At 47.5% G+C, this 138,093-nt stretch overlaps 30 protein-coding genes across 30 annotated transcripts in view; 13 read left to right on the plus strand and 17 right to left on the minus strand.

The window, feature by feature from the left end:
• Positions 1-30,986: 30,986 nt before the first annotated feature.
• On the plus strand, positions 30,987-34,002 carry ACRALDRAFT_1071974 (uncharacterized protein; the record flags this gene model as incomplete). Its single annotated transcript, XM_071017918.1, has 11 exons — positions 30,987-30,990; positions 31,185-31,195; positions 31,268-31,279; positions 31,451-31,478; positions 31,557-31,643; positions 31,872-31,892; positions 32,067-32,093; positions 32,226-32,312; positions 32,421-32,449; positions 32,946-33,257; positions 33,397-34,002. 11 exons carry the CDS (start codon positions 30,987-30,989, stop codon positions 34,000-34,002), a joined length of 1,224 nt encoding a protein of 407 aa, XP_070872603.1.
• A 26-nt stretch (positions 34,003-34,028) lies between these two features.
• ACRALDRAFT_212370 (uncharacterized protein) lies at positions 34,029-34,803 on the plus strand (the record flags this gene model as incomplete). Its single annotated transcript, XM_071023864.1, has 6 exons — positions 34,029-34,063; positions 34,181-34,196; positions 34,253-34,288; positions 34,332-34,427; positions 34,475-34,528; positions 34,582-34,803. 6 exons carry the CDS (start codon positions 34,029-34,031, stop codon positions 34,801-34,803), a joined length of 459 nt encoding a protein of 152 aa, XP_070872604.1.
• Positions 34,804-35,516: 713 nt separating this feature from the next.
• On the minus strand, positions 35,517-36,751 carry ACRALDRAFT_2043949 (uncharacterized protein; the record flags this gene model as incomplete). Its single annotated transcript, XM_071021387.1, has 4 exons — positions 35,517-35,612; positions 35,693-35,992; positions 36,076-36,477; positions 36,572-36,751. 4 exons carry the CDS (start codon positions 36,749-36,751, stop codon positions 35,517-35,519), a joined length of 978 nt encoding a protein of 325 aa, XP_070872605.1.
• Positions 36,752-40,736: 3,985 nt separating this feature from the next.
• Positions 40,737-45,082, minus strand: ACRALDRAFT_1077434 (uncharacterized protein). The gene is made up of 4 exons (XM_071018640.1): positions 44,480-45,082; positions 43,259-44,272; positions 42,158-43,188; positions 40,737-42,082 (listed from the first exon to the last, which is right to left on the minus strand). The coding sequence occupies exons 1-4, from the start codon at positions 44,894-44,896 to the stop codon at positions 40,963-40,965; spliced, it is 3,582 nt and encodes a 1,193-aa protein (XP_070872606.1). The 5' UTR covers positions 44,897-45,082; the 3' UTR covers positions 40,737-40,962.
• A 1,314-nt stretch (positions 45,083-46,396) lies between these two features.
• ACRALDRAFT_212368 (uncharacterized protein) lies at positions 46,397-47,200 on the plus strand (the record flags this gene model as incomplete). Its single annotated transcript, XM_071023863.1, has 5 exons — positions 46,397-46,532; positions 46,645-46,741; positions 46,780-46,946; positions 47,002-47,079; positions 47,103-47,200. The coding sequence occupies 5 exons, from the start codon at positions 46,397-46,399 to the stop codon at positions 47,198-47,200; spliced, it is 576 nt and encodes a 191-aa protein (XP_070872607.1).
• A 266-nt stretch (positions 47,201-47,466) lies between these two features.
• ACRALDRAFT_1010674 (uncharacterized protein) lies at positions 47,467-50,041 on the minus strand (the record flags this gene model as incomplete). The annotated part of the gene is made up of 2 exons (XM_071014715.1): positions 47,467-49,902; positions 50,009-50,041. Coding segments are annotated over 2 exons (2,469 nt in total), but the record flags the coding sequence as incomplete, so codon positions are not given.
• Positions 50,042-50,555: 514 nt separating this feature from the next.
• ACRALDRAFT_1065178 (uncharacterized protein) lies at positions 50,556-51,081 on the plus strand (the record flags this gene model as incomplete). The annotated part of the gene is made up of 2 exons (XM_071017106.1): positions 50,556-50,770; positions 50,838-51,081. Coding segments are annotated over 2 exons (459 nt in total), but the record flags the coding sequence as incomplete, so codon positions are not given.
• Positions 51,082-55,488: 4,407 nt separating this feature from the next.
• On the plus strand, positions 55,489-56,003 carry ACRALDRAFT_212365 (uncharacterized protein; the record flags this gene model as incomplete). Its single annotated transcript, XM_071023862.1, has 4 exons — positions 55,489-55,571; positions 55,597-55,849; positions 55,880-55,920; positions 55,952-56,003. The coding sequence occupies 4 exons, from the start codon at positions 55,489-55,491 to the stop codon at positions 56,001-56,003; spliced, it is 429 nt and encodes a 142-aa protein (XP_070872610.1).
• A 3,739-nt stretch (positions 56,004-59,742) lies between these two features.
• On the minus strand, positions 59,743-61,035 carry ACRALDRAFT_2060744 (uncharacterized protein). Its single transcript, XM_071021936.1, has one exon. It carries the CDS (start codon positions 60,908-60,910, stop codon positions 59,903-59,905), a length of 1,008 nt encoding a protein of 335 aa, XP_070872611.1. The 5' UTR covers positions 60,911-61,035; the 3' UTR covers positions 59,743-59,902.
• A 289-nt stretch (positions 61,036-61,324) lies between these two features.
• Positions 61,325-63,442, plus strand: ACRALDRAFT_1077430 (uncharacterized protein). Its single transcript, XM_071018639.1, has 2 exons — positions 61,325-61,499; positions 61,592-63,442. The coding sequence occupies exons 1-2, from the start codon at positions 61,421-61,423 to the stop codon at positions 62,818-62,820; spliced, it is 1,308 nt and encodes a 435-aa protein (XP_070872612.1). The 5' UTR covers positions 61,325-61,420; the 3' UTR covers positions 62,821-63,442.
• Positions 63,266-65,097, minus strand: ACRALDRAFT_1058035 (uncharacterized protein; the record flags this gene model as incomplete). The annotated part of the gene is made up of 3 exons (XM_071015932.1): positions 63,266-64,638; positions 64,704-64,954; positions 65,087-65,097. The coding sequence occupies 3 exons, from the start codon at positions 65,095-65,097 to the stop codon at positions 63,266-63,268; spliced, it is 1,635 nt and encodes a 544-aa protein (XP_070872613.1).
• A 450-nt stretch (positions 65,098-65,547) lies between these two features.
• Positions 65,548-66,285, minus strand: ACRALDRAFT_1065174 (uncharacterized protein). Its single transcript, XM_071017105.1, has one exon. The coding sequence runs from the start codon at positions 65,849-65,851 to the stop codon at positions 65,594-65,596; it is 258 nt and encodes an 85-aa protein (XP_070872614.1). The 5' UTR covers positions 65,852-66,285; the 3' UTR covers positions 65,548-65,593.
• A 3,832-nt stretch (positions 66,286-70,117) lies between these two features.
• ACRALDRAFT_2036909 (uncharacterized protein) lies at positions 70,118-72,499 on the plus strand (the record flags this gene model as incomplete). The annotated part of the gene is made up of 4 exons (XM_071020819.1): positions 70,118-70,173; positions 70,250-70,601; positions 70,664-71,345; positions 71,432-72,499. Coding segments are annotated over 4 exons (1,784 nt in total), but the record flags the coding sequence as incomplete, so codon positions are not given.
• Positions 72,500-72,519: 20 nt separating this feature from the next.
• ACRALDRAFT_1044127 (uncharacterized protein) lies at positions 72,520-76,545 on the minus strand. The gene is made up of 6 exons (XM_071015340.1): positions 74,976-76,545; positions 74,567-74,906; positions 74,273-74,491; positions 74,008-74,203; positions 73,729-73,934; positions 72,520-73,649 (listed from the first exon to the last, which is right to left on the minus strand). Exons 1-6 carry the CDS (start codon positions 75,820-75,822, stop codon positions 72,920-72,922), a joined length of 2,538 nt encoding a protein of 845 aa, XP_070872616.1. The 5' UTR covers positions 75,823-76,545; the 3' UTR covers positions 72,520-72,919.
• A 396-nt stretch (positions 76,546-76,941) lies between these two features.
• Positions 76,942-78,656, plus strand: ACRALDRAFT_1044125 (uncharacterized protein). Its single transcript, XM_071015339.1, has 3 exons — positions 76,942-77,410; positions 77,545-78,267; positions 78,388-78,656. Exons 1-3 carry the CDS (start codon positions 77,021-77,023, stop codon positions 78,553-78,555), a joined length of 1,281 nt encoding a protein of 426 aa, XP_070872617.1. The 5' UTR covers positions 76,942-77,020; the 3' UTR covers positions 78,556-78,656.
• A 682-nt stretch (positions 78,657-79,338) lies between these two features.
• On the plus strand, positions 79,339-80,165 carry ACRALDRAFT_2076525 (uncharacterized protein; the record flags this gene model as incomplete). The annotated part of the gene is made up of 2 exons (XM_071022284.1): positions 79,339-79,498; positions 79,609-80,165. Coding segments are annotated over 2 exons (717 nt in total), but the record flags the coding sequence as incomplete, so codon positions are not given.
• A 302-nt stretch (positions 80,166-80,467) lies between these two features.
• On the minus strand, positions 80,468-81,184 carry ACRALDRAFT_2111503 (uncharacterized protein; the record flags this gene model as incomplete). The annotated part of the gene is made up of 2 exons (XM_071023524.1): positions 80,468-80,971; positions 81,026-81,184. 2 exons carry the CDS (start codon positions 81,182-81,184, stop codon positions 80,468-80,470), a joined length of 663 nt encoding a protein of 220 aa, XP_070872619.1.
• Positions 81,185-81,462: 278 nt separating this feature from the next.
• Positions 81,463-84,172, minus strand: ACRALDRAFT_1077423 (uncharacterized protein). Its single transcript, XM_071018638.1, has 2 exons — positions 82,625-84,172; positions 81,463-82,541 (listed from the first exon to the last, which is right to left on the minus strand). The coding sequence occupies exons 1-2, from the start codon at positions 83,803-83,805 to the stop codon at positions 81,749-81,751; spliced, it is 1,974 nt and encodes a 657-aa protein (XP_070872620.1). The 5' UTR covers positions 83,806-84,172; the 3' UTR covers positions 81,463-81,748.
• A 731-nt stretch (positions 84,173-84,903) lies between these two features.
• Positions 84,904-86,477, plus strand: ACRALDRAFT_1082879 (uncharacterized protein; the record flags this gene model as incomplete). The annotated part of the gene is made up of 3 exons (XM_071019372.1): positions 84,904-85,261; positions 85,354-85,913; positions 85,950-86,477. Exons 1-3 carry the CDS (start codon positions 84,964-84,966, stop codon positions 86,475-86,477), a joined length of 1,386 nt encoding a protein of 461 aa, XP_070872621.1. The 5' UTR covers positions 84,904-84,963.
• Positions 86,478-87,337: 860 nt separating this feature from the next.
• ACRALDRAFT_1082878 (uncharacterized protein) lies at positions 87,338-91,228 on the minus strand (the record flags this gene model as incomplete). The annotated part of the gene is made up of 3 exons (XM_071019371.1): positions 87,338-90,360; positions 90,554-90,649; positions 90,725-91,228. The coding sequence occupies 3 exons, from the start codon at positions 91,226-91,228 to the stop codon at positions 87,577-87,579; spliced, it is 3,384 nt and encodes a 1,127-aa protein (XP_070872622.1). The 3' UTR covers positions 87,338-87,576.
• Positions 91,229-91,558: 330 nt separating this feature from the next.
• On the minus strand, positions 91,559-91,880 carry ACRALDRAFT_212353 (uncharacterized protein; the record flags this gene model as incomplete). The annotated part of the gene is made up of 3 exons (XM_071023861.1): positions 91,559-91,567; positions 91,678-91,820; positions 91,856-91,880. The coding sequence occupies 3 exons, from the start codon at positions 91,878-91,880 to the stop codon at positions 91,559-91,561; spliced, it is 177 nt and encodes a 58-aa protein (XP_070872623.1).
• A 46-nt stretch (positions 91,881-91,926) lies between these two features.
• Positions 91,927-93,316, minus strand: ACRALDRAFT_212352 (uncharacterized protein; the record flags this gene model as incomplete). Its single annotated transcript, XM_071023860.1, has 11 exons — positions 91,927-92,126; positions 92,177-92,221; positions 92,279-92,296; positions 92,360-92,378; positions 92,429-92,489; positions 92,536-92,628; positions 92,687-92,758; positions 92,865-92,900; positions 92,932-93,055; positions 93,121-93,231; positions 93,304-93,316. 11 exons carry the CDS (start codon positions 93,314-93,316, stop codon positions 91,927-91,929), a joined length of 792 nt encoding a protein of 263 aa, XP_070872624.1.
• Positions 93,317-93,506: 190 nt separating this feature from the next.
• Positions 93,507-95,088, plus strand: ACRALDRAFT_1082877 (uncharacterized protein). Its single transcript, XM_071019370.1, has one exon. The coding sequence runs from the start codon at positions 93,552-93,554 to the stop codon at positions 94,845-94,847; it is 1,296 nt and encodes a 431-aa protein (XP_070872625.1). The 5' UTR covers positions 93,507-93,551; the 3' UTR covers positions 94,848-95,088.
• Positions 95,089-95,743: 655 nt separating this feature from the next.
• Positions 95,744-98,519, minus strand: ACRALDRAFT_1010195 (uncharacterized protein; the record flags this gene model as incomplete). The annotated part of the gene is made up of 3 exons (XM_071014713.1): positions 95,744-96,448; positions 96,515-98,124; positions 98,201-98,519. Coding segments are annotated over 3 exons (2,634 nt in total), but the record flags the coding sequence as incomplete, so codon positions are not given.
• A 1,983-nt stretch (positions 98,520-100,502) lies between these two features.
• Positions 100,503-101,217, plus strand: ACRALDRAFT_1082875 (uncharacterized protein; the record flags this gene model as incomplete). Its single annotated transcript, XM_071019369.1, has 3 exons — positions 100,503-100,705; positions 100,743-101,032; positions 101,192-101,217. Exons 1-3 carry the CDS (start codon positions 100,587-100,589, stop codon positions 101,215-101,217), a joined length of 435 nt encoding a protein of 144 aa, XP_070872627.1. The 5' UTR covers positions 100,503-100,586.
• Positions 101,218-102,080: 863 nt separating this feature from the next.
• On the plus strand, positions 102,081-102,515 carry ACRALDRAFT_2111752 (uncharacterized protein; the record flags this gene model as incomplete). Its single annotated transcript, XM_071023537.1, has 3 exons — positions 102,081-102,210; positions 102,274-102,347; positions 102,369-102,515. Coding segments are annotated over 3 exons (351 nt in total), but the record flags the coding sequence as incomplete, so codon positions are not given.
• Positions 102,516-106,191: 3,676 nt separating this feature from the next.
• Positions 106,192-106,452, minus strand: ACRALDRAFT_2110838 (uncharacterized protein; the record flags this gene model as incomplete). The annotated part of the gene is made up of 1 exon (XM_071023497.1): positions 106,192-106,452. A coding segment is annotated over one exon (261 nt), but the record flags the coding sequence as incomplete, so codon positions are not given.
• Positions 106,453-111,205: 4,753 nt separating this feature from the next.
• Positions 111,206-111,988, minus strand: ACRALDRAFT_1071957 (uncharacterized protein; the record flags this gene model as incomplete). The annotated part of the gene is made up of 5 exons (XM_071017917.1): positions 111,206-111,373; positions 111,489-111,496; positions 111,618-111,643; positions 111,771-111,825; positions 111,925-111,988. Coding segments are annotated over 5 exons (321 nt in total), but the record flags the coding sequence as incomplete, so codon positions are not given.
• Positions 111,989-114,061: 2,073 nt separating this feature from the next.
• On the minus strand, positions 114,062-114,472 carry ACRALDRAFT_2111750 (uncharacterized protein; the record flags this gene model as incomplete). The annotated part of the gene is made up of 1 exon (XM_071023536.1): positions 114,062-114,472. A coding segment is annotated over one exon (411 nt), but the record flags the coding sequence as incomplete, so codon positions are not given.
• Positions 114,473-135,789: 21,317 nt separating this feature from the next.
• Positions 135,790-138,093, minus strand: part of ACRALDRAFT_1018038 (uncharacterized protein) — a gene marked incomplete at both ends in the record, with an annotated part of 5,724 nt that continues 3,420 nt past the window's right edge. Inside the window, one exon of the mRNA XM_071014740.1 lies at positions 135,790-135,850. Within this exon, the coding sequence (XP_070872632.1) occupies positions 135,790-135,850 (61 nt within the window). The remainder of the gene's footprint in view (positions 135,851-138,093) is intronic.

Genomic DNA, 138,093 nt, shown 5'->3' on the forward strand with positions numbered 1-138,093 from the left:
TTACCGTAAGGAACTTTGTAAGCTATAAATAACCGGCGATATAACGCTAATAAAGCTATTTAAACGGTAGGATAACCTGTATAGGCTATTAGGCCAGGAGATAAGCGGAAACGAAGAGCGTGCCTATAATTATTTTAGTCGGCTACCCCTGCGTATTAAGGATAAGATACGGGAGCGGAAAACCGAATTAGATAAGGCGGTGACGCTAGCTTAAGAGGCGTAGCTATTCTAGGATATAAGCCCTATTAAAAAGGCGAGTAGTAAGCGATCGGATACCGGTTATAAAAGGACCCTATCAAACTTCTAGCGTTCGGACGGTCGCTTAAGTCGGGTAAGCACCCCGGCGATTAGTCGGCGTACGCCCGCTAAGCTAGGTAAGATAGACTCGAAGGGGGCGCCCCTAACGGGTTAAAAGGCATCGGGCTCGGGTCCAAAGCCTCTATAAGCGTAGCCTAATACGCGTACCTTTATAGGCGAGTGCTATAACTACGGTAAAAAGGGTTACCGTTTTAAGGACTGCTATAGTAATAAGGAATAACGGATAACTAATAACGGGGCGGCGAAGGCTCGCGCCCGCGTTAGTAACGTGTATACTATACGTAATAACCTCGATAATGATATTCGGGTTAAAGAACTCTATTTATCGGGAAACGAGTCGGCGTAGGTGATAAGGGGGCCGGACCTACGCCTAATAACCGGCTAGCGATTATAGTTAGCGAGGTAGCGAGATCTATAGCGATAATAATCCGTTACGGAAAGGAGATCGAGTTTAGCGTGGATTTAGATACCTATACGCAGGTAGATATTATTAGCCCGGTATTAGTAGAACGCCTAAGGTTAAAACCGCTCTTAGCGGTTAAGACTCCGGAGATCGAAGGTTTTAACGGCAGCCCGGCGAGGGTTCGCGGAGTATACGGCTTAGCTTTTTATTTACTAGACGCAGAAGGGCGGCTATACCTATTAAAAAGGGTCTTCCTATATACGGATCGACCTAAGGGTACCGGATAATTACTACTCTTAAACGATAGTATAGGTTAGGAAGGTATTATAATTAATACGGCCCGCCGAATATTCGTCTACGGGCCGATCTTAATTATAGACCCCGAGCTATAGGCTCGCGAGGTTATCGAAAAGCGAGCGAAGGCGTATATTATATATATCGCTGCCGCTACTATTATCGTACCGGGGACGCCGGATATAACTATTCCGTCTATAGATAACGATAAGGTAATATACGGACTAATCGTTAAACTACCGCCGGAAATCGCTAACTATTAAGATATGTTTTCGGAGCAGGCTATAAAGGAGCTACCCTTACTAAAGGACGCTAAATACACGATTAACTTATAAGACGGGAAGGAACCGCTATTCGGGCCGTTATATCCCCTGTCTTAAGCCTAGCTAGAGGAGCTAAAGAAGTATATCGCCGAAGGGATAATAAGCGGTCGTATTTAATAGTTAACGAGCCTTATAGGCTTGCTAGTGCTATTTATGCCTAAGAAGGATAGCAGCTTATAACTCTATATTAATTATCGAGGGTTAAACGCTATAACGATTAAGAATAGGTACCCCCTACCCCTAGTCGGCGAGCTATTAGATAGGCTCGCCGGGGTAAAATACTTTTCTAAGGTAGATATCCGAGATACTTATTATAGGATCCGGATTAAGAAAGAGGACCGCTAGAAGATAGCGTTTAGAACGCGATATAGCCACTACGAGTACGCGGTTATACTATTCGGGCTAATAAATACTCCGGCTACCTTCTAGGCGTACGTTTACTAAGCGCTCGCCGGTTTACTAGATATATATTATATCGCTTACCTAGATAATATCCTTATATATTCTATATTAAGGGAATAGTATACGAAGAACCTAAAGAAGGTTTTGGATCGGCTTTATAGGGCCTAGCTATACGCGAAACTATTAAAGTGCGAATTTTATTATAACTAAGTGGATTTCCTAGGGTTCGTAATAACCGGCGAGGGTATTATAATAGACCCGGAACGTGTATATACGGTCACCGAGTAGCCGGCGCCCGGGTTATTTCGTGATATTTAAGTTTTCCTCGGTTTTACTAATTTCTATAAGAGGTTTATTAAGGGATACTCTAGAGTCACCGCGCCGTTAACTACGCTACTAAAAGGCAGTTAGGCGGGTAAAAAGAAGGGACCTTTTAAGTTCCCGGATAGCGCTATAAGCGGCTAGTCACGAGTTATTCATAGAGTAAGGCCGAATAATTAAATTATCTAAAGCTAAGGAGAAAAAAAGGAAAGGGGAAAACTCTATAAGTGCCTACGACCTAAATATAATATCGCGGCGACCCACTAGGAGTATACTATGATTAGTCGGAAGATCCGGTGCTCTACCGGATTATCTCCACGGGGTCAGCCCGTAATATTACCCCCCTCCCCCCTCGGTAAGTCGTTAGTTTTCGGTATAGGTTTATAGAGCGTTATTATTTAATCGAATAACGCCTTTTTATTAATTATATAATAACCCTTAGTGGCTTTTTAATCCCGAATAACCTCTTTATTCGTTAAAAAGCGCTTAAGGTAGGCCTTTATAGTTATACGATTAATCGACGTGTTATATACGGCTATTATTATTATTTATAGACGGGTTATAGGATCGTTCCTTCTATATAAGGAACCGATAGGCGTACCTTCCCTAACCGTATAACTCGTTTATTAATAATACTAACTTTACCGTTACCTCCGTTATCTCGTTTTTTCTTCTTTTCTTTAATAATATCCTTTACTATTAGCAGTATGTTTTTTATCGCCCACTACCCTTTTACACGCCGTTTTATCGTTCTAACCCCTTATCTCTCTCTCTAGAAGATATTTAAGTTTTTAGGATTATCTCCGGCCCTTAAGGTACGTTTCCCGTTCTTCCTAAAAGCTTCGCGCGACGTTTACTAACTTATATATATAATACAGGGGGCTAATAATAATAATAATAATAATACCGGCGAGGAGGCACCTACTCCCGCCCCGGCTAGTAAGGAGATCACTTCTCCTGCCTTAGCTATAGACCGCCGCGCCTAGCTAGCCCGAGCCGCTAAGGCTAAGGGTAAGCGTTCCGCGGGCGAAGCTTCTATAATAGTTAAGAGCCCCGCGAAGCGCGCTCGTGGAATAAAATATCCTCCTAAAAGGACCCGTTCAGTCTTCTACTACTCTTATATAAAGGCTATTACGAATAGCCAGGATAGGCGGCGCTACCGCGACTAATCGGGACCCGGAGTAAGGATACCCGATCCTAAATACTATAATTACTTAAAGGGCGGTTATAAATACGTTCCTCCTCCGCCTAGGATAACTAGTCTATCGGTAGTACTCCTAGAGGCGGCGAAGGTAGTTAATAATAACCCCTTTTATAGCCCTAAGGCGACGGAGGCGCTTATAACGGCTTATTCGGCCTTCTAGAAGGCGTCCGGGGTTTCGAAAAAGACCTCTAGCACTTTATAAGAGGATAAGCCTATCTTAATACCTATCGACTTAGGTACCAGTAAGCCTTACTTATTAATATAAGCCACCGCCTCCCCCCCCCGCGGGGACTCCCACGTTATAATAAGTAGACCTATACTTATCACGGCGCCTCCTACTATTATTACGCCTATTCCTAGTATAACGATTACCTTTATAAGGGTAAAAGGCCTATGCTGGCTTAACCGGTTCTTATAGGTGGTTAAGAATATTATAGGGGTTATTCGTATTAAGGTAAAGGATATCGAGTCCTTTAAGGGAAAAAAGAAGGATAGGCAGGCCGAGGTTATAGCGTCTATATCGTCTCCCGTTATCGCTAAAAGCGTTAACGGTTATAAGGATACTTATAACGATATTAATCTTAATACCTAAACCCGATAACTAGGGGCGGGGCTTATCCGCCCCGACTTAATTAACGTGGACGGCTTTACCGTTATCCTAACCTTTACTTAACCCTTACTGCCTTTCCTATAACTCTTCTTCTTCTTATACCGTTCGCGTAGTCCGTTATTAACTTTAATCGGGCTATACTTCTCTTCGTAGTAGTCTAGGGCAGTTAATTCTTATAGGGACTCTATCGGTTCCTAAGATATCTAGGCGTATCCTTCCTACTTTACTAACGCCTCTCTCCTTACGCCTCTACTTACTCTCCTATTCCTAGTATATAAGATTTCCTCTACTATCTATTCGTCTTCTTCGAGGCTATCACGAATTAGTCCGGGTTAGGGGTCGTATAGAATTTAACTAGGAAGCGGGTCTTCGCTTATATATCGTAGGAGGTCTATATAAAACCTCGGGTATATATTCAAAGGCATATCTAATTCCATAATATACGGGTTAATAACCTTAGTAACCCTATACTTTTAGTATAGCTAGCTTAACTTATATAACGGTCTTAGGGTAGAGTAGTTCGCGAGTAAGAGCTATATAAGGTCGCTTTTATAAAGGCGTTCGGCGGGGATACAGCGCTTATTCGCTGACTTTTCCTATTATAGCTATATAGCCGCTATTAAGGCTTAGGCGAACTCTATAGCTTCTTAAAGATAGCAAAGCAGGTTATAGGCTATAAACTCCCGAGTATCGCTACTTAGTTCCTCGTGGATCTAGATCGGGTTAATATAGTATCCGTATTTAAGGAAGAACGGGCTTATCTTAGTAATAAAGCTCTCTTAGTTATTTAACGCTAGTTAGGCGGCGGGTAATAACCGGTCCTAATTATCTTATATATAGCAGATAAAGGCTCGGAGGTACGCCTATACTTCTTAGTTTACTTATTCGGTAGCTCTATCGGTCTAGGGGTAATACGTAGTGCTTAATCGTTATTCGATTTTAGCTAATTTATAAAAGTATCGCTAAAAGCGACTTATTTAGTTAGAACCTCTATTATTTACGATTAAGCGAGGTATACCGTGGAACCGAAAATAATAGTATAAAAACTATTCGGTATAAGCTTCCGCCTTTATAGAGTCTATCGCTTCGAGGGTAATAGCCTTTATAAGTCGATCGGTTATAACCTATAAGTATCTATACTTCTTCTCCCTAGCGGGGGGTAGATCCGTTATAAAGTCTATTAATAGGTCGCTCTTTATTCGTTTAGGAATTAGGAGTGGTTTTAAGAGTCCTCGTTAAGCGTTCCGCCACGTATAGCTCTAGTTATAAATATTATAGTTATATATAAACCTATATACGTCTCGGTTTATTCCCGGCTAGAAAAAGCGTCTTACTATAAGGGTAATTATATTATCTTGCCCTAAGTAACCTCTAATCGTAGAGTCGTATATAGATTAAATTACTCGTGTTCGTAACGTGCTCCCTTTTTAGGCTCCTAGTACCTATAGGCGATCTCGGAATATTAATAGTCCTTATAAGGTAATCCCGTATTCGGTAATCTAAGCTCGGAGACCTAATAAAGGGGAAAACTATTAATCGCCTTTAGATACGGCTTATATAGCTTAGCGATACTAGTTATTTACTTTTACCGTAGCGTCCTATAGCCGTTATAATTCGTTATTAGCTTTAAATACTTATAGGTATTCGCGAAAAAGGCGGATCTTTAGGGGAATTAAGGTCTCGGGGATTAATTATATATATCGCGCCTATTCCTGTTTATCGGAGAAGTCCTTCGGTTCGTCTTATTCTCTTCGCGAGAGAGTATCGGCGGTATAGTTATCGGTACCCTTATAGTATTCTAGCACGAAGTCGAACTAAGCGAGCTCGCTGGCCTATCGGCTTTACCTCTTATTAAGTATCTTCTTTATTATAAAGTATTCCAGGGCCTTATAGTCGGATAGGATCGTAAAGCGACTATAACTTAGGAGCTCTGCTCTTTAATACGTTATATAACTTATAATCGCTAATATCTCCTTATTATAGATAAGGTAGTTATACTCGGCTCCTATAAGTCGCCTTAAGTAGTAAACGACTACGTAACGATATCCTTATTCGTTTTCTTAAACTAATACACCTCCTAGTACGAATCCTAAGTAGTCGGTTTCTATAAAGGTCTTATTACTTAAGACCTATTATCGTAGGATCGGTTCCTCCTAGAACCTCTTTTTAACCTCTTCGAAGGCCGCTTATTCGTTAAGACCCTAGGAGAATACTCGATCCTTCTTCGTTAATCTTATTAGGGCGGATATAATATAAGCGAAGTTCTTTATAAATATACAGTAATAGTTTATAAAGCCTAGGAAGCTTCGGACTCCCTTTACCAAGGACAGGGCTTCCTACTCTCGGATCGCCTTTAGTTTATCGGGGTCGTATAAAACGCCCTAGCCGGCGGTAACTATAAACCCTAAATACTTTACGGTCTTTACGCTAAACTCGCACTTTATTAGGTTAAGCGTTAATCCTATATCGCTTAGCGATAATAATACCAGGTTAACCTTCTTCTTATAGTCGCGGAGGGACCCGCTTAAGTAAATCAGGATATCGTTAATATATACGGTAATAAAGTTATCTAGGTAGCGTTATAACGTCTTATTAATATATTATTAAAAGGACGCGGGGGCGCTACTAAGTCTAAAAGGGTATACTAACTATTTAAATAAGCCGAATCGAGTTCGGAACGCTATCTTCGCTTCGTGGCTAGCGGCTATTTAGATCTTATAGAATATAGTAACTATATTAAGCTTCGTAAACCACTTAGCTCGCTCTAGGTTTCGGAGTATCTCCGTGATTAGTAAAAGAGGATAGCGGTCTCTCTAAGTAATCGTATTTAAGGCATAGTAATCGTAATAGAATCGTAACCCTCCTCCTAGCTTCTTTATAAATAAAACTAAAGCTTTAGCGGCGGAGCTACTAGCTCGTATAAACCCCTTATCGATAAGGTCGGTAAGGGTCTTCTATAGGACTAAGAGTTCCTCTCTAGATATATTATAAAGAGGGCCCTAGGGTAATTCTAGCTCCTTACCGTCGGGCCCTTATATAAGGTTCACTTTATAGTTAACCCTAGGTTAATAAGGGGGAAAGCGGTTTATTTATAAGTCGGAGAATAGGTCCGGAAATCGTTATAATATCTCTTCTAGGATATACTTCTAGGGGTCGACTAAGGACTTATTTCGGAGGGCCTTATCGATATCCTTAATACTAATAGCGTAAAGCGCGAGTTCCTTTTTACTAAACCATTATCTCCTTTATAATCGCCGTATAATACCAGCGAATACCGACCCAGTCACTACCTAAGCTCCACGGATAGCTCTGATATTATTAGGTTCTTCCTTACCTTAGAGTCGGATATTTATCCGGGCTACTCTATAGTAGAGGCGATATCTCTTTGCGTAATAAGTAATATCGTTATATTCTATCTATAGTTTCCCTAGGAATATATTATAGTCTAATCCTAGTATTATATAGGCGAATAGTCGTTATATATATCCACCGATCTTAAGATCGTATATAGCGATACTAGAACTCCTTATAGACCCTATAGTGTCGGAGAACCCCGAGAGGGGTCTTTTAGTCCTATCGACTAATAGGAGGCGGAGGGACTTTATAAGACGTTCACTTATAGCTACGTAATAGTTATATCTAGTATCTATAAGAGCGGTAACTAACTTTTTATTAATCCGCGCTCGTATAAGAGCTAAATAACTACTACGCGACTATAACATAAACTCTTTCTAATCCCTTTATTCCTCTATAGTAGGCTTTAGTGCCTGTTTTCGCACTAAAGCTATTCTTTTTCCGAGTCTTCGTCGTTATCTATAACTCCCGTATAGATCGTCTTATTATCCGAGGCTACTAAGACCTTCGCTACGCGGTTCTCTTTATAATCCTCGGCGTCTTTTTTCTTTAAGCGGTATCTTCTAGTAAGGTATCCTTTCTTTCCGTAGTTATAGCACTTTCTTATCTTTTTCTTCTCGGTCTATATTCGATTAACTCCTCCTATCTTTACGTCGCCGTTATAATTATAAGTATAACTATTATTATTACTATTATATAGCGCTTAGCCGAACTATAGCCTTATAGCGAGGGCTTCGAGTCTCTAAACGATACTTTATATTTCGGTTACCTAAGCGTAGTAGTTATTCGGTAGTTTTATGGTGATAAGGGCGGCGCGGAGGCGATTACTAAGAGCTCCTTCTAGGAATATAATCTTTATAGTATTATCCTATTAACCTCCCCCGGTAATAGCGAGCTATTATTCGAAACCGGGTATAAAGCTTCTAAACGCTTAGTTTTTATACTAGCATAACGTTCTTAGGGCGTTAGCCGCGTAGGGTTATTCGTTAACGTCTTTATATATACGGTTAAGGTAATTAAGGAAGTCTTTAGGGTCGTATTAACTATCGGTTCCGCCTATAGCCTAGAAGGAGGCGATAACACGGCGGGGAGCTTCGTTTAAGTAGGCGTTAATAAAATACCATTTCTCGCGAGCGTTCTAGAAGAGATATTAATCGAGTAGGAGCTTTTCGCGAATCTTAGACGACTAGCTCGCGTACTCGGAGCGTTTACCGTTAAACTTCTAGGGTAATAGAAGCGTTTTAGTCCTAAGGTTCGGAATAGGCGTTATATCGGGTATAGGCGTAGTAACGGGCGGCTAAGGGCCCTATATAGTTTTTTCCGATAGTATAGCGAGATAAGGCGTGGTTACACGTTATTAGTTTTATATCGCCTATAATAGCTAGTTAATAGCGTTCTATTATTCTTAGATCTAGGTAGTTAAGGTCGCGACTTAAGTCTATAGAGGGTTAATAATCTCCCTCCTCCACTCCGTAGCCTTAGGCGACTCGCCCGCTAGGCGTAACGGAGCGCCAGGAGGTGGATCAAAGTGATAGTCTATCTCTATTAGCGCAGCGTATAGGTTTCGCTAAGCTTTAGATATATAAGCGGCTAATCACGAGTTATTTATAGAGTAAGGCCGAATAATTAAATTATCTAAAGCTAAGGAGAAAAGAAGGAAAGGGGAAAACTCTATAGGTGCCTACGACCTAAATATAATATCACGGCAACCCACTAAGAGCACACTATAATTAATCGGAAGATCCGGTGCTTTACCGGATTATCTCCACGGGGTTAGCCCGTAATAAGCGCTAAGCGGGTATTCGAATTACTAAAAGTCGTTTTCGGGTCGGTGACTATTCTACGGCACTAGAACCTAGTGCTAGATATAAGGGTCGAGACGGACGCCTCGAATAAGGCTATTTCCGGGATCCTAAGTTAGAAGTACGAGACTAGATAGCGACCGGTCGCCTACTTCTCGTAGAAGCTTTCCGAAACGGAGTAATAATAGGGTATAGGATAGCAGGAGCTATTAGCTATAGTGGAGAGCCTTAAGTATTAGCGCTACTATCTTAAAGGCATAGGATAGGCGTTTATAGTACTAACGGACTATTAAGCGCTTAAGGGCGTGCTAAACGCGCCGGCGCGGGACCTTCGTGGAAGGCTTACTAGATAGGTATACCGATTATCGTTATTCGACTTCGAGGTTTAATACCGCCTAGGTAAGATAAACCCGGTAAACGGCCTATTAAGATAGCCGGATTATATAATAGATAAGACGCTATACGATAATATACTTCCTACCTTATCGTAAAGATTACGACTAGTTAGCGACCTCCTAATAAGCGTTCGCTAATAGATTATAAGTATCTATTTTACCCTAATAAATAACGCGGTAAAGATCGTATACGTTTAAGCCGCTTAGGTAACGCTACCCGAATATAGGCCTAGTAAACGTAAGCGGGCATAGACTTTATAGGAGGGGGCCCTGCCTAGCTTAAGAGAATATAAGGATAGAAAAGAGCTATAACCCCTACGTCCTATTAACGGTACCCGGCGTATTATCGTCGCTATTATTACCCGCTCCCGAATATAAGATATAGGGTATAGGGCGATTACCTAGTAAAGGGTCGCTAATAAAATATCGCTAACGCCTAAGGCTAATAAGGCTAGGGTTACTATAATACCGGATTAGCACGTCCTATATTCTATAGCCCGAGAGCTAGCTAGGAACGAAACGGTAGGTCGGCGTATTATTAACGAGGAACTAGAAGATCTAGTTAAAGGGCTATAGACCACTAACCCGGGTTATATATCCTTAATTAAGAATATTCGCTAAGGGACCGGGAAAAGAGCGGGGTACTCTCTCGGAGATAAGGATATACTATTATTTAAGGGATGGTTAGTATTACCTGTATAGGGCGCCCTAAGGGCGGAGGTCCTATAATAACACCACGATAACCCTAGAGCCGGGTATATAGGAGCGAATAAAACGCTTAAGCTGATTTTAAGAAAGTTCTACTAGGTGGACTTAGCGGCGGATATTCGCGATTACGTCGCCGTATATTTAGCGTGTTAAGGGGCATAGGTGCCGCGATATAAGCCGTACGGTTAGCTATAGACGCTGCCGTTACCCACGTATCCGTTCTAAGAGATTAGTATAGATTTTATCACGGGTCTGCCGTCTATAAAAGGGGCAGATAGGTAAATATATAACGCTATCCTAGTAATTATTAACCGGTATATAAAGTACGCTCTGTTTATTCCTACGCGGAAGGACCTAATAGCACCCTAGCTAACAGCGCTACTATATAAGGAAATTAAGTGCCGATTCGGTAGCCTAGAGGGCGTGGTAATAGACCGGGATAAGCTATTTACTAATTAGTTTTAGATAGAGTTTTACTATAAGCGGGCGAACGCTTAGCGACTATCCACCGTATACTACCCGTAAACGGATAGTTAAACGGAATAAATATATTAGTTCCTAATTAAGTATTTATAAATAATCGCTAGTAACACGATAATATAGTAGCTTATTTAGTTATTAGAAGCTAGGTTTGCTTATAATAATAGCGAGCACTCCTCGCTTAGTATCTCGCTGTATAAAGCGTTATACGGGTACTATCTATGTATAGTGGAATATATTCGACCTAGGGACGATACCCGGGTATAGGGCGTCCGAGAACGTATTAAGAAGCTAGCGGAAGTTTAGTAAAAGGTCCGTAAATACTAGGCGTATACTATAGAGTATTAGGCTCGGCACTATAATAAGCGCTATTAACTATAGTAGTATAAGGTAGGCGATATTATTAGACTATCTATAAAGAACTTCTGATTCCGGTAAGGGTCGAAGCTAGCACCGCGATATATTCGGGTATAGGTGACCAAGAGGATTAATAAGTAGGCGTATAGGGTTCGCCTTCCTGCGTAGTATATAAGGATACACGATATATTCCCGGTATCCTTATTAAAGCCGTGGAAAGACCGAGTAGCTATAGAGTTATTAGTAAAGGATCTCCCGCTCCTAAAGGAGGAGTAAGATAAATAGGAGGTAAAAGATATCGTTAGTTATAAAAAAGAATAAAGGAAAACGTTTTATCTTATAAAGTGGGTAGGCTAGCCGGTAGAATATAATACCTAGGAACTAAAGGACCACTTAGAAAACGCTTTAGGGATCCGGAAAAGGTACTAGAAGCATAAAAAGCATATATATAAAAAGTAGGACAACTATAAGATAGTATAAGGCGCCGAAGGGTTATCGGATATAAAAATAAGAACTTAATTATAGGTTATAATAACCTTTTTCTTTAACGATAACTAGATAAAATAGGGTTAAGCCCTAACTAATCCTAAAATTATAAAACTATCCGTATAAAGTTTAACGCTATTTTAGGCGATTATTACTAGCGGTGGCTTAGCGAATAAAAAAAAAAAAAATTTAGTTATTAAAACCGAAAAAGTCGGTCTTATTACCGATAATAGCGGCTACGATATCGTCGTTATTAGCGGGGGCCGGCTAGGCGGCGGGGGTATAATAGCGGGGCGTACGAATACGCCGATAAGGGATATTATCCTTATCCGATAAGGCAAACGCTAGCGGCGTGTACGCGGTATTACTAGTAGGAGCCGGGGCGTTAGTGGCCGATAAGGCAGCGGAAGCCCGATAATAAGTAGGATAGCGGGGGCGAGCCATAACGGGATAAGGAATAGGTTCGATAGCCTTATTAAAACTATCGCTAAAAGGATTATTATTATTATTAATAGAGGTATAATTATAGCGAGTGGCCGCCGAGCGACTAGTAAAACGACGAGCCAGAGCAGGGCGTCGGGGATTATTAACGGCCGCTAAGAGGTCGGTGAGCCTATCTAAAGACGGAAACGCCTTAAGGCCTTAAAGGCGATCCTTATAATCGAATAGGCAGTAACCGTTTATCGCTAAGTCCTTAACGAAAGAAATAAGCGACTTAACGTCACGGAGGTTACCCTTATAAGGCGGGCGGGTTTAATCTAATAACGCCGACGCTTCGGCGTTATTAAGGCGACTAAGACGGTGTATAAAGTTAACCGTTATTATAGAGCGTAAGGACGAGATTTTATCTAGAACTAGTATTTAAGACTACTAATCGTTAGGAATAGGTAGCCGAGCGGTCGGCGATTAAACTTATATCCTTAGCGGTAAGCTTTTTCTTACCGCGGTCTATAACTATACGGAACTATTTATAGGCCTTAGAGATACGCTTATAAAAGCGACGCCGGGCTATTAGCGTTAAATTATTATCTATTATATAAATACGCTTACTGCTATTCTATAGTAACTAAGCAGTACCTAGTATAAAATCAGGGATTTAACGACTAATTAGTATAGAAAAACGCCGAAGAGTCGGCGAACCTATAGCGACGTATTACTAATAACCCCGGGTATAGGCAATATAACGACTAGCCCCCGTGCCGTCGCCGGCCTTATTAAAATAGTTAATACTAATATATAAATCTAGCTAAGAAATATAAAATAAATAGGGAGCCTTATTCTTAACGACCGATTCCTACCCGTTATCGGTATTATATTATAGCTCGCGAAGAGCTATAGTAACTTATAAATTAACCGATAATATAATAGCGATTAGTCGGTATAATAATATTAATGTTATTAATAGTAATAGAATTAAGATAAGTAAACTAATAATCGGCGAATAGTCGGCGATTATAATAATAGAAGATAGTTATAGGAAGAAAAGTAGGAGCTATAAGGGAAATTATATAAGGAACTATATACTCGCCGCCGAACGGTTACCTAAGGCTAGGCATATTATCCGCGAAAGGTTAAATAACTATAGGTAATAATAATAAGTATCGCGGAGTTTCTATAATAATATTCGGATAAATCACGAGGTATATAGTCGGCGATAAAATACTAAAGAGGTAAATAAAAAGAGCGGCCACTCTTTTTCCCTACGGGTTTTTAACGAGGGCTCGCGTAGAACCAGATAGAGATAATTAATCGCGATAAATACGTAATTAAAGGCATTATAATAATATAAGTCTACGGGACTAGACTTATTAGGGGGGGGGCAGTATAACGAGATAATCGCAGACCTATTATAGGCGGCTAGTCACGAGTTGTTTATAGAGTAAGGCCGAATAATTGAATTTTCTAAAGCTAAGGAGAAAAGAAGGAAAGGGGAAAACTCTATAGGTGCCTGCGACCTAAATATAATATCGCGGCGACCCACTAAGAGTATACTATAATTAATCGGAAGATCCGGTGCTCTACCGGATTATCTCTATAGGGTTAGCCCGTAATATTACCCCCCTCCCCCCTCGGTAAGTCGTTAGTCTTCGGTATAGGTTCACGGAGCGTTATTATTTAATCGAATAACGCCTCTTTATTAATTATATAATGACCCTTAGTGGCTTTTTAATCCCGAATAACCTCTTTATTCGTTAAAGAGCGCTTAAGGTAGGTCTTTATAGTTATACGATTAATTAACGTGTTATATATAGCTATTATTATTATTTATAAACGGGTTATAGGATTATTCCTTCTATATAAGGAACCGATAGGCGTACCTTCCCTAACCGTGTAACTCGTTTATTAATAATACTAACTTCACTATTACCTCCGTTATCTCGTTTTTTCTTCTTTTTTTTAATAATATCCTTTACTACTAATAGTACGTTTTCTATCGCCCACCACCCTTTCACACGCCGTTTTATTATTCTAACCCCTTATCTCTTTCTCTAAAAGATATTTAAGTTTTTAGGATTATCTCCGGCCCCTAAGGTATATTTCCTGTTCTTCCTAAGAGCTTCGCGCGACGTTTACTAACTTATATATATAATATAGGGGGCTAATAATAATAATAATAATAATACCGGCGAGGAGGCACCTACTCCCGCCCCGGTTAGTAAGGAGATCACTTCTCCTACCTTAGCTATAGACCGCCGCGCCTAGCTAGCCCGAGCCGCTAAGGCTAAGGGTAAGCGTTCCGTGGGCGAAGCTTCTATAGTGGTTAAGAGCCCCGCGAAGCGCGCTCGTGGAATAAAATATCCTCCTAGAGGGACCCGTTTAGTCTTCTACTACTCTTATATAAAGGCTATTACGAATAGCTAGGATAAGCGGCGCTACCGCGATTAGTCGGGACCCGGAATAAGGATACCCGATCCTAAGTGCTATAATTACTTAAAGGGCGGTTATAAGTGCGTTCCTCCTCCGCCTAGGATAGCTAGTCTATTAATAGTACTCCTAGAGGCGGCGAAGGTGGTTAATAATAACCCCTTTTATAGCCCTAAGGTAATAGAGGCGCTTATAGCGGCTTATTCGGCCTTCTAAAAGGCGTCCGGGGTTTCGAAAAAGACCTCTAGCACTTTATAGGAGGATAAGCCTATCTTAACGCCTATTAACTCGGGTACCGGTAAGCCTCGCTTATCGGTATAAGCTACCGCCTCCCCCCCCCGCGGGGACTCCTATATTATAGCAGGTAGACCTATACCTATCGCGGCGCCTCCTACTATTATTATACCCGTTCCTAGCGTAATAATCACCTTTATAGGGGTAAAAGGCCTACGCCGGCTTAACCGGTTCTTATAGGTAGTCGAGAATATCGTGGGGATTATTTATGTTAAGGTAAAGGATATTAAGTCCTTTAAAGGAAAAAAAAAGGATAGGCAGGCTAAGGTTATAGCGTTTACGTTATCTCCTATTATCGCTAAAAGCGTTAACGGTCGCGAGGATACTTATAATAACGTTAATCTCGATACCTAAACCCGATAACTAGGGGCGGGGCTTATCCGCCCCGACTTAATTAATATAGACGGCTTTATTATTATCCTAACCTTTACTTAACCCTTACTGCCTTTCCTATAACTCTTCTTTTTCTTATACCATTCGCGTAGTCTGTTATTAACTTTAATCGGGCTATACTTCTCTTTATAATAGTCTAGGGCGGTTAATTCTTATAGGGACTCTATTAGTTCCTAAGATATCTAGGCGTATCCTTCCTATTTTATTAACGCCTCTCTCCTTACGCCTCTGCCTACCCTCCTATTCCTAGCATATAAGATTTCCTTTACTATTTATTCGTTTTCTTTAAGGCCGTCACGAATTAGTCCGGGTTAGGGGTCGTATAGAATTTAACTAGGAAGCGGGTCTTTGCTTATATATCGTAGGAGGTCTATATAAAACCTCGGGTATACGTTTAAAGGTATATTTAGTTCTATAATATACGGGTTAATAACCTTAGTGACCCTATACTTCTAGTATAGCCAGCTTAATTTACGTGACGGTCTTAGGGTAAAATAGTTCGCGAGCAAGGGCTATATAAGGTCGCCTTTATAAAGGCGTTTAGCAGGGATACGGCGCTTATTCGCCGACTCTTCCTATTATAGCTACGTGGCCGCTATTAAGGCTTAGGCGAACTCTACAGCTTCTTAGAGACGGCGAAGCAGGTTATAGGCTATAAACTCCCGAGTATCGCTACTTAGTTCCTCGTGGATCTAGATCGGGTCGATATAATATCCGTGTTTAAGGAAGAATAGGCTTATCTTAGTAGTAAAGCTCTTTTGGTTATTTAACGCTAATTAGGCGGCGGGTAGTAACCGGTCCTAATTATCTTATACGTAGTAGATAAAGGCTCAGAGGTACGCCTATACTTCTTAGTTTACTTATTCGGTGGCTTTATCGGTTTAGGGGTAATACATAATACTTAATCGTTATTTAATTTTAGCTAATTTATAAAAGTATCGCTAAAAGCGACTTATCTAGTTAGAACCTCTATCACTTATAATTAAGCGAGGTATACTATAGAACCGAAAATAATAGTATAGAAACTATTCGGTATAAGCTTCCGCCTTTATAGAGTTTATCGCTTTAAGGGTAATAGCCTTTATAAGTTAATCGGTTATAACCTATAAGTATCTATACTTCTTCTCCCTAGCGGGGGGCAGATCCGTTATAAAGTCTATTAATAGGTCGCTCCTTATTTATTCGGGAATCAGGAGTGGTTTTAAGAGTCCTTATCAAGCGTTCCGCCACGTATAGCTTTAGTTATAAACATTATAGTTACGTATAAACCTGCGTACGTCTCGGTTTATTCCCGGCTAAAAGAAGTATCTCGCTACGAGGGTAATTATATTATCTTGCCCCGGGTAACCTCTAATTATAGAGTCGTGTATAGATTAGATTACTTATATTCGTAATATACTCCCTTCTTAGGCTCCTAGTACCTATAGGCGATCTCGGAACGTTAGTAGTCCTTATAAGGTAATCCCGTATTCGGTAATCTAGGCTCGAAGACCTAATAAGGGGGAAAACTATTAATCGCCTTTAGATACGGCTTATATAGCTTAGCGATACTAGTTATCTTTTTTTACTGTGGCGTCCTATAGCCGTTATAATTTATTATTAGCTTTAAATACTTATAGGTATTCGCGAAGGAGGCGGATCTTTAGGGGAATTAAGGTCTCGGGGATTAACTATATATATCGCGCCTATTCCTGTTTATTAGAGAAGTCCTTCGGTTCGTCTTATTCTTTTCGCGAAAGAGCGTCGGTAGTATAGTTATTAATACCCTTACGGTATTCTAGTATAAAGTCGAACTAGGCGAGCTCGCCGGCCTATCGGCTTTACCTCTTATTAAGTATCTTCTTTATTATAAAGTATTCCAGGGCTTTATAGTCGGATAGGATTATAAAACAACTATAACTTAGGAGCTCTGCTCTCTAATACGTTATATAACTTATAATCGCTAATATCTCCTTATCATGGATAGAGTAGTTATACTCGGCTCCTATAAGTCGCCTCGAGTAATAAGCGACTATATAATAACGTCCTTATTCGTCTTCTTAAACTAATACACCTCCTAGTACGAATCCTAAGTAGTCGGTTTCTATAAAGGTCTTATTACTTAAGACCTATTATCGTAGGATCGGTTCCTCCTAGAACCTCTTCTTAACCTCTTCGAAGGCCGCTTATTCGTTAAGACCCTAGGAGAATACTTAATCCTTCTTCGTTAGTCTTATTAGGGCGGATATAATATAAGTAAAGTTCTTTATAAATATATAGTAATAGTTTATAAAGCCTAGGAAGCTTCGGACTCCCTTTACTAAGGTTAGGGCTTCCTATTCTTAGATCGCCTTTAGTTTATTAGGGTTACACGAAATACCCTAGCCGGCAGTGACTATAAACCCTAAGTACTTTATAGTCTTTACGCTAAACTCGCACTTCGCTAGGTTAAGCGTTAATCCTGCGTCGCTTAGCGATTATAATACTAGGTTAACCTTCTTCTTATAATCACGGAGGGACCCGCTTAAGTAAATCAGGATATCGTTAATATATATAATAATAAAATCGTTAAGGTAGCGTTATAACGTCTTATTAATATATCGTTAAAAGGATACGGGGGCGCTATTAAGTCTAAAAAGGTATACTAACTATTTAAATAAGCCGAATCGAGTTCGGAACGCTATTTTCGCTTTATAGCTAGCGGCTATTCGGATCTTATAGAATATAGTAACTATATCGAGCTTCGTGAACCACTTAGCTCGCTCTAGGTTTCGGAGTGTCTTTATAATTAGTAGGAGAGGATAACGGTCTCTTTAAGTGATCGTATTTAAGGCATAGTAGTCGTAACAGAATCGTAACCCTCCTCCTAGCTTCTTTATAAATAAAACTAAAGCTTTAGCGGCGGAGCTACTAGCTCGTATAAACCCCTTATCGATAAGGTCGGTAAGGGTCTTCCGTAGGACTAAGAGTTCCTCTCTGGATATATTATAAAGAGGGCCCTAGGGTAATTCTGGTTCCTTACCGTCGGGCCCTTATATAAGGTTTATTTCGTGGTTAACCCTAGGTCGATAAAGGGGAAGGCGGTTTATTTATAAGTCGGAGAATAGGTCCGGAAATCGTCGTAGTATCTCTTCTAGGATATACTTCCGGGGGTCGACTAGGGACTTACTTCGGAGGGCCTTATCGATATCCTTAATACTAACGGCGTAGAGCATAAGTTCTTTTTTACCGAACCGTTATCTCCTTCGTAATCGCCGTATAATACTAGCGAATACTAACCTAGTTACTACCTAAGCTCCACGGATAGCTCTAATATTATCGGGTTTTTCCTTACCTTAGAGCCGGATATCTATCCGGGCTACTCTATAATAAAGGCGATATCTCTTCGCGTAATAAATAATATTATTATATTTTATCTATAGTTTCCTTAGGAATATATTATAATCTAATCCTAGTATTATATAGGCGAATAGTCGTTATATATATTCATTAATCTTAAGATCGTATATAGCGATACCGGAACTCCTCGTGGACCCTATAGTATCGGAGAACCCTAAGAGGGGTCTTCTAGTCCTATTAACTAATAGGAGGCGGAGGGACTTTATAAAACGTTTATTTATAGCTACGTAATAGTTATATCTAGTATCTATAAGAGCGGTAACTAACTTTTTATTAATCCGCGCTTATATAAGAGCTAAATAACTACTATACGACTATAATATAAACTCTTTCTAATCCCTTTATTCCTTTATAGTAGGCTCTAGTACCCGTTTTCGTACTAGAGCTATTCTTTTTCCGAGTCTTTATTGTTATCCGTGACTCCCGTATAGATCGTCTTATTATCCGAGGCTACTAAGACCTTCGCTACGCGGTTCTTTTTATAATCCTCGGCGTCTTTTTTCTTTAAGCGGTATCTTCTAGCGAGGTATCCTTTCTTTCCGTAGTTATAGCACTCTCTTATCTCTTTCTTCTTAGTCTATATTCGATTAACTCCTCCTATCTTTATATCGCCGTCGTGATTATAAGCGTAACTATTATTATTACTATTATATAACGCTTAGCCGAACTATAGCCTCGTGGCGAGGGCTTTAAGTCTCTAAGCGATGCTTTACACTTCGGTTACCTAAACGTGGTAGTTATTTAGTAGTTTCGCGGTAATAAGGGCGGCGCGGAGGCGATTACTAAGAGCTCCCTTTAGGAATATAATCTTCGTAGTATTATCCTATTAACCTCCTTTAGCGATAACGAGCTATTATTCGAAACCGGGTATAAAGCTTCTAAACGCTTAGTCTTTACGCTAACGTAACGTTCTTAGGGTATTAGCCGCGCGGGGTTATTCGTTAACGTCTTTATATATACGGTTAAGGTAATTAAGGAAGTCTTCGGGGTCGTATTAACTATCGGTTCCGCCTACGGTCTAAAAGGAGGCGATAACGCGGCGGGGAGCTTCGTCTAAATAGGCGTTAATAAAATACTACTTCTCGCGAGCGTTCTAGAAAAGATATTAATCGAGTAGGAGCTTTTCGCGAATCTTAGATAACTAGCTCGCGTACTCGGAGCGTTTACCGTTAAACTTCTAGGGTAGTGGAAGCGCTTTAGTCCTAAGGTTCGGAATAGGCGCTATATCGGGCGTGGGCGTAGTAACGGGCGGCTAAGGGCCCTGTATAGTCTTTTCTGATAATATAGCGAGACGAGGCATGGTTATACGTTATTAGTTTTATATCGCCTATAGTAGCTAGTTAATAGCGTTCTATTATTCTTAGATTTAGGTGGTTAAGGTCGCGACTTAAGTCTATAAAGGGTTAATAATCTCCCTCCTCCACTCCGTAGCCTCGGGCGACTCGCCCGCTAGGCGTAATAGAGCGCCGGGAGGTGGATCGAAGTGATAGTCTATCTCTATTAGCGTAGCGTATAGGTTTCGCTAAGCTTTAGATATATAGGCGGCTAGTCACGAGTTATTTATAGAGTAAGGCCGAATAATTGAATTTTCTAAAGCTAAGGAGAAAAGAAGGAAAGGGGAAAACTCTATAAGTGCCTACGACCTAAATATAATATCGCGGCGACCTACTAGGAGCATACTATAATTAGTCGGAAGATCCGGTGCTCTACCGGATTATCTCCACGGGGTCAGCCCGTAACACCTATCGGCATATAGTCGGACTAATAGCCGCGCACGGACCACCGATCCGAACCTATCTCTATACGTACGTTAAGGGATCAGTTTAATCCCTTAAGTTAAAGTCTTGGTTTGCAGTTAGCGCTTAGTTAACGAATATACTGCGATTACTCTGCGGTACTAAGCTATCGAGCCTTTTCTATAATATCTTTTCCTTAACTAAAGTCTACGGACTTTCCTTTCGTTATATAAAGTTCCTTTATAGTATTACCTTATTAGCGACCTAGATACGAGGCTAAGAAATAATAAGAGAATACGCGCCGCTAAGACTAGTTAGCCTTAGTATAAGATTATTCGCTTAACCGCTAATAAAGCCTTCTTCCTTAATAGATAAGGTCCCCCTAGTATACCTCCTCCCCCGCCTTTATTTAAGGGGTATACCGTTTTATTTACCCGACCTAATAACGCTAACTCGAATACCCTTATTATTATTAAAAGGGAGGCTATCCCTAAAACCGATAACCCTCTAGTTATTACCCGATATATAGTCTTAAAGTATAGGCTTACTTGTAAGGGTGCCCTGATATATAACCCCGACGTTTTTATTAAGGCTATTATCGATATAAGGGCCACCTTTAATACTATCTTTATAGACACCGTAAAACGCTTCGGATTAGAATATCGTATTAGCTAAACCGAGATCCGAATTAAGGGTGTTAATAACCGGGAGGGGTAACCGTATACTGGATACCTTAAGGAGCGTTTATAGGTTAGCGAGCAGAGTGGTGTTTTTAACTTCTAAGTTCTCCCCGGTTTAGGGCCTAATATACTACTTAGTATACCGTGGATCTAGGAGACTAGAGCGTCCTTTTCTTTCCGGGATAATTAGATCGATACCGACTTTACGCTTAGTAACGCCCGTATCCTTATGCCTATCGCTTATCGTGAGTGGATTAAGGAGATACTAAGGAACTAGAGCTAGCCGAACTATAAGGCTAATAAAAGGCGTCGGATCGATAAGGATCGGTCTAATTAGGCTAATTATTATTAGCTCTAGGATAACGACCCTACCTATTAGCCTAGGGCCGCTACCTCGCTATCCGTTAAGGAAAAGGCTAACTATTACCCTTTAAACGTTCTAGAGGAGGGCGATAAGATTTAATACACGATTAGGGACGCCGACGCAGCGTCTTTAGTGGCCTTCGTATTCTCTAAGGAGATTAAGCCACTTTTACTAAGGGTATACGTGGCCTTAAGGGCGATACCACGGAATTAGGGCTAAGGGTATAGGAAATACGATAAGGAAGCCCGATAATACTATAAACACCGTTTTCTTCCTTTACTACTATATTTTTCTATAAATCCTTATTATAGTTACCCTAATTAGCCTAATTTATACTAAATTACTTATACTAATTTTAAGTCGGAAGCGTGGAAGTCTTACTAATCGTTAGCGTTATCGGCTCTAAGGGCTAACGACGCGCGTATTACTAGCGCCGCTATAGTAGCTATAAAAAAGCTATAGACCGTAAAAAAGAAAAAGCACTAGGACCTAATCGAAGAGGTATACCACGGGCCTAATCAGGCTATCTATACTATATATAAGCCGAAAGCCTTTAAGATTTACCCTATTAACGACGCGCCGTCCGATAGTTCCGTCCCTAAAGGCGACCCCCTCTAGAAGCAGAAGATCTTAGCGGAAATCCCCGAGGATATATAGGAATAGGAAAACGACTATTTTATTAGCCTGATCACCCTAAAGTTCTCTAAGATTACCCCTCGCTTAAGACTTACGGAAAAGCGACTTAAAGATATCTTAGACTCTACCGGCTATCTACTGCCTATAGAAAAGGAGCTCTTAATAAAGACCCTCCTAAACCGCGAAGCTACCCTTACGTGGGAGTAGCAGGAATACGGGAGGCTTGACCCTAGAGTCGCCCCGCCGTAGAAGATTAAGGTGGTTCCGTATAAGGTATAGTAGGCGAAAGGGATCCCTATCCCGAGAGCCCTAGAGTCTATTATCGTTAAGATAATTAAGGATAGGAAGGATAAGGGGGTTATTAAGGAAAGCCACGCGGCCTACCGTAACCCCTGGTTCCTTATAAAGAAGAAAGACGGTAATATACGCCTTATTAACTCTGCTACTAAGATTAACGCTATTACCCTACGCGATACCTTTATCCCGCCTAGGGCCGATAAGTTTTCCGAGGACTTCGGTATATATAAGATAGTTTCCCTTCTAGATTTCTTCTCTGGCTATAACTAGGTTACCCTCGATAAGGAATTAAGGGACTTAATAACCTTCGCTACGGTTTTAGGACTTTTTAGGATATATACCCTTCCGTAAAGGGCGACTAACTTAGTGGCCTAATTTATATATACTATAACCCGTATCCTATACGACCTTATTCCCTAGTGCTATCGACCCTTTATTAATAATATCGCGGTTAAAGGGCCGACTATTATTTATAATAATACCCTGATTAGGCCTAGAATTCGCCGCTATATGGCCGAGTATATTAGTAATATCGATAGAGTCCTTCTTAATATAGAGCTTACTAAAGGCACTATAGCTAGCGCTAAAAGCTAATAGTATTAGAAAGCGGCTATTATCGTGGGCTATATGTATAGAACCGATAGTCGTTCCCCTAAGTAGGCTAAGGTGGCTAAGTTAACTAAATAGCAGAAGTGCCGGACTATTTCCGAAGTCCGTTCTTTTCTTAGTCTCGCTACCTTTTACCGTATCTGGATTTACCGCTTCGCTATTATCGCGGGGCTATTAATAGACCTGCTAAAAAAGACTTCCGTCTTCCTATAGAGCGAGCCTTAGCAGTACGCTATAGATACTCTTAAGGTTACCCTGACCTTTATACTAGTTCTGATTATTATTAAGTACGGTAAAGGGGCTGGTATTATCTACGTGATCGTTGATATATATATTAAGGGCTAGGGCGGGATCTTAGGCTAGTATATTAACGGGAAGAGAGCTATTACCCGGTACGAAAGCGGTAGATAGAACCCGGTAAAGAAGGTCTACGATACCGGTAAGCTAGAGCTAAGGGGAGTATTAAAGGTGCTTCGCTAACTTCGTAACTATCTTTATAGAGTCCGCTTTATACTAAAAACAGATACTTAAGCCTTAGTATCCTAGCTTAGTGGTTCTACCACGGACCTACCTAGCGTATTTATTACTTAGTGGATTACCTAGATCCGACTCTTCGACTTTAAGGTTAAGTATATTAAAGGGACTAAGAATACTACGGCTAACGGATTTTCGAGGATACCTGCCACTCCGTCTAATTAAGCTAATAACGCTACGGAGGGAGATATTAACGACTTTATTAACGGCCGAATCTTCCTTATAGATACGGATAAGAGGTTTAATAACCCTACCCTAGCCGAAGACGTTTTAGACCTAGACGTTACCTAGAGCTAGTTCTCTTAATAAGTGGCCTTATATTTAATAAGCCTACGGATACCCTCTAGAATAGACCCTTATAACGCCCGCCGCGTCTAAGATCGGTTAACCCGTGTTTTTATAAAGGACGGTCTGCTATAGATAAGAGTTACTAAGAAAGATTCGACTCCTAAAAGGTGGATTAACGATAAAAAGACTTAGGTTACCCTAATTAGGAGGGCCCACGATGAGTCAGGCTATTATATAAGGGACGGGATATACTAAAAGCTCGCCCCCTTATATACTTAGGACGGGATCTATAAGTAGACTAAGGAGGTTATCGAAGTATACGCCGAGTATTAGAGCCGTTAAGGTAAAGTATATAAGGATCCCCTAATCGCTACTTAACTGCCTTAATAAGCCCTCCCCTTTATATAGGTAAGTCTTAATATCTAATATCTTAACGGGTACTATTTAGTAGAAGCTTAATATATATTCACGGGATAAGTCAAAGCCCGTTTACTATAAAAGAATATATCGCGAGCCGTCGCGATATTCTTATAGGAAGATATTATCTACCGGCACGGGCTATACTAGTATATTATCGTGGACGGAGGTCCTAAGAATAAGGGTAGTATAATTAAGCTAAATCGGGCGTACCTAATAAAGCGGAAGGTTATCTTTACCTATTACCCCCGCGCTAATAGTCTAAATAAGGTAAGATATAAGCCTATCGCCTATACGCTAGCTATCTAGCAGAAGATTTACCGCGGTATATTATATAAGATCCTGCCTATAGTCCTTTTCGCGGACCGCACGACTATCCGAGTATCTACCGGGAGGACCCCCTTTTACCTCCTTTATAGCTATAAGGCTATCACGCCTATAAAGACGACCTGCCTTACTTAGAGAGTGCTTAACTAGGGCCGCGTTAAGACCCCTAAGGAAGAGATATTACTACGCCTAAGGGCCTTCGCCTAGTTAGAAGCCGACCGGAGGACTATTACCGATATAGTTAATAAGTAATAGCAGTAAAAGACGGACTCTATTAACCGTTTAAGAGTCAGGACCCTGCGTAAGTAAAGACTCCGAGTCGGCGACCTTATCCTCGTGCACGATACTAAGCTAGCTATCGATATAAGCCGCGATAAGAAGCTAGACTACCGCTAAAATAGCTTATTTTATATTATATCGTCTAATCAGGATAATAAGACCTTTAGGTTATCGACTTTATTAGGGGAAGAGCTCCAGGGCGTTACTTTTGCCGCTAACCGCCTTAAGAAATTCATCCAGGACAAAGACGGATACTAGGAACCGGAGGACTAGATAATACTAGAAAGGGATTACGCTAAAGAACTAATAATTACGTACCCTGCCCGCGGCGTCCCTATTAATAAAAAGCTAGTTAAAGCACCCCTCCTCCTAAGTAAATCCACTAATAAAGATACTAGGGCTAAGGATAATAAGCGTTAAGATAACGCTAGTTCCCCTAATTAGACCGTTAACGCACTCTTATAACGGTTAGCGAGACTTCGGGATATACTAGGCAAGTATTATAAGAGGTTAGAAGCGGAGCTCCGGAAAGCGACGTAGTTAGAAAGAGTCGAAGTCTATATCCCTAAAGATCCTAACTTTAACCTAAGTAAGTATAAGGACTATACAGGAACCTTATACTTTATTCCTTACTATTACTTCTTACCTAGTTAACCTAATCGTGGTAATACTATACTTAATAGGAGTCTTACGTATAGTATTAGGGCCGAGGATATATAAGGCACCGCTATCTGCTTATTATCGAAAACTAACTACTACCCCCCTAAAATAAAAACACCACTTTTAGGACTCCTTAACTCGCTCTTTTTCCTATTTCTCTCCTGTTTACCCTTTATTACCCTAATTACCCTATTCCACGCCTTTCCACTTATTATTTTATTTATTAGTTCCTTTTATTTATATTTTACTATTACTATTTTCTATTTATACGCACTAACTAAGTGGATACCGTAAAGATATATCTACTAAATATATTTATTATTTATCTATCTTTCCTTTACCCGTTTACGCCCCGCACCGAAATAAAATATCCTAATTATACTAAGGTTACCCTAATTATAGTAATTACTACCCGAATCACCTATCTATATCTTACTCCGGCTTACTTTTATAGTTACTATTACTAGGGCCGTACACTTCCGACTTATACCGCTAAACCTAAGCCCTAGAGATAAAGGGAATATAATACTACTCCACCGTCTTTTCTTGATCCCTTTTTATCGGGTTATTCTGAATAGTATAACAGAACTTCTCGAGATCGTCCTTATATTTATACGCTAATATAGGGACCTATGCTATTATATAGTCCCACGGTTTAAGACCCCTTCCTTTATAAACGTCGCGTATCTACTAAGCACTTTCACGGTATAGAGTAATAGTACTTACTATAAAGACGCCGTATCGAGGCGATAGCCGTGGACGTATCTTATCGTCGTATACGGACTATAGCAGCACTAGTAAGTCTTTAGTATACGGATTAGCGTGACTAATACCTGTATAGTCACTATCTAGCTATAAGACCTCCTAATTAGACTAATAGAACTGCTTTTAGAGCTTATTATCACGATACGTGTAAGCTATCTTATAAAAATAGTAGTTAGCGTAGTCCGGAAATCGATCATTACGTTAAAGCGATACGTACTCGAAGAAAGGATAAGTGATCTTATTATTAACCCGATCACTTATAGCCGACCACCGTTCCTTATAGCACTAGCATAGCACCTTATTAATAACCCCGAACCCCTAGATAATTAGAGCTCTAACCGTATAAGCCCGGGTCACCGTCTTTATAATATACTCCCTTTATAGACTAGCAAGGTCCTTAGCCACGAATATATAGCGGCGAAATAAAGACGAACTATTACTAGACCTTACCTTCTTAAATAGCTCCTATTCCACGTCTTTATTAGTAAGATTTAGTAGGCTATCCTATACCCGGCCTATAATAGTAGCCTTAGAGTCGCCCTGGATAACCTAGCCCACGAAGTCTAGCTCGATATACGATACACTACCTTTATTAGCCACTTCGTACTAAATAAAATACGAGTTTGCCTGTATCTATAATATTAGCTTACCCTAATTAGGGTAACACGATAAGAAGCGTAAAGAGAACTCACTATTATATCTTAGACCGTTATAAAAACATTATACTTATTAACCGCACCTACGATAAGTCGTGTCTTAGACCAGAAACACGGTATAGGACGAACTAACTCTTAACGAGCCACGGCTTTCTTACGCTTATAAGAGCTAAGGTTATTAAGCCCCGTGATCAGAGCTTTGGTAGATATATCGATAATCTTATTGCTGTTATTAAAGAGAAGCTTATAGGAAACACGATATCGAATCGTACGATGATATAAAGACGCAGAGCCCGAAAGATACGCCTCTGGCCGGCAGCCCTCCGCCTTATATCCCTCGACGATAGGTGACGTGGCCTAGCGGTTTATAGTTTTAGTGACTTAAGGAGGCGTAGTTAAATAAATAGCCTATTTTAAGTTACTAAAAAAGATCAGGCTTTAAGCGTGATTTATAATTACCTTCCTTACGTTGCTTTATTATATAGTCGCGACTATAGGTATAATAAAAAAGGTACTATCTAATCTTTTCGTCTAATTAGATCGGTTACACGATAAGCCGACTTCCGTATTTAGATCCCACGCCTAATTCACTAAGTTACCTTTATCCAAAAACCATAAATAATATTAGGATTGCCCTTTCTTTAATAATTATAACCCTATTTAACTAATAGCTGTAATAGGAACTCCGGTTAAAGCCAGTCTCGTAAAGGAGGCACTGCCTAGAAACATTAGACGTTAATAAAGGATATATATCCCCTATTACTAGCTCTAGTTAACCCGTTTTCCCTCTTTTCTTCTCTTTTCCTATATCGTTAAGTTTATTTCTAACTTACCCCCTATCTATTTCTCCGCTATTTATTACCCCCGCTACCCTTATATATTTTTCCTATATTCCCCCGCCTATATATTACCGTGATTAGGCTAATAGAGGTATTAAGAATATCTATATCCCTTACTAACTACTAGGAGCCGGCTCCCGCCGGTCCTATCCTTACCGCTAATATCGTTCCCGCTACCCGCGTTACTATTAATAAGACCACGCGCCCCTATTATATTAATAACCCTAATATTAGCTAATAGGTGTTTCCTATATAAGGCCTGCCGTATCGTTTATTTAATATCCCCGATAATACCGCCCCCTTTATAGGTTTTCCCTAATAGCCTAAGGATAATATACGTATAGTCTAACGCCTCCTTAAGAATGCCGTGGATAGCGAGCTTAACGCTATTACGGTTAATATAATACTGCCTTATATTCCTATAGTGAGTATATTCGCCGAGAGACCACGGGATACTTATCCGGTAATATAGTCGTCTTTTAGGATATATTATAACCTAATAAATAAGAGATAGTTAGAGCGGGGCAGTCTAGAAGATATAATACGCGCTATATTTAAGCGTAGATAAGGGGACACCTATCCTATAGCCTGGATTAGTATTATACCTTACTAGGAGCTAAATAGCCGCGCGGTAGTCTACTCTCCTTAGCCGCTTAAAGAAATTAACCGTATTAAGAGAAGTCGCTTTATCCCTATTATTTATTATTTTAAGAATCACTTTATTAGTCTAATTAGAGATTAAGAGATATAGTGTATATATAGGTATAATAGTATTTAGAATACTAGTAATACTAAGGACCGCCTTTTACGGTTATTTAAGTACGCTATAGGTTAGCTACGTAGTATTAATATACCTAATAAGGCCGTCTCTAGTCTTACTCGCCGTTTCTATATTATTCCCGGTCCCTATTAGACGGATAATTACTTATACGGCCTCTTCGTTATCGAGTAGATACGAGCTGTTATCCAGGAGGGCTACTTATTCCCTTAAAGCTCGAAGATTTACTGGTTTGTATAAGGACGCTGCTACTTAAATAACGGTGCAGCTTACGCTTATTATATTAAAGAAGAATAGCTATCCTGTGTTAGAGTAATTCTCGGTTTCGGCTATTAGAAGATACTAGTAGTCCCGGTGGTCCCTTAGTCCCCTTTACCGCCTCCTCCTAAGAGTATAGGTTTTACCCCTATTAATAAACCTGTTATTAAATCTAAGCCTACTACCCTTAGTTCCTCTAATTAGGTTAAGAAGAAGACTTAGGCGCTAATTAGGAGCACGCCTAAGAAAGATACTAGTATCCCGGTGCGTCCTAAGACACCTAAGGCTATCTCTAAAAAGCCCTCGGCACTAAGCACGCCTAAGAAGATCGCTAAGGTCACGAAGAGTCCTAAAAAGACTCCTAAGTCCTCTAAATCTTCTAAGTTTACTAGTATTAACCTAAATAGCTACGAGATTATTTAGATATCGCTAAAAAAGGTCTTAGTATAGCCTAGGAAGATTAATATCTAAGGTAAATAGGTTAAGGATATAGAGGAGCAGGATAAGGGCGTCGAGATATCTTATAGTTATCTATTCTATAGACTATATAATCCTCGCCCTACGGACCCTTATATTAGTCCGATTAGACCTAGCTTATTCTCTTAAGATAATTAGGTTTATTTATATAATAGTGTTTACCGGGCGATACTTCACGATACTACCGTTAATAATTCCTTATATATACCGCCTTTACGCGTAATTCCCTAGGAAGGATAGTTACGGTATAACGCTAGGATTAAGTAGGATAAGGATATAGTTACGGCCACTATAAAGCGAGTATATACTAAGAAAAAGGATTATATAGTCGGTAGACGGACTCTCCGTAAGCGTAAATAAGTTTTAGGATAGTTTTACTAGATTATACTTAGCTTAATCAGGGTAACCTAATTATATTTAGAGTTATTATAGCTATAAGGATATAAGTAAGATAACTAGGGCCGATTATAGAGGGGTGGATCGGAGACCTAGTGCTATATCGTTAGGACGTCACGTAACGTTATAAGACGCGCGCTTTTTTATTTATCTTATACATTATATATACGTGGCGACGCCACCCAGACACAGAGGATGCTTATCATCCTACACAATCATCATCCTTTTAACCCTAAGTTTTGCCACGTTTATTATATTCACTTCGTTTAAGCTACGTTACCCTGATTAGAGCAGCATATACCTCCAGGAACTTCTTTTAAAGGTCTCCTTATTATATATATTGTTTTGGTTATATACACTTCGTGGTCTTAAGCACTCCTATTATCGAAGACTTATCCGAGATCATACTGCCTAAGCCGTTCTGCATAGTGACGGCTTCGCCTTTCTTCACTATTATTAATAGTTCCGGGTTCTTTTACCACTATTCGATATAGTCTTAATAGGTCCAGAATACTATATTAATACGGCGGCTCTTATAGTTAAAACCCTAGCGGATATAGTATTCGCCTAACTCTCCGGCCTTAATCTTTTCGAGGAAATACTATATCGAGGTTAGAGGCCTGTATTTATCGCGCCGTAACTACCCTTAATAATTTCGGATATCCTGCTAGCTAAGGATAAGGCCGCTAGGCAGATTCTTCCTAAGCTTTTACTATATTTACCTAGTAATCTCCGGGGCTATTAGCTTTCCTATTCCCGATAATTGCTTAACTATTGTCCTAATCAGAGATACGCCGACCGTATATTAGGAATCGAGTCTTATAGTCGCCGACGCGGCGATTCTATTAACGGTAAGGGGTGGGTGGTTATAGGCGTTCTTATCCGCGATAATAAAGGTCTATCCGTCCCTAGACTATACTATCTCGGCCCCCTAAGGGTATCCGATTTTAGTTATTTTAGTACGTCTAAACTACGTAATTAATACTTTTATAGGGCCGCCGCGGTTATAAGCAAGGGTTATATAAAAAACATCACCGCCTACGCGTTTTCTAGAGCGTAATTTAATAACTCTAAATCCGAATTAGCGGTAATAGGCCTTCACGGTATTAAGCAGCTCTTCGTGGGTGGCTATAATAAGGGCTATCGCCGGCTTCGGATAGCTATAGGATATCGTGAATTTTAGGGGACTTAGTGCTAATATAAATACACTTAGAATAAGCTATAAATTAACACTTTATTACACGAGGTATAAGTTACTATAAATTTATATTATCTTTTGCCTGTCTTAAAGTACCGGTACGCAACATTTAGAGCCAAGATTTCGGTTATACACGCGGTCGCTTTACCTTCCTAATTAGGGTTAAGTGGATAATAAATAGTGAACCGGGGGCGTATAAATACCGGTACTCGGTTACTTAGACGCTAAACGCAATCCAAAGCCGCTAACTGGACTCTGCTCTACCTAACCGGGAGGGAGGGGGTCCTGGACAGTCAATTCTTATACTGACTATTATGGATATAAGGGGGTAGCTGGTTATTATGTAGCTAGAAAGTCGATATTATAAGCAGCGTGTTTACTATTATAGGTTAAAATTATATCAAAATGGTTAGGTATATTAGCATAGTGATTCTAAGCAGTAAAGTCCATAGTAACCAGCGAAAAACAGTATCTATAACAGGTACCCTATTATATACCATAGGATATCTTATTAATTATCTAAGGCCCACGAAATAACTAACTAGTATATAATACACTAACTGTTTCTATTAGAATAATAAAGCTAATAGTATATTACCGCTGATAGTGAACAAGTATATATACTTATTATTAAGGTATATCTTCTACGAAAATAGCAGGAGAAGTATATACTTTTAAAGTACTAGTACTTTATCCCGGTAGGTCCTTCTATAATAGGTAACGAAGCTATTATTAGGAGGCAGGAGCAGCAGTATACGCGTACATACTTCGTAGATCCTTTTCTATCTATCTTCTTTCTTTTCTATAGATCTATTTATAGTTAGGTCTTCTTCCTTTTCCATAATAACTACAGTAGACCTCTTCCATAGCAGCAGGACCTCTTCCACGATAATAGAGGTAAGCAGAGTCCTATTCACAGAGTCCTATCCAGAGTCCTATCAAGCTAACCTCTTCCATAGCAGACCTCTTCCATAGCAGCAGGACCTCTTCCACAGCAGCAGGACCTCTTCCACAGCAGCAGGACCTCTTCCATAGCAGCAGACCTCTTCCACGATAATAAAGGTAAGCAGAGTCCTATCCACAGAGTCCTATCCAGAGTCCTATTAAGCTAACCTCTTCCACAGCAGCAGGACCTCTTCCATAGCAGCAGGACCTCTTCCATAGCAGCAGGACCTCTTCCATAGCAGCAGGACCTCTTCCATAGCAGCAGGACCTCTTCCACAGCAGCAGGACCTCTTCTATAGCAGCAGGACCTCTTCCATAGCAGCAGGACCTCTTCCATAGCAGCAGACCTCTTCCACGATAATAAAGGTAAGCAGAGTCCTATCCACAGAGTCCCATCCAGAGTCCCATCAAGCTAACCTCTTCCATAGCAGACCTCTTCCATAGCAGACCTCTTCCATAGCAGACCTCTTCCATAGCAGACCTCTTCCATAGCAGACCTCTTCCATAGCAGACCTCTTCCATAGCAGACCTCTTCCATAGCAGCAGACCTCTTCCACGATAATAGAGGTAAGCAGAGTCCCATCCACAGAGTCCCATCCACAGAGTCCTATCCACAGAGTCCCATCCACAGAGTCCTATCCACAGAGTCCCATCCACAGAGTCCTATCCAGAGTCCCATCAAGCTAACCTCTTCCATAGCAGCAGGACCTCTTCCACAGCAGCAGGACCTCTTCCACAGCAGCAGGACCTCTTCCACAGCAGCAGACCTCTTCCAAAATAACAAAGGTAAGCAGAGTCCTATCAAACAGTCCTATTAAATAGTCCTATTAAGCTAGCCTCTTTAATAGCAGGACCTTAGTTAGTATAAGGGTATTAATCGTGGGCGTATTTCAGGACTTCTTAAGGAAGGAGGCGAAGAAATAGTGTGTTTATACTAGTATATAACTTAGTACTTTAGAAGAATATTCCAATATTAGATTTCTAGGGCAAAAAGGAGGGGTATAACATAGATATAAAGTGACTATATATATACCGAAATATCTGGATGCATACCCCCGATATATAACCTCTTTTTCCTGTTATTATAATACGGCAGATATCCTAAACCGTTACGACTCTAATATTAAGGCAAGATAGACTATCAGGTTATAATACACTGTCTAGGCGTAGATCCACTAACCAGTCCTTTATACTAGTACCCTCTAGTCACTATCTGGCCGTCTCCATACTAACTACAGTAATATAAGCAAGAGAGTGACATAGAAGGGACCCGAAACAGTAAGCAGCCTGGACACCCTAGATCCTGGTTATAATAGTCTTAATATATTGAAGTACGTAACCTGACCAGGCTAGTCATTCTACAGTTAGCCTAGGGGTTATACTGTCCAGGACCCCCCTCCTCCCGGTTAGGTAGTGTAGGTAACGACTTACCCCGCAAATCTCGGCCCGTCTATTGTCTCCCAATCTGAGACATCGTCATCGGCTGGATTCATCTTCATCAACTACTTCGACTTCGTACACAACGACGCAGACTTACATTATTCAACTCGCATCTTCCCATCCCACTCGTCCGCCATTCCTGCCCGTGCCCTAGGGTTAGAGAGGGCTTCTACAACGCCAATGGCCAATAACGCATCCACCTCGCAGCTTCAATCCCAGCAGCTAGTACCCCTCCCCCGCGTCGCGATACAGTTCTGCACGCAGTGCAAGTGGATGCTCAGAGCCGCCTACGTACGTTCATCCCCGATATAATTTCTCCTACCACTCCCAACCTCATCTCCTTCATCTCGCCGACCTATCCCACCACCAAACTATCACTACTAGCCCACCGCCCCCCAATGGTCGGCCGCTGACCTCGACAATTTCCCAGTTCGCCCAAGAACTCCTCTCCACCTTCTCGACCTCCATAGGCGAAGTCGCCCTCATCCCCGCCACAGGAGGCGTCTTCACCGTCACCATCACCACAGCCCCTCCCGTTCCCGAGACGTCTCCATCCGCATCCGACCCTTCTTCCACATTACCGTCCTCTCCCCCTCCGCCGACGACCACCGCCATCCTCTGGGACCGCAAGACAGAAGGAGGGTTCCCCGAGACGAAAGAACTCAAGCGCCGAGTCCGCGACGTCATCCAGCCCGGCCGCGACCTGGGCCACGTGGACCGCCACCACGCCGCCGCCCCCAAGCCACCATCCCAACCACAGCCACAGCAACCGACTCCTCCACAACACACCACCACGGGCATGTCTCCCTCCTCGACTGGCGAGAACAAGGGAGGCTCCGAAAACCCGCCCCCGTCCTCCGCTGGGGGACCACCCGCCGCGTCAAGCAGGCTGAGCGAGGACGCGAAAGCTAGCATCGCAGCCGCGAGGGCGAATAAAGGCCAGAGCGACGTGAGCCACGTCGATGGATCGGCACTAAAGGCCGAGTTGGGCCTGGGGGACCGAGGCACAAGGGATACCTGTGAAGATTGTACATAATATTAGGAGGGCCTGACCGGTGAAATATGTGTCTGCCGTTTGCATTGTTGTACATGACTCGGTGAAAACAAACGACGTCGTCGCATATACAACCCTCTCTCTATATCTTATATTCCTCCTCCCAACGGTCCTCGGCTACTACCACCTCACCTTCTACTGCTCTCGTGACACCACGTAGAAGACAACCGGGAAAGGTTCCTTGCTAGAAAACTTTTATTTCGCATTCCTCGTAGCAATCATGACCTCCAAGGCCACATTATTTCGCTTAGAGTACAAGTACATCATGGTTCATGCCTCTCGCCACACGTAGACCTGGAGCCCATTGACAGTCGCGCCTCTCCATCCCCATCCTTTTTCGAGTACAGGGAGAAACAACTGCAAACTGGAAAGAACCAGAAATGGAAAGGCTGAGAGGTCTCGACTCAGTGAACGGGAATAAAGAACGAAGGGAGAATGAAGCACACAATGAAAGAAGTGCCGACTCGGTGTAAATAACGATGAGTGGGACCGAAGCAAGTTAAACAGAGTGGAAAAGGAGAAGAAAAAGAAACGAAAAAGAGAAAAAGAAACATCCACCAGACAGCTCATGGACGTCAGGTTAGCCCAACGCTGATCGTACAACGGTCGCCAGAAAGAGAGGAACAATCTCCGAAAACCAATCCTCGTAGTACCGAATATGCCACGCCCACCCACAGCAACAATAGGCCCAATACTTCATATCGTACAAAGTCCCGGTTATCTGAAGCGACGGGCTGGAGGAAAGAACCCGACCGTCGGCAGCGCAACGCCATGCAGAGCTGACGCCCTCAACCATGCGTAGGCAGGAACTGTCAAGTTGATTGTAGTCCTTGTAACGCAACCTAACATCAGAGAGTCCTAGCTTGGGCGGGGAGGCCTCCGGAACAAGGAACTGGTCTTAGGACGATTTGTTACTCCGTTGGATGGTTCTGCAAAACGCGGTCATGTGGACCACGGCGTTTTCGGGAGTTTCTTGTGGCCGTAGACGAATACGGAGGGACGGGCCTTGAGAATTCTCCCACGCCGTGAAACAACTGTTTAGTCACTTAGCTGTGCTCTCCTTGCGCAGCCCTGTTCACGAGGCAGGCAGACAGAGGGCGAATGCGACGTGTGGGACACATCAACCACGCTTTGGACGACCATTTGAAAAATTCCAGAGTGTTTTTTTGGGGGGTTTTTATCTTCAGCTACCAGAGACAGCCGCAATAGAGTAATCAAGTCTGTGCGCAATGGTAATCGTATCGGGTGAGTTCGGTAATACTCGGACAAGGCGGGGAGAGGATAGAAGCTCGGTAGACCGGGGTCGGAGAGATGTCGCTCCGAGTCGGGCAAGAGGCGGTGCGAGGTGCGGATTGGAACGGAGAGGCGGTGAGTGCGTGGTCAATCCAAGTCGACAAGAGGCTGATCGGGAGTCAGGGCCGTCGTGGCGGGCGATGCTGACGATTAACGACGACCGAACCTAGACAAGACAAAACACAATTCGTATAAACTCTTTTCTACTTGGACGTCGACTTTCCAGGAGACGCGGGTCGAGACCCTCCCCTGGCACCCCCCATAACGTACTTTTGTTTCTTCTCAGCAGGCTTGAGAATCTGGAGGAGAAAGAGTGGTCAGCTGCCAGTTTATTTTCCTAAAGAATCAAATGGCGAATGGGGGGACCCTGGCGACTAACCTGGAACGAGCAGAGGAGGCTCTCATCTACGCTCATCATAGCTCCCGCATTGTCGAATTCTCCGCAGTAGTTGGGCGCGCTGAATAACGTAACCAGTTGACGTTTCGAGAAGAACTCGTATCCGTCTTCGACGACCTGGTGGGCGCGGCAAATCAGGTCCATGTCGTGCTTCTGTAGGAAGCGAGAAACGACATCCGGCCCAAAGGTGAACGAGACGCCACGATCATTCTCGCTCCATCCCGTAATGTCCTTGTCGGGGTCGGACCAAAGGAGGTCGCAGAGGAGACCACAGTCGGGGATCTTGGAGAAGCAAGCACGAGTTAGCCCAGGCAATTCGTTACGACAAAGGTGCAGGGTAATTCTTTCAAAAGGAACAAACGTACGTCAGTAGGACGCATGACGCGACGGATCTGCTCCATCGAGTTCAGATCCGGACTCAGACCGCCGTGCATGGTGAAAATCTTCTCGTCGATGATAGCGGCGATGGGTAGGCAGTTGAAGCAGTCGGTGAATGTCTTCCAGAGCTTGATATTGTATCGGCGCTTGCACTCGTCGTAGAAACCATAGATGCGGTTGATGGAGGCGCACTCGTGGTTACCGCGAAGAATGAAAAAGTTCTCGGGGTACTTGATTTTATACGCCAGCAAAAGGCAGATGGTCTCGAGCGACTGCTTGCCTCGATCCACGTAATCGCCAAGGAATAGGTAATTCGCCTCCGGGGGGAAGCCGCCGTACTCGAAGAGCCTCAGCAGATCGTAGTACTGACCATGAATATCACCGCAAATCTGTACGATGAGCAAAAGCGTTAGTCCATCCGGGAGACGGAAGATGATGGAAAGAAAGAGACGGTATCAAATATATAAACGACAAAATGCTTACCTTGATAGGAGCCTCCAACTCGAGCAGGATAGGCTGGGAGATGAAGATCTCACGAGCCTTGGTGCACAGATACCGGATCTCGGATTCGAGGAGCTGCACCTGCTTACCGGGCCGACTTCCGCGAACCTCGAGGAGGCGGTCGATCACGTTGTCGAGATCGATCTCATGTTGGTCTGCCATCTTCAATCCTCACCAGCCAAGGTATGGCCGCGGAAACGGTGTAGATATTTGTTGGATTGCGCGTGACAGCACAGTCGGAAAAGTGACAAAGTCTGGGAATACAAACGGACCCGTCGTCTAGAAATGCTAGAAGTGATGCACTTGCCAGGCTATTCCTGGGGAAATAAGGTTAGTGATGATTATGGTGAAGAAACTGGGGAATTCCGAGTTGGTATTTTTTCCCCCAGAGGCGAATAACGAATAATGTGAAACAAGCATATCGGACGAGACTGGGCCCCACGGAGAGCAAAGAAGAGGCAACGTCGTCATCAGGGAATCGAAGGGGAAGGAGTATGATGGAAGATGTCGGGAAAAGGCAAAACACCAAAATAAAGGACAAGCCGTACCTTTGCTTGACCAAGTGATCTCAACACTATTCACAGCGATAAGGCTGTGGCGGGAAATCGCGGCGCCGGAGATGACGAACCCAGGTCGATGAGGGTTTCGATGTCCTGATGGCGTCTAATTAAGACTCGAATAAAAGTCGAAACGGAAAATTGTCTCGTCCCTGTCGGGATCGGTTCGCCGTTGTGATTTACCTTCTTGTGAAGAAGAGGTAGTCTTGAGTCGAAGAACGAGGCTGGACAAGAGCGACCAGCTGCCTCAAGGTCAACAACAATGAGCGACAGACGATGGGATTCGATAAAGTCTCGTCGTCTTCAGAATCTATTGTGTAATATTATAGATCGATATCGACCGGATCGCAAGGATAAGAGGTCGTCGTCGTCGAAATCGTCGGGGGATGTTTGGTACGAGGAAGGTGATGGGAGGGGGGAAAAGGAAAAAAAGAAGCGCGACAGATGTGGAGCTGGGTTTTTTTTGGGGGTCTTTTTTTCCTCTCTTTTTTTTTTCTTTTTTTTTTGTTCTTAATAAAGGGGGGTACAGACCAGGATGGCTTCGCGTTTGTCAAGCTCTTAGCTTCGGGTCTCTCGGGACGAAAGGCGTGGCAGGAACACGATGGGTTTTTCCGCTATTGTTGTTTTTTCACGCCGTAGTAAAATGATGGCGTGTGCTGCAGGAAAATAAAAGAAAAAAAGGCACGGTGCGGCGAATAGCGTACGAATCGCCGATACAATGCACGAATGCAAGGAGATATATGCCGTCAAGAGTAAGTTATGAATGGGGTGGAAGTTTGCGGGTACTATCGTCTTCTTTCACCGAAGTGCGGCGTGGAAGAGTAGAAGAGGGTTTTCTGCTGTTCGCTGATGTTTCTGTCACCAGGGAACAATTAGAAAGCGGGAATTGGAAGTGGGAGAAGTAGATGTACGAAGTACAGTGTGTAATGACCCTGTTAGGGGGGGGAACGACTGGGAGTATGCGCCAGGGACAAGGGTTGGGGCCTAAGAGAGGGAGACGCTAACAAGTGGTTGGTCGAGACCATTTCTCTGGCTCTTTTCTACGAATACACGCACTAGCTTGGAAAGGAATCGGTGACTTCTTACCTACGTGTACCTGTTTCCTCAACTAGGCACGATGTATCCGTCTGACGATTTGCTTTCTCGAGTATTTTACACAAAGAACGTGAGGGATCGGTACCTACTTAATGACAGAAACGAAACCTATCTAGGTACTGATACAAACTTGCCTTACCTACCTACCCTACACCTATCTGAGGCAAGCAGCTTCTACACTATACCGGCAAGTCCTTCCCTTACCAGACAAATTGGCGATTCTTAGTGCCTACAACTACCTAACTACGACTACGAAGTACCTACTTCGCGGCGCTGCCTGCATATTGGTATTTCTCTTCGGGCAGGTTGTACGCAGTGGATAGCATGCAACCTACTCCGTACAGGCAGTAACACTGCCGGGCGTTCTGTCTGTAAGAATGTACGTTATATTCGTATGCAGTGGCGGCTTGCAAGGTGGAATAGTGGCTTACCTCGACCATCCGCTAAAAGTGGGCGACATGCTCCAGATGTCAGTTAAGGTATTCCATGACTACCTATCCTGGGCAGGTAATACTCGATACGACTTATTACCTCGGTACCTACACTGGTGGGAGAAGCATCAACTCGACGAGCTATTCCTTGCGTCTCCTGTTGTTAGCCAAACCGTGGTCTACAACTAAGCTTCTTCTCGAAGACGGGACTTCTTCTTGATGTGTGTAATGAACCTCAGGTGTTGTTGATTCAATGACTAGCAAATGTCCCATCCCCGCTGTCGATCTATCGGTAGGATGTAATTATTATTAATCCTGCATACAATATTCAACGCTTCCCAACGAAATGTATGTCTTCGGCAGCCTGAATCGCCACTCTTTGACCGTCAGTCGCCGCCTTTCCCTGGGTCTCCTGACTGGGAATAAAAACCCGACCATGCTCGGTTCGAGACCGTCAGATAGACCGGCTAGGTATCTGCATGCAACGGCAGGCCCAACTGCAACGCTCGATACGAGCGCTTCTTTTACCTATCTCTTATATCCACAGACCCTGCCTGTCCCCTCCCCCCTCCTCGGGCCGCGTAATCAGCCCCGCGAGCTCCGCTGTCATTGAGCGAACTTGGGTGATTACGAAATAGGCATCTCATCTCTCGTCGGTCTACGGAGAGGCAAGACTCGAAGCCCCACGTAAAATAGCTCGTTCTCCAGGTTCTGCAAGTTGCCGCCGCCGAACCTCTTCTCTCCACCCATATAGCCCCGTGCAACCCTCTACTACATAATAAATGTAAACCCGACAGAGCACCCAGAGGTCGAAGTCTCGGTGGACCACCCATTGTCTCCTAGCTAACCGGCCATTTGATCACGGGGAGATAAGCTTCATACCGTTCTTGCACAGTCCAAATGAGGCCTTTGTCGGTCCCTACATTTGGCGGCTATCTGGGCACATCGGCTCATTCCCTTGCCTCTGATCGCTAGCCGTTCCGATTGCATCGTTCGCTGAATACGTACACTTATCGTGGTGCCACTGCCACCAGAGCCCCGCTCTTCCCCATACAGTACGTACCTATTCGTACATCGGCTTGGCCAATGTCATATGAGTCACGTGCCACGGACATCGTCGACGACTTGGACATGGGCTGGACATACAACGTACATATATCAACTTGAACGGGCGTCTTGTAGAAACCTTTGTATAAGTGAGACGACAGACACGGGATTCATTGGCTGTGAACCAGTTTATGGGAAAACCCGTCAACTCATCCAGTGGGCGACTCGGTGATTCGTAGATGCTCGAGTCGCCTATAAGTCCTCATGGGTCATCCAAGTTCTACGTGCAAACTCGATGCTTGTGTAAAATGGCAAATGACAGGATCTACCGAGGTAGAAGCTGGACATAATCCTTTGGCTAAATAGTACTCGCTGAACGGTGAACCAAGGGCCGACGTGCGGTCGCTCCTCAAAGGTATCGAGGAGGTTAACAAAACCGTAAAGACAACTACCGGACTGTATCAACCACTGTTCCTCATGTCAGCGCAGTCGGTCTGGGTACAGAAGAGAACCGGGAGAAACGGAAGCATATGGAAGCCTATACAACCCACCTCATCCCACCTCATCCACCTCGTTCCGCCCATTCCAAGCCCGTCAGTCGAGCCCATGCCCGTCAAAACGCCCATGTCCTCCGCCTTTCCCGCAAAGAAGAGAAGTGGGCTGCACAGGACTGCCGAAATACCAGCACGGGGAGACGTAAATAGGCACGAAACGGCCCCCGGGGTTGAATTGGAGAGCTAAGAAACATCAGGTTCGAAATACTTCGACAGACAATGTTTACACCGCGTGGAAACGGAACGAATGCCAACCAGGGACAGTAGAAACGGGAACAAAAACACCCAAAACTCATGAAACGCCTTTCTTTCCTCCTGACCAGACAAAAAGTTGCGCTTCAGGAAAAAGCAGACAGACCTTCACGTTAAGAGCGCAGGGAAACAACACCGACAAGCTCTGAAAGATACCCGCACCCATCACCCTATTCCGACAAGTCAACCCATGTAGAAGGAGAGATGGGCAAAAGAATAAAGAATAGAAAAGAAGAAAGAAGAAAAAAGACACCGAAAGGAATAAAAAAGTGAGCCGTCACCTAATAAGAGTCGACACCGGGCCTGAAATACGCAACACAATAAACCATTCCCCCTTCCACTGGAGACACAAGACGAAGGGAAAGGAGTAAAAAAAGCCCCACGCCAAACGGATTGTAAAAGTACAGAAAAAATGCCACAACACTTCTCATTATTCCTCACCTCCGCCGTGCAGAAGACCTGGTCCTCCTACGAAGCCTGCTGCCACCCAGACTGGCCGCCGTCTTGGCCTTGCTGACAATAGTATCGGCTATGACCTCGCCGGCCGCGCCCCCGTTGGGCGAAGCGGTAATGGTGCTGTCATCCACGTCGAACGCCAGGCCCTCCAGCTCGCGGTCGTCCATGTCCGAGAGCTCCTCGCTGAGGCTCCGGATGGCCTCGCGCCCGGGCCACTGATCTGCCAGGATGGTCGTGCCGCGCAGCTGGAAGTCCTTGAGGTGCCATGAAATCCCGCCTTCCGACAGCGGATCGGCCGGGCGGTTGCCGAGACCGCCTACGGATTGGGGGGGCGTCGGAGGCGTCGGCTGGGCAGGCGGTGAGACGGCCTGGTAGCCGTTCGTCGCGGGTGGCGTGTTGGACAAGGCCGGTACGCCGTTGGGTATGGAGCCCGAATCGGACTTCTCGGCCGCCTTATCGTTATCCTCGAGCTCTGCGACCGGCGAGCTGGAGGATTGCGCCTCCAATGTTTGTTCCGCGGGTTTGTTCGGATTGGACGTCGCGACTTCGATATTGTCTTGGTCCACTTCTCCATCGGCATCGACGTCCATCGCATCGGGGTCTTTGGCCGCTCCTTTTCCCGATGGCTCTGGCTCTGCTTGGCCACTTGCGACGGTGATTTCCCCGCCCGCGGGAGGAGCATCCACCATGGCCACTTCTCGGCAGGCTTCCACCGAGTCCTCGCCGACTCCGACGGTAATGGAAGGCTGGCGGAATTCGAGGCTGGCTTCCAGCATACCCTCGAGTTCCTTGATAAGCGGATCCAGCGGTTTGGAGTTGATTTCCGTTTCCGTGCGCAGGGCCGCCTCGAGCTGCGGCTGGACGGCCTTCAGAATGCGCTTCCCGAGAGTCTTCCGTTGTCGCGGATCCTCATACGATAATTTTCCAATTGTCGTGATGGCTTCGTCATCCGCCGAGTCGCCTTTTTTGATCTCCGTGTTGATGCCGACGTTGATGACTTCACAGAGATCATGCACGAAGGCCAAGGTCGTTGTGTAGAATCGTTCCTCCAATTTGGACTGCAGTTTGACAAGCCCATCGTAGAAGACGTTCTTATCCAACCTGCTCGAAATGGTTAGTTTCTGCACTACCCAAAGAAAGGAGAAACAAAAAGAAGACAGGCTACGGCCCACGTACCCGAAGGCCTTTTGTACCACGGGGCCAAAGAGCCTTGCCACGGGAAAGTAGCAAGTATCGACAAGCTCCCTCTCGAGTTCGGCAGACTCGAGTTTGTGCTGTTCCCGCTCCACCACCTTCTCCGACAGGACTCGTAGCTGTTCTAAATCTCGGATGAGCGCCTGGGCGAACTCGAGCCTCCTGGTCAGCCGGGGCTTCCCGGGAGGCCCCATGGACGCAAAATTCCGCCGCGTGAGCTCCATGGACGAGAAGGTCTCCATCTGCAGCTGAAGGCGCTTCAACAAAGTGGCGCCGCGCCGCGCTTCCCGTTTCAGCGTCCAGTACCGACACGCCTCGCTGACAAAGTCCTTTCGTTTCCTCAAGGTGAACCGCGCTATGGACGCCTCGACAACGTCGAACACGGCTTGGGGAATGACCGGCGCCCCGGATGGAAGTTTCCAAATGGGTTTGCTAGGTTGGCCTTTCCTCTTGTCGCCCAAGAGCGACGAGAGCCTGGCGCCCGTCATCTGGCTTTCGTCTGGCGGGTGCTCGGTCAGGGCGTGTCGGTGGGTAGCAGCAAGCGCATGGGCAGACGCTTGGCTATCGGCCCAGATGCGACCCCTCATGGTCTTCTTGTAAAACTTTTGGGCATCCTGGGTAGCCTGGGCGACGCCGTTCTCCTCGGTGTAGTCCGCGGGGCAATGCTTGTCGCAGTACGCCTTGAGGACCATGCTGTTATCAAGAACCGCGAGGGAGCCTTGGCTATTCTTCATTTTCAAGAACAGCCGGGAGCGGCGGGCGCAGGTGACATGGAAGGCCTGGTAGCAAGACTTGTTCCCGCATTGGATGCAGGCACCCATCTTCTGATTGCAGATGTAGCAGGTCAGCTTCCAGCGTGTCTTGGGGACTTTGTCCACGTCCATGACGGGCTCCATGAAGGTGTGGTTCCCCAATGAAATCTCGGGGATCCACATTGCGCAGAGCAGATGCGCCCATTTGGACGAATTGGTCTGTTTGAAGGCACCGTCGGTGTTCGGGCAGAAAATGCAAGTCTGGATTCGCGGATTGAATTAGCAAACGTCAGCTTTGAACAGTTCGGCTCGCACGAGTAGGCCAACGTACCGGAACGCCACGCCCAATAAGCTGGCACCTCCTGCAGAGCCACTGCCCCTCGGGGATGAAAGGGACGCCGTAACATTCTTGATGAACGGCCAGGTCACAGCCGTCACAGAAGACAATGGCATTCGTGTTTTCGCAGTCGCCGTCATCGCAAACGGCGCACTTGGAATCGTGTTCCTCTCCTACCAGCGGCTCACCGTTGACGGCGGCCGCAGAGCTCGACCTGGGCCGATGGGTCTGGGGAGGTTTGGGGTTCGGCTTAGGTATCCGTTTCTCCAACGCATGCCATTCTTTCTCGATTTTGGTGATGGTGATCTCAAAGATCTCACGCGTGATGGGCTCCAGGTCGTTCTTCTTGCGCTCCACGTTGTAGGCCTGGAGCCACATGTCATCTTGCTCGTCCATGTCGTATTCCACACGCCCCAGCGGGGCGGACGTCGTGGGGGCAGGCGCATTCTCGCCGTCTCCCCTGAGGGCCAGCGCCATATCAGACTCGTCCTCCAGATTGGAGTCTTCCGCCTTGATTAGCCTGTGCTCTGGCTGGATGAAGTGGTCGGTCTCCTGGTACCCAATGTTCATCATGGACTTGTCGACGTATCGAGCTTGTCCAAAGCTCTTCCTCTCAAATTGAGCGACGCGATCGGATCGACGGTACGAAGGAGCTTTCAGATCGAGCTTTTCCTTGGCTGTCTGGTTTCGAATCGGCAGAACCTGCGGCACCTTTGGTGTAGCTGCGATGGCAGAAATTTCTCGATTGGCCAGCTGCGAAGCGGTTTCCCGTATCGGCCGCGACGAGCGACGCTTCTGCGGGGTTTCCGGCTGGCCTGGTTCGGCATCAGGCGCGTGGTTGGGAGTATTGCCTGTGGATGACGGATTGACTTCCCCCAGGGGAGTGCTAGAGCCCGGATCGGCAGCCAAAGGTACGGCAGGGGTTGCGGGGGGCGGTTTCGTAAGACCGTCGACGTCCTCCGAGCGAAACATCATGAAAGTCGCATCAATGTCCAGGTTAGGGTGAAACTCCTCCCATCCGCGTTCTTCTCGGGGCTTGTATCCTTCGTTCTGAGCAACCGCCGCGGCGGCAGCTGCCGCCGTACTGTATTGTATCTCGCCGGGATCCGCCGCGGAGCGGATACGAGCGCTCTTCTCTCTTGGTGGGACGACTGTGGCCGGGACGCGGGGCTGTCTCGGCCGTCTTATGGTGCGTGGCGCGGTGTTGGGGGTTACGGAACCGTCTTCCTCGATAAACCTGCCACCGCCTCCGGCACCGCCTGGTATGTATCTTCTTCGCTTTGGGGGAGGTTCGGACTGAGCGGCCGCGGCAAAGGCGAAGGAGGCATTGGGAGTGACGGCGTCGTTCGCCGGCTGTGGAGGGCCCGTAGCGGTGGTAGGGGTTACGCCATCTTTATCACGACTATAACGGGTATGAACCATCGCGTTCGGCGTCGCGATGCGCTCTCTGCTTGGTCGGCCGGTGCTGGTAGCTGTTGCGTTGACATCGTTGGCCGCGGCGAGGCGTGCGGCCACGACCGAGGCTGGTGGCCTTCCGCGCTTCCGGCCGGTCGGCTGTCTCGTCGGAGTCTTGGGCTTCGGGGACATCTCCTGGTTTCCCAAATCGTCTTGTTTCCCCGTCTTTCGAGGCATCGTAGGAACAGTTTTCTCGGATCACCGCGCTGGGGGTAGGCTGTCGCGGAGACTGGTGGTGCGGCCGACGAAGGTGAGGGGCATTGGTCAAGGTGCGCCGGAAGGGCAGTCGCCCAGCACACAGCTGACCCTGTATTCGAAGCTCGATATCCCGCAAGCACTAAAGAAGAACTGGGAAGCTCTTGGAGGACAGAACAGTGTTGTCGATGTAATCAACTCTTGAAGAGAGGTGGTGCGAAAAACAGATAACGCGTGAAGTTGGAAAGCACGGACCCACTTGCCCCCCTTACGAAGTAAGTACGAAGTACGCCGTACAAGGAAGGGGCTGTCTGATGAGTCAGCTTGGCCTATCAGCCACTTTCAATGTGGAGAAGCTCCCCTCTTGGCTGCCAACCTTAATTCTCGCTTACATCGCTGCTTCTCTATCGGCGCAGGGCCCTGCAAAGTACAAAGTACCGGTACCTAATTGCGTATTTTAGTCCTACGGCAAGCTGATAAGCTACTCCACAGGGGTTTTGCCGACCAAGACACCATCATCTTCGTCGACTCGAAGAGGGCGACTGATAGGGTTGATGTGACGACTTCCTCTTCGCTATCCATGCGCTTGATGCATTCCAATCGGACGTAGCTCGAGCGTGAAGCTGCAATACCTACATGCTTTATGCGCAGGAAAGATCCTATGATCATTGCGACACTGGCTCGTGGAATCGATGTAAGAATATTCAGCACATTATCAACAACCTCCCTTCGATCAATTCAGACGTGTTGAAAAATGCCTACAGTACGTGCAGATATATATGCTTATCGATAAACACCTTCATTGAGGCACTTTGGTCAATACGCGACTGGTAAAACATTCCAACGGGCTTCGACGCCAGAGCGACTAAACCGGAGCGGAGCTTCACTACGGAGGACGGATGCTAAGGATATCCGTAGTTGAGGCCAGCCGCTTCCTCGAGACATAATAACTTCTTCCGGGGCAGATATAAACCGGGAGCCCACAACAACTCGAGCTGATAGGTAGGTAGTTGGCGACAACATAAGGCGAGTGGAGAAGGGACCTTAATATAGACCGACCAAGACTTGAGGCTTGGGCCGCGAATAAACCCCACGAACTCGGCCGATACCAGGAACGGTCCGCTTCTTACATGGAAGTTGGCCTCCGTACCGCCTTTGATACGTCCATCCAATCTCTACCTCTAGTGCGTGCTCCGAGTCGCCCTTTCGTCGGGAATTTCTTCACACAACGTAACCCATTTCGGACTAACCATCCCTCAACGGTCCCTTCGTCTTGCCGGTCGTCCAACCACCATCTCTGGCCAGGGCGAATTTCCGTGTCCGAGATCTGACGTATGTCCGGCCCTCCCGAGCCAGATAGGGACCAATCACACAGTGAACGCATTGAAAGCTCCGTCATACTTCTTTCATTTTGAACCCGCGCGAACCGTCCCGTCGCGGGATTCTTCGCTTCCACCCATCGATCACTTCTAGCCGCACTCCATGGATCCCCAACTTGCCTTTGACCTATGCGGAACGGTCCGACTACGCCAGTACGAAATCTGCATTGAGCCAACTGCGCCGATGATTGCGCTTTTCCGCCGGTCTTCTCTGGCAAGACGCTTACAAACTAGACATGGTCCATCTTGAAGTATTTACAGTCACTTGAAGTAAAAATGCCGCCGGATTCATAATAATCCTTTGCCATTATATACGCATCAAAGATAGAACCTGTCAACATTGTTGCTGAGCCACTGTACCACTCGTACAAGACATTGACTGTCATATCTACTACTACCTAATACAGCCACTGCACAATCGTCTGACGAAACAACGTAAGGTCAAAGGGTCACATTGCACGGGGATTGCACTGCTTCACTGCTCAGGTATTATAACGGCGGCCGCCAAGTTGATTCATCGACAAGCTCAGTTCTCATCCGTATATATGCCAACAAAAAATCAATGCAAAACCCTTTTTTTCCTTCCCCCAATGCTAGAACAACATCGACAAAGGCCACCCTTACTTCTGCCCATTCCGAAAACGCCGGTCCCAGTACCACACTGCGTAGTTGAGAGGAAGAGGAGGGGAAAAACAAGAAGCAACCAAGAAACAAAACAGCGGAAGAAGCCCACAGGATCCAATCTCATCCCGCTTGATTCAACCAACTCCGAGCTAGTCACGGCAAGTGTGACGTCGTAACTCGACCAGAGGAAGATATCCAAAGCGTCAACCCGGATTCATATCGAATCCGAACAAAAGTCCACCCATATGCTACCAACGCCGTGTTCGCTATGCTCCGAGATTGAGAAAACAAAAACAAGTGATCCATCTTAATAAAACAGGTAGGTAAACCGAAAGGAAGGCGGTGGCATGAATATCCTCGCCTGAGAGAAAGAAGAAAAAATGCAACCCGGCTGCAAAAATACAGCCTCCAAGGGAATACGGAGTGGGGTATCATGAAATATCATGAGGAAGGGTATCAAGTGCAAGAGTTGCCGAGTGCGCGACCGCTGTGGATAGGTGGAGGTTGTGGGTTCATGGTGGGAGTGGTGTAATTTGCCAGTCGGGAAGATTCCCAACTTTCTTCGCTGAGAACGCTAAGATAGCCGTTCCCAACCTGATCACGGAGCGCCTCAATTTTGCGCCGATACATCTCGCCGCTGATGTCCCAATCCTGAGATTCTTTCCACTCCATGGACGCGCCAGGGGCATACATGGGAGGGATCGTCGGGATAATGCTGGTATCAATCCGCGGTACTTCGGGCTGCGAGTTCGTCCTACGGCTTTCCGAGATGACGGCGGGGGGGAGGAGCTGGTCCTTCGGCGTATTCCCAAGTTGATAATGGCCCGAGTCCGCTGATGCGGGCGCGGAATCGTCATTGGCGACGCCTGAAGCGTCCAGTGGCGGAGCCGGCGCCGGCGCCGGCGGAGAAGGAGCCGCTGTAGGCACCGCCATGGAGACAGGGGCGGTGACGTCGGTTGTGGCAAGATCCACAATGCGCCTCTTTTGCGGCTTACGACGACGCGTAGAGCTAGTGTGAATTTCGCTGGTAACAGCTCTTGGGCTCGGCCGTTCTTTTCGCAACACGGATGATTCCCTGGGAGAATCATAGATGATGGCCGGCTTGCTGACATTGACAGCGGGAACAGTATCCGAGGAAGGCTTGACGACGGGCACCGCGGCGGGTATGGGCACCCTTTCCACCAAGTACCTGCGCTCAGAGTGGCTGGGGCCGGTCCTGTCGATGATGATGTCTACCGTGTAGCCGGGCGTTTTGCGGAAGAGATTGAAGATTGTTGTCCGGTAATCACGATGCGTGCGGCAAAACGGATTCCCTTCCACCCAGATTTCACGGATCTCCGGGATACCGGTCAATCTAGCTAGTTCCATGGGGTCCGTGATACCGTTATCCCGCAGATCTAGCCTCTCAAGAGGAAACAGCTTCTCGATGCCCGCAATAGACTGCAGACGGTTGCCGCGAAGGTTCAGGGCTGTGATGGCCGGAAGAGGGTTTCGGGTCAGCGAATTGAGCGACTCAATCATGCAGTGGGAGAGATTGAGGGAGCGCAGTGCAGTAAGCGTGGCGAGGCTGTCAGGGATCTGGTTGAACAAGTTGGAAGACAGATCCAGGGACTGCAGGGTATCGGCCAACGGAGCTAGACTCGGCGCTAGGATAGTGGTCATGTCGTTGTCCGCCAAGCTCAGGTGCTTCAAGAACCGCCACTTGGACGGGGGGAGAACGCGCATGGTGAGGAGATTGGAGGAACTCAGCGGGCGGCCATGGTACCACGAGTCCGACAGACTCGAGTGTGAGCTGCCCGAGCCGGATCGATGGATTTTGTGACCTCCTCGCATATTCGTCGACGTGTTGCGCGAAGAAAATGGCTGGGTAGGCGAGTTGCTTCTCGGCCTCGACGGCCCAGCGGGTGACTTGATCTCCTCCGTGTCAGCCCGGGCCAACGATGCGCGTCTGCCCATGACCGAAGTGAAGTCGGCGGCATGGTCACTTGCAGTGGCAGAGCCGACGGATATGTCGTCGGTACCCTGGGGATTCGGAGAACCGGGAGCAGGTGTGGCTGCCTGGACATCGGTGTATTGTACCATCGAGTCTCTCCGCGGGCTCGCATTTGTCGGTCGAGGGGTTGTTGGGGAGGACTGAGACTTGGACGTTCGCTTCCGCCTCTTGTCCATGTCGTCCAGAACAATGTCGATGAGAATATCGGCAGGGCTATCAACACTCGCCCGCTTCAACGTCAGGGACCGAAGCTGTTCCGCAAGTCGATCCCAGCCGTAAAATTGCCGGAAGTCAATGCTGTTGACCTCAAGAGCCTGTAGATTTTTGAAGATGTACAAGGGGACGGCAGAGTCGAAGGGAAATTCTTCGTAACCGCGGATCAGCGGAGCACGCCAGTCCGGAGAGAGCTTCAGACAGGGAATTTTGGTGAATGCAGAGTAGAGGTATTTCAGGTCTGCTAAGATCTGGGCCTTTTGCCTCTCGGTGCGAGCAGCCGAAATACTGGCGCCAATGCCCAGATTGGCCCAGAAAGTAGACATGCCCGACATGACACTTCTGACGCTGGAAACGGAGCGTATCGACACGACATCGGAACCGCGGCTCTTCGATCGCTGGCTGTTGCCGAGGAAGGAAACATAGTTGGCCGAGGTTGTGGTATCGTGCAGGTTTTCGAGGCGGATTTTCATGGGCCCCACGGGGATGGCGAGTTCCTCAAATCGAGAGAGGAGGTAAAAGAGGTGATGGGGGGTCAGCGATAGCGTCGTGGACTTTAGACTCTGGGAAGTAAAGCTGAGGGATCCAAAGGATAGAGCGGCGATGAGACCGCCCGATGTGGAGGCAGACGTCGAAGGGCGTTCAGGTAGAGTCGGAGACTGCAGCACGGTGACTGCGCCGACGCTCTTGGACGGGCCATGGCGTGAAACGGATTGTCTTCGGAATTGCAAAGCATTGGCAAGAGCCTTTTCGTGCGTACGCACAAAGTTGGCTAGTTGCTATACCAAACTGTTAGTTTCGAGAAGAAAAGGGGCCAAGGGCCCGAGTCTGATTGATGTGCTCCCAGGCAATATAATGACAGGAGGCATGTCAAAGGAGACGCACCTTAACAAACAACTCCCCGTCTTCCGAGTCCATTTTTGTTTGGAATTAAGAGTGCATCGGGGGCGGAGAGTAGACGGGAGGGGTCGGAGAAAGATCTCGGTATCGAGATATATGAGGATTCGAGAGGATGCAGGTCGGTGTGTCCGGCTTGGAGTGTCTCGAATATGAAGCACTAGGAGGCTGTCGGAGAAATGTCTTGTTGGGGGTTGCTCGCCCAGTAATGCTCGTTGACGTGGCACCGCGGTCTGTCTGACTTGAGATTAGTTAGCATATGGAGCTTTATTACGAGACAAAGATGGCTTCTGGCTGTTGAGCATCAAGCGTAAATGGACGGTGCAAGGAAACCCACGCCGCAACACCTAGGTCGCCCTATGTGGGAAGCAGACGAAATGCAAGAGGCAACGCCAGTAATCGGCCGAACAAAAAAGCAGGCGAAGAGGGAGATATGAATCAGGCCGTTCTCGGCGTGGTTCTTGTTCCACAGGATGGCATGCAAGACCGATGGACGACGCAGACAGACTGGCTGCTGGCTGGCTGGCAAGGCAGAGAAGAAGAAAAAACGAGAGATCATACGCAGGAGCAGCAAAGTTGTGCGAAAGTGACAAAGTCGGTGTGCAATTCGTCTAGAGATACATGCGGCGAAACAGAAAAAAGCAAAGGCGAGGAGTCACAGGATGAGGTGATGCAATCGAGCAGAGCAACATGCTACCAGACTCGTTCGAAGCAAAGATGGGATCCATTTCGAGAAGTGCAACGCAAGGCGTGTGATGGAAATGGCAGGCAATGGGCAGCTGATGGCAAGGCGCCCGAGATCTGTTCGTAAAAGCAGCAGGCAGGATGACTTACTTTGGACGAAAAAAACGCACACCGTCGATTCGGGTATGGTGACACGAATGAATACCCGAGGGATATCAGGTCAACTGAATTTGCTGACAGCAAAGATGTCGTTGAGGATGGCGGTAGGAGATGGGAGGAGACGAAGACGAGCGGAGGGGGACGGAGCGTGTGGAGGCGGAAGCGGCCTCGAGAACACAAACAGACCCGAAGTCGGAAAGAAAAGGAAAGAAATGTAAAAAGGGAAAGGAAAGGACCCTATTCCCAACGCCTTCCTCCGGTATGTTTACTCTTGTGTCAATGATTGACAGGATGCCCGGGGAAAAAAAATCAAAATAAAGAAAAAGCAGGGTCCTCCCTTATGACGGACGGACTGGACGGGGCCCTCGTTTAATAATAATAATGAGCATGAGCCTCCAAGAATATAGTTTGGAAAGGGGGCGCCCAGGGTAGTTTTCGACCAAGGGGGTCTTGGGCCCATGGCGGCACCAGCGACTGTGAGTGGATTGGCATAGGCTTAGCCTTTAACATGGGTGTCCTGCAAGCCTATGGAGGTATCCACCAAGGGACCACAAGACACCCCCACATTCTGGTCCGTAATGTGCTTGGCTTACGGGTCATTCGTTGGTTGTGTAGGCGACTGGGGCTTGGCATCATGTACCGAGTACTTCGGGCGACAAGACGACGTTGCAGGGTGAATTCACGAATTTTCCCCCTCACACTGCGTTACCTCGTAGTGTATGTACTTTCTTTCCTTCACCTGTCTCCCCGTCTGCTCTTTTCGCAGGCTTTGGTTGATTTGCCGCTAACAGAGCGGCCTGGAGACGAAAGCGAAACACCAGTACTTCGTAATTAATTCAAGCGCCTTGGGGAGCCAAGCTTGCATTAGCACTTGCACTGCATCACGCAGGGCGCTGTCTTGGGGCTTCTGGCGCTGCTTCTGGGAACTTCCCCGATGCGAGTATTCATCTTACAACGCTGTACTTTCATGCATTCTGACTGTGATTGATCCCTCGCAGACGCAGGAAAAGTTCAACCCCGGCGTTTGTGATTCCTTTGGTTCTGCCCGTGTCGTTCGTAATCTTCCTACCTACCTATCATCTATCGTAATGATAGTTTGCCATTGCACTCCGTACATACGTACAACGGACTCACGTTCGACTGCTAGCTACGAGAGTCCTACGAAGCAACCCACTACTGTTGCCTGTTGATCTTGTCTCTAACACTGTAATTTTACTGGAAATTCTGCCAAACCTCCTCAGCTCTGTTTGGTCACATCTCGTTTCTTCGATCACTTAATATCACCACTCATGGTCAGATGGAATCCGTCGCGGGGTTGACATTAACAGGGAACCAACGCGGCCAAGCACAATTATCTCCTTTTCGGGTTGGTCTATAAACGACCAGTGGGGGGCAGGAGGAGGGATTCCTAGCCTTTGGGGTGGGGATGAGCATCTTGGCAAGATTGCGCAGTGGGGCCGTCCCAGTCCACCACAACCGGCACCCCGTCACCCCGTCACGACAACATTCCAAGGCCAGGCCACGAGGTGTCTACCCATGATGATAATGATGAGCAGGTGGCACGTCGAACACCGAAACACTCTCTCTGAGAGCTCAATAGCGGGCACTTCCCATGAGGAATGGGTACGAAACGGACTTTGGCCGGTTTCCACTTCGGCCATCACGAGGCAGAGGTTGCGGAGCATGTCGGCACAAATAGTCGGCCGCCGTGGTTTCAGCTCTGACTTGCGAATACATTGTATGAGCACCGCGCCGACGACATACTTGCCATTGCCAGCTTTCTCATTGTTGCCTTCCAACTACGTTGTATACGAATACGTTGTCGTTATATGTGGCGAGAAAAGCCAGGAAAAGAGAGGGTAAAATGATCAGAAAACACGCCAAGCCCACCCAAGGATCATCTGTCTACCCACCCTCTTATCGAGGTTCTGTGACCATAGTCCGCTTTTTATGCAGACCAGCATCACGGATCATCACCCACTTTGGTATTTATGGTATAGGAACGACAAGCCTGCATGTCGTCCGAAGCTCATCTTCTCTTTTGGGTCCGCCGTGCAGACGATAATCGTTCCTTGCGAAATTGCCTTTGCCTTCCGGACTCGAGTGAAACATGCCATCGTAATCATTACCGCGCCGTGGCCATCATCGGACCCAGTTGATGTCTGATATGCCATGTCGGCCGACCGGACCCTCTTTTTCGGGCTTCCGTATGACGGTCAAAGGCATAAAGTTTTACCTACAACATACACCGACCGTTCCTTACTCTGTCGTCAGTCATTTCGCCGTACAACAATCCCGCCACTGCTACGTCGAGCCGGTTCGCGGCATTCCCAATATTGTAATAGGTCGCACACTGCGGTCTCTCTCCGACCGTATATCTCGGCAATCCAGCGCGCTTTCCCTCTTGGCATTAGCCGCTAGATAAGATCGCTTGTCGACGGACCTTTTAGGATCTTGGACCTCAAACGCCGACTTGCAACCTGTCTACAACGTATCTATTATGTATGTCGGCATGAACAGAGCAGGAGCCGTTAGCGCCGCCACCGCTTGACGTCGTTCGTCCCGGCACCAGGAAACCCCTTTTTGCCAACCACCTGTCAAAAGACTCGTCCCGCTGGTTCGCGCCGTCGATCCTCTGCCGGTCGGCTTATCGGACTTGGATCTTGCGCGGTGCCACACCAACAAAGGGTTCTCGAAACTCGGTCACAAACTTTTGTCTTTTCGTTTCCATCTGTTCACCTTATTCCAACTGGGGATACTGTCAACACGCAACTCCTGGTTTTGACGGACATGCAGTCGTCGCTTACTAATTTTTCTGCGAAATTGCGTCTCCCTTGATGGCCCCCAATAATTACGTTATTATGTCATAGTGCGCCGCATAGTGGCTCCACCGCCATACAACGGAGTAATTGGCGCCCTTGTCACTGCCACAGCGTCTCTATCCTTGGCTGACACCTCGCTCCCCACGCTCCCCACTTCTCTCATCGTCGTGTTGCAATACGGCAAAGGTAGATATCTACGCCTCTGTCACGGTCAACATTGGGAGCAGATGGCAGAAGCTGAACTGTACGTTGTACGATCGGCCGTGGGCTCCCGCTGCCTTATTCACGGACTTTACTGGACACCAGAATCATCACGCCGGCACCGCTTCTGGCCACTTTCGCTTGGCCCATCTCATCCTCTCTTCATGCGACATACAATAGGCTCTCAAATCAACCGGGCCCGCTGCCCAGCACGATTATGGACACCTATACATGTACTCGCAACATGATTTTTACCCTATTATATCGCACACAACCATGGTAGGAGATCAGGCGCGGCAATTCACCTTGGGACTGAATTGAGTGGCGGCCGCCCGGTTTTCGCTATGGTGCTATGAGGCCGCATCAAACTGGGCCAGTCGCAATAGGTCCAGGGGATCCAGGGCTCTCCCAAACTCGTGGGAATAACTCGTTCGATCCCTTTTCCGACTTGTTATTGTTTCCATTCAGGAGACACGCTGCTCGGCGCCGCCGGTGTTTCACCAAAACGGAGGGAATGCGTGACATATTTGATCTCTTGTTTGTTTTCTCGTGGTGTTGCTGGGTTGATAGCACGTTCGTGGCATGCCCGCGAACTGGAGGCGTTATCAGTCCTTAGCCGCCATAGCTGCGTGTCCCGTCTGGCGGTTACTGATAACAACCATCATGTGGCCTCTTGTCTGACTAGATCTGGCATGTGCGTGTGTGGAGTGCGCATGTGCAAGGTGTGCGAAGTATATCATGTGTTGTGTATGGGAGAGTGTGTCAAGTGCCGTCTTGAGGCCAAGCCAGATATGGTCACGCGTAATATATGTCTCGTATCAAGCGAGTAAAAGACCCCGTGGAAGTACCAGTACACACGGCCAAGACTCACCGCAGCGAAATACCTACGGTAAGGGGGAGGAAGAAAGAAAAAAAAAGCAGACGCCGCAAGTTGTCTTGATGGAGCGGCTCAGTAGATATGCTCAGATGGCGACTGTCAGCGGCATGGGCTTACTGATTTTCTACCTCACAAAGCCGCAACTGAGCTGCAGTGAGCACATCGATGTAGGGTGGCACTCTCATAATAGTAGCTGTTGGTGTCCATCTCGGATGCTGGCCCCCCGCTGTTCGCTACTTATGCACGAGATGCCTTCAGAATAATCACCTCAGTGAGACAAGATGCATCGGAAAGAGCTGAGAAGCCAGAACCAAACTGGCGGGCGGCGAACTCTGGCCAGTGAGCGCGTCGCAGTTCGCACCAAGGATCATCGCCAAGTGTGTGTGTGTGTGTGTGGCTAATGCTCGAATGGGAGTACGTGATACCGCAACTAAACTTCTTTCTTGTCGAACCCATTTCCGGGGTTGGAATTCCCTCGTGGGCAAATCGAGGACAAGTAATCATGCTTCATTGAAAGTGCGCATTCCTTGTACTTCGTTTCACCAGCCCGCTCGGCGGGCCAAGACGTCCAACAAGGAATACCGGCACAAAGCCGGCGCCAGTAAATGCCTGAGCCGCCGTTTCAACCAATACATCGCGGGGAGATGGCGGAATTTTGCCTCAATCCAAAAGGTGTTCAAAGTGGTTCAAGTCTGGGCATGACGGTCTTTGCCTTACGGTGATTCATGCGACTGGCCGAAAGGGAGGTGCGACTTGCCGAACATCCGCCGCGATGGCTGATCTACATAGGCTATGCCCCTGGTGCGAGGTGAATTGAAAGCTGGACTTTGTAGAGAGGCAGAACGGAGTACTCGGCAGAACGAGTCGTGTCGTACGTTTCTTTCCATCCCGGGCAAGTTTTCAGGGTCCTCCCCCGCCTTTCCTCGCGCCGGGGAAGATAAGATCGTCGGAGGATGTGAGGCGACCCTGGAAATGATTGTCAAGGTGCCCAAGTCACTCCATGGATTTGAAGTGGATAAGGGACAACTGAAGAGGCCATCACTGCCTCATACGTTCGGCCGAGAGGATGGAGAAGCTTGGTATATTGTACGTTGTACACTGTACTGTCTGTTGCAGAGGGGTTGGTTGGACCCTGCGCTAGGATCAACTCCGACCCAATGTTCCTAACAAGTGACTTGCTGCGACCAAAGCACAGACCGGCGCTATTCGCGCATGCCTGGAAATTACCAACAAAGTCTGAATTACATGCCTAAGGTATGTGCTTACAACGTACTTACATGAACGGCACCGATAGCGATAGGTACGATAATTCACCAGCTAGAGTTAACAGCTCGCAGGGGCTGTTTATCCAACCAAGCTGTGCAGGAGGGACGCCGTGGAACTAATCGTAAACTTTACTGTCTGAAGGGACATGGAATAAGCGAAGACGGTTGAAAAGAATCGAGTCCGAGTTCAATTCGATGAATTTCTCGAGTCCGTCGAGGAGGATGAAGGACGGGCCTGACAGAAAAGGCGGAATTGCAGGCGGGACAATCGCTCGCTTGCTCACCGCTTCGTCCAGTCCCGGCGCTCGGCGCTTCATGCGCAGACAAGGTTAGTGACCAGGAATGTTTGAATAGTGTGGAGGGGCCATCGAGAAGAGCGTCTCTGGGACGCCGGGGTGCCCATGGACGCAGACCCTGGACGCACCTCAACCAACGACCAAATTTAACCCGAACCAATAAGAGAGTGGAATAGGAGTCGATAACCCTGCGGGCTATCATCGTGTCATGTTCAAAACAAAATGTTGATAATGATGCGAATACATGTTGTAACGATTGCGACTTTCTGACATGTATCATCTTCTCCAATTTCGCGGTGGCATTTCTCACCATTTCTGCTTACTTCCTTCCACCCATACCTACGTAAGTTCTGTCGTCGATGAAAAATATTGGTATACCAAAGTGGTTTGATAGGAGGGGGTTGCTGCAGCACCACTGCAGCCGGGGTTCCCTTGCAGTGCGATCTCGTGGGGGCGCGTCTCGGTGGAGGGTTGGATTCATTACGAAGTACATGTGAAATGCATGGACGGAGTCGCAGTACCAAGGAATACTTGGTGGAATTGGAGGTGGTGGTTGGTCGTGGTTGGTTGGCTGTGTATTGGATTTTCGCTGTCCCCGCTTCTCCGCTCGCTCACCTGGTCATTCCATTCTCGAGGGACTCGCTCTGTCCGTTATCGCAATCGTTATCTCGTTATCGCTCCGTCGTATCGACGTAGACCCGACTCGCGCGTCTTCCAACGTCATTCGACGACTTGAAACATGTTTCGATCATATTCAAGCTATCCGGTCTGTCAGACTGTCACTGGGTTCGGATCGACGACATCGACAAGCAAAACGAACGATAAGAATCAGGGGACGCGCCCTGCGTATCTATCTTCTATCGTTGTACCTCCGTTCTCCGTCATCTATTCTCCGTCTCAGATTCATGGCAAGATATTGCCGATATACGGACCGGTTAATCTCTACCTACAGCTCACTGTCCCTTACGGTACCTCCCCCCACGTCCTTTTGACTTTGTTACTCAGTACACTTCTGCACCAGCCCCCCGGTTCTTAACCCCCGTCTTCGCTCTTTTTGGAACTTGCCTTCAAGGTATCTCAGGACAGACATTTTCTTATTGGTCCCATGATGTTGAAGTTACTGCAACGAAGCGATGCGGACGATATTGTATTCGATCCCCATGGGGTCCTCCATATGTATGAACACCCACCATCTTGCTTGCGGGGGTTTCTCTTACCTACGTTGTATTTGGTTCTTCCACTCTTTGCCAACAGGCGTCCATTCGCTATTCGCCTCTGCTCTGGGCAAGGTACATACATAACCTACCACTTACATACCATGATGACATCCTCAACTGCTGCCCAGCAAATTGGTCTCCAGACGTCAACCGTACGGGAGATGCACTGCATCGTATTGAGCGGGAATAGACCCCATAGGGCTAGTCTGGTAACATTTAACACACGACCATGACCTCCACGAGTCGATGCTGTGCACCGCAAACGTCTGATATATGGGTGCTATGTTTTCGTGTAACACACCCGCCCGATTGACAATACCACTGGGCTTGACCGGTTCTGGTCCCTTCGCCCATATCGCGTCGTACCGCATCATGGCCCCCCCTTCTTACCGCATGGTGCAACCCAAACATACATGTCAAGACAGACCAATTGCTGATTTATGACGGACCATGGAAGAATCTGGTTCTGTTTCAAATGCTCCTTTCACCGCCGCTGACTGACCTCGTCAGATTGTGCAGGTTGGAGGCTGCTCGCCGAGAAACTCAATGGAACAGTGTAATATATCGAGTGAGCCTCCAGTGTAGTTCTGGCCTAGGTATTTGGAATCGCGAGCGAAGTGAGTATCATCTCCTTCTGAATGACATGATGTCCCTATAGCGACCATGCCACTATAACGACCGATATGGTTCCGCTTTCATGGCAACTAGTGTAGAATCTGGATGCTCCGCTCATTGCTTGCGCACCAGCTTCATACCACACCACACTAGGGTCCTGCGATATACTCCAGAGGATATTCCAGGGAAAAGGCGACTATGGCTGCCATCCCCCCTCCCTATCCTTCCGATATCGTGGGCGACGGGGTCCCGGAGTTCAAGCTGGCGAGGCTGGCTGGCTGACCGCCATTGATCTTCAACTCACCAGTCATTTCTTTTTTTCGTGTTTTGTGCCAACTCTTCGCCCCTCTCTGGTCTGTCAGTACTTCGTAGACCGTATACTAGCGGTTCGACGCCAATTTCCAGCCGTCTCCCACGTTTTGATTATCGCACTGCCAAAGTTGGTCGAACTATACCATTTGCGTCTCGTGGTGCAGCCACAACGCCGTGCTCCACGCAGCCGGGTAGCCAACTCGCTCGGTATGCCTTCTTGACCGACTTGGCCTCGTGTAATGTACCAAGCACGTCACCGGTCCCGCCATCGGAGGGATAACTTTTTTTCTTTCTTTTTCTTTCGTGTACTGATACGGCATTGCCTCCCCACGATATCAACGGGGTTTACTTATCCAGTGGTGGGAAGTCCGGTCTATCTACCAATGCTGGGGGTGTGTTACTCCTTTTTTCCTATTCGTTCGTTTTTTTCCCTTCCCAAAAAGAAAAGTGGGATTAAGGAACCCGGCGACTTCCCGGTGCCATGGTGGTATGTTCATAGTCGAGGGTTTTTTTGATTTCTGCGCCGCCTGGTGCAAGTCGATCACGGGAGCCGGTTGCCTGACTAGCAATATCCCTAGCGGACGCGTTGGTAGCAAAGAACCCGCGAGCACACTGTATATGGCCCCGCCAGGACACGATCACTAGAGAAAAAACGAGGCTATTCAAGTGATGTGGGCCAGTTCGTGAAACACCATCGGCAGTTGAATGTCCGGTTTGTCCTATACTAGGCGTGGTGAGTAGTCGGTGGGCGCGCGAGATTTCAGGCACCGCTTCATCCAGTCGAAGCAGCACATGCCACGATGGTGAGGATGGAAACGGGTGCCGAGAGCCACATGGACATTTCGCTCCCTGGTTTCTTGCCATGCTTTCCCCTTCTTTCTCCCTAGCCCGGCGATAGTCCAGTGTTCCGTACGACGGTCATGAGACGGCGGACAGGAGTCTAGCGGGGAGGTTGCCGGGAACGACTTTTGGTGCTTCTGAGAGCGATAATCCATACCAAGGGTAGAGACAAGAGTCAGGGGGTTGGCCGTTGACTTGAGATGCAATTGCCGACGTGCTAGCTGCGTCGAGGAGCCATTCGAGCAGACCCAAATGCGCCCTCCTCCATACCTCGTCGGAATCTTCTTGCCTGCCATCTTTTTCCTCGGCATTATTTCGTATGCCGATTTGACGTGTAAGAGATGCCAATGAGTTGTCGCCTCGTTGCGGGCTTGTAGATGTTGGCGGGTTGGGCTCAGAAGCGTAGCACTGGCCGTCTACACCAGGCGAATAAAGACATGAGTTTTGATAAACACCATACTGGTTTCAACTCGAGATCTCATGGATCATGATATAGGTACAGTTCGTCTATGCTATAATACAAGTTCGGAGAGATACACTCAACAAATACAGATAGCTTCGCATGGTCCGTCACGGACAGGCCACCTTCTCGCGTTATGAGCGCTTCTGGCTCTTTGGGCCTGCACCAGGATTATTGACGCGCACAAGGCTCTCCAATGCCAGGCCGTCATTCAACGCCCAGCCGCCTTCAATATCCAGCTTGCATTTCCGGCCCCCAACCGTAACCTTTAAGAACCCGCCACCCACGACTCCTCTCCTCATGCCCCGCCACATGGCGTTCAGCCCGCGTCCGGCATCGCGGAAAGGCAGCGTCAACAACCTCTGCTTCTCCTTCTCCCACCTCGCCTTGGCCTCGGCCTTCTCCCTCGCACGCGCGGCGCGGGCCTGCGCTTGGGTCAGCTGGGGCGCGAAGAGCCGCACGGGAAGGACAACGTCCGCCGGCGGGACCGTCATTATAGAAGGTTTCCGGAAAAACGGGAGGATGGGCTTGACGGCGACTTCGAGGTGGATCGGCGTGAGGCGCGGGTTGTTGGCGACCGTCCCCGTGGCGGCCGCGAGGGCTTTGGATCCCAGCGAGGCCGTGGGGACGGCGCGGATCGACTTGATGATGTTTGCGGACCCAAAGGCGAAGAACGAGCCCACGCCCGCCATGGCGATGCAGACGGCCGTGTACACCGACGTCACCCACCAGGGGGCGTCCGGGAAGTCGCCGGAGATGGAGTAGAGGCAGTTCAAGCCGGCGCCGGCATAGCAGGCTAGTGCTGATGACCAGGCTGTGAACTTGAGCCAAAAGTGCGAGGGCGCTTCGTAGAGAACGGTCGGTGTTTTGGAGCGTGCGAGCTGGAGGAGGAACGGATTGTTGGCGGTCGAGGAGTGGAGGGGTAACGGCTGTGCCGCTGGTTTCGGGGTCGGAGTGCGGTGCGGCGCTTTGGAGGAGGCCTGTTTCGACGATTGGAGAACTTGTTTAGAGGAATACCGAAGAGAATGTTGCGAGCTAAAGGTTCGGGTCGTAGGGAGCGGTGGTAGAGCGATCAACCGTTGCCTGCAAAGGCAGTTTCGGAACGACGGGTGAAGGGCGGTGCGACTTGACAAGACTGCCATTGTGGGCTAGGAACTTGTCTGAAGCCGATTTGAAGCTAACCAAACAAAATGGAAAGGGTCGCGGAGAGAGTCCGCGCCTAGCACAACCTCTCCGTGGTTCTCAGTGTTTGGGGTAGAGCTCTGAGGATTGTACGGCGCATGAAGCTATCGCCAAAGGAAAAAGAAAAAAAAAAGAAAAAAGATGCCGGCCATCGGAACAGATCCGGAGACAGGTCTGTACCAGTTGTGCCCAGTTGGTGACACGGTAAATAGGTACTTCGTACTCGTTCTTTCGTGAACGCGGCAGAATATTACACCGAACACCGACACTAGTCCTACTCCAGCCATTGGTTGAGAGCCAAGCTGGTCCGTGCGCGCCGCCCAACATCGGCGGTTCCTCAACAGCTTCTAATAATATTTATTTTCGAAGGAGCTCAATCTTATCACGCAAAATCTCCAGGCAGCCAATTCTCCCGATTCGACACCGCCCAATCGAGCAATCGTGCCCCTTCCCCATCGGTAAAGGCGACGATGGCTTCCCTAGCGACAGCATGCCGTCTTTCGGCTAGGCTAGTCGCCCGGAGAGGGCCGACCGACGCTTCAATTCGAGGTGAGTGCAAGAGAAAGTCGCTCCGAAAGACGGATGCACGTTATATCCCTCGCTGACCATCTGTCCTTTTTTTTCTTCTTCTTTTTTTCTAGGCTTCACCACATCTGCACGATGCCTCGCTGCGCAAAACTTTACGATGCCTGCCCTCTCTCCGACCATGACGGAGGGAAACATTGCTACATGGAAGGTTAAAGAGGGAGAGTCGTTCTCCGCGGGCGACGTGCTACTCGAGATCGAGACGGACAAAGCCACCATGGACGTCGAGGCCCAGGAGGATGGTATCGTCGCCAAGATCATCAGCGGCGATGGATCCAAGTCGGTTCAAGTCGGCACCCGCATCGCCGTGATCGCTGAACCGGGCGATGACCTGTCTGCCCTCGAGATCCCGGCCGAGGAACCCGCCCAACAGCAGCTGCGGCCGTCGTCAGAAGGGTCCAAGAGCGAAGGCGGTGCCGGAAACAAAGAGGCGGCGCCCCAAAAGTCGACAACATCGCTCCCCTCCGACGCAAAGAAGCACGAGCAGAAATATCCTCTTCTGCCGTCTGTCCAACACCTCGTCCACGTCCACAACATCGACCCCGAAACCGTCTCCCGCATCACGCCCACCGGACCCCAGGGCCGACTCCTCAAGGGCGACGTCCTCGCCTACCTCGGCACCATCGACGCCGCCACCCCGGCCAAGGTCACCGAGCGTTTCAACAAGCTCTCGCACCTCGACCTCAGCAACATCAAGGTCGCGCCCCTTCGAGCCAAGGAGGAGGCCGCGGCGGCACCCACCACCGAACCCGAGCCCGCGGCCGCACCCGCCCCGGAACCCGACGCCGAGGTCATCGTGCCCCTCTCCCTCGCCAAGGTCGCCGAGACCCAGCGCCGCATCCAGGACACCCTGGGCGTCTACCTGCCGCTGGCCACCTTTGTCGCCCGCGCCGCCGAGGTCGCCAACGACGACTTGCCGCCGTCCGCGCGCCCGCCCACGGCCGACGAGCTCTTCAACCAGGTCCTCGGCCTCGACAAGTTGCAGCCCCGCGGCGCCTCCCGCGGCTTCTACCTCCCCCAGGTCGACGCGCTGCCCCAGTCGGCCATCCGCGCCGCTACCGCCCCTGCGCCCCGCAACAAGCCGGCCGACATCATCGATATCCTCGCCGGCACTGCCAAGAAGACGAAGCCTGCTTCCGCTGGGGGCCTCGCCTCGCCCTTGTCCGAGACGGACACGAATGTCGTCAGCGTGACCGTGCCCAAGGATGATGAGAAGCGGGCGAGGGTTTTCCTGGAGAGGGTCAAGGTGATTTTGGAGCAGGAGCCGGGGAGGCTTGTCTTGTGATGCGATTCTAATGGATGAGCCGGGGGAGTTTGTAGACTGCGTGCGTGTATTTATAATCATGAATGGAGCTTCGAAGCCATGTTTATCCTTGCAAGGGCTGAGTTTCAAACCTGATTCACAATGACCGGCACTGCCTTGTGAGCTGCGAGCGGTTGTTGATTAACTAGAGTCTTGATTTATCCTCGATTCAATTTTTGCCTCCCCATTACCCCTTTCCAAGCGACCGAACCAGAATGTGAAAATTACAAATCGTCATCATAGAATCCACGCCAACACTGCGAATAGAAACCAACCTCCTGTGCTTTTCTCTTCGTGGCCGTTTTCTCTTCGCTTTTATCCGTCCCATGAGAATGTAGTCGTCAAAGAACGCTTGCTGATGCGAAGAGCAGAAATACAATCTAGGCCGCCCAATCTACAACGGGATTTCTCACAAGTTGCACACAAGTCAGAGCCATTCATCCGTCCCCACCATATCCTCCTGTTCTTCCCACCCGACCCACGTGGGCGGATCGAACCCATTGGGCCTCGTCGCTCTGACATGGCCTATCCTGACATCGCTCACTCGCAGGGGCTCCCTAGGCCACATGACCTCGGCCTGGAAACCATCGCTCCAGGCCCTGTGCATCATCCTCTCTTCAAAGAGGGCCGGGTGTAGCCGCTTCATGCTTTGCAGCGCTCGCTTCCCGACCTCGTCCACCGAGTCGTGGTGTCGCAAGTCGAAAAAGGCGGCATCGTGAGTCTTTCGCAGCCGGGCCTGGGTCTCAGGCGAATGCGACCCGAGCGAGAGAAGAAACATGTCGTACTGGCACAAGCTGGTACGGCCCGCCCACGAACCACCCTCAGTCGCACGACGGAAGAGACCTATCATGGCGGCGACGCAGCCGAGGGCGCCGGTCCCGTAATCGGACATGGGGAAGGGGGGTACGACAGGCTCGTCGAGGCCCATGAAGCGCCCCTGCTCCCATGCCACGCCTGTCGCGCAGTCGGCGATCTGCTGCCACCCAGGCCGCGAGGCCCATTCTGCGCGACTGGCTTCGCTGGTCCCAGTCCCGCCAAAGCAGTCCTCGGCGACGTAGACGAAGCCCTTGCCCCGGATGGTAGCCAGTTCTGCGAGGTACTCTGAGCCGTAGCCCAGGCGGCTCAGGGCGCCGGGGCGATATCCATCGATGACGACGTCGGCGCTGGCGAGAAGGGAATCGAACACGGCGCGATCGGCCGCGGAGTGAAGGTCGAGGGACGTTGCGTGCTTGCCCGTGTTGACGTCGACTTGGAAGAACGGGACGTCTGGGAGGCGATGGGAGGTGACCTTGAGGACGGAAGCGCCGTGGGCGGCCAGAGAGCGGCCGATGGTCGGACCGGCGATGACGCGACAGAGCTCGAGGACGCGTATGCCTTGAAGGCACGGAGAGTACGTCGGGCTCGAGGAGCCGGTGTCGTCTAGGGTTGCGAAAGGAGCGGGGGGCGTCTTCGTCTCGAGCGGGTGGATCGTGATGGGAGGCAGCGACTTCAGAGCCTCGCCGTGTGGCGTCTTTAGAAACTGCTCTGGTTTGAGCACGGGAAAGCCGGCTTGGCCCTCTCTGTTGTTAAGCTCCTCGAGTTCCCGCGTGGTAAAACGGCGGACGGCGGCTTCGATGGTTTCGATGCAGTCCCCGTAGTCCTCGAGCTCCGGGTTGAAGGGGGGTAGCCCTATCATACGAAGTGTCCTGCTCGCCTCGAGAGAACCGTGTATGTGGTAATACTCTGTCGGGATCTTCGTTTGATAGAGATTCGCGGAGAGTCGCCGGTAGAGTATTGACTGAGCGCAGTTGAGGTCGGTATCTGAAGGATGACCCAATGCTAGTTGACGACCAAGACTGGGTGGTCCAGAAGCAAGCTTATCTTACCTGGGAGCTTCCATCTGACCTTAGAATGCCCCTTTCCCATTCCGTTGACGGTGCAAAGATATGCCGACATGAGAAAGCAGGCCGTTCTGCACATGTCCACCTCGATATTTCTCCTGGTTCGGCGCTGCTGGCGGAGATTGGCCAAAGCAGAAACCGCCAGACCCTCCAGTGCTTTGATTGAAGCGGCGGCCTCCTGCTCTTTGTGAGGAGATGGGAAGTGCGTATCATCACCCAAGGGGGCAGTGAACTTGATATTGGCAGCATTATCGAGGAACTCAGACGGCAGTTGGTTACCAAGGGTGATGATGAGTCTGGCTAGTGCATCGCCTGCGCCCTGGCTGGGAGTATAGCCAGACGATGTCCTCTGATGAGAGCTGACCTTGATAACCCCCATGATTGTAAATGGGACTTGAGCAAGCTTTGGGGATTCAGCGAAAGGTCGACAGCGAAGAGCAGACAACGGCATCAAAGGCGTGTTATTTACCTGCTACAGCATATGGCACAATGAACAGCCAAAGCTTATAAATTAGGAAATACTCGCAGCTGACGAGCCAGCCATTACCGAACACGAAGAACAGAGACTGAGAAGAAGACGGGCCTAGGCAGAGGCAGTGTGAGGTGCGACGGAAATGATGAACACGGCGATACGTGTAAGACAGTCCGCATGGCCCTTAATGGCCACGCTCAGAGCTCAAGGCCGGGTCGTGGGGGGTTCATCCCGTGAATGTAAACCGGGTACTACAGAGGCGACCAGATCGGAAAGGGTCCAAGGCCGACAAGGCAACGGAACCAGCGTTGGTGCAGCAGAGCAGCCGCAACCAACGGCACTGGGAAGTATGGGCTTGGTTGATGATCTGCAATTCCATGATCCCTACACCGACACTTTGCGTCTACTTGTCGTGATGACGGGAATCCACTGCATATGCCGGAACGACACCCGTGTCCCGCGAACGTGGGAGTGCTTCGAGGACGCGTGCGCTCGGTGGTGGCTTGAACGAGTGGGATGCCCAGAACCGGCTAGCCTCCTCCAGCCTGGGCTGGACGGTGTGGTGGTTGTGCATGAGGGAGGTGAGGGAAGGTGAGGGAGGTGAGGGAGCGACAGCCAGACCGAGGAATGGGCCCGGATAGAATCGAAAGCGAGAGCTCATAGCTAGCTGCATGAGACGGGATCGACTAGTATGTATGCGGTCCTCGTGGGAGCACGTAAAGTAGATAAGCTTTTCCGAGTAGGTTAACGCCTCTCGGCGACCCGGTTCGGATCACAGGCCGTTCATCATTTGTCTCTCTCGACTGTCAACAAATTTCTCCGTCGTCCTGTGGCGTTTGTTAGGGGCGGAGTTCTCAATGCCTCTTCGAGTCCCGGTGCCAAGTGGGTGGAACCCAGATCCGGGGTCCGTAACGACCTGGCAGACAAGGCTTTCCGCTGCGCAACAGAAGCTAAGCCGCTCGTTACGTTGGTGCTTTATCCGACTCGTACTCCATCCTAATATAATGTAAGAACAGGCATTGCCTTGGGAGTGCCTCCTGTGTCCGAATAGGTCCTCGGCTCCCTTGGTATGGAGGTGTGTACGTTAGAGGATAGGCGATGATGACTCTGAGTGAATACGGAGATGTGCTGTACCGTTTATGTTGCAAGGACGGGAGGATGAGGATCTAAGAGATCGAAGCTGGAAAGATGCGTCGATCGTCTCGAGGGCCTTAATCACCGGCATCAAAAATTACTAATTACTGAGTGAGCCTATAAATTACATAAGCCAGCCCAAGGCCAAAGACCAACATTGTCGTACAAAGTAAGACGCGTACAAAGTACGTACCGAGGTTTAGATGAACGCGACTCGAGAAGGAACAGTCTACGCAGGTACCTACCCGTAATACTTCGTGGTTGAATCGGTTCATCTAATGGCAGTTGGCCCAGGTGTTCCTTCCCAGGCATCAGACCTTGGGAGCTCTGATGACGGACCGATGTGATGTGGGAAAGAGCGACGCGAAACCACTTTCCTCCTACCGGCCTGTAATTATTCGTACCTATGTACATCGTACAAAGTGCTACCACGCGTACAACTGTCGGGGCCGTTTAAATACACCATAAACTCGACAACAGGCATCCATCGTCATGTCGTGTTGGTGGCATGTGTCTTCATACAGGGTAATTCATCAGCAATTGGTGCTCATCTTGCTAAAAGTTGGTACACTGGAGTCCAATTGATTCTCTGTGTTGGGAAGAAAAAGAAAAGGAAAAAAAAGGGCTTGTCGTTCTTACATTTGGAAGCTTCATCTCTCTCTCTCCTTTTCCTTCTCTTTTTCTCCATTGTCCTCCGTCGCCTCTTCGCCTCTATCCAACATCCAACTCTCGCGACGATTAGGTCTTTTGCCTTTCCGCCTTTCATTCTCAAAAACTTGATTCAGTCTAATTTAACAAAATATCTGGGGTATCACAACTTCCATCACATCAAATCAGAGAGAGCGCTGACCAGAGTAGTAGTGAACCCGCCAGCGCCCCCCTCAATTCTGATTCGAGGCCACCTCTCCCGCGTGATCTCATTTTCTTTGCCCTGGCGCTCGACAAGCTGGCCGGGTGTGATGCACAACAAAAAGCCACGCTCATGCATATGAATCCTACATTGGCCAGTCCGAACGAATCATGAGTGTCCGGTATCCATCAATATCTGACCATGCCTGTAATGCTTACTTTGCCTGCCCACTCACCTACCTACCCGATCTACCCGCATGGGTAAGGGGTTAGTTGGTAGGTAGGCGACGGGAATAAGGTACGGCTAGTGTATCAAACTTATGCGCCGGGCCCAGCTAATACCTCGTCGCTGCAAGTCACCAACGGTTGGCCGTCTCGAATAATGATAATAATAATATAAAAAAACCATGGAAAAACATCAAACGACTTGGACTGGGCGGCTTCTGGCAGTCGCATCTTCGGTCGATAATCTGGAGGGGCTGACTTTCCGGAACCTGCATCACGGCCTGGTCCTGGGCCCCGGCCCCCAACGGACTGAGCGCCTCAGCCCCTGGTTGTTGATCCGACCCCCCCATCACAGTCAAGTCCGATGATACATGCGAATCGAATCAACATGGTCTTCACCCTCTTGGGTTCACACCCAACTGAATCACAACATGTCTATCAACCAGTATGGCCACCATCCATCACACCACCACAGCAACATCAGCCACCAGAAGCCTTACGTCAAAGGGGACGTGGTTTGTCAGGCTTGATTACCTACATCGTAATAGAATAGCATGCCCGACCTTTTCCGGATCTCCCTCCTTCCCCTTCGCCCATGGCCTTTGCAGTGAACATCTGTTCTTTATTCATCTGACATACGTTACTCGGAAGGCAAACGGGGGCGAGTAGGACGAACCAATGCCCAGCTGAGCCTCTTCTCAACCTTGGAACCGTCAATGGGCCTGCCCACGACTGCTACGCTGCACTGCGACCATTTGAAAAGGGACAGGAGTCGGGGACTCGGCATGGTCAAAGATCAAAGGCCGAGTCGACTTACTTCCAGCCGCACAGAGTAGCTACACTACGGGGGGATATCCGGCGCCACCCATCTTGCTTCCTTGCGCCAAATCTCGCTGATCGTTGCGCATACGTTGCGTCTACAACCATCACTCCCCAGTTCCCGCCCTAACGCGACACGAACTGACTCCGTCATCCCCACTCGATCTCTCAACCTCCTTGACAACCCCGCCGCCGTCGTCGACTCTTGTTCTGCCCCTATTCCCTATTCACCTGGCCGGCCCCGGTTCCTCAACAATCCTCCGCCGCCACCCTGATCTAATGGCCCGCGGGCCGCGGCCCTTCCGTCACCTTCAGTGTCTTGTCCCCCTCGATCCTCTGGCGGCCTTGGTCCGTTTCTGCCAGTGCCCCGACCATCCGCCGGACGATTACCCGCTTTGAGCTGTAGTCACCACCGCCCCTTGCCAAAGTGCGTATAATCAATAACACCTCCCGACAGAAGGTATCGCCAGCAGCCAAAACCACAACAACAACAGCAGCAGCAACAACAACCGCACCCTCTTCCGCTGCCATATCCACACCCGACGTCCCGTCTGCGTCTTTCTAAGCATCTTGTCCCACAGAGTTGCCATCCAATAGTTCACGCAAGAGGGTTCTGCTGGCCATCTTTGCTTCGTCGATTATTACGGCTTGCTGCGCGGCAGCATGGTCATCGCCCATCATGACTCGACCAAAGGTTCCGGCAGACAAACGTATAAGAACTGCCCAGGCCTGTGAAACCTGCAAGCGTAGGAAGCAGAAGGTGAGTCCCCTTTCTATTTCTTCCGCATTTGATTTTTTCGCTCATTGTTCTCGTCTCGTCGACAATCCCTCCCCGTGAGCGCGGTATTGCTTGCCCCCTATAAGCACCATAGGTCACCTCCCTTGCTTCTTGTCTCATCTGAAATCTGCTCTGCCATAACCCTGTCGCGCGTGGCTTCATTTCCAATGTTGCACTCGCGGCATGTCGCGTCCCCCTCCTTGTCCCTCAACCCTCTCTCTCTGTTTCCCCTTTTCTCTTCTTTCCTTTTTTGTTTCTTGGGCAAGGGAAAACACCCGTTCTAGCGGTCGTTACAACTCAACTCCCTGACGTGCGTTTTGTTGCAAGCCCGCTCTAGAATGGGACAAGCTTCACAAGAACAGGCGCGGTGTCTTCAGTGGACCGCTGCGTACATGTCTTCTCCATGCCATATCATCCTGTGCTCGCCAATATCATGCTTGACCCCGGGCTAAAATCTACCGTCTTTGAAAGTGCAATGGCCTTCAACCCTGCAACACATGTACGAAACGGAGCTTGACTTGTTCATATGTGACGAGCAACGAGAGTCTGAATGCAAACCCATCGGGCCAACCGGACATGCCGCCCAGCAAACGACGACATATTGCAGATCCATCACCACCTCTCGACAATGGAAGCGTAGATCGCTCCCGCTTGCCTCACAGCATCCCCGTCTTCACAAAGGCCGCTGAGAATGCACGATCGACACCAGCAACTACTGCCGATAAACCCCGAGTCGAATTCGACACACTGGTCAAAGTTGAGCCGTCAACACGTCTCACTCCGCGAGAAACAGAGCTCGACTCCTTCTCGGGAGGCAGCAGCAGCGCTACTGCACCTGACGAAGAGACATCATTGCTCCAGTCCACCAGAATGTTACAAGACCCTACTGGGCGACTACGTAGGTTCTCTTAAGCCTGATCCCCAATCCTGGTCCTCAGGCGCCTCTCATTGACGTGTATTTTTCTCAAGTATACGTCGGCGATTCGGCTTCCCTCGCCTATCTTCAGCTGATACGAATAGTCGTCGAAACGAGGACCGGACCCAACGACTTCACCCTCGACCCGGACAGGCACAAGATCATGGAGGCGACAACGACCGTGCCCCCTCACATCAGACCACCCCTTATGCTCCCAGATAGGGAGACGGCAGATATACTGATTGAGTCTTTTTTCACAAATGTGTGTCCCTAGCACAGCCGTGTCGTATGCGCATCCATTTGGATTTGGCTTTACGTTGCTGATGCTTCTTTGTTAGACCCACGGTTTGATCGACATTTTCAACAGGTCTGCTTTTGAGCAAAGTGTAGACGCGTGCTATTCGGATCCTCTAAATACACGATCATCGTCGCTGTGCCTGTTCTACCTCACCTTCGCTATTGGCATGGTACTGGGGACGGCGCCAACTGGATCCAGAGAAGCTGAGGTATATGAACGGCTTCGGACAGGCCCATACGACCGAGCAGAGATGTTTTTCAGGAATGCCAAGCTCCTGGGAGATCCCATGTCAGGGTTTGAGGATGCCGACTTCTGGTCGGTTCAAGCACTTACCCTTATGGCCGTCTACATGCTGTCCGTCTCGAAGCGAAACGCGGCCTACGCTTACTTTGGTGAGTGCCTGGCGCGCTTTTGGAACATCACCTGGCAGCAGCGCGCTGACATGTGGCAACAGGCATGGCTGTCCGGTCTGCGTATTCTCTTGGCCTGCACAGAGTTCAGGAGAACGACTTCATCTTCACGAGTGAACACATAAAGCTCAGGCGGAACCTGTGGCGCAGCCTCTTTGTCCTCGACAGGTTCCTTGCTGCTTCCCTGGGCCGTCCTGTCGCCATCGACGAGAACGAATGTTCCGAGGGTGCACTTCTTGTGTACGAAAAGGACGCGCGGGGGGAGCTTGTTCCCGTGGCCGACACCTCCAGCGGCCTCGATGCAGCTGTCCGGAGCTGCCAAATCACGGGGCAAATTCTCAAGAAAATTTACGCCCGGCGCAAAATCTCCATACGCCTTGCCCAGGAGATAGCAGCGCAGAGCAAAGCGTGGAGCAATTCCCTGCATTCTCGACTGCACTTCACAGCAGTGGGAACGTCGTCCACAGATACCTCTGCGGCCATCTCCGCGCTACATGTCAATCTCTTCCACTGCCACTCCATTCTCCTTCTGACGCGACCCTTTTTCATCTGCCTTCTCAGCAAAGTTCACAACGAAAGGAGTGGCCAGGCGCTCACCGTTCCGCGCTGGATCAACCGTATGTCTAGATATTGCGAAGCATGCCTTGTGGCGTCTTGTCAAACCATACGACTCGTCGACCAGGCCTACAGATGCGAGTATCTGCCTCGCCGAAACCCGTTTGTTCTGTGAGTGCCTGTTTGGACTTGGGACCGGCCCCTCTCCCACGTTCACACAGCCACAGCTCCCTCCATTGGCTAATATAACCAACCAGGTATTTCCTGTTCGCCGCTTGTCTCATTGTGCTCAGCAACGAGTTTGTGTCCGTTTACGAAAATCCTTCGTACAGCGATTCCATGGATAGTGCCGTGGAAATCATGAGGTATTGCGCTGAGACAGATCCACAAGCAAATCGTCTGCTCTGCATCCTCTACTCATTCCGAGCTGCTGTCGAGGACGTGCGAGCAAAGCACATGGACACACCTGCTCTTCCCACTGTCCTCGGCACACAAAAGGAGCTCAGAGACCCCGTGTCATGTCTCGTTTCTTCTAGGGGCGTCTCCCGCAAAAACTCGCTGGTCACAGTGCCATCCCATCCATCTCGCCACGGAGTCCCGCCGCTGGAACACCTACTGAAGAAGATGGAAAGCCCAAACGCCGGGGCTATGGCTGGTAGTGGACAGGGCTCGGCCACGGGAATCTCGCCCGTAAGCAGCGGGAGCCTCCGCGATGTCGATGGGACTGAGGGTGAACTTGACTTTGAGAATCTTTGGAACCCGGGCCCTACAGCCGCGTCTGTGCCCGTGGGCGGGCCTACCGAGTCTTCCGCGTCCAGCGCAGGTCGTGTTCGGGATGCGATTCCGCAAGGATCATCGGGATATCCTATGTCCGAACCTTCTCGCACGAGAAACATGCCATCTACGCCGCCAGTCGCGACCCTATATTCGCCCTCCCAGTTTGGAGTCTAAGTTGCGAGAGAGTATGGGATGGATCGGACCAGCGCCATGTCCAGTTGCGTGCCTTGGACGTAGGTGTCTCATGCCTCTGTGAAACAACACGGTTATGGTATGCGTTTTGATACCCTTGTTGCGTCAATGAAATTTCCATCCATATATTCCATCCCTATATACCGTGTCGATACTAGATCATATAACGCCAGCAACAGATAGGACGGCTCACTGGTCTGATCTACTTTGTAGTGACAATGTCAGAGTTGAGCGCTCGGAGATTGGGAATTCAATCAGTTTCTCCCACTGGCTCACATTCATTGTGACGAGAAACTTGTTCCGAGACTCCATTAGGCACTTTAGAATGCCTGCCACCATTTTCCATCGTGAATCCACCCGTTCCATAACTGCCATGACCTCATGGGCCAGTGAACGCCCGGGTGATGTTGGAAATGGCGGATCTCTCCTTGAAATTTTACACGCGGAGCGTGTTAGCCCTGTCGATGCCTAGGGTAGAGTTCGGAATGCTAGTAGGCGCGACAAGTCAGGAGTAGGTTGCATAGACGACGGTGTAAATCCAAGGGACACGTTCATTATGTTTATTTCCTTCTCCCTCTCCTCCCCATGATATCAACGCGAAGCGCTGCGTCAGACACAAACATGCGTAGCGTGAGTTCGTAATCAAGATTTCTACTTTGCACGAGAAACTGGAGCATCACAGTAGAAGAACAACACATGGGTCTCGACAAAGCAGACATGAGACTTGATCAACCGGGCAAAGTCCACCTCGACATGAAGACATGATCCAACAATCGTTACCACTCACTCGGCCCGAACGTCTGGCCATCGGGGACATGCGCCTGGACCGACTTGCCCTTGAAATCCAGCGTCGTCTTGATGACCTCGTTGCCCCACCACTTGGGGGGCTCGAGCTTGTGCATGGACAGGGCGAAGAAGATGACGAGGGTGGCGAGGGCGAGGCCGAGGTCCAGGCCGGACGAGGTGAGGAAGTTGAGGCGCGACCACCAGTTGAAGTGGCGCTTGCGGATCCAGTACTGGAAGGTCAGGCCGACGGTGCCCCAGCTGAGGTAGTTGAGCGGGGTGGCCGGGGGGATGCTGCTGGGCCCGCCGAAGATGAGCGGGGCCATGAGGAAGCCAAAGGGCGAGCGGGGCCAGCGCTTGGCGCCAAAGTAGATGACGACGGGCACGACGGCGCCCAGGGCGAAGAAGGCGAAGAGGCCCGAGTAGATCTGGCCGGGGGAGAACATGCGGGCGGGGCCGAGGAGGCCCCAAATGACCGAGGCGGCGAAGAAGACGCGCGCGCCGGGGCAGGTGAAGCGGTCGGGCTGGTCCGGGGTACACACGCCGTCGACGGTGTTGAGGGCGGCGTTGAGGACGATGATCTGGACGACGCACGAGACGGTGGTGGAGATGACCTGGGCCCAGAAGAGGGTCCGGGGCGGGATCTTCATGTAGTGGCCGAACTTCAGGTCGGCTACGAAGCTGAGGGCGCGCGACATGGTGATGTATCCAAACGTTTTGAAGCTGGGAGGTGGAGCGGTAAGTCAGCATGATTTACCAATTTCCCCGTCAAAAGATTATTACGACAGAAGTGAGAACTCACATCATGAGTGCCAGAGGCCGGCCCGGCTGGAGATATCCGTAGATAAACTCGGTCATCACGTTGAGACCGATCTGGTGGTTGGTGACGGCCTGGATGATACCGATGGGGACAGAGAAGATGAAGGAGATGGCCACGGAGAGGAGGAAGGCCCACCAGGTCATCTTGGTTGGATACCCTAGCACGGCGACGAACCCGAGTGCCAGCATCTACAAGGGGGTCATGTCAGGCTGTGGTTCAAGGGGGGTCATAAAGGAGGCGGCGCGTGGGAAGACGACTTACAACGGCGAACAAGCCCCAGTACCACCAGCTGGGCGCCTCCTTGTACTTGCTCATGAGTCTCATGTGGATGTCCGGCTGCTCCCTCGCGCTGTTCCTATACTGCTGCCAGATCTGCTTGCCGTTGTGCAAGTAGGTATAGACGACGAGGGAAGAAATGGCCGCGAACGAAAGGCCATACGACATGGCAAACGTGGTGCTGTACTGGTTAGCTTGACGTCTACTGTTATTCACCTCGATAAGTAAAGAAAAGGGGTTTCTCTTTTACCTGATAAACAGCGGAGAGTAGTTGTAGTAGGCCTCTTCATTGAGTGTCATCTCCTCGGTGAGAATGCGGGTCGTGTTGTAAGGCTTGCCGGTATTATCGTAGGTGCCCGAGTCGCTCATGGGCAGATATTCGGAATACCAGACGCCGGTATAATGGAGAACGGAGCACCCAAACAGAAAGAATACAACAACGCCGATCAACGTGTTTGCAATGGCCTCCCTGGGTCGCCGTGTCAGCGTTTCCTGGCAAGGCAACTGGAGGGGATCAGGCGATGGAGAGGGCCCTATCTCTTACCAGGGAGGGATCAGAGGCGATCCGATGAAGCCGGTGATCTGGGTCCAGTCAAAAGTGATGGGGAGGAGGGAGAGCCCGGTCGAGCCTCCGAACAGCTGGTTCACGACAACGTTGTTCGGGGCGATCCAAGTGACGAAGGCGAAGACGCTGAGGAACTTGGCGAGAAAGCCTGGGATCCAGTAGTAAATGAAAGCTCCCAAGGTGACTACGCCGAACCATTTATACCGGGGCATTTTGCCGCCGATGATGGTAGGGTCGGGGCGGTCATTTCTGTCGTACATGGCGTTCATCAGAGTAACGGAAACGAGGATGCCGGGCCAGATCATGGAAGCCGGGTACACTAGGGGGGTCAGCTCTGGATAGGGGACTGTGTATATATGGATGTGAAGTCAAAAGCAGGCAAACTCACCGAGGAACTTTCTGAGAATACCGGCAATGCCATACCCCAGGGACTGCGTGGAAATGGTGAGAAGCAGCTGGAAAGCGAAGCCAAAGTCCTGTTTGTAAAAGACCATCTGCGCAAGGATAATGTCGGTAGCATAGGCGACGGAGAAGGAAACGCTGGCCATGACGACGATGATGGTGTGCTCTTTTCTGTTGAAAGGGCCCGGATTCAGGCTCCAGGAGACACCAAAGGTGGTAAAGCGTCTCGAGGGCATAATCTTGGCCCATCCGTGGCCGATGGGCCAGGCGATGATCTGGGCGACGAGGGGGCTGATGCCGATGGACGGCGAGCGCAGGGAGAAGAAGGTGTTCATGGAGGCGCCGGCAATGACGAGGACCAGGCCGATGGTCCAGGCGCGGATGGTGTTGCAGGGGGCTTCTTCGTCGAAGTTGCGGACGGCGGCGCGGACCTCGGGGTAGGGCGAGTCCTCCTCGTTCTCCTTCTCCATGGGGGCCTCCTCGTCTATCACGGCGTTGGCGTCGACGTCGGCGTCGGCGTCTCGGTCTCTCGGTCTTGAGTCGTATTCGTCGGCGAGGGCGGGATCTAAGAGGAGCTCATGTTCGGACCCTTGTTCATCGTCGTCGTCATCATCACCACGCGCAAAGATACTCGACTCACCTCCCCACTGCGAGGGACTCTGCGAAGCGTCCTTGGCCTGGCGTTCGACGCCCGCGGCCAAGGAGTCGACGCGTCCGTCCACCTCGCGCCCGCTGGCCTGCGCCTGTACCTTTGTTGCCTCCAGTTCGTACTCGTTGTCGGGCATGGCAGCGCCCAAAGACGGGCGGCTGCTGAACGACTTGGTCATGGTCATATATTTCGTTTCCCCGGGGAGAAACGGGAGAAATTGGATAGTATGACCAGCGAGGAGAACAAGCAGGTGTTATGGCATCAGAGGCAGCGGGGCTTCTTAAAGAGGGGGAGGCAGAAGAGGTAATAAACACGTGAGCCGATTTCCCAATGGGAACACGCGAGGACGACGTGGCGGAGGGTCGAGAGGATGGCGCAGATATGGCGGAAGTATAAAGTCGACGGGCAGATGTTGCCTTTGGCGAAGATGTGACCTAGGCCAACACGGGGCTGGTGATGGATTGTGTGATACTGTAGGGTAATGGTGATACCGGACTAAATGAAGCGCTCAGACATTGAGAGTTCAGATGCTATCGGATACGGCCAGGTAAAGAGCAGTCTATTCCAATCGATGGACTCGCGATGAGGCTGGTAATAAGCGGTAGCAGAAAGGAGGCGTTTCTTGAGCGTTGTGTGCTGAGCAGGCGGATGAGTGGCGATCCTTAGACTATACGAGATGTAGCCAACTACATGTAACGGAGGAAACGGAGAGACGCCAGAGACTATGGACAGACAAACGAAAGTGGCGGGACGACCATGAGTATGGAATCCAAGTCTGCGCAAATCGTAGCTGTGGGTTGAAGTCCTGGCCGCCCGTTGATATCAGTGGATGAAACCACAAATAGAGATCAATGGAGTGAGAAAAAGAAGTTATATGGTCGTCATGAGGTGGGCATCCTGGCAGAAGAGAATTGAGACTCTGTAGAGCTGGACCTCGACGTGAATATGAGGAATTGGGTTGACGGTGAAGCCTTGGTCGAGGGACGAACAAAGACACGTTCAGGGACAACGCAACGTGTACCATAGTACTGAGATGTACCTCTGTACCTGTTGGTCTGGGCCCTGTGGAACCCTCCAAACAAAGACGGGCTCCACAGAGGGACCGAGCCGACGGTAATTGTGGGGCTTATTCACCTACCAATTAGGATAGGACGGTACTCGACGGTACGAAGTACGAAGTACGAAGTATCTTTCCAGGGACCTTATCGATAAGACTCCTTATCGGACTGAGCTTGGTACGTACCTGCCCACAAGGCTCACAAACTGTCGTGCTGCTTTGTGAGATGACGTTCATCAACCATCAGTCCCGACAACTTATGCTCACCCAACCCTCTCGATAATCGTTCATCTCCCTTAACCTAACAAACGGACATGGGAGGAGAATGCGACGGGTTGTCGTGACGGGCCTGGGAGCGATCACGCCCCTCGGCGTAGGTGTGAGGACGACGTGGAATCGCCTCCTTGCGGGCGAGTCGGGCATCACGAGCATAGCGCATTGGGAACCGCAGAAGCGATGGCGTGAACTGCCCAGCACCGTTTCCGGCCTCGTGCCCCGCGACGAGTGGCGGCCGTCCGACTGGCTCAGCGCCACGGATCAACGACGCCTACCGACTTTTGTCCAGTACGCCATGGCCAGCGCGCAAATGGCCCTCGACGATGCCGGCTGGAACCCCACGAGGCCTGAGGATAGGGCGGCGACGGGGGTGTGCATGGGGAGCGGCATTGGGAATTTAGAGGAGATGTACGAGACGAGCCTCGCTTTTCATCAAGATGTGAGTTTTTTTTTTTTTCTCCTTTTTTTATGGAAACACTTTTGCTCTACAAAGAGGACACACTCTTCACCTCCAAGAGGACAAGATATCCACGGACGAAGTATCCAGGACAGACGACCATCTGACACGCGCAGGGCTACAAAAAAGTCTCCCCCCTCTTCGTGCCCAAGATCCTCATCAACATGGCAGCAGGGCACATTTCCATGAAACACGGCTTCCAGGGCCCCAACCACTCGGTCACCACAGCCTGCACGACGGGGGCCCACTCCATCGGCGACGCGAGCCGCTTCATCGCCTACGGCGACGCCGACGTCATGGTCGCCGGCGGCACCGAGTCGTGCATCCACCCGCTCACCTTTGCCGGCTTCGGCCGCGCCCGCTCGCTCTCCACGGCCTACAACCACGACCCGCCCGCGAGCTGCCGGCCCTTTGACCGCGACCGCGCCGGCTTCGTCGTCGCCGAGGGCGCCGCCGCCCTGGTGCTCGAGGAGCTGGGCCACGCCAGGGCCCGCGGCGCGCCCATCTACGCCGAGCTGGCCGGGTACGGGTGCAGCGCCGACGCGTACCACATCACCGCGCCGCGGGAGGACGGGACCGGTGCGACCATGGCGATGCGGTCCGCGCTGCGGCGCGCCGGCGTCGTGCCGAGGAGGGTCGATTATGTCAACGCCCATGCGACGGGGACGCAGATTGGGGATGCGGCTGAGGCCAAGGCCATTCGGTCGGTGTTGCTTGGCGAGGAGGGGTGGGAGGACGAGGCGGAGGTGACGGTGAGTAGTACCAAAGGAGCCGTTGGACATTTGCTGGGGGCGGCGGGGGCCATTGAGGCGTTGTTCTCGGTTCTTGCTGTCAAGGAGGTGAGTCCCCTCGTCCTTTTTTTTTTCTCTTTTTTTCTTTTTTTTTCTTTTCTGTCTGTCTTTTTTCTGTCCGTCCTCTCGTCCTCTCGTATTCCCTAGCCCGCTGACATGGTCGTATAGAACATAGTCCCGCCGACGCTGAACCTCACACAACCGGACGTTGGCGCCGATTTCAACTTTGTTGCTGGCAAGGCGCAGGAAAAGGAAGTTGGCGTCGCCTTGTCGAATAGCTTTGGGTTCGGCGGTACCAACGCCACCTTGGTGTTCTCCAAGGTGACTAGCGGATAGGTAGCATGGCCTTGTATTATTTGGATGAAGACTGTATATTAGGAATATGGAAACTTGTAATACCCGTGTACAGTAGGTGAGAATACAAAGGATCAGTGTGTACAATTAATTGGCCGGACTCCTGACCAACTCGTGATAAGTTGATCGCGACATTGGGCACCGAGCTATACCGAACTACACCGAGGTACGGTCACTCGTACCATTGTACCATTGAGCCGGTGTTTCTCCGACGCTATCAAGTGACTTACTAAGATGGACCCAACGAAGCGAAGAATGCCATTGGAACTTTTTTCCAATGACGAGTAGACGACTAGACCTACAGTTGAGGTTCAATACAGAACTCACCACCGCTCAACCCCTCCCCTAATACCGCGGCGCCAGTGTGAAGGATACAATCGAAATCTATTCAATGATTTTCATCTAATCAACCTCATTCTCCCTCCGAAAATGGCGTGCCAGAGTTGCCGCCATGCTCGCCATTTGGCAAGGAACCTGCGCCTCTCGACCGACCTCCCTCTCACCTCTTCCTCCTTCTCGACCTCCTCAAGACGCGTGACCGCATCCGCAGCGCTTCCCACACGACGACGTCCATTCACCCACTCGGCCTACCACCGCGCAGTCGCCGGCTCCCGATCTACCGCGCGACCTACCTCCCAATCGCCGTCCTCCGCTCCCCCGAATGCCTCCACCACCGAAACCGCCCGGCCGTCCGATGCTCCTGCGGGCTCGGCGTCGGCCGCCCTGCGGAACGTCGGGTCGCGTCTAGCCGCCTACAACGCCATATCGACGCCGTACCTCCTCACCAGCTCCCTCGACAAGCTATACAAGCTGTGTGCCGCGCCGGCAGCGTACACCATCTCGGAAGAGCTGCGGAAGAAGGATGAGGTACCCAAGACGGCCGAGGGCGAGGAGCTAGGAACACCTGAAGGGCCGTGGTTAGAGGGTGAGTTTTTTTCTTCTTCTTCTTTTTCGTTTTATGTTCTTGTAATTTTTCAGGTCATTATTTATATCTACTTTTCTCTCTCTCGGACAACGCCAACTAACCTGACCCAGTCTTCAACCTCTCCCCCTCCTTCAGCTCCTGGTCCCACGTCACGATGCTGCACATGTACCTCGTCATGGCGCGCATGCGGTGTCTCGAGCGCGACGTGGCCAAGACGATGCAGGCCCAGTTCATCGACAACTTTTTTTTCGACTGCGAGCGCGTCATGCACCTGAACCACGGCATGGCGTCGTCGGCGCTCCGCCAGCGCTACCTCAAGGACATCTTCATGCAGTGGCGCGGGCTCATCGCCGCCTACGACGAGGGGCTCGCCAAGGGCAGCGACCGCGTGCTCGCCTCGGCCGTCTGGCGGAACCTCTTCAAGGCCCGCGACGACGTCGACTTTCGCTCCCTCGCCGCCATTGTCGTCTGGATCCGCCTCACCCTCAAGGACCTCGACGCCATGGACATTGAGAGCCTCATCGCTGCCCCGAATCACGTCTTCCGCAGGGACCCTAGGGCCATGTTTTCCCTGGTCGATCGGCCTTGCGACGACTTGAAGGCGTTGTACGATGGCGGTGGCGGTGGTGGTGCTTCTGCGGGTGCTGGTGTGGGTGGCCAGGCGAAGAGGGTAGAGAACGCCACCGGTTGAGCGAGAGTTCAGGATGTGTTAGCGGACGGTGAGATTTGTGATATGGAGCCGGGTGATCTGGCAGATGGGAGAGATGGCCCATATGTGTGCATGTCGACACACATTGTACAAGCCAAAGTAAACTGTACCATTTTCATGTATGATACAAAAGGGATGGTGATCCTGGGTATATTCGTATTACCCATCGATCGTGTACGACAAGCAGCCGGCTAAAAGATAGATCTATCAAGTTCCCAATCATGAACCTACCCACCACTCCATGTGCTCCCAGACGATACCTAATTCCGATCGCTCTCCGTAGCTTCCCACATCTGGAACTCATAACGCGTGCCATTCTCCTCCTGCACACCCTCCGGGACCTCCTCACCAACCCAGGCATCCAGCGCCGCCTTGTCCCTCATAGCCCATCCCTTCTCACTCTCGCCCCCCAAAGCCAAGGGAAAGAAAACATCGCACTCAAACTCGGGCTCCAGCACCCTCGTCAGCAACACCCGCCTGGCATGCTTGGTCGCCAGCGCAGCACCGTAAATCTGCGCCCCGCCGATGACAAACACCTTCCCCACGGGCTGCCGGTCCGCCGAGGCCAGGTACGCCATGGCCGCATCGAACGACGGCACCCGCACCGGTTCGGTTGCGGTGGTGGCGGACGATGCGGCGGCGAGATCAGGGTGAGACCGGCTTATGACGACATTGACCCTGTCTTTCAGCGGCCGGAACCGCTCGGGGATGCTATCCCATGTTTTACGGCCCATGATGACTGCGTTTAGGGTGCCGGGGGGAGCCTGTTTAAACGTCAGCCAACGCGGCGGTAAATAAATGAAGGAATGAATGAATACCTGCGGTGGAAGGCGCTTCGTGACGCATGCAAAGTAGGCCATTTCCTTCTTGAGGCCCGTCCAGGGGAGTCCGCCCTTGAGGCCGATACCCATGGAGCGCGTGGCGGCGACGATGAGCGTGAGCTCCAACGCTGCCGCCGGGGCGGATGAAGGTGTCATTGCGAGAACGTGGCTTTTGAGCTCGACTTGTGTTGTGGTTTCTGTAGTTGCTTACGTTGCGTTATGCCGTCCGGTGAGAATGAATTTGGTGGAATCTTGGAATGTTGGCTGCATTCACTTGGGTGGTGCCCCAGTTTACGACTCGCTACTCGCAGGAATGAACGTCAATCTCCCATGACCGCATCTCGACATCTGAGATGCATAGAACCAGCCCCTAGAATACAACTACACCGGAAATGTCACATTATTTCTTTCCTCTCGGGTTTCTTCATCTCAGTACTTCTACTCAAATCCTTTATTTACCCTTTTTTTCTACATTCAGAACGGGAGAAACATTCCAAGGCGAACCATAGTTAAGCAGATGAACAACTTCATGTGAATTGGTTGCCCATCATGACCTATGTACGTCGATGGGCCATGTAAAACTAGGTATGCCATCATCAACTCCCAAAACGCCGACCGTCCGTCATTCGCTCATCCTAAGCGATGCAGAATGTAGATACTGTATCATCGTAGCAACCGAGTCCCCTCTGCCTCGCCGTCCATACCATAAGTAGGGGATGGTTACCGAAGTTCGATGGAAGGGAAATACCTCGGTCCCGCAAACCCCTTTGCAATGACGGCCTGGATGTCAATGTTGCTACCTTCGCGGTTGGGACTCCACATCTTCAACAGGATGAACCGCCCCGACACCGGCGGGTCGAACCGGATCGTGCACTTGCTCTTGTCCTTTTCAATGTAGAATCTGGCGTGCGGCGCCATTAGATCGCTCCCGCTGCCCGCTCTCGACGCCTCCTGCGCCGCCGTCGCCGTCGCTGCCGTCGTAGTAGTCGTACGTTGGTGCGCGCCCGCCGCCTCGGCGAGCGTCATGTTTCGCGCCCCGCCGCGCCGCGAAGCAGGGGCCCACGCGTCGTCGAGCCCAGACTCGTCGTCGTGGCCCACCGAGTCACCTTCGTCGCTGCTGTCACTCTCGAACGGCAGGGCCCCGATCCTGTTCGGTGGCCGCCGGTTGATGGGCGCCTGGGGGTTCTCCTCGTCGGTCTCGTCGTCGCTACACGCCGTCGTCACGTTGAACGGGGACGCGTCGGTGGCGAATTCCGGCGGAATCTGAGCCGTACCCAGATCGTCGTCTTCGTCATCGTCGTCGTCGCCTCCCCCCATGCGCAACACCCGCCTGTTGCTGCTGGACGTTCGCGTAACCACCGTCCCGTCCTCGTTATGGCGGATCGAGATGATGGGAGCCAGCGGGCGATGCTCCCTGCCGCTTCTCGGCGGCGCGTATTGAATCTGGTACTGCGCCGTGCGGGTCAACCGGTCGTCTTGGTCCATGGAAACGAATACCATGCCCTCTCGTACACTAGTCATTTGGGGCCAAGGAGAGCGAACGTTAGCGAGATGAGTTGGACAGGATGGAATAAAGAGCCGCTTTTGGTTACATACGGCGAGGAATAATTGCCCGAGCCGGGCGCCTTGATGATCAGCTCTTTGAGGACAAAGCAAGTGGCCCCTTGGTGCCGCAGCACAATGTTGCACCGGCTCGATTTGGTACAGTAGACCGACTTGTCATTTTTGAGGATGTTTTCGTACGTGTAGGACGATCCGTTGGAGAACAAACCGCCGTCGCAGCTCACAATCTCCATGGTCAGGTCGCCGGGCTCGACCTGACCGTACCGTCCGTACCGGAAACCCTTGAAACTCGGGGCGGTCCGGTCCGGCTCGATTTTGCGGCGTTTTGCCCGGTAGTTATCGTCCGAATGGTCTTGCGGTCGCTGGCCTGAGCCTGCCGACGTGTTCATGTTCAGGCTCGATGAGGCCAGATTAGACGACGCGTGAGGCGGCTGCGGCGGGGAGAATGGCGAGGAAGCGTTTTGTGACATGCGCTCCCATACGGCTCGAAACGGATCGCCGGCAGCCAAACCGGCAAAGTCCAGGTCGTCGTCTCCGTCGCCCGTTGCGGCGGCAGCCGTCGACCGATGGCGGTTTCTGGAAGCAGCGGCGCCGAGACGCGAACGGCGCCGGCGATCCTGGTCGTCGTTGGACGGGAGGGGCATGGCGGGCGACCTGCGGTCGTGAATACCGTTTCTGTTTCTGTTGATATTGTTGTTTCTATTTCTCTCGCTCGTAGAGGTATTATTATCAGGATGGTTCGGCTGTGTCACGTTGCGCAAAAAATCTTGTTGCTGCTCGAGGAAGCGAAGGGTGCTGAAAGTCGAGGGTGTGAAGCGGCCAGGGTCGGAAATGTGAAGGTCGCGCAGCAACTCCTCGTATTCTGCCTGTTGAAGATTCCAATCGACCAGGCGATGGTTCCGGATGCGAAGGCGGCGACTCGGAGTCTCCTCTGGTGGGTTTGGTGAGTTCGACTCGGATTCGGAATTTCGTAGAGAGGCTAGACGGTCGGCCACTCGGCGGCGAAGCCTAGAGACTGCGGTTGAAATGGAAGAAGACCCAGCGCGCAGGTCAGGGCTCCTGTTCCTCCTTGCCCAGAACGAGACGGATCGCAGGGCCGGGAGTCTAGTATCGGAAGGCAGGGGAGGAAAGTCGTCGCCCCCAAAGCCTTGAGACTCTTGAAGCGATGGCCGAGTAGAATTGTAATTCAGTTGGCCGGAGCCCCGAGTCGGCATTATCGGCCTCCCCAAGCCCAACTGTGTATGTGTATATATGTGTGTGTGCGCGTTTAGGGCACGTTAAGGCTGAGTTCGGGCAGCGCCACGGCGTCAAAACCTGGGCTTGACGCCCTTTTGGAGAGCTGAGTCGACGGGCGTTGGTGACGTGACCAGGTTTATACCGGGACACGGAGTCGAAGGGCACAGGGCGTGCCACATTGCCAGCGGGAGAGCCCCTCCTTGATTTCGGCTTTGAATTCGATGATCAGGAGTAGTAGGGCGACTCGGGTGGGAGAGGCGGTGTGTCAGGACCTCTGGCAAGTAGAAAGAAAGTACCAAAGGGCCTGTTTTGTTTGGAGGAGACACGGCCGTTTCGTTGTGACGCCTTGGGAGTAGAAAGTGTGAAGAGGAAGCGAAATGGAGCTGGATGTCAGACACGAAAGGAGGGGACGGGAAACGAGTGGGTCTACTGTACGTACGGCAGGCACGGTACTGTATGTAGTCGCATGTGACGTGACACCGTGGACTATACCGCGTGGTACAGTATAACCACTGTCTAGGAACAAGGTACTTCACCACAAGCTGCTCAGTGTCTTCTAGTAAAACGTACCTAGGTACTATAAGCGCAATCTGGCATGCGGGAAGAGAAAGCTACAATATAACACCAAATCAAACCAAGCAATACGGTACTATAATCTAAACATCTTTAATGCCATTCTATAGCAGGACTTTATAAGGCGCGCTATTCGTAATACCCGGCAGTTCCTGGTTCTTCCCGTGCATTACCATGGGGATAGGTCGAAGATGCAATGCATAGGTACATACGATGTACCTGGTGTATATGAAGTACTAAGTACGTACCTAGGTACGGACCCATAGGATCTTGCTTGTTGGAAGATGCGGAAGGTGTGGAAAGTGTGGCAGGTAATTATGGTAGAAGACCTGTGGCGCAGCAAGTTAGCTCCGGGCAAGTGGCTCAACGATGGACGCACGGGCCACACTACCGATGGACTTTGTCTGGCCCGTTTGTTCCCAATCAAGGAAGAGCCCATCCATCATCCTACCCAATCACGACCCATCTCTTGACCTCTTTGAACTTCACTTTGGCCGTCCCTTGCTATTATTCTCTTCCATCTCTCTACTTTCTACCTCTACCTCTCACCTGGACCGACCATCATGGAGAACCAGGCTCCGCGTCAAGATAACCAAGCGCAGCCCCCCGTGTCTGCTCCTGCCACTACCGACATCCCGTCGCATTCGGCCCCCATGGACCAGGTCCTACCGGAAGCCCTCCAAGAAGTCGCCCCAGGCGCCGTCCCCGAAGTCCTCCCCGGCATGCTTCCCACCGGCGAGGCCTTCATGTCCCAACAGCCTCTCAGCTCCACCCCCAACCCTCCCCCATCAGGCAATGGTGCCGTGTCCATCGTGACATCTGCTGCCGCCCCTGCCGTGGCCCATGACGGCATCAGCGCAGGTGAGAGAGAAAAAGCAGATGCTGCCCAACTTGTCCCAGAAACTCCATTGACTAACTTACTTCTCTTTTCCTCCCTTTCTTCCTTCGTCTAGATGAGATCGCCTTGTACGATCGCCAGATTCGCCTCTGGGGCATGCAGGCACAGGAGAAAATCAGGAGGGCAAACGTCCTCCTCATCACCATGAAGGCCCTGGGCAACGAAGTCGCCAAGAACCTCGTCCTCGCCGGCATCGGCTCCCTCACCATCCTCGACGGCGACGTCGTCACCGAATTCGACCTGGGATCGCAGTTCTTCGTCTCCGCCGACCAGAACCACCTCGGCCAGAACCGCGCCGTCGCCGCCGCCCCCGCCGTCCAGAGGCTCAACCCCCGCGTCGCCGTCCACGCCGACCCGGACCGCGTCCAAGCAAAGGGCACCAGCTACTTCTCCGCCTTCGACCTCGTCATCGCCACCGACCTGGACCCGGACCCCCTCAACATCATCAACACCGCCACCCGCCTCCACCAGAAACCCTTCTACGCCGCCGGCACCCACGGCTTCTACGGCTTCATCTTCGCCGACCTCATCGAGCACGACTACGTCATCGAGCGCGACCTCAGCAACCTCGCCACCAAGCTCGGCCCCGAGTCGCGCACCCGCGCCGTCGTCGCCGTCGCCACAAAGACGGAGCACCGCGCCGGCAAAAAGACGGTCGAGTCCGTCACCAAGCGCGAGCTCTACTCCACCTGGTACCTCGCCTCCGAGGCCGCCCACCTCCCCGACGACATCGCCCGCAGCCCCCGCCGCCGCAAGGCCGTCTCCCCCGCCCTCTCCTGCCTCCGCGCCCTCTGGCAGTTCCAGTCCCTCCACGCCGGCCGCCTCCCCAGCCACGTCAACGAGGACCTCGCCCTCTTCACCAAGCTCGCCACCGCCCACCACGCCCAGCTCGGCCTCCCCTCCGAGACCCTCCGCTCCGAATTCCTCCGCAGCTTCCTGCAGAACCTCGGCAGCGAGATGGCCCCCGTCACCGCCATCATCGGCGGCCAGCTGGCCCAGGACGTCATCAACGTCCTCGGCCAAACCCAGCAGCCCATCCAAAACACCGTCATTTTCGACGGCAACACCATGGAGGCCGCCGTTTACCCGCTGCACCCCCCCGGTCCCCTCGGTCGGGAGCTCTTTTCCGTTGCCATGGGCAACGGTGCCGTGGTGAACCCCGGTGCGACAGCCATGTGATGAAATAGATCCTGTGGCTGGGCTCACCGGCGTGGGAGCGCTGGGTAGCCACATGATTCTATTCTTATTGCTTTGATTATATTAAAAGCAAGCATAAACAAAGAAAAGGCTTCCTCCGCATCTCTTTTCCCAAGGTTGGTGGAATTGGTTAGTACGGAGGGCCACATCCTATTTCTTCTGGACGGTAACACCAAAGTGCTACGACTTGGCAAAAGTTATTCATACAAGACGGCGTATGGAATGGAAGGACAGACAGGATGGGAAATGTAAAGAAATACAGGCCAAAATAATGAGAAATTCGAGGGAGGGGGGTGGGCCGACCGTGATGATACCCTATACCCACCCTACTCTGACCCTCTGCTTGTTCTTAGAAACATGACATGCCGAGAGAGAAAATAGGAAGCCCAGCAGTCCCAGGCGATTAACAGACTCGTGATATTAATCGAAGGCCAATGAATTATTCACGCCACGAACCGCACTCGGATTGTTCTTCACTCTTGGCGTAGGAAACTCATATAATTAGTGGACGGAAAACAGCACCATCTCAAAAGCCGTGCCATCATCATTCACTCGCAATCCCGCCGTCTCGCCCACGGCCCTCGGCACAAGATTGTTCGCAGGCCGTTTGCAAAATCGTCAAATGCGTGTCTCGTTCCATCCAGGCGAGACCGCATCTCATCACTTCATCATGTACAAGCATGCATGCCGCTGATGATCTGTTTGCTCCTTGTGCCCCTTTTTCCCTTGTAGCCTGAAGGGGTATCTATCATCCAACCGAAAAAGAAAACAGAAAGAGCTGAAAGGAAAAACACGTCTATAATACAAAAGGCGTCGGACTCCTTCAACGGACCAACGCAGAGAGAAATGAGGCGGGGCCCAACAAATATATATGAGAAAAAAAGAAAAAGAAAAAAGGTTGGGCCTCCCTCCGGTACTTCGCCTTGCGGACCATCTCACCACGCTGGGGAGCCCTTATGCTCACATCAAGGAATCTTGGGCTTATAGACCGAAGCCCACACCGCGAACTCGACCTTTTCGCTGCCATTGTGGATTTTTCCTTCGCGGGCGCTGGGAAGGAGGCTGCTTCTGTCCCCCCCTTCTAGTTGGAATCACGGCGCTCCTGACCGCCAAGGCTCCTATTAGTCTTGTGGGAATACTGGTTCCACGACCGGACGACTTGCGGTCCGCGGGCCGGTGGTTGCTCCGTTGGCGTATAATCCTTAATGTTCTCTCCGGGAACGTATTGCACCGTCCGCAGCTCCTGGGCTTGTTGCTGGCCCTGGCGGTGGGCCGGCAGGGGCGCGGGCGCCAGCTCACGATATCGCCCGTTGGCAGGGGGCGGGCCTGCGCCGCCGGTCCTCGGTCGGATGGGACTTCCATAGTCCGGGTTGGGGTTCATCGACTGCGCGGCGAACGGCATCATGGATGGGCCGGCCTGCGTGGGAGACGGGGCGATGGGCGCGTACGGGGAGGCCAGAGACTGCGAAGTGGGGTATGTTGCGTAAGGCGACGGCGCCGGTGCCGCATGACCGCCGGGGGTCATGTTGGAAAACGGGTGGCCCGCGCCGGGCTGCGGCCTCGTGGGGGTGTGGTCATGCCCGATGCGGCTCATGCCATGGCCGTAATAACCGTGGCTGGTATCGGCAAAAGAGTGATGCGGATGGGGCCGCAGGGGCGGGAGAGACGGCGGGGCATGGGCGTGATGGGGGTTCGTGAAGGGGATGCGCGATGCCTGTGCATGACTAGGTCGAGTCCGCAGTGGAGGAAGAGAGTTGTGGTGGTGACCATAGGCGATGGGATATGGTTCTTGGTGAGGCGGCGCCCGATGGCTGACGTCAGCTCGAGGCGGCTCCATCGTGGGGTACTGCACTCTGGGCGACTCGGCATAAGCCGGCCGCATGGTAGACATCTCTGTGGGTCGAGCAGGCGGAAGGTCGTGATGGTGCACGGGCGGCCGAACAGGAGGCGGCGGCTCGGCAAAAGTGGCCGAGGCACGTGTGTGACGGGCGCGGGTGCGCCGTGCAGTCTCGACTACTCCATTGTGAGGAGTGTCGTGGTACATGGTGGGCTTCAGAGCCAATTCCTCAACCGAAGGTATGGTGAAACTCGAAGTACGCTTCTGTGCGGGCGGTTCCCTCAGGCCAGGCAGGTTATCACTTTGGATAGTAGATCGCAGTGAAGAGTCTTCAACGGCGTGCGGGAAGCAGGGACGCTTCTTGGCCGGGCCAACGGCCGCCGAGGCATTCTCCTCTCGCGGCCGCTTCGAAGATGGAAGTGGCGGCTGGGGAGACGAACTGCAAACGTCTGCCAGTATGGATAGGCTCAGGGTGCCCGGAGCTTTGGGCGGAGGCCGGACGACCGGGGCGTGTTCAATGACCATGTCACGGATGGCGTCGTACGACCTTGTCGCCGGACGCACAGGTGCCGGGGCAGGGACAGGTGCCGGGACAGGGGCCGGGACAGCAACAGGTGCCGGGGCAGGTGCTGGCTTGGGTTCGCGCTTGGGTTCGGACGAAACGGAAGCAGCGGCGTCCAGCAGGATAGCCACGGCGGCAGCATTGACGGCCGAGTCGTTCGCCGGGACGAAAGCCGCGGGGGTCTCGTCGGAGGGTGCTGTTTTCGGAGGGGGTGTTTCTGCTGTTGGGCGGGGCGTCGCCTTCGAGGAGGGCATCGTTTCTGACGAAGGCTTCCGTTCCGGGGATGATAACGGTCCTGAGGAGGGGATCGGTTCCGAGGATAGCTCCGCTTCCGAAGAGGGCGCCCCTTCCGGCTGTTCCTGTGGTTCGGCAGACGCAGTCCGCTCTCTCTGGGCGATCCTGGAGCGCATGTCTCGCAAATCTTTCATCTCGGGCGCCTCGATTTCTTCCGCGTCAATCCCCTCGGCGGCACATACGGCAGATAGAGCGGTGGCCAGGCGCCTCTGGCTTTGCTTCTCTTCAATGGCCTTGGAAATCTTCCACGGCATGATGCTGCGGGAAGCGTGGATAGTCTGGCCTTCGGGGGTGAGGTAGACAATCGGCTTATCGCCCGGTACGACGGGCCTGGGGTCCTCGGCATCGTTCTTGCTGTGAGGCAGGAAGTAGCCATACCTTGGATGGACTCGATGTCGCTGGACGAGTTCCTGGTCCATGTCCTCGTCGCGGATGGTGCGGGCGTCATGGCGTGCCAGCATAGGATCGTAATGCCAGGTGTTGGTGTCGTTCTTTCCGAGGTACTTGCCCCGCTTGGCGAGCGTGGCAGCGCGCGTGGGATCGTTGGTCGAATCTCTGTAGCCAATCTCGATGGGATCGAGTTCCCAGGATGGGGGCACGATGATGCGGTTGTGGATGATCTTGCCCCGCTCGATTTCGGTCTTGGTGGGAATTCTGTTCACCTGGCGACATCCATACTCGTCGGGCTCCGAGGCAAACGCGGGAAGGGCTGGGACCCGGTCCTTGAGAGGGACAGGGCCAGTAGCGGCTTCGTCGGGGACTGGGGTGCTTTCGCCCGACTGATCCTCTGACGCGGCCGCGTTCGTGTTGGGCTGCGCGGACAACAAGCCCTGGGTGTGCTGCTGAACGGGGGCTACCTGCGAAGCGGGAGGATCGGCTGAGGGTTGGCGTTCTTCGGATTCTGCATTTTGGCCGCCCTTCTTCGCAGAAGGTTGGCCGTCGGGCTGGTCCTTGGCCTTGCGCTTTGGCTGCGGCTTGGGGGCTGATCTGGACTTTGGTTTTGTGGGTGTGGGTGGTCGAGCATGGGCTGCTTGCCGCAGGGCATAGGCTTCCGTCCCTTCGACTAATTGCGGGTATGGCACGAGATGGCCGTTATGCCATACCTCATAAGGGCCAAAGTCATTAGCCTCCTTGTCAGTAATGAGCTTGTAGTTGTATGACTCGTCGACGGTCTAGGTGTATTGTTAGTCGGGGATCTCGAATGACGCGTGATGCGAGGCAAAAGGTAATGAACAAAGCCTTCTCGAGATGTTTATGACAAAACGATGGATAAAAGCGGAGAGAGAAGAGAAGAAAGAAAGAAAGGACGATAGAAATACAAAGAAAAAAAAGGGAAAGAAGAAAAGAGAAAATCCCGAAACGTACATCGACGGGCTGGTCCTTGTCGTAGAGTTCCTCAAGCAGGTCGAGGCGGCGAATCTGTGCATCCAAGAAGCATTCCTCGGCATCTTCGTAATTGTTCTGGGATGCAAGTCAGTAAAAACCGGCGAGGGCCAAGCGATCGGTGAAAGAGGTGTGGGGGGAAAGCCAACTTACTTTGTAGATGGCATGGATGGCAGCCACGACTTCTCTGTCCCGCTTGTTTTCGGTGTCGACGTCGTAGCGGCGGCGGTTCTCGGACAAGTGAATCTGGTGCTCAAGGCGCTTCTTGAGCTCGTCTCGGAGCACGTCGTACTCGGGGACGCGCTTGTGGCAGTTGGGGTCGGTCTTGAGAGCCTCGACTTCCCTCTCGGCCAGCTCGATAAGCATGGGCTTGAGGTAGTGGGAGAGTTCGTTGTAGTAGGCCTTGAGCTCGCGCTGGCGTTCATAATAGGCTTGAACCCTGTCATCGTCGAACTGCTTGGTTCGGCCGCGTCTCCCGCCGACGGCCTTCTTGGGAGCGACGGCGGTGGCGGCGGCGGCGGCGGTCTTCTTATTCGCGGCACCCTTTCGACCACGGCCTCGTCCTTTTCCTTTCGGCGTGGCCTTGGGAGTGGGTGTTGGGGTGGCAGATGCAGATTGCTCTGCGGCATTCTCCGTGATATTCTCCGTATCAGACATGATGCCGGGTGGTGGGATACATGAAAGTAAGTGTAGACGACCCCGAAAGGGAATCCGAATATGACGCGAGGAGGATGACGAGGGCGCGAAGGAAGTGGATGGATGGTTCTAGGAGGATGAAAGGATGCAGAATGAAAAGAGTGGATGTTGTATGGATGGGGATAGATAGAATGGTGTCAACAGAGGGAGAAGATATCTTCTGAAAATTGGGTGAACCGGCCTAAGAAGCGACCTGTTGAAGAATCGGGGTACAGTAATGGGCCGTGACGAGGAAACGGTCCACGCTGGATGTGTGGCGTGTAGTAAGGCGAGTAAAGTATGTGAGTAAGGTCAAGTAGGCTGAAAAAGCAGCGTTCAGACTCGGGAGAGCCGGTACCCCGAGCTTTATTCCCAAGATTTGGTAGGATAAGAATTAGAGTAAAACGTAAAGAGTAAGAGCGTGAAGAGACCGAGAGGATAGGAATGGGCGAGGGAAGAATATTGTAGGTGTTTGGATGAGTGAAAGAAAACGAGAATAAGGCGTGGGAGGAAAAGAAAAAGGAGGCAACGAGATGTGTTGGCCCGTAGGAGAAGACACCAAGTATAGGTAGGGCTGGTGTGATTTTTTTGGGTTCTTTCTTTCCTAACAGGACGGCAAAGTCGCGGGTGGCATAATGGAAAAGAAGGGAAAAAAGAAGAAAGAAACCGAGATGATCAAATCAAAGCCAAGTCCATCGATGGTAGAACAAGGTGACGTGCTTTTGGTGAATAGACGAGGCTGTGATGGAATCGATGGGCTTGGAAATAAGGAAAACGAGAAGCAGTGTCAGTTGGATTCTGGCAGGAGGCCCTGCAGCCTCGATACCTTGCTCGGTCAGTCGCTCCTTCCGTCTCTTGCGGCTGGTGCTCATTTTCCCGCCTCGTTACCGGCAATAATACAGGTACGGTAGGTACCTAAAGGGTACGTACAGTGCGTACCTACGCCGGTACGCGGGTACTTGGTGGTCAACGTACCTATAACACAGTGCTGCGGGCGCGTCTCTGTTCGCTCCCATTACTTAGTACGAACACGTTCTTCGTTTTCCGTCCCTAGATTCCGATGTGCTGTACATACAGTAGTTACCTACGTACCGACTACAATTTACTTCATACTGACCCGACCCAGACCCGGCTATAACAAGTGCTTCAGTGCTCCTTTGCCTGAGCCCAAAGTGAACTCACTTGAACCGATAGCAAATCCAAAAGGACAGCCGCATTCGAGATCGACCAATCCCGCAAGGGGCTAGTGAAAACGTGGTGTGATTGGCTCGGAATGTTGGATGATCCACCGAATCGCAAAAATTGGAAATGTCAAGTCACGGTCTGGCCGTTTTGGACGGCCAAAGTAGCCAATACTTGGTCGATTTGGGGGAGTCGCCATTCTACGTGTACAACGTGTATGTGCCGCGTGTGGTGAAGTATCATCGTCAAAGTTGGAACTTGTAATACTCCAAGATGAATGAAATACAGCTACCTGTAGCTGTTGGAAGGCCATTTCCAGTCGCGAGCAGACTTGAATTCAACCACAAGACGCATAACCGGATAGATGTGCGCACAAAGGCGATGGATTAATGGTAAGGTGGTCGAGGAGAGCCACCAATCAGGGCCATGTCATCACAAATCCCTACGTTTCTTAAAGCTCAAGGGGTCGGGTCTCAAGTCAAAGGGTTAATCAGAGGGTTAACACTCCATCTATGTAGGGATGGCTCTCAAAGGCCTTGTCAAGGTTGAGAATAACCTGTTTCTTCCAATATGGAATACTGATTCGCAAGGGATAAGTTTGATAATGGCTATTCAAGCGGGGGAATACTGCAGGTCTTCTAGTGTAAATACGTACAATAGCCACTGTACGTACGAACGACTATTGTAGGCACTGCGATCACTAGGTAGTCTCAAGACATTGATTTTGGTAGACCAGACGCAGTATGAAAACACTGTCGATAAGAATTGGGCCTCGGAATAGAATGCATTTGACAAGACGGTTACTTGCCGAATGGAATGGCCAGTTAGTCGACTCCTTACCCAGGCTTCTTCACTTTACCTGCATCTCACTCAACAGTCAAAGACCATCTTATCTTCTACCTACTTCTAAAGTATTTGGTACATGGCCTCCGGGTTCCACAATGGCCTCGGCACGGCTCCACTAGGGTTAGGTAATTCCCGAGCCGCCCGGGTCCGGGAACCAACCGCGTGTTGCTGCTACGTCAGCGCGTCAAAAAAAAAATCAACTCGATCCTTCCCACTCGCTGATCAGGGACCAGTGATCGCCATTCCACACGTCTCCAAGCCTAACCCCCTTCTCAACATGGCCAAGAAACGGAAGCTCGGCGGAGCCTCACGCTTCCCAGACACCCCAGGCCAGAGGAAAAAACACAAGCCCGGTAACCATGCGCCTCCCCCGCCATCCAAGCAGCGGCAGCAGACCAAGACGACAGGAGGCGGCGGCGGCGGCGACGACCAGACTCGGGGCAAGAAAGCATCGCGCCAGCGGCAATTCCACGCCAATCAGGCGCCCGTAATCCCGTTCAAACCCGACGATCCCATCCTCCTCGTCGGCGAAGGCGATCTCAGCTTCGCTGCCAGCCTCGCCGCCCACCACGGCTGCACCAACCTGACCGCCACCGTACTCGAGAAAAACGAGACCGAGCTGCTAGCCAAATACCCCCACGCCGGGGCCAACATGGCCAAGATCCTCGCGCCGAACCCCAAGCGTCCCCGGGGAGACACAGCCGACGTCGCCGACTCCGCAGATGACCCAGAGGACGCCACCGACCATGACCGTCCCTACGATTCCGACGACCCCTCCACAGACGACGAAGCAAACCGCACCCGCCAAAACAATAACAAAATCCTCTACAACGTGGACGCCACCAGCCTCAAAGCCTTCACCACCAAACCCCCCCGCCAAGCCGCCTCACAACCACCCCGACCGCCCCGCCGCCCTACACCCATCCGGAAGACAGGCCGCTTCCGCCACATCATCTTCAACTTCCCCCACGTAGGCGGAAAATCCACCGACGTCAACCGCCAAGTCCGCCACAACCAGTCCCTCCTCGTCGCCTTTTTCCAGCGCGCCGTCCCCTCCCTCGCCCCCGGCGGCGACATCATCGTCACCCTCTTCGAAGGGGAGCCGTATACCCTCTGGAACGTCCGGGACCTCGCCCGCCACGCCGGCCTGGGCGTCGACCGCACCTTCCGCTTCCCCTGGACCAGCTACCCCGGCTACCGCCACGCGCGGACCCTGGGCGTCGTGAAGAGCCGGAGCATACGGGAGGCGGAAGGGGGAAAGGGCCGCCGTGGTAAGGCGGGCGAGAGTAAAGAGGAGGAGGGTGACGAGAGCGGGGAGGAATGCGACGGACATCAGAACCGAGACGAGCCTGGGGATGAGGAAGATGACGAGGAAGAAGATGAAGGGGAGGAAGAAGAAAGTGGAGATGGGCTCCGAAAAGGGGAGAGCAAGACGGCATGGCGGGGAGAAGACAGGGCGGCGAGGAGCTATGTTTTTCGGAGGAAAGAGGAGGTCGAGACGGAGGGCGGACGGGCCACGGGGAAGAAGAAGAAGAGACGAAAAGGCGAGGATTCCGACTCGGATTCTGATTGAGTTCCAGGGCCGGTTGGGAAACAAGTCGTTGTCGCCATTTAACGAAAGACGAAGAAATCTTGATACCCCTGGGCTGGTGCACTATACGCGCGTCGAAGCGAACAAGTTTGAATCATGTTCAAGCACAGAAGAATGTTTGCAAAAGATACCCTGCAAACTAACCGACTGAATAACGGGAATTATCACTGCCACTTAGACGTCGAGATAATGCAGTTTCGACTGTCTGGGTATCCTAGCAACCACCCAAGGAGCTTCACGGTGATCGGCGCACCAGTGAAACGAGCACTCGTGGCATTCCTCTATCTTTCGTCACGTGTCCCTGATAAACATGAAATATCTTGTGATGGTACAGATAAACTATACTATACGGGAATATATATAACAAACATGACAAAAAAATAAAAAGAACAAAGCCGGGTATGTCCAGTAAGCCAAACCTCTATCACAGAAACGCCCATCCCCGTACCATTTCTTGAACCCTTTCAGCTACCCTTGGTATCAGAAGCTAAATAAACCTGCCGCCAGTATCTGTTTTGCAAGCCGCAACTCGTCATACTCCGGGGTCCCAGGTTACGACGAGTTATCCCATTCCCGACATACATAGCCCAGCCAAGTGAGCACCTAGCTACCGAAAACGAGCCGAGCCATTCATGGTGATCGCAACCTCCCCTCCCCAGTCCAACGCCACCATCCGAGTCCGTCTGTTCGGAAGCAAGGATAACGACCAAGAGATATGTACTATGTTTGGGGCTCCCTCTTCCGTTCCCGCATTCTCGACCGTTGCCCAAGCAAAACCGGCGGCTTCACTCGTTCCCGCGATGCCCGTTGGCGATAGGCCCCCGGTCCCCTGGGGCCGCGACATCCGCTCCCTTCCTGTTATGGCCGTGAGACGCGGCCTCTAACCGCAACGCTTCCTCATTCTCCCTCATCAACGCCTCTTCCTGCTCGCGCAGCGCCTTTTGTTCCTCCGTGAGCGGTTCCGGGGCGCCACCTTGGGGTCCCACTTCCGTTTCCAGAGGAGGCGGCGGAGGCGGCGGCGGTGGCGGCGTGGTCACGTCGCTGTTCGCATGTGCCTCGTCTTCCCTCAACCGCTTCGCCGACGGTGTCTCGGATGGCGTTACGCTCGCCGAGGCGGCCCCCTCTTCGCTCTCACGCTTTCGCTTGCGCTCCTGGCTGTTCATCGAGGCGGCCGTCTCGGAATCAGACACAACCGCGTCGTCGTCCTCGACCGCCGCTCCTGCCATGGGCTCGTCTTCATTTACTGCGGCGGTAGGTGCTGCTGCTGCTGCTGCCGGACGCGAGTTCGCTTCGGCCTCCGCTGCCCCATCGGCAGAGCCGTTCTGCTGGGCCGCCTTCTCCGCGTTTCTGCTCGCATGGTCCCCCCCAAACTTGACCACGGCACGATCCAAAAAGTCTTTGACGTACTGCTTGACCTTCTTCGCCTGCTTGGAGCTGAGGGGGACCGTCGGGTCCTCGACACGGTTGTTCTTGTAGTCGGACGAGACGAGCTTCTTGTTGACGTCCCGACCAAACTTTTTCAAGTCCTCTTTCGACAACTTATGCCTGTACTTGTCGAGAACATATTTAACATGTGGGAAAAGCTGCCGGAAATTCACTTATCAGCATACGGATGACAGGAATGAGAGATTCGAAATCGCCAGACGTACCGTATTTTCATAAATCTTCATTTGCTTCTCAATCGAGTAAGTACGCCACTTTTCTTGTTTGGTCTCCTTGACCGGGGCCTCGGCTTGCTGCGGGGTCCCCTTGTCCGACGACTTGGGCGTGGTGCGTTCCTTGGTGACCTGGTCGATGATATTTTGGAGGAGCTGCTGTTCTTGCAGGGCCTTGGACGTGGCCTTTTGGGGCTCAGCGGCCGGCTTGGTCGGACGCTTCCACGTCGTCGCGCCCGTTTTGTCATAAAAGTAGACGTTGCCGCGGGCGTCCTTGGCCATGAACCACCCTTCAGGCAGGTGGCCGTTGAAGTGGTTCTGGGACCGTCGGTGACGGTTGCCGGTGTAGAAGCTGGCGTTGCGTTGGGGGACATTGCTTCTGGGTCCCCTGGGGACGTCGGCGCCGAAGGTCGGTTCCTTCTTGGGCCGCTCTTCCTCGCGGTCCATGTTGCGACGCTCTTCGAAAGAGGGTACCGTGGCGAGGGAACTGGGTGCCTTGGGGTCGATTTTGCGTCTCTTGATGCGAAAGGCCACTTCGAGCTTGCCCCATTCCTCGAGCAGGCGCTTCGACTCGGCGGCCACCCTCGGGTGTTCGGAAAGGGTGAGGGCTTCGATGGTGGTTTCGATCTTGGAGTCCTGGATCTTGTTCCGGGTGAGGCGCGGGAACTTGTCGAGGATGTTGAGCACCTGCAGAGCGACGTTGTTGTCGTCGATGAAGGTGTTGAGGGTCGTCCTCAGGATCTGGTAGGCATGCATTCGCATGACGCAGTTGATGACGACGGGGTCGTCGCAGCGTTGGATGCGCTCCAGCAGCTTGACGGCGATCCACTTCTCCTTGCACTGCATGAGCGTAGCCATGACCTTCCTTGCGCCTTCTTCGTCGAGACCGCGGGGCTGCACGCGATTGACGTACTCTTCGTCGTCCTCGTCGGGCTTCTTCTTACGCGGCTTCTTCGCCACGGCAGTCTCCCAGCTGTCGCCATCGTCAATGCCGAGGGCCTCCACCGTGGCCAGGGGCAGCTTGGTGGCGCGCTCCGTCTGGGTTTTGCCGCCGATGTAGCCCGTGCAGTTGGGCTCGCCGCAGTAACAGGGCTGGGGATCGGCACCGTAGCGATCCACGTTGTAGTTGAACACCAGCTCTTCTCCCGCCTTGACGGCCCGCGCGGAGAAGATGCCCATGCGCAGCTTGTCGCCGACGACCCACTTGTCGACATAGCAATTGGGGTTGCACGAGTGGTTGCAGAATCGGCCGAGGTTACCTTTCTTGGTAGCGTCGACAAATTCATGCTTGGTCAGAGACATGAAGTAAAAATGCTTGATGTTCTCCCGGTCGTATTGAACCATGCGACGGCGGAAGGTGGGTTCGTTGATGACTTCGCCGATGTATTCGAAGATGAAATCGTTTTGTTGCAAATCGACGTTGGTGCGGAGGCCGTAACCCTTCTTTTCCGTCTTGATGACGGAGACGTCTGTGTATACCTTGCGTTGAAATCTTTGGTTCTGGCAACCGCCTGCGCAGTTACCCATACCAACCAGACACTCCATTTTCGTGGCGCGATTGATGCAGTCGGAGTCTTCTCCACAGGGCTGATTGATGCCGTTTCCTGCGTAGAGGAAATGATGTTTAGTTGGAAAACAAAACATATAAATGGGAAGGAGAGGGGAGAGAAGAGAACTCACGCAGGTCCTCACGGCAATCACAATCGAGGGCGTCGTTGTCCGTAGAACCCATGTTTTTGGAGCCGTACAAGCAGTCCGAAATCACCTGAAATTCCCGACAAGACTCTTCGGTTGCATCGGGAAGGTGGTTGAACAGGGGATGTTCCCTCTGGACGAGTTTCTGGGAGGATTTGCGGGATGATTTCGCCTGGCCGGCCTCTGGTGTCGACGCGCTATCACCACGGGGCTTCTCCTCGGTGGGAGAGCTGCCGGGGGTTCGCGCTCCATGTTTTCCATCGTTCGACGTAGAGCTCGTTTCGTATTTGACGCGAGTGCCGTTGACGGCCACTGCGTCGGCCGTCTTTTGTCCATCCATGGCCGTGCTTGCTAGGACATGATCAATCATGGGTTAAGGCTGCCGCGAGAAACGTGGCGTGGCGCTTTGCTAACTGAGAGGGTACAAGGCGATAGGCGAATCGATCGGAAAGTAGGTAGTTGAGCGTCTTTGCGTTGACTTGGCTTCGAGTGGTCTCTTTTTCTTGACTTTTGGCGACGGTGGAGGGGGAAGAGAGCCAAGACACTGGAGGAGCGAGGGCGAAAAATAGGTTTCTTGATTGGGCAGAGGCGCACGCGAGAAGTGTCGAGAGGAGGGCCACGAAGCAAGTAGCCGACCAACGGATTGATCAAATGGTTCCTGGTGGCGATGGAGGTGAAGAATGTCGACAGAAGACGAGGTAGAAAAGTTCAAAATAGGTCAAAGGTCGACTGCGTGGTCAATGGATGCGTCTTGGAATTGCCGGCATTGTACTAAATAAATAGGTAGTAATAAAAAAAAGGACCGGAATTTTTCAAGCCGGTGACTTTTTCAACCCGCGACTCGGTGGCGGCAACGCAACTCCGAAGAGTTCGTATAGGTAAAAACAACGGTCGGCAATTCAGCGATTTCGCATGCGCCCAGCAAGGCCGAAGCCGAGGTGAAGAAGAGCTCTTGGTGAGGCGACAGACGAGAATGTGTAGCGCGTGAGGTGGAAGCAAGGGCGCGAATTCTCAACGAGGAGTCGCGACTATTGTGGGGTTGGTTTTGGGGGGGGAGGAAGACGGGCAGGTTCAAGAATCAGATCCTGTAAACGGCGCGATTGTACGGGAACGCAAACCCCGGAGAGCAAGAGAGCCTTGACGATGAAGTAGGAGAAACGACTGATGATTATCTACTCCGTAGTGAACGACGACGTGATGGAATCTCACTTGACTCTCCAAGTCATGACCCCCGGAGAATACATTCGCCGTAATGCCGACACCGCGTTCGGTCTGGCCCAGACCGAATCCTTGTTGACTGACGAAAGCGTAAACTCGGGAAATAACTCTCAAAATACACTCCCCTAACAGCATTATGTTGCCCATTTGTAACTCACTATAAAGTTCTGCCATGTGTATTGCAGGGACGGATCTGGTTCTCAAAATTATGACCTTGAGCGCAAAATACGGACACCAACCGGAGCTACGCTGATTGTCTCGAGTTCGAGTCTTCCCTCTCAGCATAGGCTAGGCTAGGCTGCCCTTCTTCTCACACAATGGCTTGTCTACGTTTGATAGGCATTCTCAATTCCAGCGACGCTGTATATTCGAGGAGGCGCTATTAGCTGGCTTATCTTTTCTTTTTCGAGACGGAATTCCCAGGGCGAAATACCATGTTCCCCTGCTCACCGAGCTCCTGTCCGAGAGCAAGATTTGCGACCGATGCGACCGAACGCCGGCTTCTCGAGTGACTGCAAGGTACCGCGGGGGCCGCGACGGAACATGGTCAGCTGCCAGTCGACTCAATGACGCCGTTGAAACCGTGCGCGCAAAGTAGGGCAGTAAGGCGAGTTGCCATGGGCAATGACGCCAATGCCCAGCGACTCTGGGGGAACCCCGACACGAGGTAGTGTGCGCGGCGAACAGGGCATCCCATGCTATGCAAAGGGCTCTCTGGGAGTGGTGATTAGCGAGGACAATCTAGTGATTTCCTCGGCCAGGCGGTCACGGTCTTGACTGCCAGCAAAGCAGGGGAGGGCTGACCAGTGATGGTCGACGTCTTTCGTGGGCGATGTTAAACCTCTGTGTTACCTCGATTGGGGCCCAGGATATTACTTCCCAACGCCGCCAGATCTTATTCCGTCCACTTTTCTATACCCCCAAGCCCTAGGTGAAGACATCGGTGTTATGTATGCAGGCTTAGCTGAATCTCGATTGTTAGCAATTCAGATATATATCCTGCTAAGTGACTTATATAACCCTTACCTAGCAACTCGATCGGTCTCTGTGTCGACTTGGGCCGATGTCGCCTCTTCCAGTTCTCTCCAACGCTCCTTCGTGTCAAGGAGGCACGACCCCTTGCCACGCACGTTTGAACTCAGACTTCCATAAGATGAAGTCAATCACAACAACTAACAATCAAGGCTATGTTCCAGAAAACAACGTCACATTCGCCAAAATGCCGATCGACCCTCTCCTTCCGGACGAGCCGATCCTGGCATCCTTCACCGAGTAAGAGAAGAACTTCTACGACTGGTGCGTGCATCAGAGCCAAAACTCTGACGCACGATCTAGTAGGGCAATTTGACGATGCCGATTGCCCGGGAGGCTTCATTTTTGTCCAGCTCGGCGCTCTCTTTGCCTACAGCGGCACACGGCCTTGGGCGAGACCGTATCTTAGGGCGCAACGCCATCCTCCCGGGTCCCTGGACGGCGATCGAGACCTGGTGGAGCTGAATAACGAGAGCGCGAAGATCAACTTCCGGGTTCAGGCCATAGACGCGTGCCAGATTGTCCGTGTCAAGGCTTGTTCGGGAGCGTCGGAAACGCTGCTCGTCCGTCAGTTTATCAAGGATAGGTAGCTTTTATCTCAGCGGGCTCAGACGTTTTGATTCTAGGCGTGCGTGGAAGTAGTGGGCGGCTTCCCGGCTAATTCGTGGTGTACATAGTAACATAGTTCTGCTTAAGTTATATAAATACAAAAAATACACTTAATAGGTGTAAACCTAAGCTACACGCTATAAAAGGTATATTAACCTGGTATTTCTAAGATACCTAGAATAAACGTCTAAGGAATAAACGCAGAGCTAAGCGTATTTAACGAACGCTTTATATAAGGAAAATTTCAAGGGTCTGTTTTTAAAACGTAACCAAATAATAATAAAAAAAGATACGACCTTCCTGTTTATCGTCTAAGATAAAGAATTAATCGAATATAAATCCATCTTATTTCTAGCCTTATATAGCCTCTGCTTATATCTGCCTAAATACCCTATTATAAAATCTATTTAACGAACGCATATTTATAATAATAATAACCCCCCTCTATCTTCGCCTATATACCAGATATCGCTAAGTAAATTATATACTAAGGATCGTTAAGAGTAGGAGAAGCTTAGACGGTAGGTTTAATCGTGTTTCTATAGGTTACTACTTAGGCAGTATACTAATCCTGGTTTTCGGGTATTCTTTTTCCTTCTAGTGCTTTAAGGAATCGACTAGACGCGGAGGTACTAATATAAACATTAGTCTGGCTCGTTATATCTAGAACGCGGCTTTATTAGTTTATTATTATAACACTTTACGATATTCACGCGTTAAATTACCTATAAATAGCCGTAGCCTTATAATAGCTTTAGTTAGTAGCAGTAAGCTTATTACGACGCTAACTTATTAGCAGATAATAGCTATTACTATAAGAATCTGGCCGGATAGCCCCGATAACGACTTTAACCAGGGCTCTAATAATAAGTTCCGCCGCCGCGTTAATTAGCTCTATAAGCATGCAGAAGGTAACCCCGGCGCGTAATAAGCTATCGTATCGAAGGTTATCTATTATATCCTGCGCGTCTAGGAGCCGCGCCGGTAATAGGTAGACTACGTTTAACGGCTTATATTTAATAAAAAGGACACTATACTTATCGCTACCACTAGATACGGTAAGAGTATAATCCTATACGTATACATAGCTATTATAGCTAAAATCACTATTATTATCGTCCCTTTATCGCGACTCGGTATATAGTAGGCTAAAGCCATTAAGCGAGATATCCTAGGCTTAACGCCTATTTAGATCGAAGCCGAGACTTATCTAAAGGTTTATACTATTAGTATACTATTCTCCTTTTATATAGCGACTAACCTTATCCTAATAGTATAGAATCAACGCGTCTAGGATAACGTCTGCGAAGGGAAATATTCCTATATTATCCTATCGCCTAAGCAGTTAATAAGCCCTGGCTTTAAGGCTATCGCTTATAATCCTGTATTCGGACAGAAGCTAGGGCTCTTAGCTATTAATAAAGTCTATATAATTAGCTAGTAACGTGAATTCCGACCGGACTTTGCCTATATCTAGGAAGCTCGCCTACTTATACCTTAGGGCATACCTTTATTTAGTTATACTATAACCCTGGACCGTAAAGGATAAGACTTTATCTTAGAGTATACTAGCTTCGATTATACTCTCGAGATCTTTAGGACTTCTATTAATAGATATAATATCTCCCTTATCGTTTAGCCCCTTATCTATAGTTATATAACGGACCCTTATCGGCTTAAATTTATCCTGCAGATAACGCTAAGACCCTAGGACCTGCTAAAGATAATTATTTATTTAGACTTAAAGCCGAAACTATTTACCGCTCGTAGATATCTTATTCGTTAGCTACGTAAAAACCGGGACCTTAGTAGCTTATAGGCCGCTACTATTATCCGTCGATATAATATAGATATCCGCCCGGGTAACAGAGATACTATATATAAAGAGTTCCGTAAAAAGGACTCTATTACCAGGGTGCTTTTAGCCACGATAGCTATAAGTATAGGAATTAATATTCCTAATATTAAGAATATCGTGTAGTTCGGTCTGCCCCTATAGCCTAACCTAGCCGATATTATCCAGAGGTTTAGGCATGCTATACGCAAAGACTATAGTAAAGGGGATTAAGGGACCGCGTACCTATTCGCACCCTAATAATACTTCGATTATCTTAGACAGACTAAGCCTATCCCTTACCGTGGAACTAGGCTTCGCCGGGCTATTTTAAATAAGCCTGCTCGTCCTAGCCGCCTTAGAGACTAAGTGCTTTAAGAAAGGGATAATCAGAGCGAAGCTAACTCGTAGGCTTCGGGCATAAGCGATTAGGATTAGTATGCTATAATAATAGGGGACTAGACCCTCTTCGGTATTAAAAAGAAAGTTAAATAGCAGAAGTTAGAGCTAAAGTAACGCGAGTCGTTAGTTAAGGATTATCCGGAGGTAATAAAGTTCCTAAACGTAAAGGGGTGCTTCCGTAAGGCTATACTAGACTACCTCCAGGAGCCTTATAATAATCCAGACCTCGAATATAAGCGGCCTATCGTAACAGAAATCTATTATAATACCTATAATTATAGGCTTAGTAAAATACCGTCCCTTTAGCCTCGTGATACTAATAAGAAAATACTATCTATTAGATCTTTTACCCGCCTAGCCCTTAAGATAATTATTAGGCCCTGGTATCTAGATAAGGCCTAGACTCTTATTAGCGTCGAAAAGCGTCGTATAATATTAATCCCGGAGATATAGATAAAGAACCGCCTCTAGTAGGCTATATCGCGTTAATTTTCAGGTCTTATTAAGGATAAGGGTTAACTCCTATTCACTAATATCGCCGAATTAGTCGATAAGATCCTAGGTATAGCAGATTAGGAATATCGTAAGACTCACGGGCAGGAATTAGTTAATATCTGTGTTACTAAGTTACCCGAGGTTATATATAGGTAGGAGGGTCGTAAAGCAAAGAAGGGTTATAAACGAGCTCGCGGCTTAGGCCTTTAATCTATTAGCGGCCCCGTTATAAAAAAATAGAGAGATAATTACTCTAGTAATTATTATAAGTAAAACGGTAATTATAGAAGTAATTATTATAGAAGGAAAAGAGATAATAGTTACTATGATTTTAGCGCGAGCCTGGTATATAGTTAAGTATAATAAAATTAAGCTTATAGCCTTACGTGTTTCTTATATAATTATAGTAATAATCCAGATTTCGTAGATATTATTATCGTGCCGTATTAAAATAAACAGCTTAATTTATATATATTCCTTACTACTTATTATAAATATTAACGGGATTCTGCTCTAAGATATTAAGGAGCTTATCGATATCCGGTTTATCCTCTTCCCCTCCCCCCTCGCTATCTACTACGCCGTCTCCCTCGTTTAGCTTAGCGAATAAACATAGAATAAAGGGTTATAGCAGTATAGTATTAGGTTCACCGGGTTCCTCCTCTTACTACTATTACTACTACTTCTTAAGCTTAGCCTATACTAGGGCCGCTATCTTAATCTAAAGCCTTACCTTAACGCTAGCCCGCTAGGCATCCGTTATCTTTAGGTATTCTTCTTTCTTCTATATTAGCAGGTCTAGGCCAGCAGACCTAGGCAGTATAATAGTCGGCAAAACAGCGACTACGGGAGGGGGGTTAAGGGGGGCGGCTAGCGGGCTCGATAATAATAAGGGCGCCGAGGAGGGGGGGGCCGAGGATATAAGGTACTCTATCAGATTATTAAAGATATACTAATTCCTATAGTTATTCTAGGTATATACGGTTATAATAGGAATACTTACTTCCCTGGCTATTATAATAGCAGCAGGCGTAAGCGCCTCTTATGATACTACGCAGCGAGGGAGGTAGCACTATACACCTAGTCTATAGGCCGAAGCCGCTTTTATATCGGCTATATAAAGAGGGAGCCTTATCGCCGGTAACCTATAGTATAGCAGCGGCGACGTTCTAGCTTTTATTAGTAGTAAATACACCCTTTATGCTAGCGATAAGGTCCCTTTTTAATACCAGCTCCGTAAAGCAAAAAGCGGCGCCGGTAGCCGGGCGGGAGAGGCGATATATAAGGTGCTTCTTAATATATTTATACGCTATTTAGATTATAGTATTAGTTAGATACGGTCTAGTTATAAGCTATTTATAAGTAACTAACCTATGTATAGCACTACCTCTTCCTCTTATATTCAAGGGCGTTTCTGCTATTACTTCTGCTTCTAATACTTCTTAGGTCTTTTACCTAGTAGTTTACCTATACTCCTAATTAGTATACTAATATTTATAAGTAGATAATAGATAATATATATCGCTCCTCCTCCGAAAAGGATAGGAGATCGTAGATATAATAAGGTATAATAATAGTAGCGATAATAACTAGATATTACTGCTATTATCGGAAAGATTATTAATCGTGATAAAATCAAAGAGGTGGCCAGAGGTAATTTCAGATTAGGAGATAATTACTCGTAATTATCTCTAATTCTATTTATTTATTTATTTATTTCTTATATTATTCTCACTTCTTTATTACTATTTATAAAGGCGGCACGGCACGTATATATAATATCCCTTATGGCAAACCAAGCCAGATAAGTAGTTTATAATATCTACTATAATAATTATAGAAGCAATTATCTACTTCTAGGTCCTAGACCTTTTATTTTACGATAATAATTATAGTAATTATAGATATAACTCTCTTATTTATTAAGCCTCGGATTATATAGTGGTTAGGGAATAGGGACTATTATAATATAATCGTTTTAATATATAAAGAGTTAGAATATTATATTTACTTCTATAATTACTACTAGAATAAAACTATAATTACTGTAATTATCTCTCTAATTATCCTAGTTAAAACCTCTAGCCTAAAAGTTATACTACTTATTAGTAAATAACCGATCGCCCTCCTCTTAATAGTTAATTATATCCTCTTCTTTAGTTATTCTAGGCACGCCGGCCTACTTACCGGGGTTAAGTGGCTTCCTAACGCTATTATTAAACTCTTCTAGACGCTTTAAAAGTGCCTCTTAACTAAGCTCGTAGATATTAGGCGTATTAAAAATAGGTCCTTTATAGCGCTAAGGGCGGGTGGCTCTATTATTATATAGCTTATAAGCATATTCTATAATCTAGTATAAGGCCTATCTATATATATAGGTTCCCTTTTACTTAGTCCTAAGGAAGCTCTTTACCGCCTTACGAATAATAGCGATATAATTATTATTTAGGGCTAGTCTTTTAAAGGTTAAGGAGATATCGTGGGTAGAATTCTTATTATATTTAATATCCAGCGTATAGGATATATTAATATGCTCGATTAGTAAGTCGATGGCTTTATAGCCACTACCAGTAATAACGTAACGAATAAGCCCACCCTTTAATATAGCCTCGCTTACTTTCTTATTAGATATATCTAGATATAAGAGCTAGGCGAAATATATTATCTCTAGCCCGTACTTCTATGACTTACCACCCTAGAAAAAGATAGGCAGTTAGGGTATAATATCACGGAGAAGACCAAAGTCTCTATAATAGATAGCCTCGTGAATAATAAGCAGGACCTTGATAGATTATAGAAGACGGTAGTAGCTACGGAATTTAACGTCGATCGTGCTATTATCTAATCGTGCAGTATCGCTAAGCTAGGCCTCGAGCATAAACAGTTTCTTCTATACCGTATTAAGGTGCTCTTTAAGTTCACCGGGGGGAATCTCCTTTACCACCTCTTCAATATTCGATAGTATAATAGCTATACCTTTTTCCTAGGATTTATAAAACAGCTTATAGATTAGATAGGCTAGGATCCTCGCTATAAATCCGTGCAGAAAAGCCGGTATAGCCTAATAGTACTTAATATTCTTACGATTAATATAGCGCCCACGCTAAAACCATATAATATTATAGGATATAATAGCGCTAGATTAAACACGATAATCGCTAGTATCCTAGAAGTTACGGAATAGTATCTCTAGTATATTAAGTTCGATATAGAAGAATATAGGAATAAGAAGCATCTAATCACGCCGCTCCTAAGGAATCCTAGACTTAAGCTATAATTATTTTATATTACGAATAAATAAGGTTATCTTCTAGTCGCTATAAACAAAGATAAGTCGTTTATTAATAGTCTGCTCGTTATCTAATACTAATCGTTACTTAAAAAGCTTTTTATATAAGGCATAAACGCCCGTAATTATACCTTTATTCTTAAAGATAACGCCTAATTATAAGTATAGGCTATTAGTATAAGTCACCCTCTTAACGGTTAGTAGTTTAGGTTTCTTTATATCGGTTATAAAGATATTAGCGATAGCGTAGCGGACTATAAAGCGGGACGCCTCGTTGAGTAAAGGCTTTCGGGGGATTAGGTAATTTAATACTATCTTCTTCGTGAAAGGCTTAGTTAAGTCGATCTATCGCTGTATAATCGGCCCCCTAAGTTTAGGGCATTAAATAATAAGTAAGTTAGTCAGGTTAATAAAGTGATCCTGCTTACCGCCGGCGAGGTCTCTAACTCGATTAAGAAAATTAAAGTTATTATATACGATAACGGCGTTCGGGTTATAAGCTACCCGTTTAATATCGATTAATATAAAGGTTAGTATATACTATAAGAGAATAGGGATAATAGCTAACCTACTATAGCCGTCTTCGATATACGATTCAGTATATCATTAATATATCTATAAGACATAGAGACACTAAGTTAAGCTATACTATTAATAACGCGTCGAGGTGTTCCGTTAAATAACAGGTATAAGCCAATAACCTAACAGAAGAATATAGTGCTTCTCTCGGTATAGCCAGAGAGTAAAAGAGAGGCGATAACGTATACTAAAGGCCGTTCGTTAATATTAATATCACCTATCTAATTAACGATAATATTAACTAAAGCCCTCTATTAGATTATTAGCTAGCTAAGCAGGGTTATAAGGCGAGGTACGTGTATATACAGAGTACTCTAAACTCCCTAGAGCGTCTTATTTAACTATTCTATATTATAGACTTAATCGACAGTTATATCGCTATCTTCTATATTATAATAGCTAATTAGGTCGAATATATTAAAGCCAGTCTTATCCTTTAAGGCATTAAGCTCTTAACGTATATCGAGGGAGTTAAAGACCTGATTATCCTGGCTCTTATTATCGGCAGAGATAATAACACCCTAGGTCTTTATATTATCACAGATAATAGGAGTAAGAAGGGCGTCTTTTAGATAACGAACCCGATAAGGCTCCCTTACCTATACTATAAGGAAAGCCTTAATTAACTAAGCAGCTACTATACCGCGGCGATAAGCTTTTACACGTTCTTTATACCATAGATTAAGAGTTATACTAATAATCTCGTCAGGGAGTTCACCTTTATTATTATCCTCTTCTTCACCCTTAAAATCACTATCCTTATACCCTTCAGAACTAGAATAAGGTAACGGAATAGCAGTCCGATTACTAGTAACTAGGGTGTTAGTTTAACTATTAGCTTAGCTTAGCCCGCTTAGTATAGTAAAGAGCTCGCTTAGCTCGCTACTAGGATTATCGGCTATCATGGCGATAATATCAGTACTATAAAAATACCCTGATTTTTATAATCTCGATAATCAAAGATTAATGGATTTAATAAAGATATCGTGGTTATATAGCTAAAACATATAAAAAGGATTAATCCAGCGTTCGTTAATTACGGTTCCGTTTATATTCAGGACTTAGACCTCCTTACGGGAGAGAATACGATAAATAGAATAAAGGCCTCTAATTAGCTAGATTACTAAAACGGACCCATATATACGTACCACACCAGTAATTCTGCATAAATCCATTTCCTGTATATACTACGCCATACTCCTCTCCCTAGGGTGGTCTGAGCTTGCTAAGATAAGGTAGCTTGCTGTATTAGAAGGAATTCAGAAAAATGCCTGATAAAATCCAATGTACGTAACATTATTTACTTACGGGATGATTAGTGACGTTCTAGTGTAAGGTACTTCGTATTAAGAACTCAGCAAATCCGAAAATAGAGCTAAACTCTTTTTATTCTATATCCGCTCCCCCCACCAGAATTATTCGTTGATAGTAAGGCTGAAAGTACCTACCTTCTAAAAGCTTGGCTCGGTGGGCTTAGTCGACCAATCAGAGGTAAGTATATACAGGTATATCTCAAGTATGTGCGTATAGTACGGATGGTCAGTCACGTGACTGACTAAGGCATCCGGCAACCTACGAATACAGCCTTTGTTACCTTATCTTAGTAGGCTCAGACCGTTTCTCAGGCATATATAGGGCTTTCGGCCCTCTCCTATTTTTATAGCCGAGAGTATATCCATAATATAGAGAAAATATAACTAAAATGCACGCTAGTTAGTTATCCTATAGTAAACGCAGCTATAATATATTAGGAGTATATTAGTATATCACCTTACCGATATACCTAAGAAAAAGGTCTAAGCTATAAGCGTAAAAAAGTCTAATCCCACACAGGCTTAACTATAGGACGCTTATTAACACGCCGTACGCTAGCCGCGATATCTTAACTACTAACCACCAGAATAACCTCGTATCTTCTATCTAAGTTAGATAAATGGCTTGCCTAGATGCTATAGAAGTCTTATAGCCTGATCGTGAAAATTCGAATTTTACTAGAATAAAAGCAAAAACTAAATCCCACGTAGAGGGTTAGGCAGAGGTCGAAGGGGGGGTAATAAACCACCTTCCCGTAATCGTGGCAGCCTAAAAGTTTATACTAAGGATAATATCGACTAGGACTCCCTTAGACGACTGTTTTTATTATTATTAACTATATTATCGCTAAGGCAGGCCGTAAAACGTGTTTTTAGGAGTCTTTGGATACCCCTTATATTACGCTGAGAGGGTATAGCCGTCCCTAAATAGTATTAAAATAATCGCTAAACTAACAAGAGTATATAGATATTTTTTTGGTTTAGTGATTTATACGCTATAGCGTTATTAGCGGTGGACCTAAAGGCTAAGGTTAGCGATATCTTAACTAGTAAGCTTATTAAGCGACTAAGCATATTATATATATAAGATATAATTATAAAAATTAAGCTAACTATGCCTAAAGAGGCCCCCGGGGCTGCGTTTAAAGCTTAGCTGTTTATTAGGCGGTTAAAATGGCTTATCGACGTTACGGCTCGGTAACCTATTCGACGTAAGCTTATCGATATAGTAATTTATTAAATCATTAAGGCGCCGACTACTCGGAAAGAATAGATTAATACCGTTAAACGCCTTATATTTAATTAGTCGGATACTATTCTTATTACTTTAACTGGATATAGTAAAAGCGCTATCCTATATGTATTCTTAGCGATAACGGGTAAGGTTATAGTATAGATCGTTCCTCTTACTAAGCTAGGCTAGTCGTAAGCCGAGGCTATTAAGAAGGATATACCTGGATCTAATCTAGTATAGATAGACTCTGATACCTATCTAAAGGTATAGAATATAGAATCGCTTAGTATCTTCGGGCATCGAGTCTATGCTTCGAGATATCGTTACTAATAATATAAACTATTAGAACCATTAAGTCTAGGATCTGGTCCTTAAAGGGTAGTACACTTATATACTTCTAAGCCCTAAATAAACCTTATATCCTAGGTTTAAGGCCATTCTTCGTTAGCTAATCTTTTATTTAATTATAGGTCTTTTTATAATCGATAAGCTTTATATAGTTACTAAATAAAAGGATTTTTAGTAGGACTTTACGCTACTATATAGCCTAAGGTCCCTTATATCCTAGCGTATCCTATAGTTCGGCTATACTATAATACTCGATAAGGATAATAAGCCGTATATCCTCTAGTATATAGGATTTAACTACACGCTTCTAATTATTAGAATATTAGTTAATAGGCTCGAGATATCCGTCTATTTCTAGCCTTTAATACGTGGCTTCCTCTATAATTATAGGCGCCTAGAGTTTATCTTCGACCAGGTAAATCCTAAAGACCCGACGACGATCCCGAAGACTATTATATATATTAAGAGTAAGGCCCGGCTTATAAAAGCGCGATTCGATTTAATACGGTACTTAGTGCGGTATAAGGGATATAATAAGTCCTAGGCTCGACACACTATTCGTTATTTTAATACCGATATTCGACCTACTAATTAAGATATTATATATAATAATTTTATCCGAAGTGATTCGACTTACCGTGTTATCTTCGTTACGGTAGCGCTTAGTATAGGTATAGATATCCGAGATATCCGTATCGTTATCTAATTTAGCCTCCCTGCTACCCTTACTGCTATAAGCCTTTAGCAGAAGTTTAGGCGTGTAGCGAGGGGGGTCAGTATCCCGGAAAATAACGAGGATATAAGCCTATAAGCCGTTAGGTATTACTTCCTTCCTTATTATATCTTCGATCGGCTAGGGTAAGAGGAGGCTATTAAAAAGTCAGAAAGATAGGCACGAAGGGCCACTAATAAACACGCACCTTATCGGCTAAGCACCCTTTATATAGTCGAAGTCCTGTTAGATATAGGCTCTAAAGAATCGTCTAACGTTTCTGTTATAAGCAGTGTTAATAGTAATACTATAGCTAAACGTGAACCTCTTAGTCTACCGGGCAAAGCTCCTATCTCGTAGACACTATTTAGGATTCTATACCGCGTTAAATAGTCGCTAAGCGATCTTAACTAGCGTAGGAACCTCGATAAAACGCTTTATAGCCTGCTTAACACGACGTGTTTTTAGAAGGCTATCCTAGACTACCTACAGGAGCCTAAAGACGTATCCCTGGAGAATAAGCGATAGGTTTACCCGAGTATTTACTATAATGCCTATAATAATAGCCTAGGAGATATCCCCTCTTTATTACCTAAAGAAAAGGTCGGCGAGAGGCCTTAAAAGGGTTCACTTATATTCGTTACTCCCGAAGCTATCACGGGTTAGTATCGTGAGAAGGCATAGGGGCTTATCCCTCGTAACGAACATCGTTAGATAGTCGTCCTAGAAATATTTATAGAGTCGTAGGTATAGTATTCCGTCGCTCGAGTCTTTTCCTGTATAAAAAGGGATAGTCAGTTAGGCTTTACTATAACTAATACGTTAGTTAACGCTATACTAAGATTAAGGGAATAGGAGCATCTTTAGGGGCATAGTAACGACTTGCTTATATACCTCTAGTAGTAGTTTGATAGTATCTATAAGAAATAGGAGGCGTATAAAACCGAGCGGAGTAGAGTAAAAAGGCGCCCTTTATCGGAGGCTATTAGTCAGCTAGTATAAAAGAAATAAGAGGTTAGTAAAGAGCTTATAGTAAAGGTAAGGTAGTAAAGTTATATAAGGTTAAAATAAGATTATAGGGTTAGTTATATAACCTCCGAAATTTAACCTTACCTCTTACGATATAATAGTAAACGGACTTTTATAGTTAGTAATTATAAGGATAATTATATCAGAAAGGACTAAAATAGAGTTATAAAATTACTAGATTATACTAAATCGTCGATTAAGGCTATAAAGGTACTGTTATCTAAGTCCGCCGACTCCTGCTCGCGCTCTGGCTCTTTATTATATACCACGGCTTCCTCGTCTAGTCTATCCTCCTCTAGCTCTCGAATAGAACGTAGTCTCTCGGGCTCCTATTACTGCTATTACTGTTACTGCTACTAGAGCTTATAATAGGCGAGGCCTAACGCCGTTATATAGAAGTCTAAGGAGGCACGAACGCTAGCCCGTTCATCCTCCGTTAATTCCTTTAATTAGTTCTTAACGTGTATAAGGTTAAGAGGGCTAGTAGACCTTAATAGAAGCCCTAAGCCAGCTAGTAGGGCTAGTATAATCTGGCGTCGCGATAGCGTGGGCGTAGGCGTTAGGGCGGGGGCGGGGGCGGGGGCGGGGGCGGGGGCGGGAGTAGCGGGAGTAGACGTCGGTATACTTATTATTCTGCTATTTACTATTAAACTATTAGTATTATATAATTATATGGTAATTATACTAGTAACTTACCTCTAAAAGAGCATTTTAACCCTTAATTATTATAAAAACAGTTAGCGTAAGCACCTAAAGTGGTCTTCTATAGACCTTTAGGAGGGATAACACACCTAACCTAAAGCCCGAACTTCCTTATACACCGCTCGCAGCCAGGGACCTTATTACTAACAAGCTAGACTAGAGCAGCCGGTATATTCGTCGTCTTCTTAGTATTAAAGACGCCCCTTATAGCCTTATTAACGATAAGGTCCCGTTATACTAGTAAGCCTACGAGGCTACTAGTAGTACTAGTGGCCGGAGCTATATAACCAGGTAGAAGGTTATCCTTTATATATTTAATCGTAACTATAAACTATGAGTATAGTATATTTATAACCTAATTATATTTATAATATACGTTACTATTACTACTACTACTAAGGCTTAGGTTCAGGTTTAGGTTCGGGTTCGGGTTCGGGGGCAGACCGCTACTCTAGGCGACGCCGCTTATTATCTATTAAAAGGTTAGTATATAATATAATTATATTATAATTATATACTTACGAGGTAGCTAAGTAATCTCTGTCTTAGTATCGTAGGGTAGATCGTATATATTAGATATATTAATAGCGATAGTGATAGCGATAGTAATATTAATAGTAATATTAATAGTAATAGTGATAGTGATAGTGAATAGTGATATTACTAAAAATAAGTTAGTGATAATTATCGAATTTACTACCTATATTCTTTAATACTAATATAATTAGAAGGTAGTTATATATTACGCGTCTACCACTTAATCCAACACAACAGACCAGACCTCTATTTATTAATATCTGTATCCATATATAATCTAGACTCTTCCTCTCCCCAGGTTAACTGATCCTAAATAGTATTATCATTATAACTAAATAGACGATCGCCCGTATTAGCCTAATTAATATCCCTATCTTCTATATTACCCGTATTAACTACTCTAGGCAGGCCACGCTAATCTACTAGGTCTATAGGCTACGGGATACTATTATTAAAGTCGGCGAGCTTTTATAATAGAATTTCCTGCCCACGCTTAGTAATATCGGGGGTATCCTAGCTAACTCGGCGATTAGGCGTTAGGACAGTGATACTATTATTATAAAGCTTAATTATATAGCTTATAATATCTAGGGCGGTAGACGCTATCGTGTATTTACCTATTAGTTTAGACCGAAGAAGCTCCTTAATAGACTTACGGATTATCGTGATATAATTACCGTTTAACGTAAGCCGCTCGAAGGTTACGTTAATATTATAAGTGCTATTCTTATAGTGCTTAATATCTAGTATATACAAAGCGTTAATATACTTAAGCAGAAGATTAATAGCCTTATACCGACTGCCGGTAGTGATATAGCGTATTATACCGCCTTTAAGGACGGTATCGCGGGCGTGGTTATTAGCTACCTTAAGTAGCCAGGTAAAATATAGTATCTCGGGACTATAGTTAGCTAACTTACTACCCTAGAATATAACTAGAAGCTATAGAATAATATCGCGTAGTAGCCCGTAGTCGCTATTACGGATAGCTTTATATAGTACTAGGAGTAATTTAATACTCTATATTAGCCGGTAGTGGCTACGATACTCTAGGTTAATCGAACTATTAAAGTAACGTGCACTCTCTCCGGTCTAACTATTAAAGGTAAAGATCTTCTGCTATATCTGGTTAAGGATCTTCTTAAGCTTATCCGGGGTATCTGCTATTAGCTTTGCTATAGTATCTCGAATAGTATCGATATCCTATAGACTAGTAGGAGGAATAAGACTATAGTCGTAAAGCTTAGTAATAACGTGAGCTAGGACCCTAGCTATAAACCTATAAAGAATAGCTAGAAGAGCTTAGTAATATTTAACGTCGGTTTTATTAACTTACTTAGTTCTTCTAAAGAACTAGATATCGGAGGAGATAATAGCGGATAACTAAGTCCGATAGTCTCTAGTATCCTAGAAGACCCGAAAAAGTATCTAAAGGTAATTAAGCTTAATATAGAAGAATACTAGGATAGGAAGTATCTAATCCTTCCGTTCCTATATATCACTTACCTCGACCTAGGATTACTTAATTCAACGGATAAATAAAATAGTCTTCTAGTCGCTATATATAAGTATTATCCGGTTATTATATTTAGTGAACTTAAGGCGCTTTTTAAAAAGCTCCTTATATAGGTTATACGTGCCTTTAATAGTGCCTTTATTCTTAAAGATAGCACCGAGTTAGAGGTACGGGCTATCCGAATAGTCGATTAAGGAGACTGCCGGATACTTAGGTGCAGGGATATCCGTGAATTGCTTCGAGAGAATAAACAAGAGTATATATCGAGATACCCTATTAAGGGATGGCTTTCTACGGATAAGCTTAAGGGCTATACTCTTCGTGAATCGTCGTCGAAGGTTAAACTGACTCTAAAGAATTAGTCTATTCAGACTTAGGCAGCTTATAAGGAGCGAGGTTATTAAGTTAATAAATTAATCCTGTTTACCGCTAGTAAGATCCTATACCCGGTTTATAAAGTTAAAATTATTATAGACGACGACTATATTCGGGTTATAAGCCATAAGCCTAATATCTTCCTATAAAAACGTTAATATAAGTAGTAATATATATACCGTTCCTGGATTATACCTCTGCCTGCTTAGATATAGCGTTTAGCCGCTTATTAATATAAAAATAAGATATAGTTACCCTAAGCTTAGCCATAGATTTAATAACGCGATAAGGGGTGCTATTCGATAATATATATAGCCTAAGAACTTAATACAGGAATCGATATATCCTATTAGTATATCCACGTAGTAGGAGGCTAATAATAAGATAAATCGTAGCCTTATAACTATCCTATATAGTCTCGCGTATACAACGAACGTCCTCTTTACTCTCCCGTTAATTTAGAAGTAACTAAGATAGATATTAAACGAGTCGAGGCGCTAGTTAAGTAAGGGTAGGCCAGGCTTACTAAAAACGCTCGTTAAGCCAGGAGGTATTATAAACGGAACTAATAGTAGATATATTATCTATATACCCTCCTAAGCTCTATCTATACTAAATAGGATTAAACTCGGTAAATAACTCGTGTATTATTAAGCTATCCATCTCCTTTCGTAGTCTTATAGCATTAAACTAACTACGAGTATCTCCTATATCCTTACTAGCTAGTACGATAAAAATACCGTTCTATTTAAGGCTCTGGCGGACGTCTACTATATTATCGGCGGTAAGGGTATCTACCAGTTAACGGGCACGCTATAAATTCTATGCCTAAGCCTTTAAGAAGGTCTTAATAGAATAGGACCCGCTAGTATAACTTCTACGGTTCCGTAGCGTATACCAGGCAGCTCGAGTATCTTTAACTATTCTATCAGGAACTTTATTATCGTTAACGCTTCTATCGTTACTGCTTTTATCTTTATCGGGCTCTTAGCTCTCTAGAATAGGCGATAACGCTTATAGTAAAGATAGCGGCGGTATATTAGTAAGCTTACTAAGCTCGGATAGGGGAGAACTTAATATAATATACCTTAATACTACCTTAAAACAGGTAAAATTAGTATCGTAAGGTAGTGTAACTTATTAATAGTTATTAGTATAATTTTAAAGAGATACCTTATACGTTTAATAGAATTATTACTAATATCGTTAAAAGACTGCCTAAAGGTCTATATAGGATACGGTTCCGTTTACGCTTATAGCTTAGACCTCCCTGGGGCTATATATATAGAATAGTGATATAAGCGGCTGGTCACGAGTTATTTATAGAGTGAGGCCGAATAATTGAATTATCTAAAGCTAAGGAGAAAAGAAGGAAAGGGGAAAACTCTGTAGGTGCCTACGACCTAAATATAATATCGCGGCGACCTACTAGGAACACACTATGATTAGTCGGAAGATCCGGTGCTTTACCGGATTATCTCTACGGGGTTAGCCCGTAATATTACCCCCCTCCCCCCTCGGTGAGTCGTTAACCTTCGGTATAGGTTCGTGGAGCGTTATTATTTAATCGAATAACGCCTTTTTATTAATTAAATAACAACCCTTAATAGCTTTTTAATCCTAAATAACCTCTCTATTCGTTAAAGAGCGCTTAAGGTAGGCCTTTATAGTTATACGATTAATTAATATATTATATACGGCTATTATTATTATTTATAAACGGGTTATAGGATCGTTCCTTCTATATAAGGAACCGATATACGTACCTTCCCTAACCGTGTAACTCGTTTATTAATAATACTAACTTTACTATTACCTCCGTTATCCCGTTTTTTCTTCTCTTCTTTAATAATATCCTTTACTATTAGCAGTACGTTTTCTATCGCCTACTACCCTTTCGCACGCCATTTTATCGTTCTAACCCCTTATCTCTCTCTCTAGAAGATATTTAAGTTTTTAGGATTATCTCCGGCCCCTAAGGTACGTTTCCTATTCTTCCTAAGAGCCTTACGCGATGTTTACTAACTTATATATAATATAGGGGGCTAATAATAATAATAATAATAATACCGGCGAGGAGGCACCTGCTCCCGCCCCGGCTAGTAAGGAGATCACTATAATAAAAGGAAAGTCCGTAGACTTTAGTTAAGGAAAAGATATTATAGAAAAGGCTCGATAGCTTGATACCGTAGAGTAGTCGTAGTATATTCGTTAACTAAGCGCTGACTTTAAACTAAGACTTTAACTTAAGGGATTAAACTGATCCCTTAACGTACGCACAGAGATAGGTTCGGATCGGTGGTCCGTGCGCGGCCATCGGTCCGACTGTATGCCGATGGGTCTACGATCATCTCGTTATACTGCCCCCCCCCCTGATAAGTCTGGTCCCGTAGACTTATATTATCGTGATGCCTCTAATTACGCGTTTATCGCGATTAATTATCTTTATCTGGTTCTACGCGAGCCTTTATTAAAACCCCGTAGGGAAAAAGAGTGGCCGCTCCTTTTATTTACCTTTTTAGTGTTCTATCGCCGACTATATGCCTTGTGATTTATCCGAATATTGCTATAGAAACTCCGCGATACTTATTATTATTACCTATGGTTATCTAACCTTTCGCGGATAATATACCTAGCCTTAGGTAACCGTTTAGCGGCGAGTATATAGTTCCTTATATGATTTCCCTTATAGCTCCTACTTTTCTTCCTATAACTATCTTTTATTATTATAATTATTAACCGTTCGCTGATTATTAGTTTACCTATCTTAATTCTATTACTATTAATAATATTAATATTATTACGCCGACTAATCGCTATTATATTATCGGTTAATTTATAAGTTACTATAGCTCTTCGCGAGCTATAATATAATACCGATAACGGGTAGGAATCGGTTATTAGGGATAAGGCTCCCTGTTTATTTTATATTTCTTAGCTAGATTTATATATTAGTATTAACTGTTTTAATAAGGCCGGCGATGGTATAGGGGCTAGTCGCTGCGTTGCCTATACCCGGGGTTATTAGTAATACGTCGCTATAGGTTTACTGACTCTTCGGCGTTTTTCTATACTAATTAGTTATTAGATCCCCGATTTTATACTAGGTGCTGCTTAGTTACTATAGAATAGTAGTAAGCGTATTTATATAATAGATAATAATTTAACGCCGATAGCCTAGCGTCGCTCTTATAAGCGTATCTCTAAGGCCTATAAATAGTTCTGTGTAGTTATAGACCGCGGTAAGAAAAAGCTTACCGCTAAGGATATAAGTTTAATCGCCGACCGCTTAGCTACCTGTTCCTAACGATTAGTAGTCTTAAATACTGGTTTTAGATAAAATCTCGTCCTTACGCTCTATAATAACGGTTAACTTTATACACCGTCTTAGTCGTATTAATAACGCCGAAGCGTCGGCGTTATTAGATTAAACCCGCCCGCCCCGTAAGGGTAACCTCCGCGACGTTAAGTCGCTTATTTCTTTCGTTAAGGACTTAGCGATAAACGGTTACCGCCTATTCGATTATAAGGATCGCCTTCGAGGCCTTAAGGCGTTTCCGTTTTTAGATAGGCTCGCTAACCTCTTAGCGGCCGTTAATAATCCCCGACGCCCTGCTCTGGCTTATCGTTTTACTAGTCGCTTAGCGGCTACTCGCTATAGTTATGCCTCTATTAATAGTGATAATAATCCTTTTAGCGATAGTTTTAACGAGGCTATCGAACCTATTCCTTATCCTGTTACGGCTCGCCCCCGTTATCCTGCTTATTATCGGGCTTCCGCCGCCTTATCGGCTACTAACGCCCCGGCTCCCCCTAGTAATACCGTGTATACGCCGCTAGCGTTTGCCTTATCGGATAAGGACGATATCCCTTATCGGCGTATTCGCACGCCCCGCTATTATACCCCCGCCGCCTAGCCGGCCCCCGCTAATAACGACGATATTATAGCCGCCGCTATCGGTGATAAGACTGACTTTTTCGGTTTTAGTAACTAAAAATTTTTTTTTATTCGCTAAGCCACCGCTAGTAATAATCGCCTAAAATAGCATTAAACTTTATACGGATAGTTTTATAATTTTAGGATTAGTTAGGGCTTAACCCTATTTTATCTAGTTATTATTAAGGAAAAAGGTTATTATAACCTATAATTAAGTTTTTATTTTTATATCCGACGACCCTTTGGCGCCTTATATTATCTTATAGTCGTCCTACTTTTTATATATATGCTTTTTATGCTTTTAGTACCTTTTCCGGATCCTTAAAGCGTTTTCTAGGTGGTCCTCTGGTTCCTAGGTATTATATTCTACCGGCTAGCCTGCCTACTTTATAAGATAGAACGTTTTCCTTTATTCTTCTTTATAACTAACGATATCTTCTACCTCCTATTTATCTTACTCCTCCTTTAAGAGCAGGAGATCCTTCGCCGATAACTCTACGGCTACTCGGTCTTTTTATAGCTCTAATAAGGATACCGGGAATATATCGTGTATCCTTATATATTATATAGGAAGGCGAACCCTATACGCCTACTCGCCGATCCTCTTAGTTACCTATACCCGAATATATCGTGGTGCTAGCTTCGACCCTTACCGGAATCGGAAGTTCTTCGTGGATAGTCTAATAACATCGCCCACCTTATACTGCTATGGTTAGTAGCGCTTATTATAGTGCCGAGCCTAGTGCTCCGTGGCACGCGCCTAGTATTCGCGGACCTTTCGCCGAACTTCCGCCAGCTTCTTAATACGTTCTCGGACACCCTATACCCGGGTATTATCCCTAGGTCGAATATATTCTACTATACGTGGATAGTACCCGTATAACGCTTCGTATAGCGAGATACTAAGCGAGGAGTGCTCGCTGTTATTATAGGCGAACCCAGCTTCTAATAACTAAATAGGCCACTACGTCGTCGCGTTACTAGTAATCGTTTATAAGTACTTAATTAGGAACTAATATATTCGTTCCGTCTAATTATCCGTTTACGGGTAGTATACGGTGGATAGTCGCTAAGCGTTCGCCCGCTCGCGGTAGAACTTTATCTAAAACTAACTAGTAAATAGCTTATCCCGGTCTGTTATTATACCCTTTAGGCTGCCGAATCGGTACTTAATTTCCCTATATAGTAGCGCCGCTAGCTAGGGTGCTATTAGGTCCTTCCGCATAGGAATAAATAAAGCGTACTTTATATACTAGTTAATAATTACTAGGATAGCATCGTATATTTACCCGTCTACCCCTTTTATAAACAGCAGACCCGTAATAAAATCTATACTAATCTCTTAGAACGGATACGTGGGTAATAGTAGCGTCTATAGCTAACTATACGGCTTATATCGCGGCACCTATACCCCTTAACACGCCGAATATACGGTAACGTAATCACAAACATCCGCCGCTAAGCCTATCTAGTAGAACTTTCTTAAAATTAGCTTAAGCGTCTTATTCGCTCCTACGTGCCCGGCTCTAGGGTTATCGTGGTGTTATCGTAGGACCTCCGCCCTTAGGGCGCCCTGTATAGGTAGTACTAACCGTCCCTTAAATAATAGTATATCCTTATCTCCGAGAGAGTACCCCGCTCTTTTTCCGGTCCCTCGGCGAATATTCTTAATTAAGGATATATAACCCGGGTTAGTAGTTTATAGCCCTTTAACCAGATCTTTTAGTTCCTTACTAATAGTGCGCCGACTTACTATTTTATTCCTGGCTAGCTCTCGGGCTATAGAATATAGGATATACTAATCCGGTATTATAATAACCCTAGCCTTATTAGCCTCGGGTATCGGCGATATCTTATCGGCGACCCTTCGCTAGGTAATCGCCTTATACCCCACGTCTCGCGTTTAGGAGCGGGTAATAATAACGATAATAACACGCCGTATACCGTCGATAGGATATAGGGGTTATAGCCCTCTTCCGTCCTTATATTCTCTTAAGCTAGGCAGGGCCCCCTCCTATAGAGTCTATACCCGCTTATATTTACTAGGCCTATATTCGGGTAGCGTTACCCGAGTAGCTTAAATATATACGATCTTTACCGCGTTACTTATTAGGGTAAGATAGATACTCGCGATCCGTTAGCGAACGCTTATTAGGAGGTCGCTAACTAGTCGTAATCTTTACGATAAGGTAGGAAGCACGTTATCGTATAGCGTCTTATCCACTATATAATCCGGCCGTCTTAATAGGCCATCTACCGGGTTTATTTTGCCCGGGCGGTGTTAAACCTCGAAGTCGAATAATAATAATTAGTATACCTATCTAGCAAGCCTTCCGCGAAAGTCCCGCGCCGGCGCGTTTAGCACGCCCTTAAGCGCCTAATAGTCCGTTAGCACCGTAAACGCCTATCCCGTGCCTTTAAGATAATAGCGCTAATACTCGAGGCTCTTTACTATAGCTAATAGCTCCTACTATCCTATACCTTATCGTTACTCCGTTTCGGAAAGCTTCCGTAAGAAGTAGGCGACCGGTCGCTATCTAGTCTCGTACTTCTAACTTAGGATCCCGGAAATAGCCTTATTTAAGGCGTCCGTCTCGACCCTTATATCCAGCACTAGGTTCTAGTGCCGTAGAATAGTCGCCGACCCGAAGGCGACTTTTAGTAATTCGAACGCCCGCTTAGCGTTATCCGGGAACTTAAAAGGTCCTTTCTTTTTACCCGCCTAACTGCCTTTTAGTAGCGTAGTTAACGGCGCGGTGACTCTAGAGTATCCCTCGATAAACCTCTTATAGAAATTAGTAAAACTAAGGAAAACTTAGATATCACGAAATAACCCGGGCGCCGGCTACTTAGCGACCGTATATACACGTTCCGGGTCTATTATAATACCCTCGCGGATTACTATAAACCCTAGGAAATCCACTTAGTTACGGTAAAATTCGCACTTTAATAGTTTCGCGTATAGCTAGGCCCTATAAAGCCGATCCAAAACCTTCTTTAGGTTCTTTATATACTATTCCCTTAACGTGGAATATATAAGGATATTATCTAAGTAAGCGATATAATATATATCTAGTAAACCGGTAAGCGCTTAGTAAATATACGCCTAGAAGGTAGCCGGAGTATTTATTAGCCCGAATAGTATAACCGCGTACTTATAGTGGCCGTACCGCGTTCTAAACGCCGTCTTCTAGCGGTCCTCTTTCTTAATCCGGATCCTATAATAGGTATCTCGGATATCCACCTTAGAAAAGTACTTTGCCCCGGTAAGCCTGTTTAATAGCTCGCCGACTAAGGGTAGGGGGTACCTGTTCTTAATCGTTATAGCGTTTAACCCTCGATAATCGATATAGAGTCGTAAGCTACCGTCCTTCTTAGGCACAAACAGCACTAATAAGCCTATAAGGCTTATTAACCGTTAGATACGACCGCTTACTATCCCTTCGGCGATATACTTCTTTAGCTCCTCTAGCTAGGCTCAAGATAGGGGATATAACGGCCCGAATAGCGGTTCCTTCCTATCTTATAAGTTAATCGTGTATTTAGCGTCCTTTAGTAAGGGTGGCTCCTTTATAGCCTACTCCGAAAATATATCCTGATAGTTAGCGATTTCCGGCGGTAGTTCGACGACTAGTCCGTATATTACCTTATTATTATCTATAGACGGAATAGTTATATCCGGCGTCCCCGGTGCGATAATAATAGCGGTAGTGATATATATAACGTACGCCTTTGCTCGCTTTTCGATAACCTCGTAAGCCTATAACTCGGGGTCTATAATTAAGATCGGCCCGTAGATAAACGTTCGGCGGGCCGTATTAATTATAATACCTTCCTAACCTATATTATCGTTTAAGAGTAGTAATTATCCGGTACCCTTAGGTCGATCCGTATATAGGAAGACCCTTTTTAATAGGCGTGGCCGCCTTTTTACGTCTAGTAAATAGAAAGCTAAGCCGTACGCTCCGCGAACCCTCGCCGGGCTACCGTTAAAGCCTTCGATCTCCGGAGTCTTAACCTCTAAAAGCGGTTTTAACCTTAGGCGTTCTATTAACGCCGGGCTAATAATATCTACCTATATATAGGTATCTAAATCCACGCTAAACTCGATCTCCTTTCCGTAACGGATTATTATTACTATAGATCTTACTACCTCGCTAACTATAATCGCTAGCCGGTCGTCGGGTATAGGTCCGGCCCCCTTATTACTTATACCGACTCGTTTCCCGACGAATAAAGTTCTTTAACCCGAATATCGTTATTAAGGTTATTATATATAGCGTGTATATTATTAACGCGGGCGCGAGCCTTTACCGCCCCGTTATCGGTTATCCGTTATTCCTTATTACTATAGCAGTCCTTAGAACGGTAACCCTTTTTACCGTAGTTATAGCACTCGCCCGTAAAGGCACGTATACTAGGCTATGCTTATAAAGGCTCTAGACCCGAGCCCGATACCCTTTAACCTGTTAGGGGCGCCCCCTTCGAGTCCGTTTTACCTGGCTCGGCGGGCGTACGCCGACTAGTCGCCGGGGTGCTTACCCGACTTAAGCGACCGTCCGAACGCTAAAAGTTCGATAGGGTCCTTTTATGACCGGTATCCGATCGCTTACTGCTCGCCTTCTTAATAGGGCTTATATCCCAGAATAGCTACGCCTCTTAAGCTAGCATCACCGCCTTATCTAATCCGGTTTTCCGCTCCTATATCTTATCCTTAATACGTAGGGGCAGCCGACTAAAATAATTATAAGCACGCTCTTCGCTTTCGCTTATCTCCTAGCCTAATAGCCTATACAGGTTATCCTACTATTCGAATAGCTTTATCGGCGTTATATCGCCGGTTATTCGTAGCTTACGAAGTTCCTTACGGTAATAGTACCGTTATATATCCCGGGATAGGTGCTCTCGCCGAATAAACGCTATAAAGTTATTCTAATTCGGGTTAGTGATTTTCCGGGTATAGTGCCTCTAGGATATCTAGAAGGCATATTCGAGCTTCGTTAAAGCCTATTCGATCTGCTATAGCACTAGGGCACTAGGTCTAAACTAGTTCCTAGCCTTAATCGCTACTAACTAATCGTCGATTTCTATAACCGTGGATAACTCTTTAATTAGCTTATAATTATATACCGGCGGTTTTTCGTAATCGCGCCGGGGCGCCGGTTATTCGGCGAGCTTCTTTATAATTACTCGATTAATCTTGCTTTATTACTAGAGATATTACGAAAATATCGTAATTAACGCCTTTTACGTCGACGTTAAGGGGCCGGCGATAGATCGCTAATTAGCCTACGAACCACTATCTTCGGGACCAAGCGTAACCGGCGTATCCGTTAACCCCTTATTTTTATCCGACGGTTCCTATTCGGCCACCGTCGTTATTAACCTTAGTATAGTGGGCGGCTACCCGGCGTCCGCTTTGCTAGCTCCCCCCGGGGGGACGCTTGTTCCTTGAGTCCTTCTCGGTGGTATCTTCGGCCTAACTACCTTAAGGTATAGAAGTTAAAGAATTATAACGAAAGGAAAGTCCGTAGACTTTAGTTAAGGAAAAGATATTATAGAAAAGGCTTAATAGCTTAATACCGTAGAGTAGTCGTAGTATATTCGTTAACTAAGCGCTGACTTTAAACCAAGACTTTAACTTAAGGGATTAAACTAATCCCTTAACGTACGCACAGAGATAGGTTCGGATCGGTGGTCCGTGCGCGGCTATCGGTCCGACTATATGCCGATGGGTCTGCGATTATCTCGTTATAATCACCTCTCCTGCCTCGGCTATAGACCGCCGCGCCTAGCTAGCCCGAGCCGCTAAGGCTAAGGGTAAGCGTTCCGCGGGCGAAGCTTCTATAGTGGTTAAGAGCCCCGCGAAGCGTGCTTATAGAATAAAATATCCTCCTAAAGGGACCTATTCGGTCTTCTACTACTTTTATATAAAGGCTATTATAAACGGCCAGGATAGGCGGCGTTACCGCGACTAGTCGGGACCCGGAGCGAGGATACCCGATCTTAAGTGCTATAATTACTTAAAAGGCGGTTATAGGTGCGTTCCTCCTCCGCCTAGGATAACTAGTCTGTTAGTAGTACTCCTAGAGGCGGCGAAGGTAGTTAACGATGACCCCTTTTATAGCCCTAAGGCGATAAAGGCGCTTATAGCGGCTTATTCGGCCTTTTAGAAGGCGTCCGGGGTTTTAAAAAAGACCTCTAGTACTTTATAGGAGGATAAGCCTATCTCGATACCCGTTAACTTAGGTGCCGGTAAGCCTTATTTATCGGTATAAGCCACCGCCTCCCCCCCTATAGGGACTCCTATATTATAGTAGGTGGACCTATATCTATCGCGGCGCCTCCTATTATTATTACGCCTATTCCTAGCATAACGATTACTTTTACGGGGGTAGAAGGCCTATGCCGGCTTAACCGGTTTTTATAAGTGGTTAAAAACGTTATAGGGGTTATTCGTGTTAAGGTGGAGGACGTTAAGCCCTTTAAGGGAAAGGAGAAGGATAGGTAGGCTAAGGTCGCGGTGTCTATATTATCTCCTATTATCGCTAAAAGCGTTAATAGTCGCGAGGATACTTATAACGATATTAATCTCGATACCTAAACCCGGTAACTAGGGGCGGGGCTTATCCGCCCCGACTTAATTAACGTGGACGGCTTTATTATTATCCTAACCTTTACTTAATTCTTACTGCCTTTCCTATAACTCTTTTTCTTCTTATACCGTTCGCGTAGTCCGTTATTAACTTTAATCGGGCTATACTTCTCTTTATAGCGGTCTAGGGCGGTTAATTCTTATAGGGACTCCGTTAGTTCCTAAGATATCTAGGCGTATCCTTTTTACTTTATTAACGCCTCTCTCTTTACGCCTTTACCTACCTTCTTATTCTTAGCGTATAAGATTTCCTTTACCGTCTATTCGTTTTTTTTAAGGCTATTATAAATTAGTCCGGGTTAGGGGTCGTGTAGAATTTAACTAGGAAGCGGGTCTTTGCTTATATATCGTAGGAGGTCTATATAAAACCTTAGGTATATATTCGAAGGCATATTTAGTTTTATAATATACGGGTTAATAACCTTAGTGACCCTATACTTCTAGTATAGCCAGCTTAACTTACGTGACGGTCTTAGGGTAGAGTAGTTTATAAGCGAGAGCTATATAAGGTCGCCTTTATAAAGGCGTTTAGCGGGGATACGACGCTTATTCGCTAACTCTTCCTATTATAGCTATATAGCCGCTATTAAGGCTTAGGCGAACTCTATAGCTTCTTAGAGACGGCGAAGTAGGTTATAGGCTATAAACTCCTAAGCGTTACTGCTTAGTTCCTCGTGGATCTGGATCGGGTTAATATAGTATCCGTGTTTAAGGAAGAACGGGCTTATCTTAGTAGTAAAGCTTTCTTAGTTATTTAACGCTAGTTAGGCGGCGGGTAGTAACCTATCCTAATTATCTTAGGCGTAGTAGACGAAGGCTCGGAGGTACGCCTATACTTCTTAGTTTATTTATTCGGTGGCTTTATCGGTCTAGGGGTAATACGCTATACTTAATTATTATTCGATTTTAGCTAATTTATAGAAGTATCGCTAAAAGCGACTTATCTAGTTAAAACCTTTATTGCTTATAATTAAGCGAGGTATACTATAGAACCGAAAGTAATAGTATAGGAACTATTCGGTATAAGCTTCCGCCTTTATAGAGTCTATCGCTTTAAGGGTAATAGCCTTTATAAGTCGATTAGTTATAACCTATAAGTATCTATACTTTTTCTCCTTAGCGGGGGGTAGATCCGTTATAAAGTCTATTAATAGGTCGCTCTTTATTTATTCGGGAATTAAGAGTAGTTTTAAGAGTCCTTATTAAGCGTTCCGCTATATATAGCTCTAGTTATAAACGTTATAGTTACGTATAAACCTATATACGTCTTAGTTTATTCCCGGCTAGAAGAAGCGTCTCGCTATAAGGGTAATTATATTATCTTACCCCGGGTAACCTCTAATTATAGAGTCGTGTATAGATTAGATTACTCGCGTTTATAATATACTCCCTTTATCAGGTGCCGGACCTCCGGTACCCAAGTACCGGATAGTGACGGGTCACGATAGGGTTCTAGACCGGGGCGGAGTACGGATAACCACGGAGTATCTAGTCCGGGACCTGACTCGATGCTAGCTATAATATAGTCGGCACCTAGGCACGAGTTGAGTTATCGCTATATTCTAATAGATAGTGATTAATCGGGTAGTATAGACTTAATCGGGGACTCTTATACTGGACTAAAGCTGGCTAGTACGTGTATAAGAAAGGATAGATAGCCGCCCTTAGGATAAGAAGGCCAGCGATTAATTTAACTCTTTAGCACCCCCTACCTTTTAACTTAAGTATAATCACGTCCTAATCACTAAGTGCCTTATCCTAATTATCTCTTCACTCTTCGCGATTACCCACTTAATATATTAATCGCTCTCCCCCTCTAAGGGCGCGAGGACCGTTAAGAAGTCAAGACAAAATAGCTAACCTAATCAACGACTAATAGATACTCGACACTACTAAGCAGCCGGAATAAGTCTAGCCGGATACTGGTTCGCCTATACCCACTACTAAGATACCGCCGGGTTAGGAGCACGAACCTACGCCTACGACGGAACCTAGTGCCCCCGAACTTTAATAGGAACCTAACCCCGTTCAAGCTAATTATAGACCACCTATAAAAGGGCGTCCGATTATCGTTTATTCGATACCTGCCCCTTTAATGCCCTCGGGCCCTCTAGCCCGTGAGCCGCTTCCTTATAGGCCCCTTTATAAGCCGGTCCCTAAGGAGCAGCCGATATACTAGTAACTAGAAGAACGCCTACGCTACCTAGAACAAGACAGGGAGCGTAGACTTAAGCGCCAGCTAGAGCTTAAGGAGCTAGCCACCTATTAACTCGGTCTTGATTAGGACCAGCCACAGGATTTAGGCGGCACGGCAGTTAAACGTTTCGCTAGCGGATAAGCGGTTCCGGTCCCCGTTAATCAGTATACGCCCATAAGAGGTCCCGGTATCCAGACCAATTAGGCCAAAGTCAACTACCCTCTTCCGAAGTGGGACGGGATATCCTGGGCCAAGTACCGGACCTTTATCTAGGAGACAAAGAACTACTTCGTTATCTCCTGCTTACCCTACCACCTTAAGGAACGTTAGCAGAATAAAGTCCGCCATAAGTATAACGGTTAGTCCGCGCGGGTCTTATAGCTAGCACTCGAGGCCTGGCTAGGCTAATAGGTAGACGACCGGGATACCCGCCTCCGGGAGGTTGCTATTTAGATTATATCCAAGCAGGAGTCCTACTAGAAATATAATAAGACTTTTTAATAATTTATTCGGAAATAGGAGACCCTAGAGTCCGAACTGCTAGAGGAACTGCCTAAGTTCTGGCGTATTTAGATAGTCTTAACTAGAGTCTACCTAGTAACCCGCGACTATATTATCGCTTAGGGAGTTCCACGGGTATACGGAGAGCTCGCCCCCTTATATCGAAAGGCGGAGGCCTTAATACAACCTTTAGAAAGCCGCTTTAGGGGCAGGCTATAGTCACGATATAGCCAGCGTAACTAGCGTAACGACTAAGGTAATCGATAGGGATACCGGGATTAGTCGGCGGCTTTAGCTATCCAGGCCTAGACTATAGGCTAGTCCTAGAGTTCTTCCGACCCAGTATCTAGATAAGGCGAGCTATCTTCTTCTTCCTTCCGCCCACCTATTAAGAATATTACTTACTATAACTGCTAATAGCGAGGCCACTATATAAGCACCTATAATAACCCCCGCGTTAAGCGGCAGAACCCGAGGCAGAATCTAAATAACTAGCCTATAGCCGGGATAAGGCTAGCACTAGGCCGTGTTATAGTTAAGGATCGATAAGAACCTTCCCCGCCTAAGGACGGAAAGGCCCCTATTAAACCCGTGGAGGCCTATATTAGTATCCGTAAAGGCGGGGGTTAGGTTATAACTCTAGCGCGTCTAGATAGCGGCGCTGACGGTAATATAGTGGATCGGTCCCTTATAGGCCTAGACTAGGTCGTAACGGGACCCCGATTATAGGTAGGATAGTTATTCGACGGCGTAACAATAATAACCCACGGAATAGTATCTAGGATTATTAAGATAAAAGACTATTAGGGCCGTATAAAGATCTAATAGGACGAGTTTTATATTATAGACCTCGACCCGTCTAGCCCTAAGATTATCCTGGGTCTGCCCTGGCTAGGATAAGTTAACCCTAACGTCGATTAGGCCCGAAAGACTTAGACTTACCCTATTATAAGAGGTGACCTGGAACTAGTTATATCCCGAAGAAATATAAGAAAGGTAAGAGAAGATATATAGCAGGTATTAATACTAAAGTTACCTAAAGAAGCCTCCTTTTGGTTAGGCTGGATAAGCCTATAGCAGGATCCAGATAAGGCCGAAACGGGATTATTAGATAAAGAACCGGACAAAGATTATCCCGAGGCTCCCTTTACCCTACCCGACCAATATAAGGACTTTGCTAACGTGTTTAACGTTAAGGATATGGGCCGACTCCCCGCGCACTAACGCTAGGACCACGGTATTAATATAAAGGAGGGGAAAATACCACTATTTAGGCCTATCTACCCTCTAGCGATATAAGAACTCGAGGTACTCCGATAATATATTAAGGATACCCTCGCGAAGGGTTGGATCAGACTATTAAGTAGTCTAGCAGGAGCCCCTATCCTGTTTATCCTAAAGAAGGGCGGAAAGCTATAACTCTATATCGACTACCGCGGGCTTAATAAGGTGACGGTCAAGGACCGCACTCTACTCCCACTAATTTATAAGATCCTGGACAGGCTATCTACCGCTAATTATTACACTAAGCTTAACCTTAAGGACGCTTATTATCGGCTCCGTATCCGGGGAGGGGATAAATAGAAAACGGCTTTCCGGATAAAGTACGGGCACTTTAAATACCTTATAATACCGTTTAGACTCACGAATACCCTAGCGAGCTTCTAACGATATATTAACCAGGCCCTAGCCGGTCTTATAGACACTATCTATATAATATATCTTAACGATATTTTGATTTATAGTTAGGACCTAGACGAGTACCGGGTATATATACGTTAGGTCCTATAGTAACTCCGCGACTAGTCGCTCTTTGCTAATCCCGAGAAATATAAGTTTAAGACCCGTAAGGTCGAATTCCTCGGATTTATCTATAGTCCCGAGGGAGTTTATATAGACCCTATATATATTAAGGCTATCCGCGACTAGGAGGAGCCTAATACCGTTAAGAAGATTTAAGTTTTTACCGGCTTTACCGGGTTCTATAGGAGATTTATTAAGAACTACTCTAAGGTGGCCGTATTATTAATAGACCTAACTAAGGGGGGGAACCCCGGGATTATCGTTTTCGGACCAAAGGCTAAGGCAGTATTTATCGAAATAAAAAGGCTTTTTATAAAGGCACCCGTCCTTCGGTACTTTAACCCTATATTACCTATACGTATTAAGCCCGACGCTTCGGCGTTTATAATCGGCGTAGTTATTAGCTAACTCGAGGATAGAATATAGCGTCTTATCGCGTTTATATCCCGGAAACTATATAGACCCGAACTTAACTATAGTACGCCCGATTCGGAGCTAATAGTAATTATTAAATCATTCCGTACCTAAAAGCACTATATAGCTTATAGCCAGACTCCCGTATTAGTCCTTACTAATTATCTAAATCACCGACACTTAATAGATAAGCCAAAGTTAAAGGCGTAGTATACACGTTAGCTTAAAGAGATTACAGCCTATGATTTCGAAATTAAGCACCGGCCGGGCTTATTAAACCCAGCTAATAGCCTCTCGCGGAAGCCGTAGTATACCCCGAATAACTCCGAAATTACCTCCGAATATACTAAGGCCGCGGAAGCGTTTTTAAGGAAGTTTATCCTAGGATTAATCACCCTAGGAGCGGTCACTAATCCTGACTCGCCCACGTTATATAAAGAAATTATCGAGGCTTAGGCTAAAGACCCGTTTTATATAAACTAGTAAGAAGCTAATAATAACCGATAAAGGGTTAGCCCCTAGTCACGAGATAAGTAAGGTATCCTACGTTTCCGAGGTAAGGTTTTCGTACCCGACCACTCCGGTTTACGCAGGAAGGTTCTATAAGTGTTCCACGATAGCCCGATAGCTAGTTACCACGGAATTAAGAGAACCGTCCGACGGATCTCTGGCTATTACTTCTAGAATTATATATCTAAGGATATCCGGGAGTTTATCCCTACCTATCTAGTATACTAGTATACTATATCCAGGCATTATAAGCCATATAGCGAGCTAGTAAGTCTTCCTATTCCCGAATATCTATTTTTAGAGATTTTAATTAATTTTATTACCGGTCTACCGCCTATAACGGGGGTAGGCCGTAAGAAGGATATAATTTTAGTTATGGTCTGCCGTCTAACTAAGTACGTACTATATATTCCGACTAGTAGTGGCTTAACGGCGCCCGGGCTTACGGACACGTTATAGATATATATCTTCCGCCGCTTTAGTCTCCTAGATAGTATTATTTTAGACAGGGGGGCCCTTTTTACTAGTCGCTTTTAGGCAGCTCTTTATCGTCACCTAAGCATAGACCGCCGCCTATCCACTACGTGGTATCCGTAGACGGACGGATAAACGGAACGATAGAATCAGAATTTAGAATACTACTTACGAGCTTACTACACGTTATAGTAAGACGACTAGGTGGATAAGTTAGGGCTCGCTAAGTTTACCTATAATATAGCATAATATTCCGCCACGAAGATAACTCCCGCGGAGGCATTAATAGGTTATAACCCGAGAGGCCCCGATAAAGTGAAATTACACTAAGCTAGCGAAGTTCGCTCCGTAGAGGCGGACCGGCGCGCCGCCTAACTTATAGCCGATCGTAAGACTATAGCTAAACTAATCCAGAGGGCTTAGGCGATATACGAACGTTATTATAATCGGGGACACACGGTATAACGGTTTAAGATAAGTAACTACGTCCTACTCTCCATAAAGAACCTAAAGCAACGCCGGCTATCTCGTAAATTAAGCGATAAGTATATTAGACCCTATAAGATTATAGGAGTAGTGGGTAGCCACGGACTAGCCTATAGGTTAAAGCTGCCCGCTAGTATAAAGATATATAACGTGTTCCCTATTTCGTTACTTAAGCTATAGAGGTCCCGCGACGGATTACTACCTAAACCGTAAAAGATCGCGGTTAAACTATAAGAAGACGACGAATATAAGGTAGAAGCTATTATAGCCCACCGCTACCAGGGTAAATAACGTGAATATCTTATTAAGTAGGCAGGTTAGGGCTATAAAGATAATACCTAGGAACCTATAAGGAATATACCGGCAGAACTAATTAACGGATATTTTATATACATTCTAGCGATAAGTACGGCATAGCGGGGACTAGATCGGGACGATATAATAGTGGATTAAGGATACACGGAGTGCCTTAAAAGGATTTTTTATTAAAAAAAAAAAAAAAAAAAAAAAAAAAAGAAAGGAATAAAATTCCCTTCTAAAAAAAAAAAAAAAAAAAAAAAAAAAAAAAAAAAAGGAGGAATTAGTCGGCGGCGAGGCCGGCGAGACTTAGCTATAGGTTATCGTCGAGCTCCTATACCGTCGTATTAGCGGAAGGGGGAGGAGGAGGAGGAGGAGTCGGGGTAGCTAGCGAGGGGGTATCTCCACCCTTATCTTCGTTATTATCGTTAATCGTGGTGTTATCCTTAATTAGAATAGGGGTGGCTTTCTTTTTAGCCTTACCCTTCTTCTAGGTAGATAACGGTCCCGGGGTAGGCGTGCTATAGACGCTATTACCGGCGCCTAGGTTAAGGAGCACTACCCCGGTATTACTATTTATAATAGGACCGGTAACCGATCCCGTGGCGGTAACACCGCCCTAAACCCCTAGGAACTGCTTTAGTAGATCCGGGATCTCTTTCTAGACCTTTAAGGAGGTCGATATCTCCTTTAATAAGGCAGTAACCCGCTCTAACGTATCCTGCTTAGCGGCGGTAATTTCCTTGTTATTACGCCGCTCGGCCCGCACGCCCTTACTAGACCCACGGGTAGTCTTAGCCTTATACTTACCGATACTAACTTTTAAGATTTACTAAGCTTAAAGCGTAGCTTCTTATCGTGGTTATTAGTACGTGATTAGATACAGGATAAAACGTACTTATAACACGGGCCTTATTAAACCCGCCGGGCCGCACCTTAGTAGCCTCTAGGATATCCTATAAGACTTTAGCGGTAGCCTTACCCGCTATCGGTAACTAATTAACGGTTAGTATTAAACGGACCACGGAGCGGTCTATAGCGGAGGGAGTATAAGCCTATATTAAGGTATAAACGACTACTATTAACCTAATAGTAATAATATTTTACCGATTTCTCTATAAGGTATATAAATAAGGAGTTAAGTAGAGGCTAATAATAGAACACGCACTAGCACTATAACGACACGACTTATACGAGATAGTGCCTATATCCTTTAAATCTAAGTCGGCTAGGTAGCCGGCGTATCGTAAGTATAGGGCATAAAGGCCCTCGCCCTCGCTAGTATCGACGAGTTTAGCTACCCTAGGAGTAGCGGCGTTAGCGGCCGGGGCGTTAGCGGCGGCGGACTTCTTTTAACGTTTATTAGGGGTCCTAGCTATACTATTACCGCTAGTAGCGGCGCGCTTCTTATTACTCTTAGGAGCTATAGGGAATAAACGATACTATAACGGTGGTTAGCCTGTGTTCTGACTACGCGTTAAACGATATAGGAGGAACTTATAATAAGGCGAAATAACGTTAGCTATAATAAGAGAATAAGCTAGAACGAAAAGATCGGAGTTAGCGATAAGACACGACCCAGGCCGATAAAGAGAATAAGTTTATATAAAGCTATCGTCGGCTAGTCTTAACTTTATCGCAGGATAGCGTGGGATTACTTATAAAATTAGTTATCTAATCTAGCGAAGTTAATCAGAATAAGGTAAAAAGAGGAAAATAATAAGAACGGGATCGTAAAAGAAATAGAATAGGATATCTACGAGGTCAGGTAAGACCAGTCTTTAGTTTTACTTATACGGAAGGAATAATAAAGGTGACCCTATAACTAAAAGGAATAACCACCCTGGTATTATAATAAAGGCAGTCGCGGGCTAGCCTTACTAAAAGGACTTAGGATAATAAAGCAGTCGGTAAAGGATTATATTACGACCAGAATAGGGTCACTATAAAGGATAATATTCCGGAATTAGTAATTAAAAGGAGGAACGCAACGGGTAGATTAGGCTAGAATCATAATAGAATTATTAGGTATAACGGGGGTAAAAAGGACATAAAGGAATACCGGGTCGGAGGAAGATATAGGGATATTAGATTAGTATTAAGGTTTCCGGGACGGAAACTATAAAGACGGGGCGCCCTATTAGGTGCCGGACCTCCGGTACCCAAGTACCGGACAGTAACGGGTCACGATAGGGTTCTAGACCGGGGCGGAGTATAGACGACCACGGAGTATCTAGTCCGGGACCTAACTCGATACTAGCTATAATATAGTCGGCACCTAGGCACGAGTTGAGTTATCGCTATATTTTAATAGATAGTGATTAATCGGGCAGCATAGACTTAATCAGGGACTCTCGTGCTAGACTAAAGCTGGCTAGTACGTGTATAAGAAAGGATAGATAGCCGCCCTTAGGACAAAAAGGCCAGCGATTAATTTAACTCTTTAGCACCCCCTACCTTTTAACTTAAGTGTAATTACGTCCTAATCACTAAGTGCCTTATCCTAATTATCTCTTTACTCTTCGTGATCACCCACTTAACACCCTTCTTAGGCTCCTAGTACTTATAGGCGATCTCGGAATATTAGTAGTCTTTATAAGGTAATCCCGTATTCGGTAATCTAGGCTTAGAGACCTAATAAAGGGGAAAACTATCGATCGCCTTTAGAAACGGCTTATATAGCTTAGCGATACTAGTTATTTTCTTTTACCGTGGCGTCCTATAGTTATTATAATTCGTTATTAGCTTCGAATACTTATAGGTGTTCGCGAAGGAGGCGGATCTTTAGGGGGATTAAGGTCTTAGGGATTAACTATATATATCACGCCTATTCCCGTTTATCGGAGAAGTCCTTTAGTTCGTTTTATTCTTTTCGCAAGAGAGCGTTAGCGGTATAGTTATCGGCACCCTTACGGTATTCTAGTATAAAGTTAAACTAGGCGAGCTCGCCGGCTTATCGGCTTTATCTTTTATTAAGTATTTTCTTTATTATAAAGTATTCTAGGGCCTTATAGTCGGATAGGATTATAAAGCGACTATAACTTAGGAGCTCTGCTCTTTAATACGTTATATAACTTATAATCGCTAATATCTCCTTATCGTGGATAGGGTAGTTATACTCGGCTCCTATAAGTCGCCTTAAGTAGTAGGCGACTATATAACGATATCCTTATTCGTTTTCTTAAACTAATATACCTCTTAGTACGAATCCCGAGTAGTCGGTTTCTATAAAGGTCTTATTACTTAAGACCTATTATTATAGGATCGGTTCCTCCTAGAACCTTTTCTTAACCTCTTCGAAGGCCGCTTATTCGTTAGGACCCTAGGAGAATACTCGATCCTTTTTTATTAGTCTTATTAGGGTGGACGTGATATAGGCGAAGTTCTCCACGAATATATAGTAGTAGTTTATAAAGCCTAGGAAGCTTCGGACTCCCTTTACTAAGGTCGGGGCTTCCTATTCTTAGATCGCCTTTAGTTTATTAGGGTCGTATAAAATACCCTAGCCGGCGGTAACTATAAACCCTAAGTACTTTATAGTCTTTACGCTAAACTTATACTTTACTAGGTTAAGCATTAATCCTGCCTTACTTAGCGATTATAGTACTAGGTTAACCTTCTTTTTATAGTCGCGGAGGGATCCGCTTAAGTAAATCAGGATATCGTTAATATATACGGTAATAAAGTCGTTAAGGTAGCGCTATAACGTCTTATTAATATATCGTTAAAAGGATACGGGGGCGCTACTAAGTCTAAAAGGGCATACTAACTATTTAAACGAGCCGAATCGAGTTTAGAACGCTATCTTTATTTTATAGCTAGTAGCTATTCGGATCTTATAGAATATAGTAACTATATCGAGCTTCGTAAACTACTTAGCTTACTCTAGGTTTCGGAGTGTCTTTATAATTAGTAGGAGAGGATAACGGTCTCTCTAGGTAATCGTATTTAGGGTATAGTAGTCGTAATAGAATTATAGCCCTCCTCCTAGCTTTTTTATAAATAGAACTAAAGCTTTAGCGGCGGAGCTGCTAGCTTATATAAACCCCTTATCGATAAGGTCGGTAAGGGTCTTCCGTAGGACTAAGAGTTTTTTTCTGGATATATTATAAAGGGGGCCCTAGGGTAATTCTAGCTCCTTATTATTAGGCCCTTATATAAGGTTTATTTCGTGGTTAACCCTAGGTCGATAAGGGGGAAGGCGGTTTATTTATAAGTCGGAGAATAAGTCCGGAAATCGTCGTAGTATCTTTTCTAGGATATACTTCCGGGGGTCGACTATTAAGTAGGTGATCACGAAGAGTAAAGAGATAATCAAGACGAGAGTACTTAGTGGCCAGGACGTAATCGCACGTAAGTTAAGTAGGGGGGTGCCAAAGAGTTAGATTAATCGCTGGCCTCCTTATTCTAAGGGCGGCCATCTATCTCTTTTATATACACTATCCAGGTCCGGACCAGCTCGGGATCCTATTAGCTATAATAACTACTATCCCGTGACTCGTATAATAACCCGACTCGTGCCCTAAGTCGGCCCGTAACGTGACTACCTACTAATCAGGCTCCTAACCGGACGCTCCGATATCTTCTATGACTCGTCCGCTAGCCTAGACCTGTGTCGTGACTCGTGGCTACTCGGCACCGGGGGAACCGGTAGTCCGGCACCTAATAGGGCGCCCCCTCTTTATAGCTTCCGTCCCGGAAGCCTAATACTATCCCGTTATCCTCCTTTATTCTCCTTCGTCCTCCGATTAACTAATAGTCCCTTTATAATCCTAGCCTATCTATCGCGTCTCCTAATTACCTTTTCCGGAATATCGTTTTTTATAATAATCCGTTCTTTATAGTAGTCCTATTCTAGTTACGATATAGTCCTTCGCGGATCGCTTTATTATCCTAATTATATCCTAAGTCCCTTTAACGAGGCTAGCCTATAACTACCTTTATTATAATATCGGGGTGGTTATTCCTTCCCTTTATAGGGTTACCTTTATTATTCCTTCCGTATAAGTAGGATAAAAGATTAGTCCTACTTAACCTTATAGATATCCTATTCTGTTTTTCCTATAATCCTATTCTTATTATTTTCCTTTTTTTACCTTATTTTAATTAACTTTATTAGATTAGATTACTAGTTTTATAAGTAATCCCGCGCTACCCCGCGATAAAGTTAAGACTAGTTAATAATAGCTTTATATAATTTATTCCTCCGCCTATCCTATTACGTCTTTTATTACTAACCCCGATCTTATTTTAGTCCTAGTCTCGTTCTCTTATTATAGCTATCTCTATCTCGTACTATTATAAGTTCCCCCCTTATCGTTTAACGCGTAGTCAGAATATAAGCTAACCGCTATCTTAGTATCGTCTAACTATTATAGCT

This window comes from Sodiomyces alcalophilus, assembly GCF_042370955.1.
Source record: "Sodiomyces alcalophilus JCM 7366 unplaced genomic scaffold ACRALscaffold_7, whole genome shotgun sequence".
Classification (NCBI taxonomy): domain Eukaryota; kingdom Fungi; phylum Ascomycota; class Sordariomycetes; order Glomerellales; family Plectosphaerellaceae; genus Sodiomyces; species Sodiomyces alcalophilus.

Excerpts from the sequence above, each read along its gene's own strand:
- ACRALDRAFT_1065174 (XM_071017105.1), bottom strand. The coding sequence starts at position 65,851 with ATGAGCTCTCGCTTTCGATTCTATCCGGGCCCATTCCTCGGTCTGGCT.
- ACRALDRAFT_1077434 (XM_071018640.1), bottom strand. The coding sequence starts at position 44,896 with ATGCCTCGAAAGACGGGGAAACAAGACGATTTGGGAAACCAGGAGATG. Across the intron at positions 43,189-43,258 it reads TTATTGGGCGTGGCGTTCCG|ACTTGCATTTTCTGCCCGAA; the intron begins GTACGTTGGCCT and ends CCGCGAATCCAG. Across the intron at positions 42,083-42,157 it reads GTGGTACAAAAGGCCTTCGG|GTTGGATAAGAACGTCTTCT; the intron begins GTACGTGGGCCG and ends CATTTCGAGCAG.
- ACRALDRAFT_1082877 (XM_071019370.1), top strand. The coding sequence starts at position 93,552 with ATGGCCAAGAAACGGAAGCTCGGCGGAGCCTCACGCTTCCCAGACACC.
- ACRALDRAFT_1077423 (XM_071018638.1), bottom strand. The coding sequence starts at position 83,805 with ATGCCGACTCGGGGCTCCGGCCAACTGAATTACAATTCTACTCGGCCA. Across the intron at positions 82,542-82,624 it reads TCGGGCAATTATTCCTCGCC|TGTACGAGAGGGCATGGTAT; the intron begins GTATGTAACCAA and ends CCAAATGACTAG.
- ACRALDRAFT_1044125 (XM_071015339.1), top strand. The coding sequence starts at position 77,021 with ATGCGACGGGTTGTCGTGACGGGCCTGGGAGCGATCACGCCCCTCGGC. Across the intron at positions 77,411-77,544 it reads GCCTCGCTTTTCATCAAGAT|GGCTACAAAAAAGTCTCCCC; the intron begins GTGAGTTTTTTT and ends TGACACGCGCAG. Across the intron at positions 78,268-78,387 it reads CGGTTCTTGCTGTCAAGGAG|AACATAGTCCCGCCGACGCT; the intron begins GTGAGTCCCCTC and ends ATGGTCGTATAG.
- ACRALDRAFT_1077430 (XM_071018639.1), top strand. The coding sequence starts at position 61,421 with ATGGCTTCCCTAGCGACAGCATGCCGTCTTTCGGCTAGGCTAGTCGCC. Across the intron at positions 61,500-61,591 it reads GACCGACGCTTCAATTCGAG|GCTTCACCACATCTGCACGA; the intron begins GTGAGTGCAAGA and ends CTTTTTTTCTAG.
- ACRALDRAFT_1044127 (XM_071015340.1), bottom strand. The coding sequence starts at position 75,822 with ATGACCATGACCAAGTCGTTCAGCAGCCGCCCGTCTTTGGGCGCTGCC. Across the intron at positions 74,204-74,272 it reads TACTCTCCGCTGTTTATCAG|CACCACGTTTGCCATGTCGT; the intron begins GTAAAAGAGAAA and ends TAACCAGTACAG. Across the intron at positions 73,935-74,007 it reads ACTGGGGCTTGTTCGCCGTT|ATGCTGGCACTCGGGTTCGT; the intron begins GTAAGTCGTCTT and ends ACCCCCTTGTAG.
- ACRALDRAFT_2060744 (XM_071021936.1), bottom strand. The coding sequence starts at position 60,910 with ATGGCAGTCTTGTCAAGTCGCACCGCCCTTCACCCGTCGTTCCGAAAC.